The sequence below is a fragment of the Canis lupus genome, chromosome 26 (assembly GCF_011100685.1).
Source record: "Canis lupus familiaris isolate Mischka breed German Shepherd chromosome 26, alternate assembly UU_Cfam_GSD_1.0, whole genome shotgun sequence".
NCBI classification, from domain to species: Eukaryota; Metazoa; Chordata; class Mammalia; order Carnivora; family Canidae; genus Canis; species Canis lupus.
Window position 1 is genome coordinate 37263894 of NC_049247.1, and position 125734 is coordinate 37389627.

Sequence of the window (125734 nt, forward strand, 5' to 3'; positions counted from 1 at the left end):
ATCCAACTCCTGCTGCAGGTCAGTTTCCTTGAAAATCATGTGCTGAGTTGGATGCTAAGTCAAACACTGCTGGTTGCCAGGAGTCATTCCCCCCCACACCCCATTCTTGCTGGTGGAGCTCATCTCCCACAATAGAGGCTAAAAATGACCATCTCACTTCTCCAGCCGACTCTGTAGCTAGGGCGTGAGCATCTAACCAGTCCTGGCCAAAGGAAACTGATCCTTCTGCCTGAGGGTCTCTGGGAAAGAAGCTCCTTACTACTGAAAATATATTTCCCTTCTATATGCCTGTGAAAGCTCTCCTGCCCAGAGCCATGGAAGCCATCGTGATGCGGTAACAAGGCACATAAAAGGATTAAATAGAAGCTGATCCAGAGCCCTGCCACTTATGAGCTACAGAATTACCAACCCTCGAAGTTATTAAATAATTTCTTCTCATTCTATTCTCAGCCATTTTCACTTGGGCATTCCATTACTTGCAGCTAAAAAAACATCCTTACTGAATGTCTCTAAGAACCCTTCCAACTTTAACAACGTATGATCAGATAAGGGACAAGGAAAGTTGTGCTCCTAATAGATAAACTCCAAGTCTTGATTTTAAGGATCCATAGTGAAGAGACTTCAGAAGGCAATACCAGACTTACAGACGTTGAGAGCAAAGTTTCTGATACGCTGTGCCTTGAAAAACACAGACACAAGCTCACCCCCAAACATCTCCCATCGCCTTTATACCTTGGTTGGGGGAAGGAGCATCTGTAAGTGAGTATCTGTAATATTTTGACTGCCCATTATTTGAACACCCTTCCTATTTCAGGAATATGCCTCCCACGATGGAAGTCCAAGGGAAATTCACTCTCTTCCTATCCCTGGCTGCCAGAGTAAGAGGAGATGGCCAAGGCCTACCCAGCTGAATGCTCCTACACAAAATTCTGAATCTCAGGAAGTGGGGATGATGGGTGCCAAAGGCAGTACTGAAGCTACTGACATCTGCGTCCTTGGCCTTGACAGGGCAGTGAACCTATCACCAGTGGTGACTCCCCAACCGGACTACATCTGTGGTGTGAACTTGCATATGAATTCCCAACGTCCTTGGTTCTGCCTGCATTTTGAGCCTGGTCCTTCCAAAAGCTTCTAGGAGCTATCTCCAATATATCTCAAAAATATTGTTTTCTGGTTTTGGCAACCATAGTCTGCTTTTGTTTATCATAACCAAGACACCCAACTGACACGGAATCAAAATCTTGAATGTGAAGAAATGGGATTTCAAAAGTCTAGACTTCATACAAACTTGTGAAAATAGAATTTGAAAGAACAGCTGAAGCACTTAAAGGACATCTGGAACTTTACAATTCCTCTGGCCCTACCAAGAGAGGAATATCAGCCTTTGAGGACACTGAGGAAAGGAAGTCAGTCCTCCCAGAAGTAACCTGAGACCAGCCCCCCCAAAGACTTTAGGATACCATTAGCAGTCATTTATGATTTCAGCAAACACTCATTTCTCATTGCCTTCCTCCAGGGAGAATTGTGATTGTCCTCCAACAGTGGTTTTGGACATATGCCTAGTGAGCTGTGTGTGTGTGTGTGTGTGTGTGTGTGTGTGTGTGTGTGTGTTTGGGAACCAACAGTGAGTAGAATATGACTTATTAAGAGTGACACCTGCAGAATTGGCTGCAAACAAAGAGGCCTACACGTTCTCTATCCATTGATGGTGGAGTGGTTTCCCCAGCCCCCAAAGACCAGACTTCCTGCTGCAGTTATAAAAACAGGTTCCAAAATTAAATAAAACTAAAGGGAAACACAAATGGGAGCTATAGCAAAACAGAGATAGTAAGTTCAGTGTAGGCTAACATTGTTGATCAAAAAAACACAGTGAACAAAATAAGAGGGGAAAATATTATCATTACAGAGAAAACAGGGATCGGTACAGTTATCATCTATGAAAGAAAAATATAAGATTCAAACTGATAAAAGAAATCAAGACATTGGATTAAAATCAACAGCGGAAAGGAACGTAAGCTCCCAAATAGAGATCAAAGTGGTAACGTGAACCCAACAGGAAGCACCATCTTTAAAAACTCTAATTCGAAATAGGAAAGTATGGGAATGGGTGCGAAGCTCTACAAAGTATGCGTGTGTGTGTGTGTGTGTGTGTGCGTGTGGGTGTGTTTTAAATAAAAGCAACTCCATTCTCAGTGGAGACAAGGAAACCGCAAAAACCAGAGCAGGGCCTACAGAGGAAGGTGTAGTGTCTTGAGTGGTCTTCATGAACGGAGGCCACGGGGACAAAGAGCAAAGCGAGGTCCATCTTGACCCCACCTTCCCGCCCCCGGGACAATGATCTGTTTCCTTCTTACCCAGTGAAGCTAATGTTCTGTCCCAAACAGCCGGGCAGTCAGGCAAGCCTACATCCTAACGTTTGCTTTTGTGGGCCCCCCGTCAGGTCAGCGAGCCCCTACTGTATACGCGTGAATATAAAGCCAGTCGCTTTCGCTTAAGTTCTCTTTAATTCCCTCAACCACCCCGATGGGGTTCAGAGCCACACACCCTGCGCTCGTTTCCTATCGCTGCTCTAATAAATTCCCACCAATTTAGTGGCATTAAAGAATATGAGTTTTTTCCTTACAGTTCTGGAGGCCAGAAATCCAGAATGAGTCATAATAGGGCCAAAATCCAGGTGTTGAGGTCAGCTGGTTCTCTCCTCTCGCCTTTTCCAGCCTCGAAAGCCTGTCCTGATTCCTCGGTTCACGATCCTGCATCAACACTCCAGTTTTCCTTCTGCTCCCACCAGTGCGATATCTTCCCCAACACTGAATTTTCTTTTGTCCCTTAGGATACTAAGGGCCGTGTGATCGCATTGGGTCCACCCAGATAATCCAGGACACTCTCCATCCCACAGTCCCTAACTTAGTAGCTTTACTTGGTCCACTTTTCCATATAAGGTGGCGTCCACGGGGTCTGGGGCTTACACGTGGGCATCTTTGGGGCTGTTACTCCTACACAGATTGGTTGTGCCAGACTTGTTCAAGGAGTGGGTAGTTTAGGTAACAGTAGTGTAGCCACATTGATTTCCCCGTTTGGGTGATTATTTTAAGATTAGGTGAACCATCAGCCTCAGGAGAGGCTGGCTGAGGGGCATACAGGAGGTCCAGTTTGGGTGACATTTCTGTAAGTCCAAAATTAGTGAAAAACCGAACAGCATCATGGAGGCTAGAGACAATAACAGCCACAACAGGGGTTTTCCTGGGAGTTTTATGAACAATAGAGATGCTCGGGGGCCTCCCGGGGTGATAGCATCCCATCTCTGAAGGCACAGCCTGAGGATCCGTGCTTGAGACGAGCACACGATCCTGCTTCACAAGGAAGCCTGAGAACTGCTCATGTGTGACTTTGCCAGGAGGCCTCCAAGGTGGTTCGCATCAGCAACGCCACGTCGCACCTGTCAGACGTGTCCATTCTCAGGCCCGCCCACCTGGTCAGAACCACGCCAGGGCATGCGGTCTGGGAATCTCATGTTTTAACACATTGTCCAGGTGATTCTCTCGCACAGCGAACCTCAATTAGCACCTGATCACACACCTTTATTTTATTTTATTTTTAAAAATATTTTATTTATTCATGAGAGACACAGGCAGAGGGAGAAGCAGGCTCCAAGCAGGGAGCCCGACGTGGGACTCGATCCCGGGATCCCGGGGTCACACCCTGGGCTGAAGGCGGCGCTATACCACTGATCAGGCTGCCCTGATCACACACCTTTAAACAGTGGGACGTAACTACCATTATTAGCAGCCTCCCCTAGCCTGGGATAGCTGAGCATTAGTGAATAAAATACTGAAAGTAAAGCGGCTACTAAATGCCAAAATTGGAACAAAATACCAGGTTCAGCTGAAATCCTCAACCAATTGTCATAAAATCCAATTTAACTCTGAGGGGCCCAGTGGTTGAGCATCTGCTTTCAGCTCAGGGTGTGACCCCGGGGTCCCGGGATCGAGTCCCGCACCAGGCTCCCTGCATGGAGCTTGCTTCTCCCTCTGCCTGTGTCTCTGCCTCTCTCTCTCTCTGGGTCTCTCAGGAATAAATAAATACAATCTATAAAAAAATAAAATAATAAAATAAAAAGGTGAGCAATTATGTTGACTGACTAAACATGAATGAGGCAACCTGTTACAAGGAGACTTGAATGAGACCCAGAACCCTAAGGCTGACAGCGAGAGGGAAATCAGGTATCACTGACCCAACCACATATTTCAAAACTGTCAGTCCAAAGAGTCCTTCCTGCGGTTACTTATCCTACTGTCTGTACCAGCATACCGAGCCTTCTCAGCTGGAACTTCCCAATAATGAGATCCAGAAGCTGGGGGAATCTTCCTTAGGGAGGGATGGACACGCAGGCCGTTGGTATCCGTGCTGAAGGAAGAGCCTATTCCCACTCCACACCCCCGCCCGCTTCTTGGGCCCAGCACACGGAAAGACCTAGAAACTAAAAGGGCATTTGGGGCACTCGGGTGGCTCAGTGGTTTAGCGTCGTCTTCAGTCCAGGCCGTGACCCCGGGGTCCTGGGATCAAGTCCCGCGTCGGGCTCCCTACATGGAGCCTGCGTCTCCCTCTGCCTGTGTCTCTGCCTCTCTCTCTCTCTCTCTCTCTCTGTCTCTCATGAATAAATAAATAAAAATCTTTAAAAAATAAAAAAATAAAAGGGTATTTGGTAATGCAGCTCAAAGCAAGGAAAGAACAGGCCACAAAAAGTTGCTCTGAGAGATGGGGCCACGTGGCAGTGTGCCAGGTCTGGGTGCCAGACCCACAGGTACCAAGCATCCCTGGAGCACCACCTGCCTCCTCGGTGCTCCCCGGGCAGGGCAGATGGGTCCGCAGACTGGCAGCCACGGCCAGAAGGGACGCAGGGCCCCAGGAGAGCAGACGCAGACACTCAAAGCACGGACGGGAGGAAGGAGTTGCTGCCGGGACGGGCGGAGCCGCCAGCTGGGGCCCGAGAGGCAGGCAGGGAGCCGCCACCCACATCGCCCACAGACCCCTCGCGGGTCGGCTCGTGCAGGGGGGCCTCGTGGTGGCGGGGCCTGGGCGTCCCGCTGCCTGCAGGCCCGAGGCCCGGGGAGCCCACCCCGTCCTGCCTACAGAGCGAGCCAGAACTCCGAGGGGCAGGAGGGGCAGGAGGGCAGGAGGGACAGTGGGGCAGGAGGGGCAGTGGGGCAGGAGGGACAGGAGGGCAGGAGGGGCAGGAGAGACAGGAGGGGCAGTGGGGGGGCAGGAGGGCAGGAGGGGCAGGAGGGCAGGAGGGACAGTGGGGCAGGAGGGCAGGAGGGGAGGAGGGCAGGAGGGGCAGGAGGGGAAGCAGGGGCAGGAGGGGCAGTGGGGCAGGAGGGCAGGAGGAGCAGGAGGGCAGGAGGGACAGTGGGGCAGGAGGGACAGGAGGGCAGGAGGGGCAGGAGAGACAGGAGGGGCAGTGGGGGGGCAGGAGGGCAGGAGGGACAGGAGGGGCAGTGGGGGGGGCAGGAGGGCAGGAGGGGCAGGAGGGGCATGGGGCTGGGCCCGAGCAAGCCTCGGTGGGAGGACAAAGTCCACTTCCCAGAGCCCACGCAGGCCTCGGCACCGGGCCACCCTCTTCCTGCAGGTGCCAGGTGCCCCGCAGGGAAGCCGGCCCCCCTCCGAGCACCTGCCACGGCCAGGGCGCCCTCAAAACCCCGCCGACCTCAGACCCTCGTCTCCCAGCCTGTGGCACCTCGGCCTGTAGAGAGAATCGATCACTTTTTTGTTTTTTTGTTATTTTTTGGTTTTGCAGGAACAAAGGAGAGGGACATGAATTCGAGGAATGAGTCGGGGCCTGTGTCCCCGGTTCGAGGAGCAGCGGCAGCCGGGTGTGGAGTCCCCCCGAGGTGCTTTGCCCCCGCTCCGGGCGCCAGCAGCTGGGGGGTGGGGGGGCTCCCAGGCTCCTGATTAAATCAAGACCCTATATTTGCCGCCGACCCGTCTTCCCATCCCGGGTGCAGGGGTCGCGGGAGCCCAGGGCATTACTTTTGCGTGAAACTGGGGCTTCACGTCTTCTGTGTCCCGGCCCTGACCATGCAGGGAACCGTGCACACGGCAGCCTGTGCCCCGTTGTCATCAGGAGTGGGCAACGACCGGGTGGCGGGTGGGGGAGCCCAGGAGGCCAAGCGCAGGACCCAGGACCCAGGACGCAGGACGCCCCTGGGGAGCAGCTGGCGCACCTGCCCAGGTTCCTGCTGAGGACACAAGAGGCAGAGGGGGGCCAGAGCCCCACAAGTGGACCTGATTGCATTGGGCGGTTTTGAAAGCCGGGGCTCCGCGCTGGAGGACGCCTGTGCCCTCGGTGAGGTGGCCGGTGCCTCGAGTGCAGAGGGGCCCGGACGACGGCAAGTGGCACCCCCCAGCCCCTGAGCGCGTGGCCTGCAGAGGAGGCGCAGGGAGCGCTTGCCAGGCCGCGGGCGGGGAGATGGGGCCATGCGATGGGGGCCCGGCCCGGTCGGCTGGGGGACGGAAGGGTCCTCAGAGGAGCCGACAGCAGCACCCCGAGAGCCACCAGGGGCCTTTTGTCAAAATGCCGATTCCCAGGCCCGGGCCCCTCCTGACTCTGCAGCTGGCTGGTGCCGGGGGCTCCGGGGTGGGCCCCGCCTCGCCGTGCGGGTACAGAGCCGGCCCGGCCACCAGCACCTCGGGGGCGCCGCCCGGCCCGCCAGGCCACAGAAGTCGTCATTTCCCACTGGGCCTGTTGCTTCCTGCTCTTTAACAGAATGTGAAAGGCGCCCAGGGAGGCGGGGAGGCCTGCAGGCGTGGGGACCTGGTTCCCGGGGCGCACAGAGGCCCGCCTGGCGCTCAGCCCACAGGCCCAGCCCGGGACCCCCGCCCTGCTCCCCCGGGGTGCCCAGTGAGCAAGGCCTCAGTCCCCCGCGCTCCGCAGCTTCATGTCCTCCTCCCCGTCTGCACGAGGTGCCGCGGCCTCCGGGAAGGCCCCCGGGATTCTCACCCCAGCCTCGAGGCCTGTACTTCCCCGAGGCATCGGGCAGAGAAGCTGCAAAGGGCTGATGGGGACAGGAGCCCCCCACCCGAGGGCTCCACCTTGCACGACAGCTGACACACACCCCAACCTTCTATGGAAAAGCCGCTCAGGACACACCGCTGGGCGCCTGGGTTCCTAACCAGCTTGGCTTTATTGCTTCTGTGTCCTGGGCCCTTTTCTGCATCACGTCCCTCCATACGGGGTGCAGGGGTGCACTCCCTGACTCGATGTGTCCACCTGCCCAGTGTCGCGCACACCCATCCTCTTGCACGACACCGCTCAGCGCCTCCTTAAATGCCTCCTGGGGACCCCAGGAGCCACGGGCTCCCCGGAATATCCACACCCACGGCCCCCAACACCTCGGGGAGGGAGCTCCTCCCGCCTGGGCCCCACCTTCCCCCTGTGCAACAGCTGGTTCCTCCAAGGCCTTGTTTGGGTCGTTGTGGCAGCTTTTAAACTGTATTTTCAGAAATGTTATCAGTGCACGTGGTAAACATCCGAACAACGGCAAAGGGCAGGAGGCGGAAAGCATGTGTCCCCACGCCGAGGGCTCCCCTCTCCGCGCCCCTGCCGAGAGGCAACAGTGCCACCGGTTTCCAGGCTCGGAGCTATTCACCGCATCTCTATCTCTGTGTAGACACGTCCCCACTTTTCAAATAAGTAACAGCTCACTACGGACACTGCTCTGCACTTGGCTTTTGTCACCTGAGAGTGTCTTAGAGATTGTTCTATGTCGACACATATGATCAGATCGCCCTCATCCTTTGCAGCCGCTGTGTGATGCTGCGCTCCAACGCCGACCGTAGCTCACGCAACCAGTACTCGAGTAAAAAATGTGATGTGTTCAGCCTGTGGGCACTAAAAATTCTGCTAACTCGGACGTCTAGCTCTAATCAGAGGCAGGTTAACAATGAAGCTAATGAAGCCCGAACTTCAGCGTCCTTCTCTTGCAGGGCCCTGTTAGTATATTTTTTTCCCATAAAGAGGGAACCTCAAAATTATATATATTTATATATATATAAAATTATATATTTTATAATTATATTATTTTATATATAATATATAATATAATTATATTAAATACAAATAATATATAAATAATATAATATAATATAATATGAATATTATAAAATATAATAAATTATATAATATAATATATAATATTATGTATTTTATAATTTATATTATATTATATTTTATATATAATTTTATAATTATAATGAAATTATATATAATGCATTATATATGATTTTATAATTATAATGAAATATATATATATATTTCAAGATCCACAAAATCTGGAGCAGCAACTGGATGTGGTGCAGATTGTGACAGCAGAGCCCAAGTGCGTATTTTACATTCTGAGGCATGTTGCTGAGTTCCAAAATCACATCTGTATTCCCTGCTCTCGCCACCTCACACAATGCCCCTGGGCTGCTCTTGACACATGTGGTAGGATGCAAGCCTCCTACCTTGCTTCCCTTACCTGAGCCCTCGCCCTTTCTTCTTCCTGGGGCTGCCAATAGCTTGAAGTCCACGCTCAGGCCCTTCTGTGCTCGCCCCACACCCAGCATAGGGCCTTCGCCCACCAGACACTCAAAAATCTGTTCCATCTGCTCAAAGTCCTTTTCAGATTTGATAGATATACAAACAGGCAGCACAACACTTATTAGGTGAATATTAATATTCTGCATCACCTTAAACACAATTTAATTTTAGATTCCACCCATGAGATACCAGCTCTGTCAACGCTTTTTTAATGACTGTGCTCTCTTTCTCATCATTAAAGCCATGTAAAAAAAAAAAAAATTGTATATAGCAATGGCCTGAGGCCAAAGACCTGCAAAATATTATCTAGTATGTTCCTTTCCCCTCTTCATTATTAATATTAAGTCATTGAGAGTGCAGCCTACATAGAACCTTGCAAAGAAATTTAATTTACGAACATGACAAAGAAAAGCTTATTGAAGCCAACATATGCTGGCTACTTCATTCTCATTATCTCCTATTACTTTGCCACGGAGGCAAATTTCATTTATTAGACAGAATTGGTTCTTTATAAACGGCACCAGGTATTAGAAAGCTCTTCAACTTGTTTGCAGCGTTTGCCAATAAGTTTGGAGGCATTCGAGTTAAGGAAACTAGAATATGTAGGCATTCAATTGAGGGGGATATGTAAGTTCTCATTTTAAGCAATATAAAGCTTAGCGAGGTTGGAATCCATGCTGAAGTCCTCGTTTTTCTCAATCTAATGAAAAACTTATATGAGAGGATTCCCCAAATCCCATTTAAGTAATTCTGTATGTTAATCTTAGTTTCTTTGACTGTCATTAGAGATTTACTTGATTCCAACCCAGCCAGTGCCTCCGTGCTTCCTAATGTCTCTTTCCTCCTTCACTAACCCCACCGTTCTCTAACTTTGATATGGCTCAGAACCACCTGGGAAGTTTATTTAAAACACAGTCACCTAATCCCATCCCTTACAGTGTCTGACTCAATAATTTCTCTAGTGAAAGTCTAGTCCCTACAACATTGGCTGGACATCACCTGGGAGTTGTCAGAAATTCAGACCCTCAGGCACCACCTCAACCCCACTGAGTCGGAACCTGTCCTGTTAACTAGATCCCTACGAGACTCATGGGTGCACCGAATTTGGAGAAGTACTGAGCTATGCCCCTCTTCCTTCCACCCTTTCCAGTTTGTCTCCTTGATTCCATTCCCTCTCGTCCAGTCAAGGACGTTATTCCTTAAGTCACATCTTTATTTTCATCCATCTTCACCATGTGAAGTACTGGAAGCACGGCAGTGAATGAGTCAAACAGAGGTTGAGCCCCAAACCATGGGGTTTATGTTATCTTCAGGGGGACAGGTAATAAGTAAAACCAACAGATGAGGGATGCCTGGGTGGCTCAGTGGTTGAGCATCTGTCTTTAGCTCAGGCCATGATCCCGGGGTCCTGGGATTGAGTCCTGCATCAGGCTCCCCATGGGGAGCCTGCTTCTCCCTCTGCCTGTGTCTCTGCCTCTCTCTGTGTGTCTCTCATGAATAAATAAATAAAACCTTAAAAAAAAGGTAAAACCAGCAAATGCAATAAAATAGGGAATGACTGGATATGTTAAGAAAGAAACACGTCAAACGAGAATGAGAGAGGAACTATCGTTCCTACTTTACAGATGAGGAAACAAAGGTCAGAGGTGACAAAATCAGGAGAGAGTCACACAGCTAGTAAATGGCAGGTGTCTCTAAAACCTGTCTACTGTCTACTGTCGTGACAGCTCTTACCTAATATGGCTTCATGGAAAGCCGAGTGGAATTCATCCGCTCCCCCTTTTTGGGCACCAGTGAGATCTTTGACCTTATTTCCCTAGGATTTCTGACCCCCTTCTCCCAATTTGACAGTGTGGAGAAAAAAAAACCCCTAACCTTTCACCCCAACACCAGAAGGTCCAACTGTCCTTCTCCTGAATAAAGAAATTGACCATTTTGTCCATAATTTTTAAATCCCATCATCTTATCTCTAGGAAAAAAAGAAACAAACCTGCTTATCTGTATCTACAAATCACCAAGAGCATCTCCTTGAACCTTTTCCCAGAAATAAAGCAGGTAATAAGTTAAGACACACACCTAGCTTACAGAAGAGACCCCAACTCTTCTCTCTCCCAAGTTAGAAAGACGCTCAGCCGATACCAGTTAACTTTCGGCAAATACCTTACAAAGAGGAGTGTTTAGTTTTCACAGGTACTACACTCAAATATCCTCACCCAGTTCCGATTCTCTGAAATGTTGACATCATTTGTGATGACAATAGAAATACTCGGGCTCTAGACTAGTTTAACAAACAAACCGCATACACCATACGTGTTTGTTCCAAGACAGTGTTTTACAACTTTGCCCGTATTTATACGTGATGACTACAAATAGATTTCATTTTGCACAAATAAGAAAATTTGCTCCTTGGGGAATCTGGGTCGCTCAGTTGGTTGAGCATCTGCCTGGAATCCTGGGATCAAGCCCCACATCCAGGCTCCCCGCTCAGCGAAGAGTCTGCTTCTCCCTCTCCCTCTGCTCCTCCCTGCCTCATCTGCAGCTTCAGAACCAGGCCATTCTCTCCCTCCGTCTCTGTCTCTTTCAAATAAATAAATAAAATCTTAAATAGAAAATTCAATGCTTGTCGAATCAGGTAATAGGAAGAGATTTTGGTTTCAATGATAGTATTGAACTTTAAAGGTATGCCTTGCAAAATTAAAAAAAGTGCCTTGGCACTGTTACTTTGACGCAAAGTAAAAGAAAAGCATTGTAGAGTTGCCTTTTGACTATTTTCCATTTTTTCCCCCTTGAGTGTGATCCCATGTGGTTTTCAAATTTGACCCTGATTACTCTTAATCATAGGTATTGCCAATAGTTGGCTTATAAAACCAGACGTAAGTAAGCCATGCAGTGGACGGCTTTTCCCTACAAACAAAGGCTAACTGAAAAGCAGACCCATTAAGATCTCACTCTTCCTCTGGATTTCACTGTGTGGGGATGTGAGGCCCTGAGCCAGCCTAATGATAATGAGGCTGACACAGTAAACCAAGAGTGTTGGCTGAAAATGGAGCCAGAAGCTCTAAAACAAACCAAAAGCCTACACGACCTGAGGACATCCAGCTACCATATTTTGTCAAAACTAATATGCCATCCATTGGCATATTTTGGATACACCATTATTTCATGCACCACTAAGAAAAACCTCTATCCCCATGACATAATGCTGTCTTACATTTAGATTTTTCTCAAAACTCTGTTACTAAAAAAGCTCTTTTAGACTTATTTGGGCATAGGTTTTTATTCTATCTCTTTCTCATACATAATAACAGGGCATATGGAAAACAAGTTTAAGGTCATCTCAAAACTTCACACTTAGTCTGGCTCTCCTTAGATCTAGGTTTCTCCATATATCATCTTTTTCTGTGCCATTACGGCCACTGGCAATGGCTTTTTGTAAAGGAATGGTCCACTACTCTCTCCAGGACGTTCCTCCAACCCAGAGACACCCATTCTTCAAACGTTGATATGCATGTAGAGCAATGACAACATCCCATGGACTACCTGGCCAACGGTGATTGTAGGACACATTAAAATATTAAAATACAGAAAACGTGTGTCTTAAAGTCACTGAAACAGAGTATATGTGCCAATTCATGACCTTATTGTTGCAATGGACCCTAGCCATTGGGTGAACATGACCACAAGAGGCCACCCCACTTCCTGCTGTCATGGACTGCCAACTGCAGATTCAGAACCAGGCCAAACAACTAGAGAGGTGGGGCCAAGAAGAGGGTGGGAGTTGTGGGGTTCTGTAAGGCAACAGTGATTTATTGCTTGAATGATGAATCGTTGGTGAAGCTTTACACTGTATCAGAAAGCAATTCTTTAAGGTCATGGAAACTGGCTGGCAGCAGAGATTATACCAACCTCATAACTCATTGTCCAACACACTCAACCTGCCTGAATAGTGTCTGCCATTATTTGCCGTAATACAAAGAGGAATTTGGCATCCCTGGCTTAGAAGACAATATTCTTAAGTCAGTGTAGTGAGTGATGGGCTGTGTTCATAGTCGCCAAAAAAAGATGTGTTTATCAGAGTATGAAGGGTGCCAGTTGAACAGAGCCTGGAAGCGATCTTTATAAATTAGACTGCAGGGACACCTGGGGGGGCTCAGTGGTTGAGCACCTGCCTCTGGCTCAGGTTGTGACCCCCGGGTCCTGGGATCGAGTCCCGCATCGGGCTCCCCACAGGGAGCCTGCTTCTCCCTCGGCCTGTGTCTCTGCCTCTCTCTGTGTGTCTCTCATGAATCAATAAAATTTTTAAAAACTTAGACTCCAATAAGAATAAATATATTATTTATATATTTGTAATATATTAAATATTTAAGAATAAATATATTCAAGTTAATAATATATTTGCAAGAAAAATAGAGACTCATCTTGAAATCGAACATCCTCTAAATTCAGTCACGTGCAGTGGATGAGTGCTCAGTTAGTCTCCCTACATTCCATATCAGGCCTCCATTAAAATAAAATAAAACACTCAAATACACTTTGATCTCCAGAGAAGAAAGGAAATAATAATAATGACAATAAGAACAGAAACTGTTGGGTCCTGAGTTCTGTGTGACAAGCATTGTACTATGCTCTCAATGCACAATGCCCCCACTTAACCCTCACTTATGAGGAGGGTGCTTTGAGAATCATCATTTTATAAAGAACTTTGAGGCTTGGAAGTGTTAGGGAACCTGCCTGAGGTCTCTAGCTGGGAGATGGCAGAGCCGTGATGAGTCAAACCCAGTCTTTCCATCCCCAAGCCTATTTGCTTACCTGTACACCCCACTGCCCATTGTCACCAACTTATAAGGTGATAAAATAAAACCAGGGGTCCCAACTGGGCCTTTAATGAAGATCAGAGGGTTGCTTTATTCAACTCTCCCCAGTATAGTAGAGTCCCCTGCATCGACTGAAATCTTACTCAAATTTTGGAATTCCTCACGCAAACTGGGATATGTGTGAAATGATTGGAGGGTGCACAATTTACACCTTGAGGAAAGGATTGACAAAATTTAAATATTTTCTTGAGACTTCCACTGACCCTTTGTTTCCATTGACAACAGTAGACAGCACCTGGTTGTATGGAAGTATAAAAGAAAGAGAAAGAAACAAGGAGAGAGTGCATGATGGCAGTGATGACCGACACATGGGCATAACCTATAATTAGACTTTTTGGAGAGTCTTACCATCTTTCTCAGGAGCAGTGGTCGGGCAGCCTGTGTGCGTGAAGTGAGGAATGTTGGGTCCGAGCTCCTGCTTGCTGGCTGTGTGACCTTGGGCGTATCTATAAAAGACGGGATAAGGTCTTCCTTTTGGAAGTTTAGGACTAGCGCGTGTGGTGTGCCTTAGGCAGCGCCTGACCCATCCTTTCACTCAGTCATTGACGCCTCTTCCCGCTGTATTCGCTGAGCACACCCTGTGTTTCAGGAATGTCTCGGGGTACTAAGGACACAGCAGTAAACAACAAGACGAAATAAGACGCATACCCTGCCCTGATGGAGTTCACAGTTCTGTGAGGGAAACGATCTTAAATAAGGAACTAACTGTGACAACTACGCTCCAACAGAGCAACCAACCGAAGAGCTGGGATGATAGGAGCGAGAAAACAGTATCTGATCATGACCCAAAGTATAAAGTGCATATTCATGAGTCCATACAGATAGAAACGAATGAACGAGTGAATAAGGGAGAAGAGACAAATCTTCCATGCAGAAGATTTCCAAATCCGGGCACCTGGGTGGCTTAGCTGGTTAAGCGACCGACTCTTGATTTTGGCTCAGGTCGTGACCTCAGGGTTTTGGGATCGAGACCCACATTGGGCTCAGCACAGAGTCTGCTTGTTCCTCTCCCTCTGCTCTTCTCCCCACCTTCCCCCTTACCGCCCTGTAACTCTCTCTCTCTCTCTCTTTCTAAAATAAATAAATAAAATGGTTTTTTGTAAATCCTTTCTTATAAAAAAAGATATCCAAATAAATTAAGTAGATACCCCACCCTGCAAGAGTTAGCCCCAGATCCTGGAGTACGGACTGCGCATAAAGGCTTCCTTCCAAAGAGTGCAGCGTGCATGCAAAGGGGAAAATAAAGAGTGGCTTCACAGTAGACAAACCCTATCAACGCACTTCAGCCGGGGGATCAGATTAACATCCACAGTCCCTCAGCGTGCTGACGGTATGCATCCCTGACGCGACGTGCTTAAAACAGCACTTTACCTCCGTGACCTTCCTAAAAACCCATCACCCCAGTCTAATCATGAGAAACACTTCAGGTGAATTCTCACTGAGGGACATTCTACAAAATTCTGTATCAACCCCTCAAGATTGCCAGGGTCATCAAAAATGAGGAAAATTAGAGAAACCACCTCAGCCAAGAACCTGAGACATGATGAATAAATGCATTTGGTATCCGTGGGGGGAGACCCTGTGACAGAGAGACTATTAGGGAAAATTGAAGGAGGTAGGTCAGAATGAAGTATTGATTTTAATTAGAAATAATGTATCAATATTGGCTCATTAACTGTAACACACGTGCTATAGGAGATGTTAAGAATAATAAAACTGAAAAAAAATAAAAATAAAAAAAATAATAAAACTGGGGGCCAGATGTATGGGAAGGTACCGTCTTCACGTTTCTGTAAATGTAAAACTATTCTAAAAATGACATTCATTTTAAGGAAGTATCCATAAAAATTCTGGAATGCACTTGTTCCAAACTCCAATAATCATTCTTTTAAAAGCTTTTTAAAAAGCACTCCTAAAGAGAGGCACATGGAGCTAGCTAGCAGGGCAGGCAATCGCTAGATTGGACTTCTGACTTCTGTTTTTGCACACTTATAAACGGTTTTCCCGAGGCAATATTGGAAAAGCTGAAGGTGGGCTCATTAAAGAGTAGCTAATGTTTTATTTATTATTATTATTATTATTATTATTTTAATGTTTTAATTCTAAGCTTTGCTTCTGGGTTGTTTTTTGGGTTTTGGGGTTTGGTTTGTTTTTGTTTTTGTTTTTGTTTTTGTTTTTAAAGGCTCTCCTTCCTTAGCCAGAAATCTATGCTGCTCACTACTGAAGTGGACTCCGGTGACTCAGGCTTGCCACGAGCCACTACTTGGGGGAGGGGATGGCCTCCCACCCATAGCATGACTGTTTTGCCCGAAATGCTTCCATCGGCCTATGAAGGAAACTAAAGTGTATCAGATGCCGGTGCGCTCAGAGTGGTGGTAAGGTCCCCAAACAAAAAAATCCTTTCTCTTTTATAGCGCATCTGAAGATAAGCAATGAAGACCCCTGGGATGATTGTTTATTTTACACAACACAGGATAGTCCTAATGAGATGAAATCATATTTCAAGGCTTGTCCTATTACAGTCATATGAGAATGTACAATGTTCACAGGACGGTAAAAATGTCAATCTACTCTCCTGCTAAAAATCAAAAGAAAGAAGAAGAAGAAAAGAAGAAAAGAAGAAGAAGAAGAAGAAGAAGAAGAAGAAGAAGAAGAAGAAGAAGAAGAAGAAGAAGAAGAAGAAGAAGAAGAAGAAGAAGAAGAAGAAGAAGAAGAAGAAGAAGAAGAAAAGAAGAAGAAGGAGAAGGAGAAGGAGAAGGAGAAGGAGAAGGAGAAGGAGAAGAAGAAGAAGAAAAGAAAACAACTTCTCTGGCATCGTCAGCCAGTCAGATGTTTGAACTCGAAGGAACTCAGCAAAGTAGGTCTTGCTGAATTAAATGGGCCTTTAATTGGTGTTTTGGTTGAATGTCCCTTTTGCAGCAAACGACTCCAAAGTAACTGCCGTGTACATGGAGCTCGTTTTCCAACTGAGTGAACAGAATTGGGGGAGGTTGGAAGGTTTGGTTGTTCTGTGCTCAGTGGTGCTCTGTTGTGTGAAATTAATGGGTTAGAAGTAATTTGTGTGGACAGGCCAAAATATTTCCAGCAACAAAATCCAAAAATATTCTAGTTGGCCAAAGCAAACACAACCTGTTCTGCATTTTACACCATGAGCTGCCTCCTCTCACCCCAGGCCTCGGGCACGATGACTGCCACCCTGAACACCAGGCTCACTCTGTGTGTTCCCACACAAGCTGCACAGGCTGTGAGCCCTGACACTGTCTCGTTCATATTTCTGTCAAATAACAGTATAAAGGAACTCTTCCCTTCCTGCTGCATTAGTAAATCTTTCTGGACAGTGAACTAAATCATTGGATCTCTTGTTTTGCTTCAATAATCTATAGCTAACACGCACTGAATGCTTAAGAGTCTGCCAGACAATGGTTAAGCACTTTATATTGTTATTTGCAAAATACCCTATTTTAGAGAGAAGGAAATTGAGCATCAAGAACATATGGGCGCCTGGGTGGCTCAGTGGTTGAGCATCTGCCTTTGGCTCAGGGTGTGATCTCAGGGTCCTGGGATCAAGTTCCGCATCGGGTTCCTTGCTCAGCGGGGAGTCGGCTTCTCCCTCTACCCCCTGAGTGTGTGCTCGCAATCTCAATTAAAAAAAAGGGGGGGCAGCCTGTGTGGCTCAGCAGTTTAGTGCCACCTCTGGCCCAGGGCGTGATCCTAGACACCCGGGATCGAGTCCCACATTGGGCTCCCTGCATGGAGCCTGCTCCTCCCTCTGCCTGTGTCTCTGCCTCCCTCTCTCTCTCTGTGTGTGTGTGTGTCTCTCTGTGTTTCTCATGAATAAATAAATAAAATTTTAAAAAATACAAAAAAAAAGAAATGAAGATCAAGAATGTTACAGAAATGAGGGAAGACTTGCATCCTCAGATTCAGGACACAGAAGGTTCTTGAGCAGTCCGTGTGCAAATCTGGCAGTGGAGGCCACGCAGCAAGCCAGGTCTGCCCAGGGTGGATGGACCACAGCGCGGAGACCTGGAGAAGAAAAGGACCTTACCAAGTGCCGGGCATGGCACAAACACACGGCTCAGTTAGTCCAGATAAAGTAGGGTAAGCTAGAGATCATCCGTCCCATCCCACAGAGAGAAAACTGATGTTTAAAGGCATGAAGGAAACTTCTTCCAAGGCTGCTCGAGTAAACATTAAAAACCCACTCCTTTTGCTCACCTCTGTGCTATTTCCCGGTGTGAGACCCCTTTGCACAAAACATTAAACCCCTTGTCACCTCATTGTCTCTCCCTCAGAACAAGAGGAAAGTGCCCTTCTCCCTAATTGCTTCCCAGAGTTGCTAGAAGGATTAAAAAAAAAAAAAAAAACACAAATACATACGACGTCCTAATCTCTAGAGATCTGGTTCTCAAAGCGCATTCGCATCGCTGACCCTCCAGTGTCAACCCCACTGGTGCCTGGTGTCGTTAACCACCCGAGTCGATGGTCTTGGAGCTCCTCTCGGGAGGCACTAGTTTTCAGAGCAGTGCATTTTGAGGTCTCCTAAGAGCTCGGTTTTCTGTTTGCTGGGATAATGGAAGAAGGATTAACCTTCAAGACTCCTTATAAAACTGAGCAATATCAAAATAATATAGATGAAAACTTTCTATGAATCTGGCTCTGGGCGAAGCGCTTTTTACACCTTTTCTCCTGGGAGCCTCACCTGGACCTGGGAGACAGGTGTTCCTATTGTCCCCATTTCCAGACCTGAACACAGAGGCTCAGGGACATTAGAAGACACACGCGAGGTTAGCTACTAGCGACCGGTTAGTTGGTATTTCAACCCAAGCGACTGGACGGCAAAGTCCGTGTCATTAAACATCACACTCCGCCCACTCCCGACACGGCCTGGTTCTTGTGAAGACCTGACAAAGTGCTTTGCAAATGGCAAAAGCACACTTGAAAGGTAAGGCTCCCTTTTGAATAAACCGCAATGAACACAAGTTAGGAATTAGGCCCATTATGGCCCCAACCTCATTTTTGTTTGAAAAGTTAATGCTCCCTTTGCAATGATCTTGCCATTGAGTTCAGCCTTCTCATTTGAAAAGGTATTAATGCATACAATTAGCATTTTATTATTCTACTTCTGTTATCGACCCCCAAGTCCTTCCAGCATTTATCAAGAAAATTTTTAAAGATCGTCCCTTTTTAGTTCGTTGATAAATGATTTCTCACTTGGATGTGAAAAGCCTGGGGTTTCTGAGTTGGCCAGATGTAGTTTTATTGCAAAAAAAATTCAAGATGCCCTATAGATGGCCACACAGAACTTCCCAGGCTCTTTGTTAGTCTGAAGAATTCAAAATATCAGATGAGCATGAGGAGTAGTATATTTGCATGACGGGGGGAAGATTACGGTTAGGCCCTGTCTCGCCTAGGGTATGTGTGTGTGTGGTGCACTCATGCACAGATATATATTTTTTAACATAAAATTTAAAAATAAACTCAAGGAAATAGATAATGAGAGGATCATTAAAGAAGAGATGTTGTGGGCGCTTGGGTGGCTCAATCAAGTGTCCAACTCTTGATCTCAGCTCAGGTCTTCATCTCAGGGTCATGAGTTTAAGCCCCACACTGGGCTCCATGGAAACTACTTAAAAAGAGAGAAGGCAAGAGAGAGAGAAAGGATGATGATGATGATGATGATGTGTTAACCCCTCTGAAAGCTAGCAGAGATTTTTCTGTGGGAAATTTTCTTTTACAGTAAAGAAAATAGAGCACAGCAAATTATGCAGATTAAAGACCCAAAAATTAGTGTTTTCTAATGTTAATAAAGGAAGATAACAGATCGGTACTGGTACAATCTTTTTCCTAAAATTGCTCTTTGACAAAAATCAGCATTTGCTTTTGTTTTGGGGTTGAACTAATAATATTCCTAAAAAAAATGCAACATTTGAAACTCTAATTTCAAGATCATTCATTAAACCCAAGAATGACTATGAGAAGGAACAGGGACCAAGAAGAGGGAGATAGTCCATTCATGTTTAAAGGACAGAGTGTGGAGTGTCCCACTTGCTGCCATGGTTTTTAGAGGGAAGCTGGACTGGATGAATCTTCAAGTCTTTTTATCCTACAATTAGGGCATATTGGAAACAGTATTCAAAGGTGTCAGGAGAACCAAATACTATTTCCTAGAGCACAAAGCAAAGGGGGGGGGTGTGCGTGTATGTGTGTGTGTGCAGACATGGGTGTGTGTATGTGCGCACACGCACGCTCGCGTGCACATGTGCATGTTTTAATCAATTCAACACTAGATGGCTCTAGTTACAAAACCAATATGTCTCACAGGTCTAAAACCCTAAGATGTGACGACAGAGACCAGATGGATTCTAACCTTGTGAATCAGATTCTGCTCTCTTCCCCAGTCTCGTAGGCATTGAGAACAGCACCAAGCTTCCAAGTCCAAAATGCCGTGCACCCCTGAAAGAGCAGGCCTCGACCCTACAAGTCCGTATTTCACAGATTAAAACGTTGCACCGACATAGCCTTGAGGATGTAGGTCTAATTTGCTCTGCAATTATTCCACTCGGTGCTCTGACAGTACTCTATTATTTTCAAATCACTCTCACATATGCCAATTCATTTGACCCTCTCCGTAATCACCAGGGTGACGTTGTCCTCGTCAAAGGTGAGACACTGAGACGCACACAAGGGTCAGGAGCTTGCTCAAGGTTACATAGCTCGCAAGTGATCATGTTGGCACTGGATTCTCCAAGTACCAGCTCCTGGCTCAGAGCTCTTTCTAGATCGCAGGCGAGGAGAGAGAATTAGACGTTTGCCCTATTGTCGTGTGTCTGGCGTGGCCCTTTCATTTTCTAGAACGCTACATTTCGGTTCATTAAATACCCCCCATCAAATACCCAAAATGTATTTTTGAATTCATAAGACATTGAAAATGGTGAAGAAACCTTTTGTTGAGGTAGGAGAGGAAGGACTTTGGCTGGAAGGAAAACCTCTTGCTCTTGGCAGTCTTTGGCTTTGAATTGAAGTTTCTTAGAGTTTTAGGTTTACCTAAACCATCAATAATCAATTATTTTTTTTAAAAACTGTTTTTCTAAAGATTTATTTATTTATTTATTTATTTATTTATTTATTTATTTATTTATGAGAGAGAGAGAGAGAGAGAGGCAGAGACACAGGAGGAGGAAGAAGCAGGCTCCATGCCAGGAGCCCAACGTGGGACTCGATCTGGGGACTCCAGGATCGCACCCTGGGCCAAAGGCAGGCGCTAAACTGCTGAGCCACCCAGGGATCCCCAATAATCAATTATTTTTACCCAAATATGCCAGCTCTGCTGGGTGGCAAAGTCAATTTGATATTTAAGGCCAGATTAGTTAAAATCCATAAGCTAAATAATTCACATGCAAATGATTGGTGATAACTGGCATTTGGTGAGCTCTTACGATGGACCACTCTGCATGTTTCTTCCCCCATCCGTTCTTCCTTGCTCCAATGCCCCCATCCTAATCTTGACCACCATCACCTGCCACCTCTTCTCTAACTGGTCTGTCAAAGGCTTCGCCCGCCTCAAATCCAAATCACTAACTCTTATTTGAATGTCTATGTGAGTAAATAACTCTTAAGCATATATGATTTAAAAAAAAAAAACAGAGAGAGGCAGGTAATATCATTCCATGACAATTTATTCTTCAACTTGCACTCGAAATATACACACAGACCATGTGGCTCACTTTCTTAAAATCCTTCCAGTGACTTCCCATTGCTTGGCGATAGCACTGGAAATCTGTGGCGCCGTGGCACGGAGCCCTCACCAGCTGGGGCCAGCCTCTTTCCCCCACTCGCCCCCCACACCTGGCCTTCTCCCAGTTGATTGAATGTGCCAAACTCTTCAGATTCAGGACACCCACTGTGCTATTTCCACCTTGACGCCCACCCCCTTCGGGTGTCAGATGTTCCTGGAGACTCTCCTCAACTCCCTCCCAGCTCCACACTAGCTTAGGTCCCTACACTGAGTGCTTTGCTTAGCATCCTGTACTCCTCCTTCGTGATACTTATCCAACCATACTTGAGTATTGTGAGGAGTATTTGCTTCATGTGTCTACTCTGTGTCTCTGTTGTCAACCGCTGAATCCCTGAAGACTAGCATATTATTCTGACGCTTTTCAAATTGTGCTTCACAATAAACTTCAGATCATAACCAGTTTGCCCGCACACGCGCCCACACGCACACACAGAGCTGGAAAGTTTTGGAGAACATGCCCCTTTTCCAAGCAATTCACTTGATAATTTCTACTCTGTTCTAAAATTGTTGGCCACAACCTACTTTACTCATGTTACGCTAAGAGAGGCAACCTGCATTTGAAATAACTACCCGTCTGACACCACATCCAGCAGATAGTAGGTCGTTGGTAATTGTTTGTAGAATAGATGAATGAAAAAATATTTACTGGCCACTATTTAAAATGATTTGTTTTTGTTTAAATAACAGTTGGCTGTTTATGGCTTTGTCCTTCCCAGGAGAATGGGGCCCTGGAGGGCAACCCCTGCCATTCTGGGTACGGTTACTTCCCTTGACTGGACTCATGGGATCAGGGCCATGGGGTGATTTTCCCCTTGTCCCAGTGCCACAGTCTGTCCCCTTATGTATTCGCAAGAGAGAGTGTTCATTATTTCCCTGTTTACCGTGAACTGTTATAACCCTATTATTGCAAAAATAAAGGATTTAGAAAATAAAGAAAAAAACTTCCAGCAATATCATTACACCAAATTCATTATTGCCTTTGCTCTTATTATTTATATGTCAATTGTCCCACTTAATGAGTAGACTTTAGGGCTATTTTAACTTATTTTCAAACACTTTGGTTTAAGTTGAGTAGAGCCCTATCCTGTTGAATGCCAGGACCCCTCATATAATAAACCAATTTTTTTAAATAACTAGTCAATAAATGCCTTCTTTTACCTGTTGCATTTTTTCTGTTTCTACCAGACACCTAAAATCCCAGCTTTTCTTTCCTCATCTCTACTTCTCACCATCCAAGCACTTACCACACAAAACAACAAGGAAAACTCTCCCAGGACTGACAATCTTAAAATATCAACCATTCTCAGGGACACCAGGAGGGCCCAGTGTTTGGGGGCCTGCCTTTGGCTCAGGGCGTGACTCCAGGGTCCCGGGATCGAGTCCCACATTGGGCTCCCTGCAGGGAGCCTGCTTCTCCCTCTGTCTGTGTCTCTGTCTCTTCTCTGTCTCTCAGGAATAAATAAATAAAATCTTTTATATATATACATATAGTATTCTTTTATATATACATAATATATATGTTAAAGGAGATGATGAATCCATGCATTTCTATGTAATAATCTTCTTCATTTTTAACCTGTTTTCATTGTAATGATGCTACATAATTTTGTGGCTCCCTAGTGCAATAATGTACAGAAGATAAAAAAGAATTTATAACTGAAAAATTTGTCTTTCTGTTCACCGGGTATGTTGCAGGTCACACTCCCATGCTCCCCTTTCTAAACTGATATCAACAAGACTGGAATATTTGTGGTATCAGGGGCAAGAGGTATCATAAAACAACAAAATAGAGTGAACTCTTTTAGAGCATCTATATCTGCAATCTGTAAATGGTAAAATGTCTGTGTATTTTTTTAAATATATTTTTCAATAAAAATACAAAAAGTAAAAAATATATATATTTTTTACAAAAATATTTTTTATAAAAAGTAATATATATATATAAATATATTTTTATACTTTTTTATACTTTATTTTATATACTTTTTTACAAAAAAGTATACCATTCTCTGCAGGACCAGGCAAAGTCAAGGTCAGGATCACATGTGTGGAAACTAATCGAGCCCAGACTGAACTTTCTCCAGGGAAACCTCTCCGTGGGGTTGTCCAGGATGTGGCCTGTGTAGTGAGTGCTCCCCCAGGGCTGTGTAGTGAGTGCTCCCCCAGGGCTCACTCGCAGGGCACGTCTCAGGGCAAAATGAGTGCTCTGTCTCACCTGGCCGTGCATCACTTTGGGAGAAGCAGAGGCAAACAAGGCATCTGAGAACTAAAAACCATAAGCAGAACTAACATCCCAGCAACATGCTTTGTGTCCTGCGCTTTAGATACCCAAGCACTTGGGTGACCCCTCTTCCCCTACGACCATATCATGGAAGGATTGCTCACTCCATGCTCTTCCATGGCCAACGTGCTTCTGCCGAGAGCTGGTTCCTAGAGAATTAGACTCCTCTTACTTGTACTGAAGCCAAGCGAGGTAGCTTCTAATTCGAGTTTGGGGGGCTATGGCTTATAAATCCATAAGCCAAATTTACTCAAAATTGGGAGGGCTTTGGGTTGTTTTCAAGTGGGCTTTAGTACCTTGAAGAATTTCCTTTATGGACTAGAGCTCGTACCAAGGAACTTAGAATCTGGAGGTTATAGCTTTGAAAATGTCACTTTATTCTTCAAGAAACACAGTTGCCACCGAGATTTCAAACCTTGAACACTAGCTGCGGATCTCATATTAGCCAGTCCACAGCTGACGGTGATGCCCTCGCAGGAAGGACACACTCTTGAAATCCGAATGAGTAGCTTGCATGAAAAGAAGCCTGATTCCCCACCCTGATCTGACCCTATTTACTCGGTTATATAAATGCTTTGTGTATTTTATTTTTTGTAAGCCAGCATCTATCTGAATACCTGACCTGAAACTCCACACTTCGCTCCCTGCAATACAATAATATAAAAAGCATTAAAAAAGGGGAGGATAGAGAGACTCTCCCAAATTTACCTTAGACTCAATATCCTTTTGACGGCACAGAAAACAAGGGAGCTAACATAAATAAAAGCATAGTTACCCAGGCTGCAGTAAGTTCTACTTTTTAAATATGGAATTCGCAAAAAGAGCTTCAAAATAATATTCTCATCCACAGGTTTTAATGCAAAACATATTTTAATGTTGTAAACAGACACCCCTGGCAGTTATGTAGATTCTGCGGAGCTGTAGTGACCCAATTATCTGGTCAAAGGGCTGTATGGACGCAAGGGACAGGGTGAGTTAAAGTTTAACTCCCAGGAATTGTAAACCAAACCTAAAGCCACTGAACCTTTGGAGTTTGATATGTTGATTAGAGCATAACCGGAGTGACACGTTGAACTCGCCATAATCAAGGAACCCTTTTCCGGGTGGGGATCTCTGAAATCACTCAGGTACGGTCCATGTGTTTTGCTTTTTCTTGCTTCAACTCTGTGAAACTGTGCAGTGCGGCTCAGTGGGAATGCGGTGAGAACAGCTCTGTACACCATAGAGCCTGACACAGGGCGCTTTCTGGCTGTTTTTATACTAAGGGAGCAATCTGAAAACAAAAGAATATATTGGAATAATCATACACCCTCAGAATGCAACGGCAGCCGTCTTCTGCTACTTGGTTCAATCCGTGTCTGGGGCTGACAAGTAGATTTGCCGTCTTGGGTTCAAGAGCAGGGCCAATGCTGCTGAGAAGTTTATTTAGCCGTGGCCAGCCAGCTGGGGGAGTGGTGGTTGACTGTGTCCTAGTCCTAAGACCTCTGGGAACATAAAAAATTGTACTTACAAGAGGAATAGCGTGAACATCACTGGCATATTCTGATTTCTCCGTATAGGTCATAACTGCTAGCATTACTTGGGATTTCGTAGATCCAACTTTCTCCTTCCAGCTCCTTTGTCCTTCGCAACCACCCAAAACCAAAATCTGAAACACAAAACCCCACAGAAAAGGCCCCCATGCAAAATCACCCTGGCGAATTCTTGCTATTTCTTTTGCCAAGATCCTACTCACCAGAGAAATGCCTTAAGCTGTTCGCTTTACGAGAGAGAGAGAGAGAGAGAGAGAGAGAAAGAAAGAAAAAGAAAGAAAGAAAAGAAGAAGGAAGTGATGAGGATGCCGCCTTAATGTAAGTCAAGAATCCCACGAAGAAGAACTAAGATAAAGCGAAAGAAGACAAAAGAAATAAAAATAACCAATAAGAAAGATAAAGGGAGGTGGGCGGGTGGGGGTGACTGGGTGACAGGCATTGAGGGGGGCACTTGATGGGATGAGCACTGGGTGTTATGCTATATGTTGGCAAATTGAACTCCAATAAAAAACAATTATAAAATAAAGAGAAAGAAAGAAAGAAAGAAGGAAGGAAGGAAGGAAGGAAGGAAGGAAGGAAGGAAGGAAGGAAGGAAGGAAGGAAGGAAGGACAAAAACAGACGTGGAAAATGACTGGCTTTGACTGTGTTAAATCTCAACCTTGGGGCTAGCTAATCATTAGATCTTTTTCTTGGGATGGTTTGGGCAACGGTGCCACAGTGGGTATATTGTCACATGGTCATTTTGTTCACTCCAGAAAGACGATTCATAACCAAAATATGATACGATTGTGTCTTAAGAAAGGTGTCAGAGCGCTTACCAGGAATATCCCTTCCTACCAGAAATCTCATAAACTCTGGTTGAAATACTTTCGTTCTATGAGTATTCAAATGAATTCCAAGGAGACTGGGCTCCGAGATAAGTGTCCCTACGGTAGGACTTCTCGGAGGTGTATAGCATGACTTCAAGAAGGTGAGGAACACAGCATTATTTGTGCCCTGTGCAGGATGAGGGTTTTGTCATAATTTAGAAGCTTCAAAGGTGTATTGGTCTGGTCCGAAGCGTCCATCGTTATCTGTGCCGAGGGATTACAGTGGGAGCATCGGTCTGGAGCTACCAGGGCTTACTGGAATAAGAGCACTCGCTTGTTGACGTGCCAAGGCCTTCCTCTGCTAAATACAGAATAATAGACAAATGACTTACTGGTTCATATTTCCAGGCCATATTTTCCAGGATTATATTGATACTGTCCACTTGAGATGATTCTCACACTTTTCTGTTCCAATTTATTGTTTATCCAGCATAAGGGAAGGGGAAAGAGAATTGGCAAAAAGAAAGGAAAAGAAAAAAAAAAAAAAACCTTGTGGGCAAATACGAAGCGACATGATGGAGAGGAAAACCCCGAATATCGAGTTATTATTTTTAACTGGGTTAAGACCAAGTTGTTTTGTGTCGTTTCAAATACAACATTCCCCACACTGTATTCAGTGGACGTTAATACGTGTGGGCCCCCAAAAGTGACCCTATTGGCAGGTTGAGGGAAGGAAGTCAGATGCTGTAGAGCAGGACCTATTACTACGTGGATGTTTGGAGTCATCCTTTAAAATGACAGACGTTTATTGTGCATTAAATGGCCAAGTGCCCTCCGGAGCACCGTCCATGCGTCCATCTGTATTCTTCTTAGACGCGCCGCATAGGGTAGATACTAGTGTAACGTTTTACTAATGAGAAAATGGAGCAGGGATTAGTTGCCTAAGAGGCTCCTCATCACCCAGTTGGGAAACGAAGAGCCAGGTTCCTCAGCCAAGTGGTCCCACCCCAGAGCCCAAGCGTGAAACCATTGTAGTCGTACTCGCAGGGCCCGGGATGTCCTGTGTGCGTCCGTGTATGTACTTCTTGTGAGCATCTCTGAGTGTGAGACGTGTTGTTCCCTAAGCTTCCTTTACAACCGAACATCCCTCAGGGACATCTATTAACATGTCTCAGAAATGGCATCCCTCAGAGCACAGATTAGGAAAGAACAAATCACTGTTGGGGTTCTCATCCAGGCTCCATAAAACCAGAACCACCTGAAATCAGCCCAGTTGAAGATGTCGGAGGGACCCGATGGCCTAGCCCCCTTCCACCAAACAGGACCACGCCTGTGTTGGCGGCTTCCAAAGCACTTAGAGAAGGAACCCCAGACTCTCTGACCGAGCCCGGCTGCAAGGCCCCCTCCCGGACTCCGCGCTGTGTGGCCCGGGTGCGCTACTTAACTTCCCTGACTCTCAGTTCCTCAAGGGTGGCAGGGTGGCCTGCAGGGTTTCGTGACGATCCAGTGAGATGACCTAGCAAAACGGCTCAAGCACCATCCCTGGCACCTGCTAGGAGTCCAGCAGAGCTCGCTCCCCCTTCCCACTTCTCCACCTGTAACAATCTCCAGAAAAGTTTCCGGAGACCTTTTCCCAAACTTACCCACTAGCTGCTCTTTGCCAAAACCACGCTGAGACGCTTTAAATCAAAAACCACACACAAATTATAAAGTCCTGATTGGTCACCAAGAGTGACCATTTATCCAGGAAAGACAATTAAAAAAAAAAAAAACTCTCACTTTTCTTTTATTCTAACGAGACAGCAGCGGCCCCAACAAAACACAGTATACTTTGATTTTAGAGAACGGTGCTCTAGGAAACTCTTGGTGAAAAACCCAACGCCCCGTCCTTCAAACCCGCGGGGTGGCCTGCAGTGGGGTGCGTTCATTTCGTCACAGAGCCAGGCGACGTTACTAATCTGTTTCAGTAACTGTCTTTTAAAACACTGTCATCCCCGAGCAAGCGGGGTGGCACGCTGGGTACTGTTGCACAACTGTTGTCATTACCTTATGTGTCTCTAAATGACTCAATCAGTTCAAACAAGACGGTATTGATCGATGGAGGATAAACACCATTTGATCTTATTCATGGAAACAGTAACCAGGATCCTCTAAAGTGCAGTTCCAGTGGTCCCAACACCTCCCCCCACCCCCAGGGAAGCATCTGGAAGAGAGGAAACATCACTGCGGTGACATTACCTATGAGAAATTTAAATCCCATCTGCTCCTCGGCCTGATAGTGTAGGATCCAGGCAGCTGCTAGCAAGTGTTTCCTGCCGATTGGATCAGGAGAGCTAATCTATCATTTTAGTCCATGGAACTTCATCCAGTGAAAATCTCAGTCTTAGGGACTACTTAGAGTTTTTAATTTAATAAATTCGGGTTTTGTGTTGAGTCTTTTTGATTCATCCAGACCAAAATTTTAAATATTTCCTTTTATAAGAATGGCTGCCCTTGCCTAAATGTGCTGGTGCCTTGAGCTCCTTATTTTGATTTTTTTAAAGATATGCAAACTCAGCTTTTTATTTATTTATTTATTTTGCCTTCAATGGATACATATGTGGAATTTTGCATATGCAGGTATTGACGATCATGTGGAAGATAGTTCCAGGTTTGTTTATTCCACGAGGGCTCCATCCCTGGTAATAATAGTAAGAGGAAGGCCATGATGAGGACTAGGATAACCCGCTCCCTCTGCAAGATTATGCACAGTGTCCTGCCCCCCCAGCAACAGTATGGCTACGAGAATTAGCACATGACAGCGTGGCCAGAAGGAAGAACTAAGTGAGAGAACTGGTTTGCAATTCTACAAGGTTCCACCTTCAGCGATGTAGTAATGTCTCCTCTTCTTCTAGCAGCTACAATGATCATCGTTGTGGGACGCCCAACTGATGCAAAGAGCACAACGCTTAACACAGCGGAATTGGCTACTGCTAATACCTTATTGCTACAGAATATTCTCGTTTACAAAGCATATTTACTTTTACAAAAATATTTTTACTTTTTTTCTAAAGATTTTATTTACTTGAGAAAGACAGAGATAGTGAGAGACAGCACAAGTGGGGAGGAGAGGGAAAAGCAGGTTCCACGCTGAGCAGGGAGCCAGCCCTATGTGGGGCTCCATCCCAGGAGCCTGGGATCATGACCTGAGCCGAAGACAGATGCTTCACCAACTGAGCCACCCAGGCGACCCACATTTATACTTTTTTTTAAAAGAGATTTATTTATTTACGAGAGAGTGAGAGAGAGAGCATGAGTGGAAGGGGGCAGAGGAAGACCCTGAAGCCGACTCCAAGCTGAGCATGGGGCCCATGCAGGGCTCGGTCTCACCCCCTTGACATCATGACCTGAGCCAAAATCAAGAGTCAGAAGCTTAACAGACAGGGCCACCCAGGTGCCCCCAGACCTCTTCAATGCCAAAGTTCTTCATAGTCAACTCAGCATGTATATTCTCTTCAAGGTAGTTCAGTCACGACACCTCATTCCAGTTGTGCCAAGCTGGTTAGGGGCAAGATGCTCACCCAGAGTTTAGCCTAGCTGGGCTCCCGTAGCAGAGGGTGGATTATGTAGGGAGGCTTCCCCTACTGTGTGGACATAATGAACCCAGTGATGAGTTATCTAAGAGGTTCGATGAAACTGGGAAGAGAGGCTGAGAATCCCCAGGGAAGGTGGGAGGAACACTAGTCCCCTCTGTGTCCCTGAAGGAAACAACCCTAGAGATTTCAAGCGTTGCATGCAAAGAAGTGAGGGGAAGGACGCTGCCCCGCGTCCAGGAACACCGGCCAGGCACCTGCAGGGTTCTGTGTATCAGGGCCGCTGCTTCTCCCTCTTCTCAGCTCACCTTCAGTGTTCTTCTCTCCAGGATTGTGCTGAGTGCTTTCCCGCTGGGGCCTCTTGCATGACGTAAATTGGCTTCTCAGATTTGTTTAAACCCTAATAAGGGAAGGGAGAAGAAATGTGTGGGAAATATCAGAAAGGGAGACAGAACGTAAAGACTGCTAACTCTGGGAAACGAACTAGGGGTGGTAGAAGGGGAGGAGGGCGGGGGGTGGGAGTGAATGGGTGACGGGCACTGGGTGTTATTCTGTATGTTAGTAAATTGAACACCAATAAAAAAAAAATAAATGAAAAAAAAAAAAAAGTAATGATGGGGTGGGTGGCTGGGTGGCTCAATCAGCTAAGTTTCCAAGTCTTGGTTTCAACTTGGGTCTTGATCTTGGGGTTGTGAAATCAAGCCCGAGTCCAGTTCTGTTCTCAGGGTGCTGAGTCTGTGTTCAGTCTGCTTGTCCCTTTTCCTCTTTTCCTCCTCCTGCTCTCTCTCTCAAATAAATAAATACAATCTTTGAAAAAAAAAAAAAAAAAAAAAACCCTAACACCTCTGGTTACTTTGCATGGAAGTCAGAGATCAGACACTGATGCGTGCAGCGGAAGTCTGTGTTGGCCCGTGGACAGGACCGTGTCAGGAATCCTGTCTCCTGAAGATCCCCAGCAGCGCCCCATGATGCAGGCACTTACTGCCAACCGAGCAGAACCGGCACCTAGGATGATGATGATGATGACAGTGGTACGTGTGATAGCTCCTCCGTCCTGACGGAGCTCCTGCCATGTGCTGGGCACGTAGATTCATTCAACCCTGTGGAATTCTCTGGAACAGGTGCTATTGCTATGCCATTTTTCCAATAAAGGGGTCAAGTCTTAGGAACGTGCAGACACCTGCCCAGGATCACACGGCTAAAGAGTGGTGGAGAGGGCCTGAGGTCCAACAGTCTGAGCTCTGAGCCTTAGACCTGGAAACTCAATCTTGAGGCCCTTTATGGAACACACAAAAGCTAAATGAGTTTCCCAAGGACCAAAGACATTTTGTTGTTGTTGTTGTTGTTGTTGTTGTTGTTGTTAGGGTAAGAACCCCAGTGCAGACCCCAGCCCTCGGGTAGGCCCTGTCCCTGGTACCACCCCCAGGGCACAGCACATCTAATTCAGCCTGAGTCCCCGCACAGATCCTGGGTGCCAGGCCAGCAGGGCCCCTGTGGTTAGGGGCCACGGTCCCTTCTGTCCCAGAAGGAGGAGTCCCACCCGCCGCGCTTTGCCCGGATGCATGCCTCCTGGCACAGCCAGAAACACAGTTGAAGGAGACCCGTTTCATGACTTTGAGAGAGTGCCAGGTGCAGATCACAGAAGGAATGTCCAGGCCCGGGGACCACAGCCACAGGGGCGTCTCCAAAATCACAGAGCAATGGTCCTGAGTGACTTGGCTTCCTTGCACCCAAACCCGACTAGTGTCTGCAGACACAGCCCCTCCCACTCGGAGGACACACCCCTCTCCCCCGGGAAAGAGTAATTGGGCTGCCAGGTCTATGAATGCTAAGGGAGCCCCATATTTAAACTGCCCTCGTTTGGAGCTTTAAATTGAGACCCAGCTGTTCCCAAATAGCAGCTCCACCAGCCTCAGTGGGATTATTCATTTAGGATAATAAGAGGATGTTTCCAGAAGTTCCTCGTTAAAATATGAGCTAGTTGGGATACAGGGTGTGAGTGATAGGGACACTCGGAGGTGTTAACATTCAAGAACACACTAGCCTAGAATCCCTTAGCACGTTAACTAGCCTGGCAAAGCCTTCCAAGAATGGCGTGTAGGACAAGGGAATTGCGATGGTAGGGAAGAGAAGATGGAGAAGAGGCACAGCCAACAACGGGGGTGTCATAGGGAAGCAGGGGAAGGGTTAGGTATTTGAATGACAGCTATTTGGTTTTTTGTTTTTTTTTTTAATTTTTATGTATTTATGATAGTCACAGAGAGAGAAAGAGAGAGAGGCAGAGACACAGGCAGAGGGAGAAGCAGGCTCCATGCACCAGAAGCCCGATGTGGGATTCGATCCCGGGTCTCCAGGATCACGCCCTGGGCCAAAGGCAGGCGCCAAACCGCTGCGCCACCCAGGGATCCCTATTTGTTTTTTTTTAATAATAAATTTATTTTTTATTGGTGTTCAATTTGCCAACATACAGAATAACACCCAGTGCTCATCCCGTCAAGTGCCCCCCTCAGTGCCCTTCACCCATTCACCCCCACCCCCCCCTCCTCCCCTTCCACCACCCCTAGTTCGTTTCCCAGAGTTAGGAGTCTTCATGTTCAAATGACAGCTATTTGTTTGATCTTTGAGGGAGAATTCACTTATTGATTTTGAACAATTATTAAGGACATTAGGGCATCACGCTTCCCAGATCCCTCCAAGTCTCTCCCTCACTACAGAACAGACACCTAACCCAGGTGCCCGGACCAGAACTGGAACCGCCCAAGATGCTATCACATGGCCCCTTAGGGTATTTTAAGACAGGAGAAAAACCCATAATGTCTAGAGACCCTTGTTTTCACTTGCCTTTCAAAGCAAGCCATAAAGTCAAGTGCTTCCTATAATAAGAACTTAGTCTCTCACGAATCCCAAGGATCTCCTAAAGCACGGCGGCCTAAAGGATGGATTCACAGCATGGCGTGTGGCAGGGAGGCCCCAGACCCCGCATGGCTGGGCTTGAATCCCGGCCCCAGCACTTCCTAGCTGTGTGATCCTCAGCAGATTATTTAACTGCTCTGTGCCTGTTTCCTCTTCTGTAAAGTCAAAGTTATTTTGTGGATCAGAAATTACACGCAAAGTGCTTAGAACAGTAGCAAGAGTGCGCGAACCTTAGCTGATACCTTCTCGTCATCTCGTTCCTTTGTTGCTTTCCTGTTAGGATATGGCTGGAGACAGAGAGCCTATGAGGTCAAGGCGTAGAAAATGAGAGGTCAGGTGGCTGAGAACCGTCCCCAAGGCTGGCCTGTGGAGCAAATTAGGAACAGTTTCTCCCTGACACCGTTGCAGTTTTTCCGACACAGAGACAGGCAGGGGCTCCTAATTCAGGCAGTGTAAAATGATTTGAAGGAACCTGGGTCATCAGCAAGGAAGCAGAATGGAAATCCGGGTCTTCACACGGGAGTGCCAGCCTCTCGGGCCCCTGTTATTTTCCCGGGTACAAAGAAGACCCCTCAGGACTCACAGTCACTTGCAAAGGTGCAGATAGAAGATAGCAGGGCTATTGGCAGGACAAAAGTGCAGCCAGGCGGTAATACAACCGGTCCCCAAATCAATCCCCTGCACAGGGCGGGCAACAGACCCCTGAAGAGAAAATTACGGGGGAGGAGCTAAGCGGAGCATCAGGACTGAGGAGGAAGGGGTTCGGGATCACCATTTCCTTTGGGGGAGGGTGTGCTGGACAGAAGGGCAGGAAGGGGATCTCCTGGGATTACTGTGTTGATCTGTCCAGTGGGACTGCTTGATGGATCCTGTGCTTGAGTTCAACGTTATTCTAGACGTTGTGTTGGATACAAAGATGTATTGCACTTTTGTCCCCAACTTTAAGGGACCCATTTCCCAGGGTTCCCATTGCAGTCTTAGGATATTCGATCTCTCTCCCTCCTCTAAAGTCTCTCACTTTGCTGGAAAATGAGTATTTTACACTGCTACATTGGGGTTCCTGAAAGGCAAGACAGTTACCCCATTTCCTTTTCAATGCGCAGACCTAACACCTTGCTATGCACAGAACAGATTCCCACTATTGCTTGTTGAATAACAGAGCCTCCTAACTGGGGAGAGCAGGACAGGAGGTGGAAGAGGCCCAGAAGAACATCGTCGGGGGCCGTGTACTCCACCCCGTGCCATGCACTTGTCCTATCTTTTTGCATCACTCTGGCAATACTGTGAGGCAGGCATCACGCTCCCCAACTTCGAGATGAAGACGCTGGGATCTGGCTAAACAGCTTGGCACAAGTTTACAAGGTTCTTAAGGGCAGACCTCTAACACTGGAACCTGTGTGCCTGTCCGGCCACCCTCCCAGCTTGGGAATCCAGAATGGACACCAAAGGGCAAAAGTCTGTGTATTTTGTTATTATGTGGTGGAACTACAAAATTAGGATGGAGACAACAGAACTCTGGAGTAGGCAGAGAGGCCGTATGAAATCTCCATTCAGCCCAGCAAATACGCGTGATGAAGTGTCTACTCAGAGGCAGTGGAGGGGCTAGAGCTGAAAACATGAGTGCCTGTCCTTGGGGAGGTGATGGCCCTGCCTCTCTACATGTCCCCACCTGTCCCTAAGCTAGTCCTTCTGCCTCTAATACATTCTTAGCCACACTCCTGGAGTTGCCTTCCTGAAGGGCACAGGGACCTGTTAGAGCTCTTCCGTGCCGACTTCACAATAAAGCAGGAACACCCTATCATGCCAGGATTGACGTCATTCACCTGCCTCACTAGCCTTACCTGTTGTCGCTCTCGCTCCCGACCCCCTCAGCTCCGCTTGCATTTGGCCGTCCAACCATACTCCACCTCCCCATCCACGCTGTTTGCACTTCTACCTCTGTACCCCCAGACTCCCCACCTCCCTTCTTCTCCTGACTCCTAGGCCTCTGGAAAGGTCTGGGTAGAGAGAAGCTATCTGCTGGAAATTAATATAAAGCTGGGTGTGTTCGATAGGGGATGACATTGGTTGACCGAGTCGTACAATATGGGGCCACGGAAAGTCTTTTAATAGAAAAGTAGCATAAGGAAACGGTTGAGAAAATTAACGAGCCTCACACAGAGGACGTTAGAGTTTGAAAAAAGGCTAGAGGTCAACGTAAGACAAAAATCCAGGTGTGAAATGATGGTTGCATACGTGATAATTAATGGCCGTGGGAAGTCAGTGGCTGACTAGAAATGAGGAGGAATGACTTACGGAGGACAATTTATGCCAAGGCATGTAAATTAGCATAAAATTAGAACTTCCATCATCTGCTTTATTGAAAGGGAGCACAGTGCTGTCTTTCATTCCGTGTCGAATGCCTCAGGGCTACTACGATATAGAGCTTCAGATAGTTGGATTTTTGTTAAGCTCCACTCAAGGATCAAACATATTTTATTAATCAGTGGTTGGCAGTCTTGGTGAGAACTGAGTGTTCAACCTAATTTTCCCAAATTGGTCTGAGGAAACCAGATGCAGCAATTAGGTTCAAAAGGATAGTCTCCACTAGGAAAAAAAAGAGAGAGACATCACAACATGAATCCAAGAATGAATGAAATACAGCACTCACAGCTCATCAGGCCCCTGTAACCTGCCACACAGATAATTGGTCCCAGAGCTATTGAATAAACATCTGCTTTTAGGCTGAAAACCATCTACGTCGCATGCTGTGACTAACACGCTCCCAATTTATAGGTCAACTTAGAAATTAAACATACGTGCAAAGGCATTCCGTTCTTCTCAAGCTATGCCATTCTAGAATTTCCAACCTCGGCCAATTCTCTTTCCCGGAGATCTTTAAGAGAGTGGGGCCTGGTGGGAAGAGTTGGGTAGCATTACTAAGTGAAGAGAACACAACAGCCATCTGTAGCCTGACCTTCCAGTTACAGGGAACGTGACAGCACCGAAACCATGTACATATACGTACTCAACAGGGTTGTCCGGAAAAACGGTACTAGGATTCCCATCAGTACATATACAGAAATGCTTTTGCTGTTGTCCCTGTTCTAGTGTCTGCAAGGCGCCAGTACTAGCCACCAGCACCTCTCAAATATATCTGTCTAAAGGGATGTATTGTAAGGGGTTGCCCCACGTGATTACAGAGGCCGAGAAGCCCCAAACCCTGAAGCTAGTGAGTGGGAGACCCAGGCCAGGTGACATATGCTTCCAGTCTGAGGGGCAGCAGGCATGAGATTCAACAGTCAATGTTTCAGTTCAAGTCCAGAAAAGATTGACGTTCCCAGGAAGACAGAGTTCTCCCTCACTTGACCTTTTTGTTCTACTCCAGTCTTCAACTGATTGGATGAGACCCACCAACGTTTGGGGACAACGATCTGCCCTACTCAGTCTATATTTAGAGTTAACCTCATCCAGAAAGACCTTTACAGACACACCCAGATTAATATTAGGCCAAAATTCCAGGCGTCCTGTGGCCCTGTCCAGTTGACACATAAAATTAGCCATCATCACGGAACCTTAATGGAACGTAGAGTCCCTAAAGCTCTGCATTTCTCCCCCACCACCTATCCCCTCACCCAACACATGCAGTTTCCACCTGCTATTAAAGTTTCCCCATATCATTTTTGGATTAAAACTCTTGTTCATCTCTCAATCTTCTGCGTTACCAACAATAGGTCACGTAAAAGGGCTTTCAGGGTTTCTGATAGTCGTATCTGAGCTGACCTGAGGCTGAAGGATTCGTAAAGGAGTTGGTGGGGTCAGAGCCAGTTACAGAGGGAAAGGGGTGTGTGGAGCAGTCTCCCGGGTGATCTCATGCTACCAACACTGGCCACCTGGAGTTGATTCACACCCGTATGTAGCTACATATTCGTGTCCACGTGCGCTTGCATGGGCGTTCAGAGACCCATAACTCTCCACACACCCGGAGGAAGCAGCTTGAGTTTATCTCACCCAGGGAGCCTGGAAGGAAGTATGGGAACTGGGCACATGACAAATGGGAAAGAAGATCAAAGAGTCTCCAAAGTAACTGGTGTGTCTGGGAGAAACCTGGAATAAATACTCTACACTTGCAGGGACCGTGACCAGGCGAGTAGAGGCCAGGCCAGCTCACGGCAGGATGGAATATCAGCCTAGGGAAATGGACTGTTCCTTGTAGTGACTGATGAGGCCGATGAAGGTGTTGGGGCAGGAGGATAGTGGAAGGGACACATGAGGGAGACTGAGCCAGTGGCGTGTGCGGAGCCTCTTGCATTCTACGCTGTGAGCTCAGGTTAAGTTGAGTAACGGAACAAGGGGTGGGAGGTGAGGGTAGGATCTCAAGAGGAGCAACAAGTGAGAGTAGACGTTAACACAACACACGATAAAGGTCAAGATCAGACTTCATGAGGAGGCTGTTCCGATACAGAGGCTTTAAGGGCTTCCGCAGTCATAATTCCCAGACCCGGGGAGGTGCTTCGCCGGCGACGTGAGCCGACTGCGCCCCACGCCTGGGCCCGTCTCTCCTCCAGGCTGGCCTTCCTCACTGCCCACCGCCCTTCCTTCCTCTCGCGCCTGCTCCCCCTCGGCGGGGCCAGCAAGTCACAGTAGGAATATAAACTGCTTATTGGTCGGTCCTCATGGAAACAGAGTTGAAAACAACTCACTTGAGCCAGACTCTAGTCAGAATGCGATTATTTTTTTATGGTATTTCTAGCCCCTAGCAATTAAGAAAAGACTTGCTCAATAGGAATGCTGAAAATGTAAATAATTATTAGAGAAAAAATGGAATCATCCTCCCTTTTGTCCTATCATCTCGTGTCTACCTTTTACAGGCCTTTTCTTCTCTTTAATACAACGTCCTTTACATGGTGTCTAGCCCGTCTATGTGACAGGTGGGGCAAATTCAGTCACTGTCCACTGTTTCGACACTCAACATGTAGAGACTAGAGCTTCACTTTGGAGGCTGACACCATAACCATCTCCCGGGGCCCCAGCCCGGACCAGGTCACTCTGAATCCCTCTGTGGGGGTGGGTCGAGGATGCTGCCCAGGACAGGTGACTCTAATGTAAAGCCAGGCAGGGAGTCTGCTCTTTCCCCTAGCTCCTGCAGCTCTTAGCTGTCGTCAGCTCATGTCGACCAAAGCTATTCTTTTTTTTTTTTTAAGATTTTATTTATTTATTGAGAGAGAGAGAGAGAGAGAGGCAGAGACACAAGCAGAGGGAGAAGCAGGCTCCACGAAGGGAGCCCGATGCGGGACTCAATCCTGGGTCTCCAGGATCAGGCCCTGGGCTGAAGGTGGTGCTAAACCGCTGAGCCACCTGGGCTGCCCTTAAATTATTTTTCCTTTTTTTTTCTTCTTTTTTTTTTCTAGTTTGGAATATGCCATAGAGTGATACAATGTTTTAAGGATAGGGTCCTGCTTAGGAAGTCATGGTAAGTGACAATTAAGGAATTCGTTCAAACCGGACACATCCTCTGAGCAGAAGATTATAGTGAAGTTGACTTCCAGGGCATACAAGGGGCGCCCGGGGGCTCAGTGGGTGAAACATCTGCCTTTGACTCAGGTCATGACCTTGGGGTCCTGGGATCCAGCGGCTTCAAGTTCTGGCCTCAGGGAGGAGTCTGCTTCTCCCTTGGCCTCTCCCACCCAGCCCCACTTCCCGCTCATGCTCATTCTCTTTCAAATAAATAAATCCTTAAAAAAAAGAAATTGAGGAGGGGGAGATTTAACAGAGGGACTATGACTTGCTAAAATCCAAGAATGCGTGCAGTTAAATCTTAAAGTTCTCTTTTGACAAAGCACGTGTAGGTTAATGCTTTCTTGCCTGCATTTCCTTGTGTAATTTACAGTTTCAAGCTAAATCCCAGGGATTTGATGGCTTCTCGTTGATATTTAAAGGGCATTTTAAGCAAATAAATGTGAAATGTCTTTTGAAGCAGATCAAATGTTCCTACCCTATTCTACCCACTTAAGAATATGCTAAAAAGCAGGAGGCGTTCCCATTGGGCCACAAATTATGCGGTTTTGGATACACTTTTTAAATGAAAATATATGGTTCTACTTGAAATTAACTTTTCCCTCAAACAAAACAAAATGAATGTCTCCGTGTCAGGACCGTCTTGCAAGAATGATGACATGCTTAACTTGCCCAAGAGTTCGGGTTTTTCTTTTCAGATGAGATTGTATCTGATTCCTGACTGTGAATCAGTACTTAAAAGAAAATAAGAAGGACAAAAATATCAGAAGGACACACCTTCTCACTCCTTGCATGTTTACAATGCTGAGATTTAGTCCAGGGGTGTGTGTGCATATCGATACGTATACATATACATGTCTGCACAGATAAGGACGTACCCAAAAATCATAATACAGTCATTTGTCTATTATACATCTGCTTGTTCTTCTCTGATAACTTTAAGTCCATAGTTCCAATGGAATTTTTTTCTGGTATAGCTTTATTTTCTCCATAGATATTTTGATAACAGTGCAATTTCCATCGTGTCTTAGGTTTTGCTATCTTAAGTTATTCTATCTAGGACTCCAAACGGCTCTCAATAAGACGGTGTATAGATTTAAACATCACGCTGTCATCAAACTATCAGCTGGCCCAAAGCATCTTTGCAAAATAACCGTTTCTTGACAAAATTTCATCCGTCAGCATTGCTTCTCTACAGCTGTTAACATCTTGCCTTAAGAGGAGGATATACCTTCTAGGTGGAATAGGCAACTTCGCTAGTCAGGGCTGTCACTGAGGGAGGAGAGAGAGCAAAATAAAGGATTAGAGAGAGCAAGAAATAGAACACAGGAAAGAGGAACTCTGTGGACGTTGGAAGGTAGAGACAGAGGGACAGAGAGGAGATCCCACTCCCAAAATAGTTGCATTTGGTGCCTATGGGGAGGACTTGTGTCCACTAGCCAGCAACGCACCACATCAGGTGTTTGACCCATAGCTGGCTCCCTCCTCTCTGGCTATCTCTAATCCAGAAGAGCTAATGTTCAATGGGAAGAAGGAACCAACACTTTAGATGTAAGAATAGAAATTCATGTGGAATCCAAGCCCCATCCTGTCAAGTGATACATCCCCTGGTCATCTCTGAAGGCTCCACATTCTGCCATAAATGTATAGGGCATGAGGCTTCAGGGGTATAACCGGGTGCATAGCAGAGAGCTGGCAATGACCGTGTATCCATTCTGGACCGTGTCCAAAGGGGGCCAGATCTTGAATGTGTCCAGGTGAACCCATCAGAGTAGGGCCTGCCCACAGGCCTACTCAGATGATAATAGCTCGTTTTCTTTCCAGCAAAGAGTCTAAGTCATTGTAGTGCTTCCGATGACCCAAGCCACCTGGCACTATGGAAGAGGACACAGGCTCACAGTGTCGGCTTCCTCAGTTTCATCGTGGCATCACGGGGTTCCTCACAAAAACGCTTTAGGGAAAGCTGGATAGATATTGTAACCTCTCTACTCCTTCGGCACCATTCACCTACGTTTTTAAGGTGAATATAGTAATGAGGAACACAGACTCTGGCGCCACGGTACCTGCATTCAAATTATGGGTCTGCCACTTGTTACCTGGGTGACTTTGGACACGTTAACCAACCTCCCTAACTTGATTTATGACCTGCATCATAGGAATGATAATGCCAACCCCACTGAGTTTTTATGGAATTAAATGAATTGGGTTTACAGTTTCCAGCACATAGCATATAATAAGCGCTTAGGAATCGTTAGCCCTGTTTGTTTTTTTGAAATATTTTCAAATTTTGCTACATAATAGGCAAAGCCAAAGCATCTTGGGTTTTAATTTACCTTTTCTCATCTGATGACTATATTTAAATAAGTTTACAAACTCTTTTTTATATCCTTTTTCTGTTAATTGACTGCTCATGACCTTTGCTCATTTGTCCACATCAGCAGAAAAATCAATCTTATTATTCAATCAATCTTCATTATTGATCAAAAGTATTCTTTGTGTATTACAGATACTGATTCTTGGTGTAGCCTATAAAAGTAGCAATCATTTTCTTCCTGTTTGTGGCTTCTTTTTAACTTTATTGTACCATTACAGATATGTGTAATTTTTTTTTTTTTTACTTATTTGAGAGAGAGAGAGAGTGCACGCGCACACATGCCCATGTGATGGGCAGAGCGGCAGAGGGCCATGGAGAGAGGGAGAACCCCAAGCAAACTCCCTGCTGAGCACAGAGCTCCACATGGGGCTGGATCCCAGCACCCTGAGATCACAACCTGAGCTGAAACCAAGAGTCAGATGCTTAACTGACTGTGGCACCCTGGCACCCCAAATCTGTTAGCCTTTTTATTTTTGGTGGTTGATATGCCTGGTTAGGAAGCCCTTCTGCTTCGCAAGAGAACAAAAATGTTCCCCCATATTTTCTTCCAGTAGTTATAGTGTTTTTAAAGGTTTTTTTTCATTAATCCACTTAGAATTTTGGTATATGCCATGAGAGGGTAAGCCAACTTTCTTCTCAAAGTGTCTATGATCTATCTTTTGAAATAACACCTATCAGCAAATTCCAGCATGAACAAAACTATAGTCTAGACTTCTTTTTTTCTTTCCATTAAAATCTGTTTGTCTATTCCTATGGCTGTTTTAATTTGAACTTTTAATCAGGCTGGTCCCCGGGGAATGCTATACGTTCAGTACATGTCGTGGCATTTCCCAACTTTTTCCTACCAGATGAACTTTAGACCTAATTTGTCAAATTTAAAAATAATTTTATTGGGGTTTAAATTGGCATTTCATTAGATTGATAATATGGGAAGAATGGATATTTTTCAATAAGAACATTTCCATGTATCCGGGCCTTCCTTAGATCCTTCAGCGTAATTTTACCATTTTCTTCATAAAGAGTTTGGATACTTCACATTACATTTATTCCTACAAGTTTTGTTTATTTTGTTTAGATCTCATTTCATTTGCCATTTCTTCTTCAAGGATGAACTTGTTTTTACTTTTCTTGTAGTATTCCTTTATTCAAATTGCTGTGCACAGTTGATTTACTTGTCTTGAATAAGAATGGATGATTGCAATGTTTCACTATTAAGTATGTTTGCTGTGTGTTTCTGATGATCTTCATCAATTTAAGGATGCTTTTTTCTATTACTAACAATCTATCTTTTTTCTAAACCAATAGTGGCTGCTCAATTAAGTGCTAATTTTAATTTATGGGGGTGATCATGTTTTTTCTTCTTCATCACTGAAATGAATTAAATGAATAGAATCCCTAAGGTGGCATGGTCTTTGTATTTTGGTGATAAATGCATTGTATGTTAGTATTTTGATAATTTGCTGTATGTAGTTCATATCTAGACTTATATGTGATATTGAGGTCTATAGTTTTCTATTTTGTGGTGTATTTGTCTGGCTTTGTATCAGAGATATGAAATTATTGGTAGATTTAGTATCAGTTTTCCATTATTCTGTATACTTCAAAAGGCTCTCTATAATGAAAGAATTATTTTTTAAATGATTTGTAAGACTTTCCCAGTAAAACCACCTGGACCTTATGGTATTTAGGAGGAAAACAGTGAGTTTTTTCATCACAGTGTGTGGTTATTAGCTTATTCAAATTTTTACTTTACCCTTGAATTTTCTAGATAACTGGTCACTGCATCTGTATTTGTCAACATATTGATAAAAAGATCAAGAGTCTCTCATCTGTGGCTACATCCATTTTTCCCACCTGTTTTTGGAATTGGTTTCTCCTTTTTCACTTTGTCAAAGTGGCCAGAGGTGCTAGTTTGCCAAATTTTCAATTGGCTTCTGCCTTTGTCAAGTCTACAGATTTTTCTGTCTTACTAATTTATGTTTGATTCCTTCTGATTTCATTACGTCTACTTTGTTCTGTTCCTGGCCTGTTTAGCTGGCCCCTTGTAGTGATTTTCAGTATTTTTTTCTAATTAATGATCAACAGTTTCCCTGGAATAGGATCTTGACCCCCATCTTAGTCTTTGATGACTTGTTCTCATTGGCATTCATTTGTCAGCATCATTTAACTTTTTAAAGTTTTAGAGTAAGGGCTATGTATTATAGAAAACTAAAAATAACCGAAGGAGAATGACAAACTGATTTGTTTACCTAGTTAGCCTTTTATAACGCCTTACGAAGATGAAAGTTAACACGAAGGAAATCAGACTACCCCTGCTGTTTTTAGTCTGCTTTCTTTTGACTTGATTCTATTCACAAATAGCTGTCTGAATTATATATCCTACTAGAACAGCAGTTTTATTAGCTGCACTGTACTGCAACTTATTCAAATATTCATTAATCACTGATATTTAGGTCGTATCTAATTCTCATCACAACATTAACATGCTCTTTGACACACACACATGTACACACACACACACACACACACATACACTGAAGACCTTCTGGATTTTTCCTACTGAGAAGTGACAACAAACACATGAACAATCAGGTCAATTATTAAAGCAACATGAAAGTCAACATAACGCATTCAAAACTGTGTTCCTCTTTCCCTCGAACAATTTCTAGAAAGAATAACCTAGCAGATGATCATAGATGATGTTAAGAAGAGTCAGCCAAGGCAGCAGATAAGGAACAAGAAAGAAATATTTATTGAGCATCTTCTGTATGCCCAGCACTTTATTAGGTGCTTTCCTATCCATTATCTGATTTATTTGGTCCTTTGCTAAAAGACAAAAACAGAAAAACAAACAAAACCTCCTTCAAGTTAGGTGTCAGTGCTCCTGTTTATTTTTTTTAATATTTTATTTTTTATTTACTCATGAGAGACAGAGAGAGAGAGGCAGAGACACAGGCAGAGGGAAAAGCAGGCTCCATGCAGGGAGCCCAATGTGGGACTCGATCCCAGGACCCCGGGGTCATGCCCTGGGCCCAAAGCAGATGCTCAACCACTGAGCCACCCAGGGATCCCATCAGTGCTCCTGTTCTTAGAACCAGGGTCTTAGAAAAATTAAAATCATGGTGGCAGGACGTAAATTTCAATGCAAGCTTGTCTTTCTCAGAGAAGTCCAACCTACTATAGAAGAAGGATTTTTTTTCAATAATTATAAGTTAATGTATCTACTATGAACAACTTTAATTTTTCTTTATTTTAAGCCTTGTCTAGGTTCAAATTGACCAGGCCCAAATTAACATAGGATTCATTTCTAATGCCTTATGAATATAGAAGGGATTCTGACTAACTTAATTATTTTGGCTAATAATATATCGGTTTTTAAAAATAAGACACTGCATATTGGGACTTGGTGGGATGTTTTTATGGCTACATTTTGGAATTTTATTTTTTTTAAGATTTTACTTATTTATTCATGAGAGACACAGAGAGAGGCAGAGGGAGAAGCAGGCTCCCTGCAGGGAGCCTGACATGGGACTCGATCCCGGGACCCCAGGATCACACCCTGGGCCAAAGGCAGACACTTAACCACTGAGCCACCCAGGTGCACCCGTGGAATTTTATGTGTGCATATCCTCTGTTAATTTTGCCATGGTTCATGACACACGGCCAACTATAGAGCTATCACATGGATTCACTTCCAAAATAAACTTAAGACCAATTGTAAACATTTCTAAGGAGACCGCTGGAGCTAGTTTATATTTCTTTATCAAGTAACCCATAGTAATATTGACTTAGCATCATTAGGCAAATGCATAAACTTTGGTCATCAATCCTTCACAGACCATGTCAATTCACCTGGAAGTCCTTCTGTGTAAAATCCCCAGGAGATACTAAATGCTTGGAACTAACAATAAAACCACTTGTACAACTTGCATGCTGTGTTAGAGTTACATCCAGCCTACGTCATGCAACATGGGCTCATGAATGCTGGAGAAGCCTGGGTTGGATCTGGAGGGATCCTGGTGGCACTGGATGCTACCACCAACCTTGCTCACATAGGCCCCAGTGTCCCCTGCTTGGTTACAAAGGAACACCTCCCCTCTGCTTAGCAAGTCAGAACCAATGTTTCCCTCCACTCAGTGTCCTTATTCCTCCTCTTTGGAAAAAGTCCATAAAATACATACAGAAACCCTAACATTAACAAAACTACTCTATCTCCTGGCTAAATCATCTAGCACATTGCTGAGCATGTAGCAGATATTCCTTTAATACCTGTGGATCTTCTGTTAAAGTTGAGAATAATTGTTTTGTGTTTAAACCAAGGAGGCTGGTCACTTGAATCTCTGTCTTAATCCTTCCTCTCCGTCTTGTTCTCCTCAGCCTCACACACACCACTGCGCCTGCTTTAACTTTTCCAAGCTACTTTTCCTGCACACGTTTTGTGTGCCTTCCATCATGCACCTCTTACTTTTGTCTGTCTTGCCTGGTTTACTATTAAAAAAAAAAAAAAAACTTGTTTTCCCTCTTTCTCTGTTGCCATAGCTGCCAACTTATGCTCCGCTAGGGTGCTAATCTGCCAACACTGCCTAACTTTAGGCAAATCCAAATAAATATCACTGAAAATCCTCTCTTTGTTTTCCTTCCACATCTGGTGAGCTCAATTTACATGTACAATTTTTCCATATGCTTTTCTTCTTTATGGACTTGGACTATGAAGAAAGGGCAGCATACAGTACCCCCCTCATGGCTGTAGAGGAGGAAAGTCAGCAGGTGCTCCCCCACTTGCTTCTCTCTTGCCTCCTTCCTGTCTTTGTATCCCTGGCATCTTCCCCGAGCCAGGACCCACTAGTACCCGAGGCAATCAGGGTCAAGGGTCAGGAACAGCAGCTCTAACCTTACCCAACAGAGAACTCTGGAAATTTTTACTGAAAGGTCTCAACCAAATGAGGAGGTGAGATGTTCACTCCAATCCACTGTGACTTTCAGAAAGGCAGAAATCTTGAACCCTCAATAACTTCTGGGTCCTTCTTTTTCCAAAGAAATAGGGACGATGTTGCAAATATAAAACCAGAAAGGCATTGAAAAGAAGAAAAGTGAATTCAAATGTCAATCCTATTTGTCGATCGCTTTGTATTCAAAATTTGACTCCTCTTGTCTCTCCCCGAAATACAAGAACATATTTGTAAATTCAGGGAAACCACTGACATCCATTTCTCACAAAATGTAAATTCACTCCAGGATTGAACTTTCTAGAAGTGGTTGGAGCAAAAAGAATAGTAAATAGTAGGAGATTAGATGCAGATTCCGTTTACTTCAGATCGGGCGTAAGTTACCATCATTTATAAAATGCTAGTCCAAGGTCTTTCATTTTTTTCTCCAAGTTATTTATCGAACACTTAGCATAAGGTCAGGCTAAGCCTTCTGGGCAAAGAAAGAAGAGTCCAGCACAGTCCCCACACTCAAGGAGTTCCCGGTGTAGTGAGAAAGACAGCCGTGTAAGCAGATAATTCCAATATTATATGCAATAGTACATGGGCTCTCAGGCTCTCTTGAGAGTGCTAAGGACGTGGCACCTAATGTTACCCAGGGAGGGTATCAAAGGAAGGCTCACAGAGCAGACATTTTGATCCAATTTGGAAAGATAACAGGGCCAAGGTGGTGAAGGTTAGATGTGGGAAGGGAAGGGAACAGCAGTCCAAGTAGAGAGTGGGCAAGTGTAAGAAAACCTGGTGGCCCAAGGGGGCAGGGAAAGGAGTGAGAACACCAGAAGGGAATCCAGTCCTGGAGGGACAATGGATCATGCTAAGTGCTTGAGACTTCATCTTCCCAGAAAGTGATTTTGAAATGTTACCCCTCGGAATTAGAGATTACTTATAATAATAATTAATAATAATTAAAATAATAGGTAACCCTCAATGGGCAGTTATTAAATGCCAGGAACCACTTTAAATATTTTAAATCTCTTCATATTTAATCCTTGAAACAACTCTATGAAGTAGGGACTCTTACTGTCCTAACACTTTCTAGGTAAGGAAATGGAGACTCGGGGTCTCCCTAGAGCGAAGGGAGGCAGAGCAACAGGAGCGGGGAACATCTTCACCTAGCAGGTTTGCTGATGAGCGTCCATTTGAACAAAGCATCCCTTCCCTAAGAAAACGCACACTTTCTTCACTCAGCCATTCTCATCCAGGCAACAGTCCTTTTCCCCGAAACCATGGAATGTCTTCCTGCAGAACCTGAGAAGGTGGGGTGCTCGGTGATTATGCTGTGTCTCCCTTTCTCCTTTTGTTTTAGTCATAGATACCTGGGCCTACCTCCCACCTAGCACTCACTCTGTGCCAGGAATGCTCTCAAAGCTCTCTCAACGTATTTACTCATATAATACAACGGCTCTAGGAGAAATACTCCTGCTTCCAGAGTTGAGGATGTACGGATATCAAGAGGTTCAGGAACTTTCCAGGGACACAGTAAGAACCAGAAGGAGGATTGGAATCCAGGTGTCTAGCTCCAAGGTCTGCATCCCTATTCAGGCTTCATCTTACTTGACATGATAGGACATGCTCATCTCATCACTCATTTGTTCTCAAAATCCCTTCTTCACTTGGCTTTTCATTCACCTCCTTCACCCGGTTCTCCTCCTGCCTTTCTGACTATTCCAGCTCATTCTCCTCTGTCTCCCTGACTTCCGAGAGTTGGAGTGTGCGCCCTCACCCCCCCCAAGCCCAATCCTTGGACCTACTTTTTACACTCAGCTCATAGATGATCTCACCCAATTTCATAGCTTAAATATCATCTCTCGGCAGATAGCTTCCCAACTAGTACCTCCGGCCTGGAACACTCCCAGGAAATCCCAGCTCGTGGACCTAACTGTATACTCAGGCTCTCCATGTGGCTATTAATAGGCATCTCAAAACCAGCATGCCGACCGTGGAGCTCCGACTCTTCCCCATCTGAGCTAACAGCAGTTCCATTCTTCTAGTTGCCTGGGCCAGAAAACTGATGTCATCCTTAACTCCTCACTTTTTATCCCATGATGCGTCCAATTCATCTGTAGAGTTTATCCACAATACCTGCTTTTCACCACCCCCAGTTCATCACTACTCCTTCTTGTCCAGAAGGTGCCATGGTTTCACTGGTCTCCCTACTTCACCTCATGAGCCGTCTGCTGACTAGAGTGAGGTCAGAGGTGAGTGAGGCCCTACCTCCAATGCAGCATCAAGAAACTCAGGAATCAAGACAAGTGGTGTTTTCATGCAACATTTTAAAAAATCAGAATCTATGCAAAAAAAAAAAAAAAAAAACCATAAAAATGCACAAAACAGCAAAGTCGATAGTGAACACATGACTAGAGCGTTTGCATGACTCACCTCAGTCCCAGCCCTGCCTGACTCCCTTCAGTGTCAGAGTGACCTTGTTAAACATCTTGTTGATCCTCTGGCTTGACATCTCAGAGCAAAAGCCAAAAGCCAAAGTCCTCACCATGACCTGCAAGATTCTTTATGGCCGGGGCCACCACTATCTCTCTGATAACTCCTACTTCTGACCTCACTAACCCAGCTCTGGGCCCTCCCCACAGGCCTGCTCCCTGTTCCATCACCAAGCTCCCACCTCAGGGCCCTCACGGCTGCAGGCCCTCTGCCTAGAATGGTTTCCCCCAGACACATCCCTCGCGTCACCAGGTCTCTTCCCAAATTCACCCCATCAGGATCACACCTGTCTAACATTTCACTCCTCCCGCACACACACTTCACGTTCCTCTTTATTTTTTTTTCTCCTCGGAAATTATCATTAGCACCTATGTATTTTACATGCTTATTGTCTCTCTCATCCTCTATAAAACTCCATGTTTTTTGCAGGGAGAGGGGTTTGTTTTGTTCTCTGCTATTCCCCCAATGTCTCAAAGAATTCTAGAATGGTAGTAGGTACTCAGTATATGTTCTTAAAGAATAACTGATACTCTCTGAGAAGTATGTTCATATGCTTAACCACTCACGCGTGTTCTCCTGGGGCACCAATGTTCCTAATGGCTGCTTTCTATAGGTTTTTTTGTTTTTTTTTTTTTTTGTATAGGTTTTAAATCCTGTTGCCGGGATCCCTGGGTGGCGCAGCGGTTTGGCGCCTGCCTTTGGCCCAGGGCGCGATCCTGGAGACCCAGGATCGAATCCCACATCAGGCTCCCGGTGCATGGAGCCTGCTTCTCCCTCTGCCTATGTCTCTGCCTCTCTCTCTCTCTCTGTGACTATCATAAATAAATAAAAAAAAAATTAAAAAAATAAATAAATCCTGTTGCCTACATAAGTTACACTGGGAACCAGTCTTTCAAAACGCAGTGGTCTCAGATCTGAACAATTATGGGATGTTAAATTAGAAAATGTATTGCACAATCTCTCTCCCAAATTGACCAAATTTAACAGAAGTTTAACTTGCTTAAAAAAATATTTATCTGGGATCCAAGTTCATCCTTCAGGTTAGGTCAATGTTGGGAGAGGGGATTGTTCTTGAGAAACGAGCATCGAAGCTCAGGTATCTCTTGTAGCAAATTCTGAATCTTCCTGCTATACCTCCATTTCTAATGACCTGACATTACGTTGAGAGGTTCTAGAGATTTCCGCAACAATGGCAGGGTGAGTTTCTGCGATCAAAAGACCTGTCCTACGTAAAAAGTGTTTTCAATTATCTTTACTAATCATTAACTAAAACCAAGGGTAGGTCTTGCAAATAAAACTTGTCGTTTCACCATGAGCTGTTATTTTTTGCTGGAAAAGGTGAAGCTCAGCAAAGAATAAACCCACAACTCGGCCAAAAGACAATAGACTTTGCCTTCAAACATCTGTAAGACACATGATGACTGACAGAACTAACCACCAGACCCCAGGCCACCCTTGGCCTCCCTGCTTTGGCAGGTTAAATCCAGCCCCAGCCCTGGTGCGGGGAGGGGGTAATGGGCTAGGCCGGGGGGAGAGGGGGTGTTTGAGAGGGTCCTGATGAAAAGACAATTTTAGCAACATTTGGGGAAAGTGCAAGAGTTACATTTTGTGCAAAAAGGCTACTTTTCTTTGGAAATCTTCCAAATGCCTTTCATAGTTTCACTTTTTAAGAGGACTTCTATTGTTTCATAGAGATTTCTATAACTCAGAAATTAGTTATAATTTCTATAAGCAGCCAGTTAGCATTACAAGCTGAATACAGGTCTCCTTTTACCCCCTACCCTGTAGCATCCTTAGAAAGATTGTTTGACATTATAAAGGTATCAGTAAAGCCACATGTCCCAACCTGGATGCTACAGGTCTATCAAAACAGCACCATCAGGAAAATTTGTCTTAGGCAAGATACAAAGTTAGAAAATAAAAAATCACTGCCTTTTGCAAAGGGCAGCAGCTGAACCTGGTACATTAACTTAATGGACTTAGCTGACTGTCTCCACCACACAATGCTTAGGGCGGGACAAGGAGAAGCTGGCGTGCAGACAGCACTGACTAATACTACTTGAGAGAATGAATGCGTAAAAATGGAATTGTCCAGGCTTAGCAGCAGGCAAGAATTATTAGAACAGTCAAGGGCAGGAGTGGCCATGCTTGTACGTGAAGCATGAAATTGTTCTGTCCCTATAATAGCTGATGAATAGTCTCCCCGAAATCTTCGCTTGTTTCCTGTATTCTGTTGAAAGTATTACTTTCTAGACAATGCTAGATGATGGTTGTTTGTCTATTATTTATTACCTTAATAGAACGCTTTGAATCTTCTATTGACATGATCACCTCAGCTTTACTTTTCACCCAATTTTTTACCTGTTTTCTATATTATTAATGGCCCATTCATTCAGAATCTTTAAATGGCCCCCAAAAGTTGTATAGGAAATCTCAGCGCATGGCACAGAAAGTTTTCAAAGGGCCTATGTTGAAAGGCACTCAATCTGCATGTGATTCAAATCACTGTAAAACACACTTCTGGCTTGGTTGACAGAGCACAGTAGGCAGAGTGAAAGCTCAGCCTCAGCGCGGAACCTTCCTGAGTCCTCACACTCAGGGAGCAGGTCAGCATACGCCCCTCTGCACTAGAAGCAATTATCCTATTTGCAGTAGGGTTCAAACTATGTTCCCAAATAAGAAGTACAGCCGATAAAATGCTGAAACTGCATCTTCTTATCTACACAAGCATGGAGATGTGCAAATCTAGAGTTCCTTAGATTTTTTTTTTTTTTTTCTTTTTTGCAAAGGGCTTCCTGTCCTCTCCTGGGTGTTCTAAGTGATAGATGATCCTGGTATTAGTAGGCCCTTCTAGCACCACTTAAAAAAAATCTATTGTTCTTGTTTTATTAAAGCCTATGTGACCTCTTTATTATACAGACTAGTTTGCATGAGGGCCCCTGTATCTCTCATGCCAGCACAGTCGGTTCTAGAAATTTTATCTTTGGAGAGTAAGTAGATAAATGTTTTAGGTGACACATTAAGTAGATAAATAAAGCTCAGTCTCTCGGGATTTTAATACTTTATCCTAGTTGGTTTGATTTAGTAACCATGCTCTCTTCCCACATCTGCAAGGACCGTTCTGCATATTTTTAATTGACATGAGCTAATTTGTTTTTGAGCATTTGGTGACATTCTAAAATAATTGGATTGAGACTTACTGATCTGCATTCTAATTGGAGAAGGAGTATTGCTCGTTTTTTACTTCTAAATTTCAACTAAAATTGAATATTTTTTTTAAAAAAACTCTTTTTTTTAATGAGGACATTTCACCAGCCGTGTTTGTGTGTGGCTGTTTGTTGCTCTAACCTTAACAACTTATTTATAGAGAATGTTTCCTGAAGGTGTCCTTCATGAGAAGGACAAGTTTGGACGTGGCAACAGTAATTTACTTAATTTATCTTAAATTTGGTTTCAGTGAGCAACCCTAATTAACCTGATTTTTTGCTGATAATCACTCTCAATGGAATCAAATCACAAATCCGGGGATGGATTGAGCGGCACCCAGAAGGAAGCAGCCCTCCGCGCACTGGTCCAGCGCACAGGATATAGCTTGGTCCAGGTAGGAACTTCTTGTGACATCTGCTGAGATCCACCACTGAATTCGCTGAATGGTGGGAATATTCCTGGTCCCAAGATGCAAAATATGAATGGTCTGCTGTGTAACTCTCAATGGATGTTCTTTCCTGGGGCGGGGGGGGTGGCGGGGAGGGAGGAAGAAGTCACATCATTTCTGTGTTGTAGGTAACCCTACAGGTGATGTTCTTTCTACTCCGGGTTATCAGCTTAACCTTAACTGGTCATTTGAAAACAGAATCCATGTTCACAGTCATAGAGACTATCGTAGCTTTAAAAGACTGCTTTGGTATATGAGAAGGCAATTGGAATTCACTACCCAAAGTGGTTCTATGGCGTAGAACCACGCTACTGTTTCAAGAATCAGCAGAGAACAAACTATCCTGGAACTAGCCTTAGTTTCCAGAGAGATTCCCTACTGCAGAAGCAGGAAGACTTCCAGATGTGGGATCCCAGGAATGACCATTTGATCACCCTACCTATTCCCCAATGTTTTCTTGTAATGCCTACCCAGCTAAGTTTAGGATCCATAAGAATTTCTCTCCATGTTCAGTATTTTTAGAAAGGAAAAAGTCCTAAAACTGACTATTCATAGACATTGGTTGTTAAGAATTGTACATATATTTTTGCTGTTTCTATGGAAGTCTCCTTTGGAGAGGTTATAACACATTAAAAATAAAGCTAGTATTAGACATATTAACGATCTTACTTGAAGAAATATTGTTCCCCTTTTTACAGTTAAGACAAAGTATTTTCATTCTCAGCTATAGTCTTTCATATATACTTTTTGAACTTAACCAAACCCATATGCTATGACAAATACAAATTTCATTTGGATAACTATAAAACATACAGCATCCTTTGTCAGATTGTTACAAAGTATAACATTATGTTAGAAATTTTACCAAAAATAATTGAATTTTTCTTTTTACTTTCTTTTTGTCTGAAACACTCAAGCAGAAACAGTGGTAGTAGAAAGCATTTAAACCCTTTGAAAAGCAATTTATTAATATTTATATACAAAGATGTTTGCCTTCTGGAAATAAATCTGGAATGGTCCGAAATATAATGATAGGGATACATATAAACCTATCTAGTGTGGCATTATTTATAGTAACTCAAGATCACCAACCTAAATGTATAAAAGAACATTATTAAGTAAGCTATGAATATATAATCATTACATTCAACAAGCAGAACTTGATGAGAATTAACCACAAAGCAATGTAAATTGTCTATTTAATTTTATTCTAAGCACGCTCTTCCTTTTCCCCCAAATGAAATTCAGGGGAAGTCTCATGACTTTTCTAGTAACATTCAGGTAAAAAAATAAAATAAAAATAAAAAATCTTCCACTAAATAATAATATGTCTAGTGCAGGATAATAGAAACTTCAAAGTTATAGCTATTTACTTTTCCAAATATGTAAGAGTAGAGGGGGATTTCTATTTCGTCCTTTATGCTTTCAGAAGCACAATTTCCATGCCAGTCTGCTAACTATATTTTCTGACTCAGAGCTCAAGTAGAAGGAAGGGATCAAAGCGAAGGAGAGGAGGCAGGGTGTGCTTGACCAATAGTCAGTACTGGACTCTCTGGGCCCAGCAGGTAGGCTCATCAGAGACATCCTTAATTCCATTGTTGGGCATCTCCCACCTGGCTCCGCTCTCCTCTGTCCGGCCACTTCCCTGGGCCTCCGACTCCTTCTACACAGCTCTTTTTGACACACCAAGCAGCCCTCTTGGGGAAGACAGAAGAAACCCCGTGGCTCCTACATGTGGCCAAACTCTAGTCCCCTAGAAGTACTCACACATTCTATGACCGGTAAAACCGGAAGTACAGTTGCCAAAAAGCAACCGCCTCTCCTTCTCACCAACATCAAAGCAGGAGAATCCATTGCTCTCACCATTGGGAATTTCAAGACTGAAACACCACACCAGCCTAATGTGTTCCCAAATACAGGGAATGCCTATCAAGCTCTCTGAGTGATTTCCTTATTTCTGCTGTCTCAGGTAAACTGAGATGCACCTCACAATTCCTCTCACTTGGTGGAAATTAGGATCCACAATTCACCACCATTCATCATTTAGATGAACTCCAAAAACTCCTCTCAAATTCCTCCATTGCTTTCCTAAACTCAAGGATAGGGAGCAGGGAGGAGGTGTTCAGTCAAGAATGTTAAGCAATTATAGCAGCTTCTTGCTACCTTCTCATCCTGCTTGGTGGTCCAGGGGTTTGGTTTCATATCCAAACCAGAGGCCAAAAAGAGTCCCATCCATCTTAAAGTCCCATTGCAAACAAAATAGTATTTGGCCATTAAGTGATCATTAAAAAAAAAAAAACAACAACTCTGCAGGACAGAGAACTGTAATATATTATTATAGCTATGTACAAAGTTTACAAATAATATATTTTTTAAAGACTCACATAGCAGTGGAGATAATTTTACAAACCAAACACTAGGAGTTAAGAACATTTGCACTATAGAGGAAGAGAAACCAATAGGACTATTTTACTTTCATAATTAAAAATGTTTCCCAATAAAATAGCCCCAAAAATATATGATCGATCTGCATATTACTTTGAACTTATATATTCAATTACATTCAGAAAATGTTAATAATGAAACCACAAGTTAATAGCAACTAAGTAATAGTAAACATTTAGTGGGCACCTCTATTCTAACTAGTTTGTATAAATTCATTCATTTAATCCTTACAACAACACCAATCATCTCCAGTTTCCAGATAAGAAAAACAAGGCACAAGGAGGTTAGGTACCTTGCCCAGGATTTACAGGCTATAATTACACTGCTACTGGCCAGAACTTCCAGCAAGATTTACAAAACTAAGAGCTATTAAAGTACGATCTTTATGATTGAAATTTTAGAGATTAGCAAGACAGGACATGCAAAAAAATATTTTGTGAGCCTAAACTTTTAACAGGATTCACTTTGAGTAGCACTATCTCTTTGCTACCAGAATGACTAATTGGGAAATGACTAATTCAGAAATTCTTCCATAATGTAAAACCTAGAATTCTAAAACCTAGCTATCCAGATCTAATGCCTCTAATCAAGATCTAAATACATAAACGACTCAATCATTTTGAATGAATTGAAAAAATCCTCCTGATTCGGCTGCAGAGTACAGGAAGTCACCCAAGACTTCAAATTGGAGACCTGTGGGTTAGCCTGCTCTTTGCCACAGGCAAGTTGTATGATCTTCAACGTGTACCTTAATCCCTCTCACCCTTAATTTCCAGAATACTGGCAAGGTCCTACCCCCACTCTACTAGTCATGGTGTTGCAATCCTGGTATCTGCTCAATCTAGTCTCTGGTCAGCAGCCTGGATTAACTGGCTCGAAGAGAAGAGCACATGGGAGGTACAGCCCCAGTGTTTGGGGATTTAGGGGAGACTCTTCAGCCTTTTCCATACATACATCAGCCTTCAAAAAAGAGGGCAGCATCAGGTTTCCTTTTTAAAAAATCTCTGCAGCACATATACTAAAAAATCTCTGCACAAAAAGTTAAAGAAACATCTTAAGACAATTCAGGGAGCATACCCATAAAAAGACCATTTAAAATTTTATGGTATTTGCTAAATTAGGTTTTTTTTTTTTAAATTAGGTTTTGAAGGATCTATTTTTGTTGGATCTTCACAGCCTCTGAGATTGAACATGAATACTTGCAAAACAAGAATTCGAAAACCAGAGAGTAACTCATTTGTGCTCTCTTATCACTAGCAGGACAAATACAGCCGTCAAAAATAGAATTTTGCAGGTTACTTAATAACGTGAGCCAGTTTTATATGCCAACTGATGCAACACTTGGTGCCTGTGAGGGTTTGAATTATTTAAAATATATATATATACCACCAAGTACATCTTTGGATATTGATAGCTGGAAATTTTCCGAAGTGCCTTGGAGAATAAAAGCAAGTTAATGCCATACCCTGTGTTTAGTCGACACTCAATAAATAATGATAAAAAGTGTGTAATGTTGACAAGTTAAACCTTCAGCTTCATACTTGCATCAGCGCCACATAGCCATATTTTGGAAGGAAGTATGCTGCGATATTACTTTGTCAACAGTCTTTGTCTCCAGACAATGGAATTGTGTGTGGTGCTTTTTTCCCCCAACTTTTTCATTCTTAACTGAACTTGCCAGGTTTCCTAAAACAAATATGGTTTTGAGAGTCAAAGAGAAAAAATCAGATTATGCTAATCCTTTCTCCAAGAATGCGTTAATGATGTGGGTCATAGGCTCTGACCTATGATGATCATTCCATCTGGAATTTTCTCCTTAATGCCAGAAAAACACATTTTCATAGATGAGCATTTTCAAAAAACTTCCCACCCAAAGTGTGATGAGTTTACATCAATTTTAATTCTAGTAAAACTAAAACTAGAAATATATTTAATAAAGATCACCCTCAAGTAGTCCAAATATTTTTAAAAGTAGGATACTTTGTCACGTTATTTTAAAATATTTATCATATGTATCATGTATTTACCATACTTACATATTATTTCTAAATAATTTAAAATATGGTGTGTATTAGCACTGTTGTCCCATTACCCTGATAATTTTCTAAAAATCACTATGACACAAAGTTTTATGAAGTATGACAGTCCCGTTGTCTTTAGTATGCATAAAGGATTTTTTATTTTTCTGTTTTGTTTCTTTAGTCCCTCTTATTGAAGACAATGTGTTAGTGGAAAGCCTTGGGATTATAGAAGTATAAGATGTAGCATCTGCCTTAAAATGCATACAAAGTAGTTGGGATGAAAGTGAGTTTATCCAAAATTAAAAATGGTGACATAAGACCCATTAAGTGAGCAATACAGCTGTGAGTGCCCCCTTTCTGTATGGAACCATAAAACTGACCATGCCCTGACCTAATGAGTGGAGACAAATATTTAGACATAAGGATGTCTATCAGAATGGAATTTATAATGTCAAACATTAGATATATCCTAAAGGTCCAATAAAATATTACTCGTCACATAAAATAGGGTCACCTTCCTATTTCTCAATTATATAGACATGTAGAACTAGAATTTCAAAGAAAGACATAGAGAGACATCCAAACAAGAATGTTCACCTAAAAATGGGAATGTAAAACTGTATATAGCTTCTAGATAATATTCTGAGAAATTCTTTACACACAGTAAAACTACTGGAAAATAATAAAACATAATTACTGATTAGAGTGTTTTTTCTTGCTTGATGCTCTTTTTTCCCAAACTTTCTATAATGAGTATGGACTATTTTTATTATAAGGGAAAAAACATCTCATGAAGTGGAAACTGTTCTTAAGTGGCATTCAGTCGGCAGTCAAAAAATTGGGAAACTTTCATGGAGAAAACCTCATTACTGAAGGTACAGGACAGGTCCCTGGTCTTTGAAAGGCTGGTCTTTCAAATCTTTGTAATGATTGGACATTTGCTTAATATTGATATCGTTCAACCTGTTCATTCCGCAGTCAGAAAACAAGCCCCAGGGTTATACAATTCAGTAGAGACACAAGCCGGAGGCCAACCAAGGGAGCCAGGACTCCAATTTGGCCACTGCAGGTTTTTATTGACTGCAGGCTACAAGTAATTTTTCTCTTTTTCAAAGAGTTGTCTTTTAACAAGCCAAAAATATCAACTACCTGGCCCTTTACAGAAAAAAGTTTGCTGACCTCGACTCTAGGGCTTACGCTAGTACTTTGTTTGAGAAGCTAATCCACAGTTTCTAATGCAAAGTCCCCACAGCATGAATGAGGGTTTAAACTCCCTTCTAGAAGCAGGTACGCCCTCTTGGTTCCAACCGCTCCTGCAGCTCAAGCCTGAGCCCTCATTCACTCAGCCCTCCGCTGACTCCACAAAGAGGGACACGGTTCCTGCCTTCATGAAGATTGTCCTCGAGGGGAGGCAGAAAATAATCTAGTAAAGGAACCCCAAAAATCCCAGCTCATGGTCAGTGCCATGAGTATCATAAATCGGGTGGTGTGACAGAGAAAGCAGGTGACCCTTTTCAAGCAAGAGGACACTGATGCTGGCACTTGGAGGACGAGCACAAAAAATGAACCCTCTAAGGAGTCAGAGACAAAACAGTGTCCGTAGCAGAGGTGGCCACCTGGGCGGTACGTGTAACAGAATTATTTCTAAGGTGCACAGCATTTTTGAGTAGTAAAGACATTAGTATATCTTAATTTTGAAGACCCAGTAAGATTCCACCAGATAAATAAGAGAAATGAGTGGGCTCCATCCTCCCCCTTCTTCTATTAATCAGCCTTGAGGCTGGGATCCAGGGAACGGTTCCCTCAGCGAGAAACAAAATACAGCTTAATTCCCACCCCTCAAACTCTGCTTGCTGTGCATGTTCTCTTATGTGGAATTTCAATACGACCACAGATTTTAATTAGAGTTTGCTTATCTCCTCAACAAATATGTGCAAGTCATAAGGCAGAAAGGATAGTGCTAGATCCATATGCATGGAATTAGGATACCACCCTTCTCCTAGGGGTGCCCCAGATTAACTCCCTTCATCTCTCTGGTTTTGTACAAAGGGCTTCAATCATTTTACTTGGGGAGTTCTCAAGCTGCAATTTGTTTCTTATGAATAATGCAATGAAAATATGCCACTTAGCGTCCCAGTGTTTACAACCGGCTTCATCTAGATGAGCACAGTGAGAAGCAGATGAAAGAACACTGTGGCATCGACATTCTTTTCCATCCACCGCACAAAAATCCTAGGAGCAGAAATAGGAGTTTGACTTCATGGTAAAATATAGCTTCCCAAGTCCTACTTTTACTTCCATTGCCTGATAGCACCTGCTCACGTCCCTGCTAGCGAAGGACTTCAGTCATTCACCAAGTGTGTTGACATTAATTCTTTAAATAGGTAGACTAAGCATGAGAACAGGATGGGGCCTGTAGGTCATCACAGACACGTGTTTCCCTCAGCTTATCAGCCCAGCCACCCACAGACCAGCTTTAAAACTCCTAAGAAGCCTTTGCTTCTACTAGCCTGGAATGCCAAAGCATGGCGTGGAAGACTCCAAATGAAGGAACAGCTCTGTGACCCTTTTTGTGGAAAATGTAGGCCTGTGGGCCTGACAGGTGACTGGAAATTCAGGATCCCAAGAAATAGAAATGTATTCCCGAAGCTATTTCTCCTCAAACAGCCTAGTAGAGAATTGGTTATAGATGAGCTCTTCCGTGGAAGGTTCAAAATGTTTGCACACTCTGAGAGCATTTTCCCCTCAACGAGAAGCACGCAGGGTTTTCCATTTAAAAATAGGTGGGAGCTTCATGACTCAGGCATATAGAAGCAAGGACAGCTCTCGGGGGCTGTGGAGTTTGCTTGCAGGCAAAGTCAGCATTTCTGAAATTGCTATTTAATACTGATCAAAATAAGTATTAAGCATTATCCAAATAAGTCTTTTTAGTAATGAACCAAATATAAGTGACTCTTCCTCTTCAGAACCTAAAACCCTCCCATGGGATTCAAAGCTAGCTAGCTAACATAGGCGAGGACAAAAACAGTCGGATCGCAATGCTACCCAATCGTGAGATTTGCACAGGATTTCAGCAGTTGTGCTTCTTTTTAACATCGTGTCAGAGGTGCAAGAGAGAGAGAGAGAGAGTAGAGAGGATGCTGAACGGGACAATGGCATCACATTAAATCACTTTGAATCTCAGAGTAAGAATTATTCTATGGCTGACCCTTGAACAGTGGGGGTTGGGGTGCCGACCCAGCCCCCACAGTTCAAAACTCTGCCTGTTAACTTTTGACCCCCCCAAAACCAGAATCACTATTAGCCCACTGCCGACCAGAAGCCTCACTGATAACAAGCACAGCTGATTAGCACACAGTTAGTATGTTGTATTATATATCCTGCCTTCCTATAATAAAGCCAGAGAGACGCTAAGAAAATCCTAAGAGAAAATATTTTTACAGCTCTGTTAAAAAAACAAAAAACAAAAAAATGCACGTAAATGGGCCTGTAGAGTTCAAATATGTGTTGTTCAAGGATCAACAGCATTTTGGATTCTCTTTCAAAACTTGTGATAAGAAAAAGTTAGTTGTGGGAGGAAGGTCTTGAACACCTCCCCAGCCCCTGCCCAGCTTCTTAAACACAGAGAACGGGACACGGGCTTAGAGGTTTTAGGAGGCAACAAGCCTAGCTGGAAGGCGGTCACGATTTCTCGCTTTGCAATTGTTTTTATAGTCACCTTCCAGGCGTGGGAAAGGATCCTGATACTGTGCTTATAAGAATGATTTATATTTTATATAGATATAGATATCTTTAAGAAAGGAAATCAGTGCAAAGAAAGTCAATTAGTAATAGAACAGGTGTCAAGCAGACCTATGCAACCGGAGAACACATTGATTTTTAAAATCCCTACAACATTCCCTTTTTAAGGGTCCTTTTTGACTAACTCATGAAACGGTCTCTGAACATCTTCCTGCCATCAACTGTGGGGGGAAGGGCAGCCTCCCTTTCACAAGCGTCTGACCCCCTTACATTGAGACCTTTGCTATTATAACCCGGTCAGCCCCGTCCCTCTATAAACCAAGACTTTAAAGTCAGGAAAGGCTAAGCACCTTGCCAAATCCCTCAGCTTGTCAGAACCTAAAACTCATGGGGGATTTGGTTAGGAGAATAATCACTGCATAAAATCCTCTCATGCTAAAAAAAACAAGTGCATTAGGTAGAATTCTTCTGGGCCTATGTTGAGAACATAGGACAGTAGGACAGGACAGGAGGGCAATCACCCAAACCAACGTTCTTCTTCTGCACGGGGGCAAATGTCTTCATTTGTATGTGGACAACTTTATATAATTTAACCAGATTTCCATCTACTATTACATTACTCAACTCAAAAAGGCAAATTTTATCTATAATAAAAAGTTGGATGGGCCTCTTGAATAAATTACATGTGCTGAAAGGTAAAAGTCCCAAATGGATAAAGGAGTCACCAAAGCTTTCACCCAGTTATTTCTGGGATGGAATGGAGAGGCCCTGAACACTGCAGGAGTGTGTCAACACACACACACACGCAGAGCCAAAAGGGAGCGTGAACACGGCAAATCTGGTCTCATGCAAATAGGTGCTGTGCGGTTCCTCGTAAGGTGGACTTCATTGCAAAATGGGAATGCAGGGTCTTAGAAGTGAGTTGGCATTTCACTCTTCCTCTTGTGTAAAAACAGGCACACTCCAAAAAGTGTTTCTGATTTTGAATTTTGTGTCAGGATACCCTTGAATCTAATATTCCCATTCATTGGTCAAAAACGAGTATTATGAAAAGCTTTACGAAAGATAAGCTACACTTAAGGCTGTTTGCTTTTGAATACTTCAAATAGTGAGATACTGAATTCCGAAAGAGTAGTTTGCAGCACATAATGCTTTAAGGGAAAGGGCACGTATTACAGATTATTAAATGCATCATCTGATATCATAAATTAGTTCTGCCTCTGTAAGACAGTGAACAACCTGAGATGCTATTAGGAATATTTTGCTACGGAATAGGGCTTCAGTTGTCAGCTTTCCAAAGTGAAATGAGAACATGATTCTTAATTTGCTGAAAGTCATTTTCATGGAAGAACCACATTGAACATTTCTTTCCTTAAGGTCAAATGTAAGGGCTCTGTGGAGAGTGAAACAAATAATTGTCAAGAGCCAAATCTACATGCATTTTTCTTTGTGATTTTTGCTATAAACACATGCCACCAATAATACGATTCAGAATCCATTAAATCAGCTATTTCTATTCAAGTTAATTCTAAAGGTAAACTTTTTCTCGCTTACAGAAGTGGAAAAGCCACAGGTTTTATATGGTAGTTACATGTTTTCTAATGTACAATAAAATGCGTACCTATTAAGATAAACCAATGGCCTATAAACCACCTAATATCTCACACACTGTACTTTCAGAAACATTAAACTATATCAGGATAAACCTAAATTTATATTTACCTATTATGTTCATGCTTTAGCTTTTCCTTCCTAGTTTCCAGATGTAGTCTCACATCTCTATAAATTTTAACATCCTATTTACTCAGCCTTTATACCACGATTATTATTGTTCCTCCTATTTTTAGAAAAATAATACCTAACATGCCTATTGGCTATGCTTTGTAAGTGCTGTAAAAAATAGAGCTAGTAAGGGTAAGGTCAAATTCCACAGCATATAAGTTAGAGAAACTCTGTTTTTTAAAATTTCCCAGCCTAAAATAGAGGTGGCCAACCTGAGGTCACTGATCTTATGATGTGAAGGTGAATGAATAATACGCAAGATAGATCATTATCTTCAGAATTAACAAAATGAGTGTTCCCCAGAGCACTGTCTGTTGGCCTCATGGGACAAAACGTTTCTTAGCAGACCAATGGTAAAATCACATCTAAGAGGACCCTTTTGGTTCATCTAAGTACTCTTAGATTTGCCCTGAAGTCTATGACACATGAGATCTATAGGTGGTATATAGGGGGAATAGAAATAATGTCTAATAAAGAACTTTATCCAATCTCACAAATCAATAACTGGGAAAACATGGTATTAAGTCACAAACTTCAAAAGACACAGTCCTGACACACATTCTCAATACACAGACATTGGCTGTTGAAAACAGTCTCCAAGAGTCTGGCCACAGAACCAATGTCCTGGGCATGGCCCTGGTGCTCGCCATGCTTGCAAAGGCGACAGATGCCACCGAGCACAAGTGGATTGTCCAGCACCCGAGCTAAGAGGAACAGAAATAAATAGAAACATAGCTGGTTGGAAAATGGCAACAGAGCATCTGAAAGCAGTTTAAGAAGGGAATGTACACAACTTCTTCCCCTTGGCAAGAAAAAACAAAGGACCAAAGAGAACCACAAAGTGGATTACAGATAATTTCCGAAGAGTCATTCAAGGAATGGAAATTACTGCTCAGGAAACTTAAGAGAACCAGACTGTATAGGGGTTTATTAATTAATCTCCTCCCAGGTTATAGATGGGCTCACTTAGAGGAGACAACAAACCATGTGGTCTCCATGTTTGGAGAAAGTAAAAAGTAGGCACAGCACAACACAAAGAATTATGAGACTCATAAGCCTGAGAAAAATGCCATCATGACTTTGGATGGCACGTGCGCCAGGAAATTCACCGCACTGGGAATCAGAGGACCTTCAGTCTAGTGTCATGCAACAAATTAAACCAGTGTGACTGCAGGCAAGTCACATGATATCTCTGGTCTCAGTTTCCTTATCTGCAAAATGAGCGTACTGGGTTAATATATGAACCAAAGAAAAGTATTAATACAAGCGTAGGCTTGGGATTCAGATTTTGTCTTTGTTACTTACAGTTTAAGTGACTTTGAACTCAGTCTATGCCTTGGATTCCTCATCTATAAAATGAATAGTATCATCCCCACAGCTTTGTTGAGGAGATTGAATGAGTTAATACATCAAAAGGCCCTGAGTCAATTAGAATTAACTGTTGTGGATTTTTGGGGTTTTTGTTTGTTTGTTTGTTTTCGCTGCTGTTACTATTACATGTAAGTAACAGAAGTCCACTCTGGCCGATTATGCAGAAAAGGAGTTCATTGAATGTTTGTGGAAACTTTAATTTGGAGAATTAGATTTAAGAGTAAGTGTTCAGGAGGGTTTTGAAGGTTTTTAGGAAACCACATTGCAAATCAGGAATGATAAGAAAATGTATCATGGGGTGCTCAACACTGAAGTTTGCACCGTTATGATTTCTGCACCAGCACTCAATTTTACTTTATTGCAACCATCACTATCCGAGCTGCAAAAGAAGCTGGAATAGCAAGTATTTGGCCTTTTTTAACTCTTGTAGAAAAATGCGATTTGGCTCAGATTCCCTGGATGTATAAAAAGGTCAGATGCCAGGTGGCCAAAATGAACTCAGTCCATTTGGTCTCATGCTAAGATTTATTGCTTACAATCATTTATGGAAGTTTGGGTGGTTTGATTCATCATCAAGAAGATGGTGTACATCATTTCTTAAAGACTCTATGATCCCATAGTGAATGGCTTAAAATATCTGTGCCAGAGGGACTTTCAAATACTCTTGATATATAAACTGAGTTACTAGGTAGGCGTAGGATCCAGTATGTGACTTACACCCACTGGATTTATAGTTAGAATTACGACCGCAATGTTTAATTTACATAGTTGAAAGTTTCTATCTATTTATGTGCCAGGAGAGGGAGTAAATGGTTTCCAAGTCTTTGATTAGAAAAATAAAAGTTCCCAAAGTTTAACGAACATTCTCTCACGAGAAACAAAAACCTATATTCTTCCTCTCTGAGCTATTAATACATGTGTGCTACTAGGGGAATGCATCCCACGAGAAGGACATCAGCCAGGAGGGGAAAGAGCCATTATAACTGGGCTTTATCTATTTTAAACTCCTCAACTATAAAAACAGGGCCAGAAATACTAGCACTCCAGCTCCCAACTGTCCTTTCTGAGTAATGGACAGCTATTCTAATTCCATGACTAACGCCCAGCACTGTCTTAAATTGGCCTGGGCTGCCACCACTGGTGCATTCCAAGCCCAGTGGGCGGTTCGTAGAGCAGATTTCCCCCGTGAGTGGACTTCAGGGCGTCTCTGAACCAGCCAGACTCTGTAATCCCAAAAAAATACCCTTGGGGAATTTTTGTCAAGTGTTTATAGAAACCACAGAAAGACAATTAATAAGCTTTCCTGCCCAATCTTCTTGGCTCATAAGCAGAAGATCCTCCTATTAACGGGATGCGCACAAAAGAGTTCGGTGATATTTTTAGCAATTTTACCAAGAAAGAAAGTTGAAGGGAAAATTCAAAAGGTCAGTCTGTTGGTTGCCTATTTACTTTGAAACTATCAGACAAAGCCTGTCAAATCAGAAATTCTGGAATAGCTGCTTTAGTATTATGGGATGAAAATTTGTTTTTTTCAAACTGAAGAATAAAAATACTACCAAATTTATACACATTTATTCCAGTGATCCATTGAGTAGATTTCTAGACCTCTAGACATTTAGCATACAGAAATGGCCTCAGAGGGGTCGTCATCAACAAAATGGTCAGGGTCAGACAAAGCAGGTGGATTTTTAGTTTGGCAATAGAAATATACCCCCTGATAAGCAACGGATATCAACTATGTCCTTCCAAAACGTGTGTAATAGAATGATTGGAAATTGGAAAGGATTTTAAATGCAGCAGAGAGTTGCATGCAATTTAATGGCATGATCTTTTTTTTTTTTTTCCTGAATGAGTATGTAAAGGTATGGATCTGTTATAAACAATTAGGCTTCCATATAACAAGGCAGATGTGGGGATTAAACTGATGGTCTCTGAAACCAGACTGCCTGGGTTCAAATCCTGGCTTTGCCTCTTCCCAACTACGTGACCTCAGCAAATTACTTAATCCCTTTGGGCTTCAGGGTTTTCTGTAAAGTGAGAACAGCAGTAGTCTTTAATCCGTTGAACAGTGACAGCAGTGTCTGGCGAGTGGTAAATGTCATACAGGTTTTGGTGAGAAAATAAGTAACTAGAACTTTTAATATATCTTTGAAAATATCAACTTCATGTTTTTCAGAAAATTCTTGGTTGAGATAGATCTCATTGAATCCTTAAGACATTTTTCTTCCCCTGGAAGAATAAAACATTTTATTTCTCAGTGGTACAAAAGTTATCGTTGCTGCTAGATGATTCCGCAAGAATATAGGGGGAAGAAAAAATGCAAGAGCTCTTGAGGCAAATATTAAAATATTTAGTGAAATAAGTAAACACCCAGTTGTTTGGAGGCAAAAAAAATAATTGAGATCGAATACCTTTCTGACACCTTTTTTTTTAGTTTAAAGCAATATGATATAAATTAGGAATAAAAAAATGATCACAACTCTCCAGTTGTGACATAATTTACACTGTGAACCAAAAGCCTTTGTGCTAATACTTCTAAAATAATTGAAAAAGTCCCAAGTTGCTGTATATAAAGATTTAACAGTGAAACTGGAAGCTGCTCTATCTTTGATTTTAAACAAACTATCATATAAAACAATGTCTTTAAACAACTAACATATGACTTTTAAGAATACACATAGAAAAGCAAACAAATTTAATTTCAAGTCCCTCACTGGCTACCCCTAACAGGAGCCAGTCCACTTCTTCAGATGTTCATCTTCACAATGTTTCTATTTAGGGGCTCACATGGCCTTGCTTGGCACATGAGACAGCCCAAATCCAGGGGGCCAAGAAGAGAACTAGAAACTATTGACTGCATATCACATGCCTAGAACAGTGCCATGCATATTTGATGTATCATCTCCTTTAATCAAAAAGCCAATACTATCTCCTCTTTGATTATGATAATACTGAGGATCTAAGAAATTAAGTCATTTGCCCAAAGCCCCAAAGCTAGTGAGTCATGGAGCCAGGCAGCCCAGCTCCAGAGCCCTTACTGACGCCCCACAGAGACTCCATGTTACAGCAGGGCCCTGGATTCACAGCACAGTCAGAGCCTCTGATAATCAGGCTTTGGTGAGTTTGAATGACAGTAATTAATCTGTCCAGCACTTTTCACAACACTTCTCACAAGCAAGTTGCTGAAGCACGGAGCATGGTATTAAAATCCCAATAAATAAATAAATAAATAAATAAATAAATAAATAAATAAATAAATAAAATAAAATAAAATCCCCATAAAGGAGAACTTGATTTTATCCTCTGACCAGTTCACTATTACCTGTCAATGATAAATAGGTTCCTTATCATGATCATGAAAATAATTGAGGAACTTGAACTAAAGGTTTTATTGTTTTCTTCTCTGCCTCATACAATCCACCTGGAATTTGCAGGAAAATGGACAAAGAAAATATGGCGGCCCTCCACCGGGCTGGGATGCTGCACCCCCAGAAAGAGGCTGTGAAATTTTTATTGGAAAACTTCCCCGAGACCTTTTTGAGGATGAACTTATACCACTATGTGAAAAAGTGAGTCCAGAATTTAATATCTTTTCTTATCTTTCAAGGGAAAAATATTGCACACTTTGTTTAGCACTCATTCTTCTTGGTCGGTGGTGGCTTCTCTTCCAATTGCCATTCCTCAACATGGATAGGGCCAAACCCTTCCTGTTAGTGGCTGTCCCCTTATTGTCACTATAACAGGAAGACGTAGCTCTTCCTGTTATTTGACAGCTTGAACTACTGCTGCTGCTAACTTTCAAATTCTGATCCTTGATCTGTAGAGATGCACTGAGTTTGAGGCAAGATCCCATTCGATAATAATACAACAACCTCTCCAGAATAAGACATTGCTCCAACTTGACCTCTTAATTTGGCTTCCTAAAGCGTACTACGTTCCCATTCAAAGAGCGTGTGTGTGTGTTTGTCATGGCTCAAAGGTGTACCTAGACACTGACTCAGAATGAAATTTCCTTCCACAGGTTTGAATTTGTCTGCCCTAGTGCATCAATAAGATTAATAATGTGCTTTGTCAAAGTCATTATGTAATTAAGGAACATGTCCTTAGTTGTAATTCCAAGTCGCATATGGTCACTAAACCCAAAGTTACAGGGAGAACAGAAAATTAAAATTTATTTTCAATATTTTACCAAGCTGTGTTTCAACGACCACATTCCTGGAAAATTTAGAAAAATTCTAGTCTGGCTATTTCTTTCCCTAAATGCCAAAATCAGTTGTGTGTATGTGTATAACTCAGCCTCAGATTCAGAACTGCTCCTAATTTTATATGAATGATATCACTTGGCACATGCACAAATTATAAGGATTTAATCCTTTAAGAATTTTATATACTGAACTTGAAAATGAGCACCAAGAAACACCTGAAACAGATGAAGCATGCTTGAACTCTTTCTGAATGAGCCCGGGATAGATAAACGTCCACCACTGAGTACCCTGGGGTGGGGGAGGCTGGGTCAGGAGGTAACCAATCACTGAGGTAATAGCACACATTTAATAACACCTCTTCTCCCTGCATATGCCTCTCCTATCTATTAGGGCCACTCATCCTACAGCGGCCAGCAAGAATAAATTATTGAGTCTGGATTGCTGGAGAGCATTTGGGGTAACAGGAAGGAACAGTACGTAGGCAAAACAAAAGAGCTGGAGTCAGAGGGATAGAATGAGTGCCCGCCTTCTGTGGAGGTCCGGACCTTGGGCTGGTTATGTAAAACTAGCATCTACCTTCAGCCTACAGATAAAAAAAAAATATAATAAAAAATAAAATAAAATAAAATAAAATAAATAAAATAAAACAAGAATCTCCAGATCATCCTCTGAAACACATCTTCCCTTTGCATCTTGAGGTCATGGTGGGATAAAACTAAGAAATCAGTTAGCAAGGTTCCAAGTGAGCATCCTGGGTCTTTGTTTTAAATATCAGTGGTAGAGTATGACTAAATCTAGATTAAACTACAGAAACTTGAGAGGCCAAGGGAGAAGGCAAGGACTAATCTATCAAGAAACCGTGCTTCTGGGGCAGCCCGGGTGGCTCAGCGGTTTAGCACCGCCTTTGGCCCAGGGCGTGATCCTGGAGACCCGGGATCGAGTCCCACGTCAGGGTCCCAGCATGGAGCATGTTTGTGTCTCTGCCTCTTTATCTCTCTCTCGAATAAATTGTAAAGAAGAAACAGAAAAAAAAAAAGAAAAAAAGAAATTGTGCTTCTGATGATAAACTCATTTTTAGGTCCCAAGGACAGCGGATAAATCCACAGATAATTGTGTGATGAAAGGCCATTTGCACTTTACGGGATGAGCACTGGGTGTTATTCTGTAGGTTGGCAAATTGAACACCAATAAAAAATAAATTTATTATTAAAAAAAAAAGGAAAGGCCATTTGCTCTGTCGAAAACATATTCTGTGAAGTCAAGCTGAAATGCATTTGTATGCGCTTTCTTTATTTAACTTGACTTTGCCCATGAGTCAGATAACAGATCTGAACCCAGCATGAAAATATGCAAACCATTCCCCACAGGATGCAAATGCCAAATATGGCAGAGATAAGACTTCAGAAAACAGTGTGTATGTGTGTGTGTGTGTGTGTTTTCATTTGGAAGCACAAATGGACAAACATGGATTCTCTCTTTCTTTTACTTGTAGATTGGTAAAATTTATGAAATGAGAATGATGATGGATTTTAATGGCAACAATAGAGGGTATGCATTTGTAACTTTCTCAAATAGACAGGAAGCCAAGGATGCAATCAAGCAACTTAACAACTACGAAATTAGGTAAGATCTACCTCTTGTGGTTAAAAAAGTGAAGCAGACAATGCGCCTGTATCTGTTCTTCCATCAAACTTATCTAATACAGTCTATGCAAAAGACAGCCAGACTGGACATTTAAAAAAAAAAAAAAAAAAAGGAGTCTTTTCCTTGGTAAAAATCAATTTGATAAAATGTTTATTTAATGTCAACATTGCCTAAGGTACCAAGCTAAGTTTTGTGAAATGCTCAAAGAAACAAAAATCATTAATTCATCTGTTGCACGAATGTGCGTGTGATGGGCACTGTTCAAAATATTGGAAATTTCAAGATGCCTTTTCCTATCTTCGTCGTAAGCAAATGGAGATAGAAGATTTTTTAGGACTATGAAAATCATGAGGACTCTAAAAGAAGCAAATGAGACCAACAAAAAGCAGAACCAGACCTGTAAATACAGGGAACAACCTGATGGTTGCCAGAGGGGGGAGGAGGGGGGCTGGACAAAATGGGTGAAGGGGAGAGGGAGACACAGCCTCCAGTTATGGGGTAAGTCACCGGGACGAATGGCACAGCACAGGGCATGGAATCAAGGGTATTGTAATAGTGCTGTACGGTGCTGAGCAGAGGAAAATAGAGAAGCGGAATCACTGTGAAATGAATGTCACGTTGTGTGTCAGCTACACTTAAAAAAAAAATTAAGAATAAAAAAAGAAAACCACCTGTGAGGAGGTGGCCACTCTAACTTGGTGCATTTAAGAAAACAGTCTCCAGGGGCACCTGGGTGGCTCCACGGTGGAGAATCTGCCTTCGGCCCAGGCCGTGACCCCGGGGTCCTGGGATCGAGTCCCGCATCCAGCTCCCCGCAGGGAGCCTGCTTCTCCCTCGGCCTGTGTCTCTGCCTCTCTCATGAATAAATAAATAAAATCTTTTTTGAAAAGAAAAAAAAATACTCTCCAGGAAAGTACAATTTTACCTGAGACTTGAAAGCAAAGAGCCAGCCAGGACGGCCAGGTCTGGAGGAGGATTATTCCGGAGAATAAGAACAGCAAGTGCCAAGTCCCCCAAACGAGAACAAGCTCAATGTGTTGGAGAACAAAGCCGAGGAGGTAGAAACAGAGAGGAGACCTGAGGGCAGCGTCATCTGAGAGCCTTATGCTCCATGATTCAAGATCTGCCTTCTGCTCTGATAAAAAGGGAAAACATTCCATTAGATTCATGTGTTTTTTGTTTTTGTTTTTTTAGATTCATGCTTTTTAAAACAGAACTCTGGCTGTTGGACGCAGCATGGACTGTAGCAGGGAAGCCAGAGGGAAAGCGGGGAGTAGTCTAGGTCTAGACAAGGGATTGCAGCAGGTGCACAGGGGCTGGTGGTGCAGGTGCCGCAGGGGTCGGGCCTGGGGTCCGGCCCGGAGGTTGAACAGACAAGACCGGCTAAACATTGGATTTAGAGAGTGTGAGCGGTGTTAGAACTCAGGGAGGAAGGCGAGGATGTTGGTCCCAGCATCTGTGGATGAGGCGGTGCCCTTGAGGTGGGAAGACCGGAGGAATAGCCGGGACGTGGGGAGCTCAGTTTGGGGGAAGTCACAGTTGAGATTCGCATGAGACTTCCCCGGGGGAGCTGTTGAAGAGGGGACGGCGTGTACGATGTCAGAGCCAGGAGAGAGGTCGCAGGGCCAGCCAGACTTGGATGATACTGCAAATCATGGGACCAGTGGAAGCTTCCAGGGCATAATTGACCCTGTGCAGTCAATTAACTGGATTTTATCAACTGGAAACGGGGCCAAAGTATGAAATTGCCTGAGTCCTACAAGCTTCACCTACGGACGGAATTGTCCTAAATCATCTCTCAAAGGAAGCCCTGAGCCCCCTGGAAGAGAGACCCGTACAGCGGTTGAAAAGCAACAGCTTTGGGGTCGGACAGGCTTCACCCAAGTGCCGGCGAGTGGCTTTACCTCCCCGAGCCTCAGTGTCCTCATCCCGAAAGTGGGGCTACCACTAGGACGCACGTCAGAGCGGTGATTGGGGGGATACTATAGACTTTTAGACGTTTACCCCGGCGTCTGGAATACAGTAATGGGTCGAAGAATGATGGACCTCTTACATATTAGCACATTCAGCAATTCTAAGAAATAATTTTCATATGTTTCTGCGTCTCAAAACTGATGTCATCCTCAGCGTGAATACAGAGGGCTTCCCTGCCATTTATTTCCTCTCACTCCCTCAAGGCCCTAAATAAGTCCTGCATTATTGTCCTTAGAATTCTGTAAACCAGTTACTGGGTCATGTTTCTTCAGTCCCTTAGTCACAAAAAGACAGACTGGACTGGCAACCAGCGTGGCCTGGCCACTCAGGCCGCGGGTCAGATCGTGGAGCAGAGTTTTGGAGGGAAGTCCTGGGAGTTCCCCTCCCACGCAGGCCTCCAGGGAGCCAGGGGAGCTGCGTCTGGTGTTCGGGGGGTTGTCTGGCGTGGGAACCAGGCGACCAGAGCAGATTAAATCCTGGGACCTCTTCCAGCAATGGTTTTAGCGTCAGCACCTAACTACTCACACGCTCTGGGCGTCTGGCGTGGAGACGACCTAGACGCAAGCGTTTGGGGAAAGGGCCACGGAAAGCCCTGGGTCAACGTAGCCTTTTGGTATGACAGGTGCAGGGCGGCGGGGATCGGAAGAGGCCCCGCTCCTTGGTCCCGCGTGGAGCCCCGGCAGCCTAAGCGTGAGGCTCATTCTCAAAACGGATGCGGACCTGGCCACGCAGGTAGGCCGCGCAGGTGGCCGCGTGTGCTGACGCTCCGTTCCGCGTGGGCCTGCCCCTGCCTCTGCAGGACGGACAGGGTGTGAGACGGGGACACCAGGGACGTGTGGCAGTCAGAGATGTGCGACGGCACCCTGTGAATGAACTCCGGCGGCGGCGTCTACGAGACATGAAGATGGGCCGCCCTCCTGGCCATTCCCAAAATATAGGTGATGCAGGCAAAGCTCACATGCGCCGAGGACGTTCGCTGATGATTATGGTGGAGGGACCGGGGTTGGGGGGACACATCACAAAGCATCTGGAAGGAGCAAGCTGGGGGCCACATTCCAGTCAAAGTCCGGCTGGACACCAGAAGCGAGGGGAGGCTGAGAGGCGCCCTATGCATCGAGGTGCGGGGTGCACAGGACCTGCCGGGGGAGCGGAGACCCCACGCGCCAATCCCAGCCACGTCCACTCTGCCCCCACCAGTCCCGCCAGGGAGCACCTTCCCTGCAGAGAGGGGGGCGGACCTGGATCTGCTCTCAGCCGCTACGTCTCAGGGTAGATAAGGCCCGCACCCCGGAGAAGCCCCGGAGCCGTCCTATCACCGTCTTCATCATCATCAACTATGCACGGGCTCTGTCTAAACGCCGGGCTTCGGGAGCCGTCCACGCGTGCCCTCGGCCTGCGAGCGCTGGCTGTTGGTCGCCAAGCTGTCCTGGGAACGCGCCCGACCGACCACACAAACTTAAAACCAGGACACGGAGATTCCAGGTTCCACCTGCCGGTCGCTGACACCTGGCAAGCCCTCCATCAAAAATAATAGGATTGCTAAAGAAATAATATTTTGGAATAGAGGGAGTTTTTTTTTTTTAAGTTAAAAAAAAAAAAACCTGAAATATTCCTTCAGCCCCCCCTTCCCTTCCTGCAAGGAAAAGCACATTCCTCGGGCCACGTTCAGCAGGCGGCAAGGGCCGCGTCGCAGCTCTGACACGTGGTCCCCAGGTCCTCGGCGAGGCAGGGAGGGCGAGAGGGGCGGAGGCCCAACCCCACTGAGGCCGCCAGCGCCGGGAAAGCGGAGTGCTTCGACGTGCAAGTCCTTTCTGTGAAAGGAGCTTTCCCCATTTTAATGACTGTACTAACTTCCTGTTATTACAAAAGCCACACAACAGCCCAAAAAAGGCAATAAAAGTTCACACCTTCTGTCCACAATCCCACTGCCTCCAAGATAATCACTACGTCGGCTTTCTTTTTTTTCTTTTATTTTTTATTTTTTATTTTTTCGGCTTTCTACTTTGCACGGTCTTCCTAGGTTTTCGGTACAGCGTTCATCAACATGGACTCATATTCGTATCTTGACATCCTTTTTTTTTTTTTTTAAGCCAGTAGCATCTCATGAGCTGATTTTTTTTTTTTTTTTTTTTTTTTTGTGAGCTGCTATTTTAACCAATAAATATTCTCCTACGCTACTGCGCTCTCGAGCAGTCTACGGTGTCAACGCTCATCTTTAATTTAGCAGCGAGTCTCAGCCGGAGCAGTAGCGTCCAGCCAGGGGACACGTAGAAAGGTGAAGAGGCATTCTCAGATGACCCAGGGGGTGGCTGTTAGCTCGTGGTGCACGGGGACCCGAGGCTACAGCCAGACTACGGGCACGAGGGGGCAAGGCCCCGCCGCAGGGTCAACGTCATCTCAGCCACCAGGCATCAGACCGGTTCCGGAGGGGGCATATTTTGATTTCCAATCTGGGGACTATTTTAAATCATAGCAGCGAATGTCCTGATGCAAGATTGTTGGTGTTCATCTCTTGGCTAGACACACTTTCCCAGAAGGGGCACTATATGCCCCAAAATCATACACAAAAGGTTTCTGATGCATTTTCCCCGAGCACCCCCGCTTCCCAAGAGCTTCCTCTGCACCTGCCGGTGGAGGAACGCATGCAGGTGCCCTCGGCGGCCCCGCGTGGAAGGGATGGGAGGGACCCGAGAGTCCGCGGGAGAACCCCAGCCCTCCCCGTCTACAAAACCTTAAGCAGGTCGTTGAGTTTCTCGGGGGGGTGGGGGGTGTCTCCAGCCTTCCTCCAGCACCTGCCCTGCCCACCTTCCTCGGCTAGGTCAAATGCGATAATACGGGAAAACCTGCCCAGCATAAGGGATCATTTCTTTTTTTAAAAAAAGATTTTATTTATTTATCTGAAAGAGAGAGACAGCATACAAGCCAGGAGGGAGGGGGAAAGGGAGAGGGGGAGGCAGCCGCCCCGCTGAGCAGGGAGCCCGACGTGGGGCCCCATCCCAGGACCCCGGGGTCACAGCCTGAGTCGAAGGCAGACCTTGGCCCATGGAACCCCCCAGGTGCCCCATGAGGGACAATTCCTAGGGGCAGTTGTGTCGGAAGCCCCACTCACGCGGGGGTCCCTGCCAAGAATAAAAAGTGCCTGCCTCCGGTTTTGTTTTATTTTTGCAGAAACGGGCGCCTCCTCGGGGTGTGCGCCAGCGTGGACAACTGTCGGCTGTTTGTGGGGGGCATCCCGAAGACCAAGAAGAGAGAAGAGATCTTAGCAGAGATGAAGAAGGTCACCGAGGGCGTCGTCGACGTCATCGTCTACCCGAGCGCCGCAGATAAGACCCGAAACCGGGGCTTTGCCTTCGTGGAGTATGAGAGTCATCGCACGGCTGCCATGGCCCGAAGGAAGCTGCTGCCAGGTGGGCACCCCGTCCCCAGGGAGCCCCACCTGCCGCCTGCGCTGGGTACCAGGTGGGGACACGGGCGCTGGCTGCCTCGTGGGCTCCCGAGGGGCTTCCGTGGGCTTCCGAGCCCTCCCGTCCCCTAGGTCACGGTACACTCGGGCCCCCGCAGCTTTCACCCATGAGGTTTACCCATGAGGTTTTGAAAACCATGCGTGGAGTGTAACACGTGTGCACTGGGGGGACCCCGAGCCACGAGCCTGACCCTGTGGCGAAGCGTCACAGTGGAGGATGGCCTCAAAAGTGAGCATGTGCCTGGGTGGTCCGCGCGGCTGCTAACAGGCCTCCTAGAACTGGAGCCCGGTGTCCCTCACCGTGGAGGATGAGCCTGACGGTGACGCTGCCCGGCGACTCCGCCGTGGCTAACAGGCCTGTGGCCCTCCAACGGCAGGCACCTGCTGGGTGCTACCACCACGGGGTGGGCCCATCTGGGCAATGACCGTCAACCCTGTGTGTAAAGGCCCCCACCCCAGGGCCCTGCCTCGGTCAGGCCGGCCTCGGGAAATTGTTGAAAATCCTCTGCTCGTTCTCAAACAGTCACTAAAACTCACACAAAGGTATTCGACTTAAGGTATTAAGTCGAATCAATATTAAAACAAGGGGATTTCGAGAATGACGCAATGGGAGACTGGAATCAACTCCTCTCCCGAGCACCATGGAAGAGCCGCCAGAATTAGAGACAAAACCAACACCACCTATAGGGTCCCTGTACATGTTCTTGTTTTTCTTTGAGGTTTTATGCATTTACTCATGAGAGAGGCAGCGGCACAGGCAGAGGGAGCAGCAGGCCCGATGCGGGACTCGATCCCGGGACCCGGGGGTCACGCCCTGAGCCAAAGCAGATGCTCAACCGCAACCATCCAGGTGCCCCCCCCAACCTCCGCCCCGTACACATTCTTAAAAACGAACCAGACTGAGCAAGTCACGGGGATGGAAGGCGCAGCGTAGGGAACACAGTGGGATCGCAGTAGTGCCGTACGGTCACAGGCGATAGCGACTCTCATGGGGAGCACAGCGTAACGCATACAGTTGTCCAGTCGCCACGTCGTGCCCCTGACACTAAGGTAACGTGAGCGTTGACTCTATTTAAACCATAAAAAAAAAAAAAAATTTAACTCGATCAGAGGCTAGAAGTTTTCAAAATTGGAAGATGGGAATGACTTTTTTATTTAAGAGATTTATCTATTGATGGGGGGAGGGGCAGAGGGGAAGGAAGAGGGAGAGAGTGTGGAGCAGACTCAGCCCTGAGCGGGGAGCCAGACCCGGGTCTTGGGCTCCCGCCCCTGAGATCACGACCTGAGCAGAAACCGACAGTCAGGGGTCACCTGACCGAGCCACGCAGGTGCCTCGGGAGAGATCTTATTAATATCTTCATGAAGGCAGCTAAAGTGAGAGGGCAGGAGACAGCCCCCCCCCCCCCCCGCCAGATTGCCGGACCCATTACCGAGATGGGTATTTTTAAGGACGATGCTTCCGCGGGCAGACCCTGAGCGGCGCGGGTGCAGAGCACCCCTGATGCTCCTCAGCAGGCGTCCTGAGCCCCTCGGCGAGCCCCCCTTTGGTGCCCTCTTTTCTGCCGTGAAGAAGTCCCCTGTGTCCATCCTGATGTCAGACTATGGTTGGAGTCTAAAAACATGTATTGCTGAACGTAGACTCTTGCCAAAAATTCCAGGTTATTCTCCGAGCCCTGCTCTCTTTTGGAGGTACCCCGCTGTTCACCTGCTCCGCCCCGACCGTCACCACCAGATTACTCATGTTCCCCCAAATCTCACGTCGTCCTTTCCAGGATTAGGGCAAGCACTAGGAACCGGGGCTGAATGGTGCTGCTCGCCCGCTGCGCGCTGCGGGGGAGACCGGACTCTGCGGCCGTTCCTCAAGGCTCCAGCCCCTCCCAGCCCTACCTGCCACCGCCACTTCCCGGCAAGCCCCTTCTCTGCAGCGGGACAGACCCCCCTGTGGTTTAGGCCACGCTGATTCTCGTCTCGTTTGTTCCGAAAGCTGCATCCCCGCTGGAGCGACCCGCGCCCTGCCCCCTGCGCCGCCCCGGCCTTCAGGGCCCAGCCCGGCCCGTGGCAGCCCACGCCCGCTGCCTCTCTCCGTCACCTGCGCCACCAGACACGTGCAAGCTTCTGGGGGGCCTCGCAGTGAGAGAGGCTCGGGAAGGGGAGAAAAAGAGTTTCCGGGGCCAGACCCGAGTTCCCAGAGCACCTGCCCTCCGCCAAGGAAAGTGCACGTGGCCGGGCAGAGCCTGTGTCTCGGGGTGCGGCGGGCCTGGGCGGGCAGCGGCCCTCGCCTCCCGGGGAGCCCTCCACGGAGCGCGTGGCCGGGCCCCCAGCAGCCGCACCACGGACAGGCCCGAGCCAACTGCTCCTTCTTGGCGCCCGGGGCCAGGCCTCCACGCGCTTGGACGCGCCACCTGCTGCCTCACCGTAGGCCCCCCCAGGGCAGAGGCTTGGGCCGCGTCCCCGGAGAGCCTCGCGTGAGAGAAGGCGGTCCTCAGCACGCGTGACAGGCGAGGGCCACAAGCTCTCCCTTCCTAACTGACCCAGACTGCAGTTAGGAGGCAGAGAGAAAATCGCGGCCTCGCGTGACCCTCCACCCAGCCACCTCCCTCCCCGTGGACGGCGGCCGCTCCCTCCCCAGGTGTGCGTGGACACGGGCCGGCGCCCAGCTCCGAGGACACTCTGGGGAGGCTCTCACGTGGCCCCAGCATCGGCCCGCACGGGGTCACCTGGAGGGTGTGGGAAAGTGGCACTGCAAGGCCCCCCCCAGAGTCCCTGAGTCCGTACACCTGCCGTGGCACCTGCTCCTTTGCGTCTATAGCCGGTTCCCGGGCTGCTCCGCTACCCCAGACCCAAGTTTGAAAACCTGCGGCGTAAGTCAGCCGCCGCCCCTCGGGGGCCCCAGATCCGAATAACCCGAGGAGGTTTCTAAACGCCACAGACCGAACCGACCCCGATCAGCTGAGTCTGCTGCTCTGGGGCGCAGAGCTGGGCCCCGGTGTTTTAAGCTTCCCAGGTGATTTTGCTGTGCGGCCAATTCTGTCATCCACGGCACCGCCACCGGCTGAGGCTGGAGGCCGGCCCTGCCCCGTGGGAGAGGTCAGCAGGAACACCTGCCCACCACGCAGTGTGGAAACATTTCCTCAGCACCTACGATGGGCTTTGGTCTCTTCCCAAGGAAATTCTTTTAAAAAACAGAACAAAAACAACAAATCTCTCTATTGCACCCAAAGAGTGCTCCGAAGAAACCACACGCAGGAAAAGAGACCCCCCCAAAAACCCCAAAACACTCAAGGGGAGACTGCGTCAGTGGAACGTGATCATGTCCCTCACGTGTATCATCTTTTATTTCCACAGCAGCACCAGCTCGCGACTTTTATGATTCCAATTTTATAGATGAGGACATTGAGGTTTAGGGGGGGTCACTTCCCAGCCAGGCCCACGATCTGATGTGTGAACGGGTCCGGTTTCAAAGCCCATGTTCCCGAATCTACCTGCCACCCTGACCGCCACGAGGATGCTTGGGGAGACCACTGCCCACCCTACCTCCTCCAATGCTGTCCCCTTCAGCCTTCCGCAGGTCTTCAGGCCGCCGGCGGCTTCCTGTGGTCCCAGGCCAGGAGGGCAAAGGCCAACGGACGGCACCTGTTCTCCATTTGGGCTGAATTAACTGAAGTGCTATTAAGAAGCCTCGGGAGGCCTGGACCACTCGTATCAAAATTGGGGAGGAGAGTCCTGGGGTCAGTGATGAGCTGGTCAATCTTTCCAAGACAACTCCCAGGGGTAATCCAAGCCCCGTGTAACACGGGCAGGTCCCCATGGTATTGATGCTACCACGGTGGTGGCAGATTTCAAGCTACCAAGATGACACCAACTGGCTCACATAATTCTGAAAATTTAACAGTCTGGTGTTGCCAGTGGAAAGGAATTGCGTGCAGCATACCAGTGAGGGGGGCTCAGGTTGGGTGCTTTTTTTTTTTTTTGAGATTTTATTTATTTATTTATTTATTTATTTATTTATTTATTTATTTATTTGTTTGTTTATTTATTTATGAGAGATAAAGAGCAAGAGAGCATGAGCAGGGGAGGGGCAGAGGCAGAAGCAGACTCCCCACTGAGCAGGGAGCCTGACTTGGGGCTCAATCCCAGGATCCTGGGATCATGCCCTGAGCCAAAAGCAGATGCTTGGCCGACCAGATGCCCCCTCAGGTTGGGTATTTCTTTAGGCTCTTCCAAAACAACTAATTAAAAACACACAAGATTCCCAATCAAATGTAGGAATTGAGTTGATCCCCCCCCACTATCCCTTCAGCTCAGCTCCGCACCGGGTAGGGGTACATGGCTGTGTAAGCAGAGAAGAAAACAGAGCCACGGAGAAGTGAGGTGGGTCTGGGCAAGTCACTCGTGCCTCTAAAGCTCATTTCCTCTTCCATGAAATCGAGAAAGTCTGTTTCCTCCCCATGGAGTGACTATGAGCAGAAACTGAGGTAGCGAATGGAAAACACGTTATGCCCTCAATAAATTGCCACTATAGAAATACACAAATGTATGTTGTCATGGTCACGGGTGACAACTACCCCCTCCCCAAAGAGCTCAGTTTCTCATCACAGACCCTTCCATTGCTCTTTGTCTTCTTAATCGGGATACAAATATTTTTTCTGCAGATTCCCAAGTTGAGAAGAGAAGTAGGAGGGGACGTGGCTGATCGGAGGGGTCAGCTGATCAGGGGACACAGCTGACCAGGTGTAAGGGACGGAGAACAAACGGGGGGTGCCCGAGGCCTGCTCACTCTTGCTCGCATACCAGTTGTCAGCTCGGTGGTGGCACCGGGTGACGCAGATCCCAACAGCAGCTGACCTACCTCCCAATGACCTTTATGAGGCTTCATGAGGTCGCTCTCTGTCCGAGCCCTCAATCCATATGTTCCTTTCTCCTCTTCTGCTGTTTCCCTTGCAATGACTAACCCACCCCTGTGACAGCTGCTCGAAGACCCAAACCTGCCCGTTGCTGCCTCATTTCTGATCCATTTCCAACCACGTCCTCGTTCCCTTTGTGCTCAGTCATTACAACAAGCCGTCTGTCAGGAGAACGCCCTCCTAGCCAGCCCTTCCATTGATCTGGAAGGCTTCGTAAGATCAATAATCGCCTCCTGTAACAGCCGTCTTCTTGCTCGATCAAGACCTCAAAGCGTCGGTTGAATTTAAGAGGCCCTCTCAGCGAACTGAGATGATGTTGCCCTGATTTCTGCGTAACTAATCATACTTGTGTCCCTTTGGACAGGAAGGATTCAGTTATGGGGACATCCCATCGCCGTAGACTGGGCGGAACCGGAAGTAGAGGTTGATGAGGACACGATGTCGTCGGTGAAAATCTTGTACGTGAGAAATCTGATGCTGTCTACCTCGGAAGAGATGATTGAGAAAGAATTCAACAATATTAAACCAGGTAGGACATGCCGTAGTAGATCCCGTTTTCCAGCTGTGCTTTAAAAACCCTTACGCCTGAGATGACTTCCCATGGCTACAAACAGAATAGCTTTCATTCTGCGTTCTTAGAATCGCACGCGGACTACACAACTATATTCCGACCCTGGGATTAGTGAAGAAGGGACACATGGCCCTACAACATTTATCAGCAGTATGACTCCACCATTACCCATGTGGTTACTTCATTAATGCCCATTTTATTCACTAAACTATAAATTGCATGAGGGGGTTTTGGCTTCAATCATCTCCTTGGCCCCTGTCTCTGTACCTGCTCATGGTAGGCGCTCAATAAATATTTACTGTGTTGATGAATGCACGGCCAGAGCTATAATCTCAGGTAGGGTTTCTCAGACTCAGGGATCTTAATATTTTCGGTCAGATAATTCTTGGTTGTGGCAGGGGGGTCTCTCCTGAGCAATATAGGAATTTTAACAGCATCCCATGCCCCTACCGACTGGATGCCGGTAGCAACTCCTAAGACATAATACCCCAAAATATCCCCAGACATTTGCCCTGGAGGGCAAAATTGCCCTCCGTTGAGAACCACTGATCAAATGGAATATGATTACAATATCAGGTACATGTGTAGGAAGGTGGGAATTAATCCTAGGAAACTCATTTGGGTAAAGTGGAAGGGAAAGGAACAGAGGGAGGTAGGGGGTGATAATTATTATTGCTCATCTTGTCATTACTTTGCAGTATCAGTTTTACACCATGAGATTCAGGCCTCACTGCTCTTTTCTCCTATAGGAACTACAACAGTGAGACAGGTAAAATACGTCAGGGAAGAATGTCCAAACAAACATTTCCCAAAGCCAGTTCTGCAGAACATTAATTCTGTGGATGGTTAGTAGATGCTACTGATAGAAGGGGTCCTTGATCAAGTAAATCTATAAACACCAGATTCAGGAAAATTAAACAGATTTTTTTTATTGCAGGACTTATCAGAGTCCTAACCTTCTAATATGCTTTGAAAGTCTCCAAAAGGAGATGTAGGATGGCTTCCCAAATTTCTGGACCAGGGATCTCATTTTTTGGCCAGCCATCTTGTGGAATTAACAGGTTTGGGAACACACTCTGGCCTAAATTTATCACTGTGGTAACATCTTTCCATAAACCAGGGCTTTTCTGTCTCCAGGGAATATCCCTCTACCTTGCTGATAAGCACGAGCCATGGTGCCATCATGTCAACTCGGCCTGAGAATAGTCCCCTCCATTGGTCACGTGGCCAGCTCCGGGTGCTGGGTCAGGTGTAACAGAATAAGCTGATGATTTGTTGCACAGGTGACTAGTAAGGATGCCACTTCCCCGTTTTTGGAGATGCACCAGCTTTGTCCTTCTCCAGGCTTTAGGAACCCCGCCTTCCTGACATTCTAGTGCAATGTGTGACCCCACAGCACCAGCTGTGAGCCCATCACTAACACAGAGGCTGCAAGTGACTGCTCACCATGGGCCAGGCTTCCCCTCGGGCCCTTTCTCAGCAGGTGTCACCTCCTCAGCACCACAACCATGGGACGCAGGTCACTGTATCACTCTCGTGATTGTAAAGGTGAGAACACCAGGACCTGGAGCAGATAAGTTGCTTGCTCAGGGTCACACAACTAACCAGTGGCAAATCACAGATTCGAATCCAGGTCTGGGCAAAACCACATGCTTAACAGTAATAATTATCCCCTTCCACCTCCAGCTCCCATCCTTATTCCACTCACTCACTCACTCACTCGTTCAGCTGTCATTACTTCAGTAGCTCCCATGTGCCAGGCACTGTGGGAGGAGCAAACAGGTGTGACGTGTGTGTGGAAGGAGTTTAAGATGCTCCAGAAGAGGGACACCTGGGTGGCTCAGCTGCTCAAGTGTCTGACTCTTGATTTCAACTCAGGACATGATCTCAGGGGCATGAGATGGAGCCCAGAATCCGGCTTCTTGCTCGGTGGGGAGCCTGCTTGAGATTCTCTCTCTCCCTCTCCCTCCACCCCTCCCCACCAAAAAAAGATGCTCCAGAAGAATCACAGCCATGACAGCCTACCCTTGGGGTGCAGACAAGACTCACGTTTAGGAGAAGTGACGTGTGAGCTGAGATCTGAATGTCGATGCACCTGTGGGCAGAGGAATGACATGTGTGCATGTAGATATCGCTCCACCACATTCCGCTTTGTGTTGACTTCCTACCTTATTTTTGATACTTCCTTTTTTTCAATCTTTTCGATAAACTGTATTGAGAATGGCACGTCCACATGCAAATAATAAAGTGGGGCTGGATTTATAGAATTGGTAAAGTTAACTGAAAATGGATCAGGGACTAACAAAAAGAAAGCTAATATTATTTTTAAAAATCACTAGAGGAATATATAGGTAAAGCTTCATGACATTGGATTTGGCGATAAACTCTTGGATGGTATTAAAAGTACAGGCGATGAATTAAAAACAAAGTAATTGAACTACATCCAAATTAAAAACTGCTTCAGAGGGCATTTGCGACACTGAAACAGCAACCCACAGAACGACAGAAAATGTCTGCAAACAATACATCAACCAAAGATTAAGTAAAAACGGAAATGTGTATTTGTCCAACGATCGATATTGTCCACGTGCCACACACACGGTCAACACGCACATTAAGAGATGTTCAGCGTCACTCGCTATTCACCAGGGAAATACAACCCCAAACCATTTCCACTTGCCAAGATACCAATAGTAGTAGTTAGTAGTAGTAGTAGTAGTAGTAGTAGTAGTAGTAGTAGTAGTAATCATCAAAGAAGACGACAGAGATGTTGGGGGAAGCTGTGGAGCAATTAGAACCATGTGCCATATAAACAGAAACACAAAATAATGCAGCCGCTGTGGGAAACTGTACACTGGGTCCCAAAAAACATATAATCACCATGTAATCCAACAATTCCACTTCAGGGCATACACACAAAATAAGGAAAAGCAGGGACCTGCACAGATACTTGCCTACCAGGCTCACAGCACACGGCATGGATGCACCTCGGATACACGAGCGCGATGACACAAGACAGTCAGCAGGACGTAACAGGTGCCAGGTATCCGAGGTTCCTTAGGTAGGCTCAGTCATCGAGACAGAGCAGAGCGGTGGCTACCCAGGGTGGGGGAAAGGACCCAGAAATGCTTACTAGTTACAGGCCTTCAGTTTGAGTTCATGAAGAGGTTCTAGAACCTGGTGGTGCCAGTTGCACGATATAGTTCTTCCTTTTATCTAAGTAAGACCTTACCTTCTTGTTTTGTTTTTGCTCTCTGGAAAGGGCTGGAATGGGAAACACCTAAAAGGCTGCTTCCTTTCCTGGTCACCGGTTATCAGCTTGTCGCATTAAAGAGAGACATGAGCTCGTGTCCTCCTGGTTATAATGAAAATAATAAATGCTGGCTCGCTCTCTCCCTCTCTCCTCTCTCCCTCTGGTGGCACAACTTGGAGCTCTACAGTGATGTGTGGCTGCCTCTTGGCACTCCACAAAAGAGGGTGGAGGACCAGCAGACATTTGCTGTATCAGGAAGAAAAAATCAGAGCTAACGAGTTTATTTTCCAGTGGAAAGGGTGTGTTTATACTTCTCTAGGAAAATTTACAGAGAGAAACAGGAAAATAACTCTTTAAAAATCCTACTGGAAGTTTAGATCCCTCAGAGGAGCCCGAATATTCCCAGCAAATCTTTCACCCTATAGTTTTAACCCTGATTAACCTGAAAATATCCTACTGCCACTCAGAGAAATAAATGACAATCAGAATAGAAATGGGCTGAAAAAAAAAAAAAAAGAAATGGGCTGAAAAATGTAGGTTCTTCCCCAGTATAGCTTCAGGCTATCTGCTCAAATTCCAATTAGTCATGCCACAAAATCTGATCTCCCTAAAACAGTTTCCTGTCCATCTGAATCCCCGGGAAGGCTTAAAACAGCCTGTGGGCCGCACCCCAGGAGTTGGTGATTCAGTGCGTGAGCGTGGGTCCGAGCAGTGGCATTTCTCTGAAATTCCTGGGGAAGCTGCTGCCGCCTGAGGACCCCACTTGGAGAACCATGGCCCCCAGATGAGCTTCCCTGCGGCTTGCAGGTGTGTTTCTCTTCGGGTCATGGATGCACTGCTAACAAGTTGATCATGAATAGAGCAATATTTTCCCAATTCCCTGTATTATGACTTCGGAGTCCTTTGCATCAGCGCGATGATCACCATTGACATTGCCTCCGCCCTCTGCCAAACAATGATCAATCAGTGAACAAACTCCTGGAGATTAAAGCAGCGACATAGGACAATAAGCCACGTGGTGAATCCTATTGTACAGAAGACCAAACTCTCATTTTCTAACTTGTTTTATGAGGCTACATCTTCGTTCCTCAAGATTTCCATAACCAGGTGCAGCTGAACAGTGTTGCTTAAAAATGCAAGCCGGTGTACTTATCTGCGAGCGGCATTAGAGGACATTTAGACCCATCACCGTCTGAAATGCCGCCTAATGAATGTGAGTGAGAGAAGCTGGAGTGTGAGTTGACTGGTGGTGTTTGCTCGCCCCGTGTATATTTATAGAGCAGCCTAGATCTGTGCACAACCTACTAGGAGGCCCTGGGTGAAGACAATACCATGATGCCCCTAAAACAGGTCCTATTCATCTAGTCGAGCGGAGCCCAGAAGAAGGACGGGGCTGAAGAACAAATGGAGCCAAGACTGGAACAACGGAGACCCTCAATGGCACCCCTTTCACCTCTAAATCACCCGAACAAGCCGTGGGGCTATGTCACCATAGGTGACACACCTACACTGAAGGCACGCGGAGACCATGCTGGAAGTTCAGTTAATTACTCGTTAACTCAATGAATTGGTTCCATTAATGTCCATGCTTCACAGTCTCAAACACCTCAGCCTCACCAGACGATTTTGCTCTGGACAACCGTTGCCATGAGAAGCCAAGGGTGAGAAGCTGAGAGAAGAGAGAGAAGTATTCCAATGTCTTCAAACGATCCTCACATTACGGCCCTGCCGTTATTCCAAAAGAAGACAACGTACAGCGCGTGGAACCACGTGGTAGAGTGAAAAGTCTAATTGCTTTTGTGACCTTGAATCTAAGAGGATCGATAGCTGAACCTCGATAGGGAGAGGACAGAGAAGAACCCTCATCTCCCCTTCTGGTCCTCCCTGGGAAAGGGTCCCATCATAGGTTAGGTCGGGCAACTAGGATGGAAGAAACCCAGTCTCTCCAGGACACCCTAGTGAGTGTCACCGAAAGAGGACAGCTGGCAACGCTAACCTGTTAGCAAACTGCTAACAAGTTACACAGGTGTCCGTTTTACCTTCACTCCAGGAAAAGCTTCTCTTTCATGTTGAGTCATCAGCAATATTCTCTAGCAACATTTTAGTAATAAAACATAAAATACAAAGTTCAACTATTTTGCTAAACTTTTTTTATTATTTTTCTGTATTACCATCAACATACGCAGTTCCTCGATATAAAATTACGTTAGGTTGATTTGTTATTTTTTAATTACACAATTAATATCAATGAGCATTGCAAATATTTGCAAAACACCAAAGAATGATAATTAAAATATGAAATCTCCCTTTATTCTCTCCGAATTTTCTCCCCACTCCTAAAGTAACCTCTATTAACAGTTTGGTTGGTATCTTTCCATTTCTCTTTCTCTGTCTATATTCATATTTATGCATGCACAGATGTGGGTGGGATTTTGAAAACCTAAATGTGTAGGGATGCCCGGGTGGCTCAGCGGTTAAGCATCTACCTTCAGCCCAGGGCGTGATCCTAGAGTCCCAGGATCAGGTCCCACATCGAGCTCCCCGCAGGGAGCCTACTTCTCTCTCTTCCTGTGTCTCTGCCTCTCTCTCTCTCTCTCTGTGTGTGTGTGTCTCTCATGAATAAATAAATAAATAAAAATCTTAAAAAAAAAAACTAAATGTGATAGTATTATCCTCATGATTTCACAACTTTTTAAATTTGATAATAGGGTCTTAAATCTTTCCATGTAAGTATATGTAGGTCTACTTGTTCTCTTCAAAGACATTTTATTGTGTATAAATGTACTAGGTCTTATCAATCTCATGGGAATGGACTTTTGCAGTGGCGGAGTTTTCAACAGTGGTAGAGTTAATGTCCTCATGCACGGTCCTTTTGCAAATAGGAGGGCTTCTGTAGGAGACATTCCACAAGGTAGACTTAGTGGATACCTACATTGTTTCCAACATTTAGATATTACGAACACCTTGATAAGGAACTATCTTGGCTTTCCCACGTTCTTTCAGAAACTACTTTCTTCTTTTAAATCAAAAGAATCTCAGATAAGCAGTTTAAAGGTTTGCATTCTAGTTCCTAGCTGTGTCAACTCATGAATCTTACTTCCCTTGTCAGAACCCAGATTCCTAATCTTTAAATTAAAAATAAATACATTAAGGTCAAATTAATTTTTTAAAAACTTAAATCATTGCTAAAGTGTCTCCTAATCCTAAAGTTTTATTATATAAATCAAGAGACACAATATTTTTATGGGGGGAAAATGCCATTAAATTTTTTTGGAAAGCCATAAAAATTTAAAAGCCAATCACCTAAGTATAGATTTATAGGATGGCCAATAGTTAAGTTCAAATCAATTCAACAAATATTTTACTGAATTATAAGTTACTATCCTTTATATTTTATGCTAGACCAAATAAGATACTGCCTCTATCCTTGAAGATCCTATAATCTAGGAAGTGGAAAACACAAATCCATAATTAACAATAAGGCAGACTATAGGGGATATAAAAAATTATAAACAAAAGCTTCTGTTGAATATGTAGAATTGTAAACCTGGACACACCAAATATTCTCGATGAGATTTTGACCTAAATAATGAGTCTCCAAAAAGAAAAAAAAAATCAAATACTCCTGGAAGCAAAATGCTAATGTGTATCATTCCCTGGGCTCTCTACGGTTTGCTAATGGGGCCAACTTTCTGTTTCCAGGTGCTGTGGAAAGGGTAAAGAAGATCCGAGACTATGCTTTTGTGCACTTCAGTAATCGAGAAGATGCTGTTGAGGCTATGAAAGCTTTAAATGGGAAGGTAATGTAGGACAACCCTCCCCCCCCCACACACACACACACACTCACCCAAGTGTGGTGCAGAAATTTTATTCAAAAGAACGATCCTGTAAGTGTGTCACTCAGGCTTTCTCCACCTCTGACAAGGCTGCCCAGGTCCATTGAAGATGAACAGAAGTATCGAAAACACAGTGGAGATGTGGCACCTGTGTTTCGCTCTAGCTCTAATTTTGGGGTGATTTGAACAAGTCACAAGCCCTAAATTTCTTTACAAAGTAGGGGGCTGGAGGACATTATTTCAAGGATGTTCTTCTCAGGTCCAGCTTTCTCTCGTACTTTATGAGATTACCACCTCGTTAATGCAGTATTTCGGAGGCTGATGACCAGAAAACAGGTCAATTCTGTTGTCATTCTGTCCTTAGAGTTTGCTCTCCCTACTTTGTAAGGCTCTGGATCTTTTCCTCTTGCCAAGAGTGGGGTCTGGGAACTTCTAAAATCCTTTCTCCTGATGTGTACATAGAAACTAGTATCATATTTACTTATCAATGCAACCAACATGAAATCCCTTCTATAGACCACTTGTCTTATGAAATAATGTCTGGGATACAAAAAAAAAAAAACAAAGACACTTGTCAACAGGCTAGAAGTCTGCAGAGAAATAAGATGAGAACACAAACATCTTTCATAGTTGAGTCAACTAAGTTTCATAAAATATATCAAATACATATTCATATTCATATGTATCAAATACATATTCATAAAATATATCCATACATAAATATATCCATACATAAAAAGTGGTCAGAAAAATAAAATATATCCATACATAAAATATATCCATATATAAATATATCCATACATAAAAAGTGGTCAGAAAGTCCAAAGGAAGGAGGAGCAAGCCATAAGGAATCAGAAAATCTTCATGGAGATCTGAAGATAGTATCCACGAGAAGCCATAAACACTGGGCAAAATTCCCAAAGGAAAAATTACAGAAATGGAGGGAGTCTCAGAGGCATGGAATTTGGAAAGAGCAAGAAGTGACTGAGGAAGAGTGAAAGCACAACAATTAGATGTTAGACCATCATGCACGTAGGACCATGTCGCCTGTTGGGTTTTGCAGTTAGTCCTAACAGCATACAGGTGGAGAGGGGACCAAGTGCAGAAGGGTGAGTGTAGGGAAGGGAATCGAGACAGTGGAGAAGCCAAAGCTCATAGCACTACCGGAGTCAAGGCGACAGGGGACAGAAGCAACAGGAAACCTGGTGGGGAGAGGACTGTGTAGAGCAGGTCTCCTTGTGAGAAGTAGGGATCTTTGGCCGAAGGACGCCCTGGGCTAAGGGAGCATCTCCCAGAGTAAATCCTTCAGTCACGGTGTGGAGGCTGGGCTTAGGGGCCAGTCTGAGGGCCGTACACATGTTTGCGTCCTGGAGGGAAAAAAAATACTGACTCCAGAACACAAAAAGAAAACTGTAAAGCAAAAATGAATGCAAATTTAAGTACGTCTGTGAAACAAAACATCAGTTCATCTTTATTGATGATTATATTTAGTATCATAAAACTTTTATGACCTTGCAAACAATTTGTAGGTTAATTTCTGGATTTGAAAACAATCCTACAGGGTGCCTGGGTGGCTCAGTAGATTAAGCATCTGCCTTCAGCTCCGGTCATGATCTCAGAGCCTTGGGATCAATCCCTGTGTCGGACTCCCTGCTCAACGGGGAGTCTGCTTCTCCCTCTGCCTCTCCCCTGACTCGTGTGCACTCTCTCTCTCAATAAATAAATAAAATCTTAAAAAAGAAAACATTCTTGAGGATGCATGATGATTGCTGAGAAGTAAGAGTTAGTCATAAATTAAATGCTAAAATATAAATAAATAAATAAATAAATAAATAAATAAATACTAAAATAATTACCATAAATTAAATTGCTAAATAGTAACCTTGAAATAATCACAATGGAGAAAATACAAATTGCCCCCAATTTTTATAGCTAGTTTTATAGTGATGTATATATATTACGAGGTTAAATATATATTTTAAAATATATACCATAATTATATTTAACTACAATGTGGTATGTCAAAAGTAAGTTTGCCTGGGAATGAAGCAAGCTTTAAGTCTATATACATATGCATATAAATAGTTAACTTATGAGACAAGGTGAGACTCTGAAGCTTTTTGTGCAATAGAGTAATGATCACACTTAGAATTTAAGGAAATGAATTTAGAATTTAAGGAAATGAATGTCCTAAGAGATGCAATTTTATGGAGTTGGAAAGCAGTGATATTGGAACTATTTGAAAAACTATTACAGTCACCCAAATGGGAGGAAATAGGGTTTGAACAAGGAAATAGGAGAGGGCTCTGGGGGAGCCTCAAAATGCCAGGAATTGATCGGATGTTGGAATGAGCAAGAGTCATCAGTTTTCAATATGGGAGACCAGGATGATAGGGGCAGGGAAGCCAGGATAGGAAACCTATTTAGAGAGAAAAGTGATGAACTGAGCTTTGCATTTGATTGTTCATCTATTCCAGAAATACTTGTGGATGTCTGTGATGTGCAAGGAATTTTGCTGGGCTTGGGAATATCCTGATTAATAAGATATTGTCCTAGCTCTTGAAACATCTAGACCGAATAACAAAAATCAAAACTGAGTTTATAACACTATTACAGGGACACCTGAGTGGTTCAGTGGTTGAGCATCTTCCCTCAGCTCAGGTCATGATCCCGGGGTCTTGGGATCAAGTCCCGTGTCAGGCATCCCTCAGGGATCCTGCTTCTCCCTCTGCCTGTGTCTCTGCCTCTCTCTCTGTATCTCTCATGAATAAATAAGTAAAATATTTTTAAAAATAAAATAAAACACTATGACAGAGGCAGATGAAGGCAAGACTAAATCTATTATATGGAATCTGACTTTGCAGTAAAGAATCACTCCATTAAAAATGTCTCTTGATATGGGAGTGCCTAGAAGCAGAGACCTGTTTGGGTCTCTGACCTTCTTTAAGACAGGACTGAAGAAAAAAAATATTCTATCTAAGAGCACTCCATTCCTTTGGATACTTAGGTTTGTTTCTTCTGATTACATCAAGGCCAGTGTGACATGGTTGAATATCATCAGGATTCTCTCTCTCAGTGTACTCCACCCAACATCTCTGATATGGCTCCTGCTCCCCAAAAAAAAGGCAGATATGTAAAACTAGGAATATGATGCTCCAAGGCTAATCAAAATGGTCAGGACAACCAGAAAGCACAACTTTGTCCAGCAGACTTCAATGATCACAGAACCACCCAAGCACTCACAAAATGGCGAGCTGTCGTGAAAGGGAATTCTTGAGGGGATGCTTCATATTATTTTTTTTCTTTATATTATTTTTCCTTTATAAAAACAGAGGCTTATGATAGTCTTATTCATAAGATGCTACAAATGCTTCCTCACAATACTGTGTCCCATCGATAAGAATTACCCCAATCCATCAAGCACTTGTTGAGAGCCCTCTTGTCTCCAGTGTATGCAAGCAATACGGAAAAGTGGGTTACGCGTGTAGCTCTACACACAGCCATTATCTTCAGTATCTGGATCTATTTCTTCAAAATGTCAAAAACTTTCATCAGAAAAAAACGTCTCTGACAATTCTTTAGGACAAGTTTTAAGACGTGCATGACTTGAGAAATTGCAGTACTGCCCCTACCATCCCTGCCAGTTCCCAGCTGTTCAGATCGAAATGTCGTTTCACGGGTACCTGTGGGGAACAACACGGTAGCCTCCTTGATTCCACTTCTTAAATAGGGCCCCACTTTTAAGCCTCTCTTCTCTTCCAATAAAAACTTACCTATAATATGGCTGCTTTAAGGAGTAAACCCTTTAGTGGGCTGGTGGCCAGAGAGACCTGATGCAGCTAGCCATGCCATGGTGTTCACAATCGGTAAGATTTTCGTAGTGTTCCCTTCTGCCTTCATTGTGCTATACTATGTAGTAGACATTATATTCCACCAATTATTACCTAAAATTTCTTAGAATTTTATAATATGTAACTTAAAATATGTATCACATAAAAATATCACATAATGTCCTGTCACAGTGACTATCACATAATTTATAACCTTGTACATCAGTGGAAAGTGGCCAATTTGTTACTCTCAAACCTGTTGCATATTACATGCAATTTCCCAACAAAACCACTCAGGAAAACTCAACTGGCACACAAATGTGAACCTATGAAGAGACAGGATACATATAAGTGACACAGTCAGTGAACAGAACAACAAATTGACTGACTCAAGAGACCAGCCACACTTGGTTGTCTTCATATCTTCTCATGTTGCTTCTTCTTTGTTCTCTATGACAGATGCTGGATGGTTCCCCCATTGAAGTGACCCTAGCGAAGCCAGTAGACAAAGACAGTTATGTTAGGTACACCCGAGGCACGGGCGGAAGAGGCAGCATGCTGCAAGGAGAGTACACCTACTCTTTGGGCCATGTTTATGATCCCACCACGACCTACCTTGGAGCTCCTGTCTTCTATGCTCCTCAGGCCTATACAGCAATTCCCAGCCTTCATTTCCCAGCCACCAAAGGACACCTTGGCAACAGGGCCATCATCCGAGCTCCTTCTGTGAGAGGTAACGCTCATCAGCTCTCACCCTAGAATAACTCTACAATTTCAAATGATTTGTACTGCAATAGCCTTAGACAAATTGGATAGGCCCACTGGGAGAAAGGGACTGGGAAATTGCTTATGAAAAATCAAGTGTTATTTTATCAATAGTTGCTCTTCCATAAAAAATCTTTTTCACATTACAACTGGTTATTGAAAAAACTTGGTCAGAACCTAGCAGAACTGAGTCTAATGCATACATTTGATCTTACACAGACCTGAAAAATTTGTGCAGACCAAGTAGTTAGCTTCTCCCTTGCATTGGAGCACCATACTGCAGTCATATGCGACTCATTAGAAAACTTCCAAGTGAGAGCAGGGTGGTCCAATGGAAACCAATTATCTCAAATCGCAAAAACATGTCAAGGCATGTGTGTATTTGATGTTAACTCAGTGGCATCATATTCATACATAAATCACAGATTATCAGAAACATATTCTAACAGATATTTGAGATACTCTCATCTGACCTCCCCTAGGAAATGCATGCTATGCCTTCTAAAAAGCCACACTATTGAGAAATCAACCTATTTCTCCAGGCTATGAGGAACTAGATAGTAACGTCCAAATGGAAAAAAGACCAACTACCTAGCAATACATCTTTCCTATGTAATCCTACAAAAATTCCTAATGTTCAAAAAGTTCCTCAGCTCAGTTCAATATAGACAATAAGGAGAGCATTTCTTTATTTCCAATAAACTAGTTTGTCTCTGACTAATGGGATTCTTCAGAATGGTTCTGCTAGGACAGAGTTAATGCCAAAAGAATCCCAGTTCTATCTTCAAGTTTGACACCATTCTGGGCAATTTGACAACAAACTGTGTATTTAACTCTATCCTTGGGTTTTACTTAGAAGCAAAGGGGCATGTCCAGATTACTGGGAAAACAATTATCTTACTGTGTTTTACTATTTTTCAGGAAAACCGAATAGACCAACCTAGGATCTCTATAAGTTCCATAATCATAATAAAATCATTCCACTCAAAATTATAATGCAAAAGAAATCATCAGGTTTTCCTCTAGGATAACCTATCTTTGTCATGGCAAATTATATCATTAACATATTCTGCATTTATATTCTGAAATCATATTATTAAATAATTCATACGTTAAATATAAATTGTCAACCAGTTGTAATGTAGGAAAAAAACAAACTCCACTCCAAGGGAAAAAATATTTTATAACCAGAAAGAAATCAATGAATGATATTCATGGGTAATCAATTTAATTTTTTTATCACTTTATACCACTAATAGGAAATCAAAGTAGCAACATGGTAAAACAAAAAATCAAAAGGAATCTATTAATGAAACTCAATGGAAATTTAAGCCTCACATTGTCTGAACGTGAAACAGAAAATAGCAAACCTATAAACACATTTTCTAAATGTTCAAATGTTTCCCAACTGATCACTGGGGATGGAATTATTGAGGAAGCTAGAATTCATTTCTGATTTACTGATCAATAATAAAAATGCAAGACTTATTTTAATACATGTGGCCATACCATCCTGGGATGTTTAAATACCTTCCCAACGTTCATGAGTCTGTAGAGAAATGTCAACAAAAGGTCAACCAAAGACAGAAATTGCAAAATTTTGTTCTGTGCCAAAGTTTTAAAGTTGCTCATGTACTTATTGATAGCTTTGAGGGGATGGCTTTCTTCCACAGACAGTTAAAAAAAATGCAAGACACCTATGGTGAACCCTACATTATGTTGAGTTTCATTTCATTAAAACCCTAGAGTTTTCTATGCATCTTCAGGGCAATGATCAATGTGACTTGGGCTAACTTTTCCATTACAGTAAGATTCAGGGTGATTTTCTGGTGGTTTGATTCAGTTTAATGCCTTCTTACGTTCCTAGAAATTTACATGAATGTACCTGTAGGGGCCGCGGGAGTGAGAGGACTGGCCGGCCGTGGCTATTTGGCCTATACAGGCCTGGGTCGTGGATACCAGGTCAAGGGAGACAAGAGAGAAGACAAACTCTATGACCTTTTACCTGGGATGGAGCTCACCCCAATGAATCCTGTCACTTTAAAACCCCAAGGAATTAAACTTGCTCCCCAGGTAGGTAATACTATTCTAGAGATAGTTTCCTTAAGTTAAGCCAAAGACCAACATCATCCACCTTTCATCAAATGATTTGATTTGATCCAAACTTGGGCTATTGCCTTTGGTTTTGTTAAATAAAGTGGCCAATCAACATAACGTACACTGAGAGAATGCTGGCTGTTAAGTGCCACTGTTCCATCACCCTCTTTCTTAAAAATGAAGTTTGACACCCTAAATAATCTGAACAACTGGAATGTGAAGATCCTGAGAGCAATTAGGAATTATCAACCAATACCTTAAATGAAAAAAATAATGATGCAAAGATCCTAATTCAAAATAAATGCATACTGTGTATCATTTGGTTAATGAAGGATCTTCATGACAGGGAACATATAGACCCTGAGGATATCTTTTATTTGTGTTTAAAAAGAGAGGACACCTTACTATCCGTGGTGTTATTATTGCTTGTATTAACTGTGAAATGCCATCACTCATATCAAATCAGGTCTCCTACAATGATTACAATTTAGGCAGGGACATGATGGTGAAGTTCTAATGCTTTCATTCCCCAGCTCCAAGTTTCCATGTTTCTGCATGAAGCTGTGGTTTTTATTATTGGAAAATTAGGAGTTATAAAAGCTATTCCAGGGTGGAAAGTGAATAACAGGGTTAAAAATAAAATAAAACAGGATCTCTGTTAACGCTTAGCCTCTTCCCTATGGGTGTGCAGTACATGCCAGGCTCTCTGTAGAGATGCTGGCTGAAGAAATCTTACCCAGTCATTCTGAGGCACGGTTTAAGGACTCTCAAGGAAATGTCCCTATTCCAGGCCCAAAAACACAAGCCCCAAATGTATGGAGGTAGCCTTATGATCGCAATCAAGTAGGAAACATGGCTTTCTAAAAGCTCATTGTGAGTATTATTTTTGTAGGGTCAATGGCTCTCTTATGCATACAAATGAGTTCATCTAAGGTTTCTGCTCACCCTACCCAGGGAATTAAAAATAAGGAAGCCTAGCAGAGTGGTAAACGGCAATCACTTGTTTGTTCAAAAGCCATTTCTTGGGCATCCATCATGCACCAAGTATTGTGTTGGGTACTGGGCATGGAAAAGGGAATATAATGCAATCTTTGCCAGGAAAAATCATATGGCGATCCAGGGAGAGGACAGAGACACATAAAAAGATCATCATTATAAACTCTAGTAAGTGTCCTGGTGGCGCTTTGCTCAGAAAACACAAAAGCTTGTCATCTAGTCTATCTTGGGTTAAAATGCAAAATAAAGAACCTTGTTAAGGACCTAGAATACTTAGAAATCTTTTAAGAAATTAAAAAATAATTATTATTATATATTCCATAGAATAGTTCAAAGAGCTGCCATAGTGTGAGGAATCATCTCTGCTTCTTATATTAAACCCAGGTTAGAAATTGGTCATGGTTTATAGTGATAGGTAAGTAACCACCTCTCTCAACTGCTGAAAAGGTTCTTCAATTAATTTGTCTCTGAATCTCTACAAGCACAGCTTAGAACTTGAAGGCTGTGCCAACAACCCCAACCAATGCATATGGAACCTTAACAATGCCATGGGGGAGTCATGAATGTTCAACTAGAGCAGCAAGACAAGGGTACCCAGCAGAGTCAGGAGTTAAGAGTCTGTCCTCCTTGAGCCCTGCCCAACAGGCAGGTAGACTGTCTGCCAACTAAAGCAGTCTACTAGAGCCCAGGGACCTTCGGGAATGCTTTGTAGATGGCAAGAGATGCTACAAAACCAAGAGGATTAGCTGATAAAGGTCAGTAGAGGAGATAGGAGCAATCTACAAATTTAATAAGCTGGAAAATGCTCTGCCATTGCAGATTAGTGTCGGAACAGTTGAGATAAGAAGCTCCATCAACTCAGCCCAGGGGAGCACTGTCCTGTCCCAAAGTCTTCTTCCTTTCAGACTTATGCCCTGTTTTGCACAGTTTCCTGAATCTTCTGACTCATGGGAGTATCAGGGCTGGGTGGGCCACCAAAAATGGCTTCAGGATGAAAAAAAAAATGGGTGCCTTTAGATAAGATTCAGTTTGGAGTAGTAATAAAGGCAGAAAAAAAAAACACGCAGGAAGATTCTAAAATTCAGATCATTGTAAAATTAGCAAGAAGTGGTATTTTGCCAAAGACATTGCAGCTGTCAACATCCATCTATTAATGCTCGTCAGTAAGTAGTAACCATTAAACTTTTTAACTCGATCTTTTTTATGAAAATGTGAAGCTAAAATCCTATGGCAAATGACATGAAGTAAGAATATGTTCTTAGGTTATTTTCTCTAAACCATTATAAACAGAAGGGTAGAGGGTAGTAATGAGGAAATCCAGCCACACGGTGCTGAAAATGTCCATTTTTTTAATGGGACAAATATATCAAACAAATCATAAATTTAAACTATTGGTAAAAAAAGTTACAGCTAATGGACTAAACTAAAACATATTAGAATAAATGGTGTGAAAATGATTTTTATGAATTAATCTACATCACATTTTAAATGGAGTTCAAGTTGAGTTCATCTTAAATTTTATGAGTCATTAAAACATGTGGCATTTTATATTTTTCTTACATTAGCTTAAATACTGAAGATCAGAGTTTATGACCCTGAAAGCTAGAGAAATAATGCAAATGTGACATTTGAAAGGGAAATCACTTCTTTTTACTCTTGTAGATATTAGAAGAAATTTGTCAGAAAAACAACTGGGGACAGCCAGTGTATCAGCTGCACTCGGCCATTGGACAAGATCAGAGACAACTATTCTTATACAAGATAACCATTCCTGCCCTGGCCAACCAGAATCCTACAATGTGGGTAACATCTCCAAATTGCTAATCCTTCAAGATTTTTAGAATAAGAGTTTCTTAGAAGTTAAGTGTATCTTATCACTATCCAATAAGAGAGACATTTCCATGTACTACTAGCTCGTGTTTCATTAAACGCCAATGTTGAGATGTGTAGTTGGGGTGTCCATGCCAGCTGAGAAACTGGTATCTCGGGGGCCCCGGATTTCACACAATGAAGAGTGTGTAGTATTATCAACAAATAAAAAAACTGCCAACATAAAATGGAACAGGGATGAAAACTATAGCCCACTCTTTTATCTGTGTCGGTGTTTAGGTTGAACCTTGTCGAGTTGCCGTTTTGTATAAACAACACCACGCCCGGCCACTTACATTTTTGGATCAAAGATCCTCTCTGTTGGTGGGGATCACCACCCCCAGCCTGCATTCCTACACATTGTAGGAACCATCCTATTTCCCCTGTGCGTTGAGTTGCAGGTGTGTTCCAGGAACGTGCCATCCACTGCTAGTGTCCTGGGGCTGGTCACGAATGCTCCTCTGTGCACAGACATGTGGAAGTCTTAAATGCAAGGAGAATGCAACCCAGCCACATAAAAGTCCAACATCTGCTCATCTTAACACACGAGTAACGCCTTAGGTTTCCTCCCATCTCAGCACCTCAAATGTAATGCCTGCATGTGCCTTCCAGCCACCCCTTCACGCCTCCGAAGCTAAGTGCGTACGTGGATGAAGCAAAGACCTACGCGGCGGAGTACACCCTGCAGACCCTGGGCATTCCCACTGACGGGGCCGACGCCCCCACCGCGGCCGCCGCCACCGCCTTCCCAGGTAGGGGAAGTGGGGCCCCGGATGGCACCCTGCCCACAGTGTTTGGGAAACCCTCCCTCGGTACCATGACCTCCAGGACCTGTTTCTGAGCTCTACCCATGATACAGATTTACACCATCTGTGACCAAAAGCACTTGCCACATGAGTGAAGCATGGAGATGGGAGATGAGAGGAGTGAGCAGGGAACAGAAGGGGGCCTAGTCTCAGCTCTGCTCCAGCAGCTGCGTGACCTTGAAAGGGCCAGTCTCTGCGTCTGGGTGGGTTGAGTTTTTAACTTTTAATAAAGGAGTTTGGAACTACCTGTTAGCAGTTGTTTACCTAAATGCTTACTAAGGAATGTGGCCAAGGTCAATTGACTTTTAAGGAGTCCTTGGACTCCCTGCACAATTCTCATCTTTGACTCGACTTGACTTTTATTGCTTTGCTTTCTAAAAGAAATGTGTGTGCATCATATTTTTCTTATGTTGTTTTTTTTTTAAAGATTTTATTTATTTGTTCATGAGAGACACACAGAGAGAGGCAGAGACACAGGCAGCGGGAGAAGCAGGCTCCATGTGGGGAGCCCTGGGGTCACCACCCTGAGCCAAAGGTCACACCCTGAGCCCTCAGGTCACACCCTGAGCCAAAGGAGGACGCTCAACCACTGGGCCACCCAGGCGCCCTCTTAAATTGTTTTAAGTCAAAAACTGTGTGAGAGAGAGCGACACAGAGAGAGACAGAGACAGAGACAGAGAGAGCCTTTCAGTATGTGGATGATCAGCTCTCATCTATCTGTCCCATGATTTTGGCCTAGAGCGCAGGCTATTCGCGCAAAGCCCATCTGTAGGTGGACATGCCTTCAGGGCCACTTTTTTTTTTTTAAGATTTTATTTATTTATTCATGATAGACAGAGAGAGAGAGAGAGACAGAGACCCAGGCAGAGGGAGAAGTAGGCTCCATGCCCGGAGCCCGACGTGGGACTCGATCCCCAGACTCCAGGATCCTGGGCCAAAGGCAGGCGCTGAACCGCTGAGTCACCCAGGGATCCCCCAGGGCTGCTTTTAAAAGACTTTTTTCCCCGTTTGTTATGTACCTACAATAAATGCTAATAACTTAAAAAAAAAAATGAACCCTCTAGAGATTAAAAGTGACCGGACAAGAGATTTGTTTTGGAAACTTTTCCTTAGCCTTTAGTTTGAATAACCCCATTCTTTTTTAGCAAGAAAAGCTCATTTCTTTGGGAGAAATCAGCCACTCCGGCGTGTCGCTGTGTTGGCCTGCCTCCCTTTAGACCAATTCAGAGATCTGAGTGGACCCCGAAACGGGGCACTTCGATCGATCCACTGGTGCCCATATTGGGCACACACGGGCATGACAGCCGCGGTGTCCACCCCCCCCCCCATCCGGAACACCTAGGCCCTTACTCTCATTTTCTTGGGTTTCTCAAAAACTGCAAACACGTTTTCCATTCTGGCAAGTAACCACACGTCACATGCGGACACGACCTCAACTCCAGTTTCGATCCGTAGAACGTGGAGAAGTTGGGCCCTGCACCCCCGCGAGGTTACCAGGGCGACAGGTGTCACACCCAAGGGCAGGGCCCCTGGGCCTTCCACAGAGCGGGGTGTTGACATGTCCGTCTAGCAGGGACCCCATGGCCAGGCTTCTTGGTTCTTGGAGAAGCCGGAGCCCCTGTCTCACGGGAAGCTACAACCCAAAGACAGCTCACGAATGTGCTATAAAAACACATGAGCCGCTGTCACAATTTTACGGTTCGCTTGCACGTTGGAAAGGATTTGCTTTCACCTACGAATGTTTGATCTTGTCCTCACTTTTGTTTGCTCCTCCAAGAAGTAAAAAAAAAAAATATCCGGGGCATGAGAGTTGTCTTGGGAAAGCCTAAGGAATTGAGAACCTCTCTCGTAACGTTGCTGTGGAGTCGAGCAAAGAATAATAGGCTCCTGGGGAAGAATCTGTTGAGAATCCAAATACTCTTGCACTTAAGAAAGTAGCCAAACTGAAAGAAGACAGTTCAGAACCCCCCACGATAAAATCACACGCACCCCTCTTACACATGTGTATTTCTTTCTCGCTTACTTAGAAACGCTATTTCCAAAATTATGAAAGTAATTGGTAGCACATTTCTCATATCCTTGGAAAACATACCAAACTTGAGTAGTGCATTAGTCAGCATTACTGGCCAAAGTGCACAAGCCAAGGAGTGGATTTAATTTAAAAAAAAAAAAAAAATAGTCCAGCCAGCTTCCTGCCACCACTTCCTGAGAAGCCACCAGAAAGAAATCAATGTGTCTGGGGTTGGGATGACGGCCGCAGCACATAAACCAAATGGACTAGGGTTTTTGTTTTTTGTTTTTGTATTGTTTTTTGTTGTTGTTGTTGTTGTTGTTTTAATCAGGTCCCCCATTTGTTGCTTAAGTAAATTTCCCTCTTTTTCTTGCCATCTTCATATTTTTTGGATCATGTCAGAAATGGCTTAATTTTGACCGTTAACAGGGAAACAACTGCATTTATATAATAGCACTTATTATGCCCTTTCCTGTAGAAGTGAATGGCAATCAGGCAGACGTGATCCTAGTGTGACCGCACCTGATGCCCTCCTTACCACTCAGACCCTTGGCTGTCTGGTGGTGAAGACGAGCATCATCTGAAAACACCTCACACCTCACCAACTTGGTGGTGAAGCAAAATGGTCTTGCCCTTCACAGTAGGGTCTACATGGAAACAGGCCAGGTATCTGCTTTCAGGGTGCTGTGTAGAAGCACGCTGAAACTTGCCATATTTTTCCTACTGGTCTACCCAGGCCCTCTAGGTCCTTCTTGGGAAAGGGCAATGGTTTTCAACATTTCATTTAGGTGGGGGTGCGGGTACAGAAGCCGACCCCCAGAGCCCCACCCCTCAGCCCTGCCAACCCATCGATCGCCTCCCCTCCTTTATAAACCCTGAGAGCCTCTGAAAAAGTTCTAAAATCTCAAGCTTTAATCAACTTGGCATCCTGTTAAGTTTCTGTTTCTTGGACTCCGTTCCTAGTGTTTCCAATTTTCTAAGCATGCGGTGGTGCTGGCACGTGTGGCTGACCTCACTTTGAGGAACGCTGTCTGTCCCCTAGTCAATGAGTCTAGGTTCTATGTCCCGAGTTCACTTTTTAAGATGTACATATTGACTTTTGGTCTGAAGTGGTGTTAAGTTTTCAAATTCCAAAAAAGTAGACAATAAGCCAACAGGGAGCAAATGTGAATGGCTTTCGATGAAGTTTTCTCTGCCTCCTCCTCCAGGATACGCTGTCCCCAACGCAACGGCGCCTGTGTCCGCAGCCCAGCTCAAGCAAGCAGTGACCCTTGGACAAGACTTAGCATATACGACGTATGAGGTCTACCCCACTTTTGCAGTGACTGCCCGAGGGGATGGATATGGAGCCTTCTGAAGATACCTTTCTTTTAATTTAAGACACACAAAACTCTATCTAGAAGAAATAAACCTCTCACTGAGTTTCCTTATGATCACAAGTCATACTTTTTCTAAAGGGATGCCCTTCCTGAGACTGTGCAGCTTATGCTAATTCTAGAGTCATGACATGAGGACATATTCCCGGTGAAATGAGATGTCAAGAAGCCTTTTGCCTGACAGAAATCTTAAGAGCCAGTGCCCCCCAAAAGTTATTTCTCCCAGGTTCCTGAGTGACGTGGGCATGCGTCGACATGAAGAGAGATCTTTTAACCAGCAAATGTTCAGGGGGCTGAGCAGACCTGGCCCGGCAGGAGCAACAGAGGGAGGCAAGTAAACTGCAGAGTCTTAACCCCAGCTCACAGCTGCTTTTGTGATCCACGAAGTCACAGACAGGAAGGGGGAGGGTGGAGGATGCTGTCAGAAATGCCTACCCCGTTGCCCACCGCATGGGCATCTCCATCTCAGGTCAGAACCTATGAAAGACAGCCCAAGATTTGATGGGGCCAGCATCACTTCAGGTGCAAAATCCTACCTCCTCTATCTGTCCTAGGCCCTGTCACCCACATCCCCTGGGGACCTCCTGGAAATCAATGTGATGTGGTACAGATAAGGATAAAATGAATCCAAGCCTGTTTATTAAGCTCATCAGCCCACACCTCTTCTTCCTTGGAGCACCTACCCTTCCCAAGGATCCTCCAACACAATAATCATCCCAACTTAAAATGGCTTCTCATTTCAAACATTTTGACTCGTCCACATGGATTTGTTTTCATACCAGTTTCATTTTGCTCGTATCTCGTGCCATAAAAAAAAAAATAGCACATCAAATATACAGACTATCACCTAGGATGCTTTTTCCTATTCAGCAAATGGGTTGAAAAGTCATTTCAAACAGAGACGTGAAGATCTACTCTCATTTCTTTGGTCTTCTTGCAGCACCCAGACCAGCATCCAGCATTCAGAGACAGTTGGGGCTGGCCTTGGACTGTCTAACCCCTTATATTAAATCTGCCAAGAAATCCTCTGCCTTCCCTTCCTTCTGTTTTCAACAAGTGTCAGACGGTTTTACAATATCTGAGTCCTTTGGTCTTGAAAGCATCACAGAAAACCTTAAACTTGCCACTGCTGATTAGAAGCAGATTCTTAGACTCCCAGCAAGGATGTTAGTGACCAAAGTCCCATGGGCTTAGGGCCTCTCTGCAGAAACATCTCCTGGGGATGTAGGTGCTACAAAAACTGGGATTGGAGGGAGCAGAGGCACTACTTTCTTGCCATTCTTGTAAATGACTGCTTTTTGTTCAAAACAGAAACAATCGAGGTCTGAACTCCAAACACCTATCACTACTGCTTCTGTCTCATTCGTGATTTAAGACATATGGTACCAGAATTTCCGGGGGGGGGGGGGGAAATCCCTTGGCCCTGGTAAAATTCTACAGGACTCAAAGGGAAACATAAACCCAAAGACAGAAAAATTTGTCTTGAATGGACTCCTGGGATTCAACCTCAGCCCAGATTCTAGTCAAAATCGGCTCAATTCCAATAACCATTGCAAGTCCTTGTAACTGTTCAGTTCCATTAAGTCCATTCAGATATCAAAGACCTCAAGGCCGCAGCTCGCACTCTGAAAGGTTCGGTGCTTTTGGCTTTACATTTTGCTCCTCGTACTCCGGAGGCCAGTGGTTCCCGGGCTTGGCTGCGCATTCGAAACAGCTGGACTACCTTGCAGAGCGCCATGCCAAGATGACGCCTGGCACCCATTAGGTAGGGTACCATGGGGCAGGTGCCCGGCCTCGGTGTTTCAAGATCTTGGGTGATTTCAATGTGCAGCTCACTTTGGGAACGGCTCCGGTCTGTCCACTTCCAGCCAACCCTTAATGTTTTCTTTAATTTATTTCACTTTCATTAAACAGAAAAATGCAAGAAAAAAATCTGTCTAAGTCAAAACGGATAGCCAACTCATAGTTTTGCAAAGATTCATCTCATAAGACGTACAAACTCAAATATAATTCACATTGGCTTCAAAATAACTCTTGGACCAAACGAATATTTTTAAATGAGAAAGTGAAAAATTCTCCCATCAGCAGTTCTGAGGTCCAAATCTACATTCCCACACAAGACCTGCTTTTATACTCAGAAAGAGTAATGACCTTGGGGCAGGCAAGTTCCTACTTAGTCCAAAAAAGCATTCCAGATTCCAAGAGTGAAAGTTTTAATGTTCTTTAAAAATCTTCAAATATAGAAAACAGTGCTCTGCATGTCCAGCCAGTGCCAAGTCGAAGGTCTGATCCAGAGGAGGTTTAAATTTAATCAGAACGAACAATTAGTTAATACGGGAATCTCTTAGGAGAAAAAAGAAGCATTATTCCAGATTAAATCATCATAATTTTTTTTAAGGCTAAGAACAGAAACCTAAATATACAAAAACAGCAACGTATCAAGAAAATTGCTATGGGAACACCCTCTCGCTCCTTGCTTAAGGAAACACAAGTGTTTGTACACTAACCTCCTAAGGACTGATTTTATTCGAGTGAGTAGAAGTGGTTTTAGCAAGATCTAGAAAATATTCTGAATTCCATTAGAACATATTCATAGGAAGTATCAATGTGTCTACTGTGCCATCCGTGTGTATTTACTTCGTCCAAATTAAGTAACGGAGAGCAACTACAGAGCTCCACAAACTCATTATACAGCTCTAGTGAGTTTGAAACTTCAAAAAATAGGACTGTTAAAAATCATGTGTGGAACCAAAGGCTTATTTTGCATGATGTTTATGTTTTTGGACTTTGGAAATTCTTGTGCATCGACATCTATTTTTTTGTTGTTATTTCTTACTTTATTGCTTCCTGGGGGGGGGGGACTCTTTATAGAGGAAATTCAAATGAGTCAGCCGACCAAAAATAAAAATAAAAATAAAATGAGTCAACCAACCAAGTGATAACAGAATACCCAAACCAATAATTTAGAAGCATCTAGTAAGTTAGAATTGAGCTTCTAAATTTTGGTGATGAAAAGCTTAGTGAAAATTAAAAATCAGCTGTGAGATGAGACATTTATTTTCTTACCTGTAAAAATGCTGCCTATTCTCAAATTGCTGTGCTTGCTTCCCACCCCATTCCTATCACTAAAAGACCATCTTTAAGTCCCACCCCTACCCAAACCTGGTATCACGCCAAACCACACCGTGTTTGGGTAAAAGCACCCAAAATGCTGCTAGAAAGCTACCTCGTGTTAAGAAAACATTGACTTCGAGAAATTCCTAAGCAACCACAGTTCTTTGACTTTTTAATGATGGATGGAAATCACACTATAGCTATGTCTTGACAATAGTTACTCAGGAAATTAGTTTTAGTTTTACTTAAAAGTTTAAAAGAAAAAATACAAAAAAAAAAAAAAAGAAAAGAAAAAATACATACGTTCTTCCAATCACATAGACTTTTCTTAGTTTTCCATAAATATCACCTCCAATAACGTCCGATGTATATTCATTTTCACGCTATTTTTCAATGACTATTTTATAGTTCAGTCTTGGCTCACAGGGTCACAATGTGAATCCATGGGGGACGGGGCGGTTCTCCGGGGTGCCTTTTTCAGGAATAAGGGTCAGTAAAGAAAGTATTGCAAGTAAATTGTCCTTGTATGCAAAGCTACGAAGTCTGATAAAATGTATCACTGCTGCGCGACTCCAGGCCTACCCACGATGTTCCAAAAGCAACCTACAACTAAACGTGGACAATGACCCCCAAGATAATATGAATTATCCCCTCCTCGCATCCATACAGAAATTCCCAGGAGATGAAAGGTAACCTGCAACTCAACCTGGAGACCTGGTACTTTTTCACATATCTTCCGGATGCATTTATGTACCAGAGATACAATCTGTTCGAGATGAAACTAAGCTTCAACTGTGACACTTTTAGTGAACTTTGTGATCCTGTTGAAAGAAAATATTCATATTAATAGCATAATTTAGGAATTTGAATGTACCATGGAAAGACAGAGAAACAGGGCAACCCACATTCCTACCTGACGTGCGATAGTGATCTACTGTGTTTCGTTGAACCCACCGCCAAATCTGATGCCGAGATTTTACTTCATCCCAGTGATGTCCAGACATGCTTTGAGCTTTGCGAGAACATAGCCTTAGACAACGGGATGCATCCACCAGGATATATGTTTATATTCGCCAACATTAGAGCAAAGCAAAGCAAGTCCTGCTACAGTAAGTCAAAGGAGACTTTCCGACCCCCATGCCCTATCACTTTACTTATGGAGTAAAACACTTTTTTAGAAATTTCCTTCAATAAAAACATGGGTACAGGATATTCTGTTGCTCCCAAAATGTCCGTTTTAAAAGCCAGCTTTTTCTTACAGAGTAGAATGTGTGCGTTTAAGAGGGACAGCAGTGCATACCTCGGACACGCACACTCATTTAGGGGAGGATGCGGGCTTTATGCGTCCCCAGGTGCCCTGAGCTTTGCAGAGAAGATGAGAGAACACCTGAAGCTTCAGCTAATAGTGAAGAGAAACGAGTAAGCCGTCTAGAAGTGAAAAATAATTCACTTATTCTTCGGGAAACCAGCAGCCTCCGTTCATTCAACCGTGCCCAGAATGACACTGAGAACCCTCCCGCTTCTCCCTCTCTCACCGTTCTCTCATTTCGGGAGAGAAGTCGAGAAAAAGACTATGATGCCTCGTCCTCTCTTCACATGTGTTACCTTGTCTAAGGGGAGGGGAGATGCCAAGAAACGGGCCTTTAAAAAAAAGTCAGCTGCCAGCAGGAAGCTCTTGGATACACAGAGAACATCAGCCCCACTCTGGGTTTAGTGCTGTCTGGGTGACGGCACGTCCCCACTGGCTGGGCAGCCCGCTTTGCCCTTGTGAACCATGGGCCTTCGTGTCACAAGTGCACCTGAATGTAGACAATGTACCATGACCCCATCTTTATGGCTCCCTTATTTTCTTTTCTTTTCTTTTTTCCTATTCTTTTCCTTCTTCTTTTCTTTTCTTTCTTTTCTTTTCTTTTCTTTTCTTCTTTTCTTTTCTTTTCTTTTCTTAATCTTGTAAAACTGGCTGTCTCCTCTCCAGTAAGCAAAAGGTCCCGATGACTTCCTTCTGTTGGGGGCGAGAGCCTAGTGAACAGACAGGAACGTGTCATCTTCTCCTTGGTGGTCACCCTCTGGCCACTGCCTGTCCAGGGACCCCACACACAACCCCTTCCTGGTCCTATAGTCCTTCCCAGTCCCCGGGCTCTCGGTCCCCAGTTGTGCTTTCAGTGGACAGAGTGAGCGCCCCCCAACCCTGGGGCCACATGGGACAGAGGCCCAGAGAGCCAGGGCCTGAGGAGGGTCTTCAGAGGATTTGCTTCCTCCGCAAACCAAGCTCCTCATACCGCACACCAGAAAGGACTCGCAACCTAAACCTTCATCTTACAAGGCACATTGTCGTTTCCCCTCCGTGTTTTGCAGATTTGCTCCGACACTTATTCTCCCCTCCCATTACGCTTGCCCATGAACTTGACCAAATCCTCAGATGATCTCATATGAAGTTCCAAATATTTCTTAATGGAAAATAATACTGCCAGGTATCTTCCTGTTTCTGTACTTCTTTTCTTACTCTTTCATTATTTTCTTCGCTAATATTAAGAACTAAGCACATCCTAATCTTCTATTGCTATAAACCCACAAGCTCTCCCCGTAGGGTGTATGATCATTCTGTATTCACTACGCACCTTCTCTAACGCCAGGAACTATGAACGTGTGTGCGGTGTGCGCGTATTTCCACAGCGGGGTACACGGTCTGGTGATCCATTCTACGTTTTTATAAACTGAATATGATTGCACTTAGGTTCACCAGTTGGCAGCTCGTTTCACTTAGTCAGAATCCCCACCATGAAATCAAACTCTGTTCTAAATGTTAAGATTCAACTATTATTGCCAAATACTAGCTGGACACCGTAAGCCCTTTTAGAGATTCATTTTAACTCTTCACCTATTATTACTGCTGTTCAAGTAAAATGAGTCTTCAAGTATGTTCCCCAGGAGAAATACAAAAGACAGTGTAAAAAATTTAAAAAAGAAGGAACGATTTTTGTTAGAGGTCCAGAAGCTTTAAAACACGCGACTGACAAGTTCGCATGCTGATTCGTGATGTCAAAGACCAGGTACTCAAGCTTGGCTGTTCTCTTGAACACATTTTGGTTATTAACTATTTTGGGGTTTTTTTTCTTTTTTTTTCTTTTCTTTTTGTTTTCTAAATATACTCGTGTTTATAAAATTCAAAATCTTCTTTAAAAAGCCTCATCTATATGTTTTGCAATAAATGACCTGCAATGAAGTATACATGTTCTATTCAGATGTACATTTTATTTTGAAATTTGGCACTTTCCACTGTAATTCCTAAGAGATCTGGGGGATGGTAGGATAAGAGCCGCAGATAAGTGTATTGAAATCAATCTATTGTTATCAGGGGTTTAAATGTTTGATGTGATTATTGATAATTTTGTTTCTATTCCTTCATGAGTTTTTTTTTTCCTACTTTTCTGCCGGCAGTAGAGCCAGGTATCATTATTCCCTGCCAACAAAAATAATACTGTCGGCAACATGCATTTCTCTTTTCCAGGTGTTTAACCATCTCTTGCTTCTTGTCCTTTTTTGTTATTAGTGACTTTATTTATGTGACGTTAGTTAGCTGAGGTACCAAAAGAGAGACAGAGATTAAAAACAGTATTAAAGAAGGTGCAAAAGGCACTTATTTTTGTACTCTGAGTACAGTATTTTATAGAACTCTGGTCGGTCTAAATATACTAAGTAAAATTACAACATCCGTTCATTGGGAAAATGATCATTGGTTTGGAAGATGTAAACATAATGGTACCACAGGATCATAAATCACATGAAATGAAAGGTAATGCAGTATTGTGATGACTCGTGTAATTTCAAGATGACAAAGTGGTTTCAGTTGAATTTTCAAGTAACATTATAAAGTTTTAAAAGTACAACGTGAGTTGCTGATTTCTTTGTCTTCTTTCCTGAGTGCTACAGTTTTACTCCTTTGGAGTAAATACTTAAATATTAATAACTTATCATTGCAGGTATTTTTTTGGCCATTTCTTTACATTTGCATCTTTTATGAAAGTGCCCTCTGTGCCTCTCTTGAGGGTAGAGGTAACGTTTAATAATCAGGCGCATTATTTCCCAGTCAATAAAGAAAACAAGAGAAGTACTCAGAAAGTGCAGATAATGAGAAAGCATGACTCCAGTAAGGTCTGTGGGCTCTGAGGCCAACATTGGCCCATCCCTAATGGACAAGAACCCAGATCAGAAACCAGCCTTCCAGCCCCTGAACCCACTACTGTATGTTCTGTTGGTCCTTGAGCTAGGAATGGTTGTGATCTTTCAAAGGACTGACATCTTTTACATTTTAAAAGGCCATTTAAACATAAAGGAAGACAAACCAGGAGAGACTCCTAACTCTGGGAAACAAAGGGTCCTGGAAGGGGAGGTGGGTGAGCGTAAGGGGTGACTGGGTGACGGGCACTGAGGAGGGCACTTGATGGGATGAGCACTGGGTGTTACACTATATGTTGGCAAATCGAACTTCAATAAGAACAAATTTTTTAAAAAAAAGCTTTAAACATAAAGGAAAAATCTGTGACAAGACCCTAGGTGGCCCGTGAGGTCTAAAATATTTACCCCCTGGCCTTTTGCAACAAGTTCCCCCCAAACCCGCATATTTCTGTTTCTATCGCAGGTAGCCCCCCACTTCTAAGTACTAAATTCCAAGTTAGCTAGGACTGGGTCTGGCTGCCAGGGACAGCAGTGGCGGTGGCTTGCATAAGATAACTATTCACTGGCCCCAAAAAGTCCCAAAAGGTAGTAGGATGTGGGTATAATACTTCAGGGCGTTAGGAACAGAAGATCTTCCTTCCCTGTAGGATCTGACCTCAGGGCTAAGATGATGGCCTGTGCATTCCAAATACAAGGACAGAGGAAGGGTAAGAGGGGAGAGGGAAGGAGCCCTAGCTAGCTCTCCCTTAAGGAGACCGACCGCCAGGTGCCACACTTCCCAGGGGCTTCCATCCCCTCCCCGGGCAGAGCCCAGCACAGGGCCACGCCCAGGGACAAGATGTGGAAGGTGGTCCTCATCTGGGCGACCATAAGGAACTCTTCTGCTGGGGAGGAATGGAATAATGGGTACTGCGGGGCAACAGCAGGGCCTGTCACAACCCCTGCCCCAGGAAAGACGTGAGGGTGAGATGAACCAAAGTACCTGAGGTCAGCAGGCCCTGGGCGTGGCACCCCCTTCCTTCCCCAACTAGAAGGAAGCTGTCAGTTTGTCTCAGAATTTCTCAGAGTCTAGTCACCCGTTGAAGGCACATTTGTGGTAGGGACAGTGCCCCGGGTCCCACTGCCTGGTCTTGACCCCGCTGCACAACCTCCTCCCTCGAAGGCTGGCTGCGTCTGGGGGCTGGCCTCTGACGGATAGAATCGGATAGGACGTCTGATGAGGTTATAACAGAGTATGATCCCAGCTCTCTGGCCTTGCTCCCCCACTGTGATGAAGCCAGCTGCTGGGGTGTGACCTGTGCTGTGCAAAGGCACGTAGGACAAGGACCCCAAGGCAGCCGACAGCCGACGGCCTAGAGGAACCCAGGGCTGCCCCCAGCCAGGTGACCGAGCTCTGGAAGCAGGTGCAGTCTCACTGGAGCCTTGATGGACCACAGCCTGGGTCCACACGGTGGCTGAGAGGAGGAGGGGGCCTGGAGCGCAGGACAGAGCTCTGGGACACTCGGACGTCCACCCTATGAAGCTGTGGCATCATAAGTGTTTTCTTCAATTACTGGGTTTGGGGATAATTTGCTGTGAACAATGGATAACGAACAGATACAAGAGTAAAAAGTTATAAAGTTACAGTGAATGCAAGTGGGTTTAGCAGCAGAGTCACCGGAGCTATTCTGCAGAATCACAGAAACCAACTCAATTTTTTTGTAAGTTTTTTTAAAAGATTCTATTTATTTATTCATAAGAGACAGAGAGAGACAGAGACAGAGACACAGGCAGAGGGAGAAGCAGGCTCCATGCAGGGAGCCCGACGTGGGACTCGATCCTGGGTCTCCAGGATCATGCCCTGGGCCAAAGGTGGTGCTAAACCACTGCGCCACCGGGGCTGCCCTAATTTTTTTTAAGTTTTTATTTTCATTCCACTTAGTTAACATCCTGTGTTACATTAGTGTCAGGTGCACAACGGAGTCATCCAACACTTCTATACGTTACCCTGTGAAGCCAACCCAATTTCCGAATTTCTGAATGACCTGTTATTGTCAGGATCCAGGAGCATAGGCCCAGTACTAAGAAGAATAAAAGCTATAAATATAATATATATTATATTACTATTTTATATTTTACAATATAAAAGTTGTATATACCTCGTAGGAGGTGCTCAAAATGCTGACTGAGGAGAAAGAAGAAAGGAAGGGAGGGATGAATGAGAAAGGAAGGGATGCAGGGGAGCAGAGAAGAGGGAGGGGAGGGAAGAGGCTAACTTAGTCCTCCACGCATTCGCCCGGTTCCCAGCGAGCCCATCTATCACTGCTGCAGTGAAGGCATCTGGCCAAACATCAGACAGACTGTGCAGCCTTCCTGGCTCTGGTTTTCCAAACACTTTAGCAATTCAAAGAATTTACAGGGTTTCTGGAGGAGGTCAAAGAGCGGGAGAGAGTGATTGATGGTAGAGACTGAGTATCATGGAAAAGCAAGAGGAAGAATGCCTGCACCTCGTCCCCCAGACAGAACGGCGAGGGGAGAGAGGAGAAAGAGACCCAAAGATCCAAGAACACAGGGGATCTGGATCCCCTCCCACTGCTGCGTAGGGTGCTGAAGACTGCAGCACCGCCTCAAGAATGGGGATTGCCACCAAGCTTGCCACCAAGCTTGGCAAGTTTTTGCCTATCCCTGCCCCACTGGACAGGAGCTCAGTCAAAAATAAATAACAGAAAAAAAATTTTTTTAAATCAATTATGGAAAAATGGCATCTAAGGTCCACCTCGACATGGTTCCAATGGTTCTCTGGAATCCCACGCGACCCCGCGGAGGGGCCAGAGCACAGGCCTGGGAGCCGGCCAGAGGGCACCCGGCGGCCAATTACTAACTGCTGGAAGCCCAGGAGAAACCTGAACTATGTGATTCTGTTTCCTCATCTATTAAAGGGAAATTGTAATATCTCTTCCAGAGGGCTGGGGTAAGAATGCGTGGAGATTGTGCACGTTAGAGCGCTCTGCCCAGCGTCGGACGTGGCGAAAACCAAATAAAGAGATGTCATTAGTGGTATCACAAAGTGCTATAGAGAGGATGTCAGGTTCTGATGGAAACTTCCAGGCTCACTTCTCTAAGGAACAAGGGGAAATCAGGCTCCGGGGCTCCCGGTGCTGTCCATACAAGTAACCCAAATGTCTCTTGCCCCCACGGATTACAGCAAGAAATTCTAGTAAGAGCTCCAGAGCGAAAGGCAAAACTTGAAGACTGATCCATAATGGTAGTGACTTTTCCGTTACTGTTGTTATTTCCTCCTTTATTTCCTTGGGATGTAACCTGAGGGTGACCTGAGTCACAAAATTTTACAAGTAGGAGCACTAAAACCTCCAAGAGAAGGCCCCCTTTGCAACCAGAGGCCCAGGAAAGGAAGAACCAAGCAGTGCAGGCGAGGGGGCAGTGTTGTCTTTGTTTTCTTCTCTTTTTTTTTCCTCCTCTCCCAGTCCTGCCCACCCCTGAGCTCCTTGCCAGGATGAAGCAGCACAGAGATGCCCCCACCCCACCCCAACCCAGAGAAGCCTCCTCCTTCCTGCAGAGGAGCAAGAGTCCGGAGTCAACCCTCTTTTGAACCATGTTCTCTTGCCCCCGTGCCCGGAGGGCAGAACCTGTAGTGTAGAGCTTCAGGAGGACACACGGGAAGACAACACTCAGAAGCACGTCCTTTTAGCCAAAGGGAAGAGGCAAAGGAATCCCTGGAGACAGAACATAAGAGAAATCCCAGAAAGGGATCCTGGGGAGGGGAAATTCCTCAATCTGTGTATTAATGCACATAATTCCAGGTTCACCCCACCAGGCTACACATACTCAGAAAAAAATTAAAAAGACACATTAAAGGTTATGGCCAGGAATAAAGACGTCTATTCCAGAATGATAAAAGAGTTCGTTTGAAGAAGACAGAACAATCCTAAATGTTGACAACTTCACTAGTCGAGCTTCACAGTACGGGAAGCAAAGACCGAGGAGATTGAAAGGAGGACTAAAGAAATGCACGATTGTGTTGCAGATTGAAATATCACTCTCAGTGATCTATGGGACAAATAGGAAAATCTGTGAAAACATGAAAGATTTGACAAATACCGCCTGCTAATTTGATGTAACAGTCATAGACTGCTCCACTGGCCAACAGCAGAATATATATTCTTTTCAAATGCACAGAGAGTATTCACCTGGATAGACCGTATGTGAGGCTGTAAAAGAAATCTCAGTGAATTTCAAAGAATTCCAGTCGTACAGATTCTGATCAATAGAATCAAAACTAAAAATCGGTGAAAGAAAGCTATCTGGAAGGGGCACCTGGCTCGTTCACTCAGTAGAGCATGTGATCCTTGATCTCAAGGTTGGGAGTTCAAGCCCCACGTTGGGTGTGGAGCCTGGTTTAAAAACAAACAGAACAACAAAAAAAGCACCAAACCACTCCCCCCCGTCAAAAAAAAGAAAGGTATCTAGAAAATACCCAAATATTTGGATACTAAGTAATATACTTTTCAAAAATAAAGGATCCAAAGAAAAAAATTAGAATATATGTTGAAACGAAAACTCAACATACCAACGTATCTGAGATACCACCAAAGTACTTAGGGAGGAAGGTAGAGCCCTACACACATATATCAGAAAGAAGGTCTCCAATTATTTCTTAATGTAGAAAAAGGGCAAACTAAAGCATGCGGAAGGAAAGAAATAATAATGAGAATGGGAATCAATGAAATAAGAAACCAGGAAAACAATAAAGGAAATCAATGAAACCAAAAAGCAGTTCTTTGATAAGATCGATAATATTTATAAGCCTGTAGCCAAACTGATTAGGAAAAAGAGAAGAAAAGACAGCAAATTAACTAAGACACCACAGATTCTGCAGATACGAAAAAGGTAATAGAGGAATGTTATGAACAAATGTGTTAAAAGAAATTCCACATTTTATAAAATGTGCAAATTCCTTGAAAGACACAGATTACAAAAGCCTAATCAAGAAGAAATAGAGAACATGAGTAGTCCAATGGCTACTTTATTCTTTTAAGATTTTATTTATTTATTCATAAGAGACACAGAGAGAGGCAGAGACACAGGCAGAGGGAGAAGCAGGCTCCGTGCAGGGAGCCAGACGCAGGACTCGATCCCAGGACCCCGGGGTCACACCCTGAGCCAAAGGCAGATGCTCAACCACTGAGCCACCCAGGAACTCCAAGTCCAACGGCTATTAAAGAGATTAAGCTTGAAGATAAAAACATCCCCACAAAGAAAACTTCATGTCTACATGGCTTCACTGGTGAAGTCTATCAGATATTTAAGTGAGAAATATCAATTCTATGCAAACTCTTCTGGAAAATTGAAAAGGAAGGAATATTTTCCTGCTTATTCTATGAAGCCAGCTTTACCCCAATATCAAACAAAGAAACTTCAGACCCTTATGATTATAATAATGTGTAACCCCATTGGAATTAAAGAAAACTTCCTCAAAATGGTGAAGGGCAGCTACCAAAAAATCTACAGCTAACCATATTTATATATAACCATATATATGTGTGTGTGGTTATATATTTAATAATTCTATCAATATAAAATATAGTAATATTAAAATATATTGATATTAATTAAAATATTAATCATAATTAATTGTATGTTAATGTAATTATAATTTATATTTAAATTGTGTGATTCATATAATATTTTTATAGATTTTATATGTAATTATATGCTTATATAATTAATAATTAATTATAATTAATTAAAATATTAATAAATTAATATGAACTATATATATTTAGGATATATTAAAGATTTTATTTATTTATTTGACAGAGAGAGAGCACAAGCATAGGGAGCAGCAGGCAGAGGGAGAGGGAGAAGCAGGGACCCCGACATGGGACCGGATCCCAGGACCGTGAGATCACGACCAAAGGCACAGGTTTAACCAACTGAGCCACCCAGGTAACTCCCGACAGCTAACTCTCATGCTAATGGTGAAACTCTCTCGGCTTTCCTCATGAGGACAGATCCAGTGTCCACGTCCCTTCAGCGCTGTGCTGGGGTTTCCCGCCAGTACAGTAAGACAGAAATACAAGACCCGAACGTAACTGTTCACTGCTGCTCTATTCGAGATAGCCAATAACTGGGAAAACCCCAAACACTTATCAACAGTTGAATAAACAAATAAATTGCAATACCTTTATCCAAGGAATGCTGCTCAGCAGTAGGTAAAATGAACTCTCGATGCGTGCTGGGACGCAGATGAATCTCAAATTAAGGACCCTACGTGAAGGAAGGCAGACAAGGAGAGCGCCCACTGAGTGATTCCCTTTATGTAAAATCCCAGAGTATGCAGAGCCTCCTCCAGGGAGGGAAAGCAGAGCAGGGGTGTGGGGCAGAGGGCAGAGGGAGGGATCCCCCAGCAGCAGCGGCACCCTCTGGGGCGGGGGGCTGCGCTCAGCATCTCGGCTGCAGTGGGGACTTGGTGAGTATAGACGTATCGAAACATCAACACTTGTACGGTTTCATGATGTGTGGTTTAGGGTGTCGGCAAGACTCAATATAAAAATAAACAGAAAAACAAACAAACAAATGGGTATAAATAGTAAAAGAGTACAAGGGACAGAGTCACTAGAGAGGTCAAGGGATGACGACTCTGGTGATCTGGGTACAAGAAAGTAGATTAGCAGAAAAAGAACAAAAAAAAGGAAAAATATTGGTTCAGCGAATTGCAACCTATCACCTCTGGGCCCCGCATTTCTGGTTCTGCGACGTGAAGGGACGCGATGCTCTTTTTTTTTTTTATTTTATTTTTTTTTTTATTTTTATTTTTATTTATTTATTTTTTTTTTTTCGCGATGCTCTTTAATAACTGTTCGAGAGGCTCTGCTATCTTGACTCCCTGACCTCAGGATTCTCCAAAACGGGCTTTAAAGACGCGGCCTGTGTGCTTTCCCTCAGAACCTCCAAAATTCCCGTGGACTAACAAGCCAGGGGTGGCTCACCCCCTGCATTTCCGATCCCCAGGGGGGACTCTAGCTCCCCACGCTGCCCGTGTGGGCCCAGGGCCCCCCCCGCAGTAAAACCAGTAAAAACGTCCTCAAGGGAAGCCTGATTTGCTCTTATCTCGTAGCTCCTGCAGGCGATTCTGCTGACATAAACCCAGAAATAACCTTCTGCGGCCCTACACAGCCAGGGAAACCCAATTACCCTCCCCGACCTGCTCTCTCCAAAGGCAGCGGGCGGGTGGCGTGTGGGCACCCTTGGCTTATCCTCCATCTGGCAGTTGGGAAAATGTAACCGTGCGAGTGTGGTTACACTATAACTTATTAGTGCCCGCGCTGAGCTCCGTTGCTTGCTTTTTCTGATAAGAGCTGGGATAATTCATGACCCTTGCCTTGTCTTACTGGTTTCCTGTTAGAGGCTGTGGACTTTATTGTTAGCCTAAAGTATCTCTGCTAAGCGCCTTGGGAAACACACTGCAATGGCCAAAACCTGCTGCAATGTCCCATCGCCCCCGTCGCCCCAACCAAATTCCTGAGATGAAGCGTTCAATCCAAAGCCAATGTGACAGCCAAGATATTCCGAAGCTTGTCATGGGACAGAGCCTAGGACGGAGCTTTGGTCAGATAGTGATGCTTCGCGTCTGCTTCTGCACGACGGAAACGTCCTAAGCATGCCTAATCTCGATTTCTCTCTAAAGTGCCTGGCTCAATGCCAGGGGCCAACCTGGGAGTCCAGGGACAGGACTTCTAGTCCCACATTTACTCTGAACTTGGAGCCTGTATCCTTGGTTGACCTGCGACAGTATCAGGTAGTGAGTCTCCACCTCTGTCAAATGAGATCGGGTGCTCCTCACCTGATCGCCTCGGGGAACCCGGTGGGTAACCCACACGAGGGAAGGGCCCACGGAGGACCAGGGGGAATAGGACGGAGCCTCGAGGAATTCAAGGTTCACGGAAACTGAAAAGAATAAAATGCACGTGAGACGAAACGTTGGCTGTGGCCCTGCAGTCGAGCCTGGTTTCAAAGATCCCTACGGCTTACTCCACCTCTACAAGCCTGCGAGGGTCCAAGCCAAGGTGCGGGGGACAGTGGGTGTGTGCTAACTTAGATCAAGTGTGACATCCAGTGGTCTGCTTGGCTAATGACACTCAGAGACTTTGGACCAGCCTAGGGAATTCGGACCTTGCAGGCACTGAATTCAAAGGAAGTGTTCTCTACTCGCTGGCCAGACCCTGTGAGCGAAGCCTCCCCTGTGAGTCCTACCCACACTCCACCGCAACTGTGACACCTATGTCGCTAGCCACCGAAACGGATAAGGAGACAGAAAGATGCAAAGGAGTTAAGTAACTTGCCCAGCTACCTTGCCAGCTCGCGACACGGAGATCATAAACACGGCCTGCTGCCCAAATCCATCGCGCTGCATCCATCACTCTGGGACTTCTGGTTTCCAAATGTCCAGTTTTGAAATGTGGAAATTAGTCTGACAAAGGTGAGGTGATGCCAAGATACCATCTACCTGGGGAGAGGGCTGAGCCTAGAAACCAAATCTTGCAGAAGATCCACCTATTAATTTTCCCATAATCAACTGTTCCTATGGGAAACACCCTTTAGCTCCACCCAGGCTTCGGAAGCACAGACTGACCACAAAGACCCTTTACTTTACTTCAAAGACGAGCCCCCGCCCTGCCAGGTGGCCTGAGCAGCAAGCTTACCAACCACTTCATATCAAGAGCTGGCGGCAGAGAGGACACGAACGAGAATCAATAACAACCGTTTTAAGAAACTGGAATGGGTAGGTAATCCCCTTAGCGCAGGGGCAAAAGGTCTGACACACGTTAAACTCCAGACGTTTCGCTCTATATAACCCGGCTTGATGATTAATGTCCATAAAGATGACCCCGAGCCATTAAGAACAATTAAATTATTCTTATAGTCCTAGGCTTAATCAAATCGGGAAATGTGTCATCTAGTTTAGAAAGATTTAACATCCAAAACGATGAGAGTGAACATTTTCTGTGTAAATACCTTGCGTTGAGGGCTGGCTTGGGTTCGCCCCATTCTCAACCCTGGAACTGAGTCCGGGAATAGAGCCAGGCACGTCCCCCCCCCCCCTCCCCCGCGGCCAGAGATTCTCCTTATATTTCAGTTATTTGTCTTATAAGTGTATCTCCCAGTTAGAACCGGAGTTCCCTGAAACAAGGGGAATGAGCCGAAAGCGACCCCGCAGTAGCCACACATTTTGAGTTTATGAGGGTTTCGGAGGATTCACAGAACACCCCCGAGTGAACTTTGAGATGGCACCACAGGATCAGCAAAGTCCTGTGACCTGCACAGGGGACTCTGCAAAATTATCTGTCAAATACACCAAGGGGAGTAGAGCGGACACCCTACTGAATTTCCAGAGCGCGAGGTAGGTAGACGCAAAGCAAAAACACGGGTTCTCGAGCTACCGACCCTGTTTGTTTGACTGGTTCAGCCACGACCTACGACAGCTACTCTGACGCTACCCTGCGTGTGCCCAGCTGCTTCTGCACCCTTTACACCTGTGCATTCCTGTCAGCCTCACCGCGTGCCTGAGAGACAGGTGCTCTGACCCTCGCGGTCCAGCGGGTGAGGTAGGGCCTACAGAAACCGATCCCGTGGCTCCTAAGTGGCACTGTCGAGTTTCAAGCCCTGCAGCTTCACCCCAGAACGGAGGGTGTTAAGCACAGGGGGGCCACGGAGGGATGCCACTCCGACTCCTGGAAGGGAGCGGCGGCCAGGCCGGATCTACCACGGGGCGCACGGCGGGGCCACACTCTCCCTGGGCTGCTCCCAGATGGTGACGAGGGCCGCGGGCCGAGGAAAGTCATGGGAGTCACCCGTCAAGCAAGCTTCGCTCAGAGTCGCCAGCAGCCCGCGGATCTCGGGTGCAGTCGTTCCTTCCCGCCTCTCCTTCCGCAGGTGCGGTCTGAAGCTTCTCTAACCCCAGCAGACGATCTCTTGCGCGTCTGATCTCCTCGGGCATCTGCTTCTTGGGTGACGCAGGTGATCCCGAAGGGGTCCAAGAAGGATCACTGCTCTGTGGATGTGCTCGCCTGCCATTTGGGGTTTCAGCACTGGTGCGACCGTGACCCAACGGGCGGGGACGACTCCATCCTTGATGGAACGGAGGGCCTGGAGCGCCGCTGGCACAGGTGGCACAGATTTCCCTGGCGTCACCCCTCGGGGGAAATGCCGTGGTGGGAGGCAATGCCTTCAACAGTACAACGACTCGGCATTTGGAGGATATTGGGGAACACGTCTTATGAAGACAGGGGAGTGGGTTGGTCATCACCAGGTCGTATTAACACTGCACAGAAGGTCGGTGTGCATCTGAGGGTGGTGGACAGACAGCCAGGGGCTGAGGGAACCCCAGGGCCTCATCAGTATCGTGTCTCTTGCAGGGGAAAAGCAAACCACGGAGGAGAGTATTCTGAACCCCATCCTTAGAGTTGCACAACTCCGGAGACATCTCAATAATAGAGCAGGATTGGTGGCTCCAGAATAATCTGCCCTCATCTTTTCTCTGAGAGTATCTATTGCTCACGGAATGTTGTAGGGCGTCCCCTCGTCCCCTTCACCTCAGATGCTTAGTGAGTCCACTACGCCCACTACACCATTTTGCTGGCTTGTGCAGTGCCGTCCTTGGAATCCTACAGTTACCCACATTCAAATCCTCACCCCAAATAGGTCAGTTGGGTAAAAGCCATGTCTCTGGATGGGAAAACATGGGACCCCGGAATATGGGATGAAGACATCTGGGTGGATACCCCCAAGGTTGGCTCTACAGATCCCGTCACCGCTGCCCAGCACCAAAAGCTTGCGGAAGTGCCCCCCGCCTCCACAGAAGAATGAGCATTTCCCCCTCTGTGGGGAGATACTGGGAAGCTTCTCTTGCACAAGGCAACGGACGTCCCCCTAAGGACACGCTCCCACCTCCTCTTCTGGCGGCCAGGCCAACAGAAAGCCTCAAATCCAGCAGAACTCAGCTTTGGCCATGCTGGGGCTGAAAGGGGAGGAAAGTTATACCCCCAGAAGGAAGGGCAAAAATTACCCTGCACAGGGGCGCCCGGGGGGAATCAGGGGTTGAGTGTCTGCCTTCAGCCCAGGGCGTGACCCGGGGGTCCTGGGATAGAGTCCTGTGTCGGGCTCCCCCAGGGATCCCCCCTGCCTGGGTCTCTGCCTCTGCCAGAGACCCCTCTGCCTGGGTCTCTGCCTCTCTCTGGGGCTCTCATGAATAAATAAAGAAAATATTAAAAAAAAAAAAAAAAAAAAACCTACCGGCAAACAGGAGCAGAAGCGGGAGGAGAACCCCTGGGGTCGGACTGTGTGAGCACTGCTTCCAGGGGCCAGTGTGAGGCTGGGGAGGGCGGAGGGCACCGCGGAGACCTTGGCACCCTGGTGCCCCGGCGCCCTGGCACAGGTCCCTAAGGAAGGGGCCAACTCACGGCGGGGGCTGCATGCTCTCCGCTGCTGTAGCACATCATGCAAAGGGTAGCGGCCCAAACACCCCAGCTCTCAGGGGGTACGGACGCGGAGAGCCGAAGCGCAGAGGGGAGCTTGCGGGCAGGAACCAAGGCCTCGGCACCGCCGCCTTCCCTCTGGGGACCAGGGGCACACCGTTGCCTTGGCTTGGCCAGCTTCCAGAGGGCTTGCACCCCCTGCGTGGGTCTCCGAGCCTCGGGAGCCTCGCGGTGCTTTCGTCTAGCAGGGACCCCCGGGCCCACCCTGAGGACCCCCTCTCCCCAGCCTTGGCCTTAAACTCGGGCCCTCAGCCTCGGCTGGGACTCCCCTTTGCCAAGGAAGGTAACTGTGGGCAGGTTCCAGGGACCAGGACACCGACGTCCTTGGGGGTGGGGAGGGCATCCTCCAGATGACCTTTTTTTTTTTTTTTGACCTATAACGTGACATGAGTGCAAGGCGTACAATCTAATGACTTGGCGCATGTGTATATTGTGAAATCATCACCGCAGTAGGTCTCGTTACCATCCATCACCTCGTGTCATTATAATCTTTTCTCGCGATGGGAACTTTTGCGATCCAATGTCTTAGCAACTTTCGAATACACAAAACAATAAATATTACTAACCAGAGTCGCTCTGCTGTACTTGGGACCCCCTAGACCTCGTCCGTCTTATACCTGGAGTGAGGTCTGTCTTTCAAGCACATTCCCTCACGCCCACCACGCCCACCCTCCACCTCTGGCCACCGCCCATCTGTTCTTCTGTTCTCGGTGTCTGTGAGTTCCTTTTTCTTTTTTTTTTTTTTTTAGATTCCATATGTGAATGAGATCCGACGGGATTCGTCTTTCACTTAAGGGTAAAGCCTTCAAGGTCCATCTACATTGTTGCAAACAGCAGGGTTTCCTGCTTTTCTTTGTGTTTGGGTTGTGTAATATGCCATCACATGTAATAGGTGACTTTTTAAAATATTTGTTTATTTATTTATTTATTTATTTAAGATCGAGAGAGAGAGAGAGTCAGAGAGCGAGCCCAGTGGAAGGGGCAGAGGGAGGGGAAGAAAGAAATTCAGGACAGAACACAATTCGCGCGCATCACTCATGCGATACAAATTCCTTTCCGTGATGTGCCATCATCGTATGTCTGACCCACGTGAAGTCTGGATTTCCTCCTGTCTCCTTGAACTTCTTAAATTCACCTCCTTTTTATTCCACCATTTAGAGAAGTGGCAGAGTCTTTAAAAAAAAAGGGGAGGGGGGATCCCTGAGTGGCTCAGTGGTTTGGCGCCTGCCTTCGACCCAAGGCGTGATCCTTGGGTCCCGGGATCGAGTCCCATGTCGGGGTCCCTGCGTGGAGCCTGCTTCTCCCTCTGCCTCTTTCTCTATGTGTGTGTCTCTCATGAATGAATAAATAAAATCTTTTTTAAAAATTAAAAAAAAAATAAAGAAGTGGCAGGGGGATCTAGACTATTTCCTGCAATGTGGGTGAGACACGCAGGTTTACCTGCCTGTAAACCCTGCTTTCCAGGCTAGGAAACCCAAGCCTCCTGCAGGCCCGGTGTGTGTTGCACAAATGCCGCATTCCCCGGAGGCACCCCCTCTCTCCAGACACCCTGCAAAAACCAGGCCAGCTCTGGAAGGAGACCGCTGAGTTCACGAAGAGGGCCACAGGGAATCTGTCGCAGGCGGGCCGCACCGTCTAACGTGCAGAAGCAGATCACTTGCTTCTTCTCCAAGAGGAGCCTTTGAAGCGTCTCTATTCCAGGGACAGGCCAACTGAAAAATGGGAGTTCTTGGGACCACCCCTTGCCTGGCCAAGCAGCAGACCCGGCCCTCAGCCGTGTGGAAAGTGCAGTGGCCTGTCAAGAGGCTGTGGCGCAGTTGGGGGCAGTCGAAGCTGAGTCAGGCAGGCCCGGCCTCCCATTGCAGCACTGCCGCTCATGATGTGCACTGCAAAAGTCCCCTCAGCCCTCCGCAACTTCCTCTGCAAAACAATCACAGGCTGTAATGAGGCTAAACCAGCTCACCTATGCCAGGCCCCTACCCCTGTGTCTGGCACGCGAGGGCCCCATAGCTGAAATACTTTAAAATAAATAAGTCATTTTTCACTAAGTTTAGGGGACGTTGAATTAGAAATAGATTTCTTGCTGTCAGGGAATCTAAAAACCTCTACTATGCTAGTGTGTTGTGAGTCGGTGAGAAAGGGACTAGTACATAGTAGTTCTCATCCCTGGGAATAGCGGTTTGGAGAAAAATATAGTAGACGCTTGGCAAACATCACTTGCCTTTTGCTTCTCCTTCCCAGGCTTATTTACCTCCTAAAACCAATGTCCTTAGGATTACAAGGACATCAGAAGTGTACAAAAGGAGTTTGGGGGGGGGGGGTTAAAGATGTTATTTATTTGTTTGAGAGAGAGAGAGAGAGAGAGAGAGCACAAGCAGGGGGAGAGGGAGAAGGAGAAGCTGACTCCGTGCATTGCGCAGAGCCCGACACGGGGCTCGACCCCACGACCCTGAGATCATGACCTGAGCCAAAGGCAGATGCTTCACCGACTGAGACACCCAGCGCCCCCCCCCCCCCCCCCGCCAAGGGATTGGAGTTTTTAATCTTCAATTAATCACTTAAAATCGTTTTTAAACAGGAATCAACGATCCCACCTGTATTGACAACCTACTGACAATCGACCGTACTGGATTCACAGCGCTCCAGGCTTCTCCGAAGGACTCCCCTAGTAAAATACTGCGACATCCGCGCAGCCCAGTCCTGAGACTAAACCATGTGGTCTCCAGTGAAAAAGCCAAGACTTCCTCTCAGGTGGCCCCTCGGCGCCCTGCAGGCCTGGCGTGGTTTCCCGGCCGCTGCGACAGGTGGCGCTGCAGATTCAGCCTAGGGAAAATCCCCGCATCCAGGTGGATTCATCCCAGCGGTGAAGGACCCGTCTGTTCCGTCCCCATCACCTCTGATGTCCCATCAACCCAGAGCAAATTGTCTATTTTGCTGGAGGGACGAGAGGCTGAAGCACCCAGAATGGTCTCTGTCCCCCCGCCCCCCTCCCAGCCAAACTCTACCTGTGGATCTAATCTCCCTGCAAAGGGGGGATATGGGGCACCTGGTGGCTCAGGGGTTGAGCATCTGCCTTCGGCCCAGGGCGTGACCCCGGGGTCCTGGGATCGAGTCCCATGTCGGGCTCCCTGCATGGAGCCTGCTTCTCCCTCTGCCTGGGTCTCTGCCTCCCTCTGTGTGTCTCATGAATAAATAAGATCAAAAAAAGAAAGAAAGGAAGAAAGAGCCAGAAGAGGTGGGCCCGTAGAGCTCCAGAGGGCAGGAAGGGCAGAGGCAGGGCCGTCAGTCAGCCGCCAGCCCCCTACGTCGGCCAGACCTAGTGAGCCAGAGCACAACTCTCCATCTTCCCACACGCTCCTCCGGCTGCTCCCATGTGGCTCCTACTCGACGGCGATGCCCCCATGAAGTCCACACAGTTCTGAGCCTTGGAAGGTCAAGCCCTTGACAAGAATCGGAGGTGGTTACAAACATATCCCAGACTCACCAGACGCTTTATGATGGTACCAGGCCAGGGACCCAGGCCTTCTGCCTCCCGAGGGAGACCCAGCCTCTACTGCTGGGAGTCGGATTATCTAAGCAGAAGGCCTGAGGACAGGCCCAGACGAGGGAGCACTAGGGGTCCAGCTGCGGTCAAGTGCCCCCTTCCTTATTTGGAGAAGGGGCAGGGGCAGGGGCAGGGGAGGCACAAGTTCAGTCCAGAACTGCCCGTGAGGGGCTGTGCTGCTAGCGCACGTCGCCCAGCAGGCCGGCCTTACCTTGGAGAAGCAAGGCCTGCTCTGTGGGCCCAGAATGGCCCAGCCCTCTGGATGCTCCTGCCCCGAGGCCACCACCTCCACCTGCCCAGGCACCTTACCCCTTGGCATTGAAGGCAGTCGGGTTCCAATCTTGAGCTCAATGGCCGGTCCCTTCATTAATATTGTTTTCTTAGGAATCTTGCATGGTTTTGTATGTTTTTTTTTTTCCCTATGGTTTTTCAGCTTTTAATTTGTTGCTCTAAAGTGCTTGCAGAAGGGGTGACCAAGTGGCCCAGTTGGTGAAGCGTCTGCCATGGCCCAGGTCATGATCGCGGGGTCCTGGGATCAAGTCCTGCATCGGGCTCCCTGCTTCTCCCTCTGCCCCTCCACCCACTTGTGCTTACTTTCTCTCTCTCTCTCTCAAATAAATAAATAAAATATTCGACAATTAAAAAAATAAAGTGCTTTGGGAAGTTGAGTATGAAGCACGTGAACTACATCCTGCTACTTCTCAAAACCACTGACGATGCAGAGTGAGCATCTCTAGTGGGCTCGGGGGCACTTGGAGATGAAATCCAGCCAGAGTTTTAAATTATCATGCACCCAAAGTGGTGCTATCAGCCTCCAGCTCATTCCTGACTACTACGTGGCAAGTGCAGCTCTTCAAGGCACTGCGATTCTCCCGTCACCCTGAAATCTTGGCCCTTCTCAACCTCCTCCTTCTCTCAGCCCATGCTCACAGTCCTGCTCACCCCCGTCTGTTCTGCATCCACTCCTTTTACAAATGTCAGTGCAGGATGTCAGACATATGGGAGAGACCAAAAATATAATAACATAAGGGACCGCCATGTATCCACCATTGACCTCTAGCAAGTCGTTGTGTTTTCCCATTATTACTGTAGGTGTTTCTATTTTTTATTTTAAAATAAACTTTAATTTTTTAATTTTTATTTTAACTCCTCTGTAGTCAACATATGGTGTCATATTCACCTCAATAATGTTACATTAGTGTACAATAGTGATTCGGCAAGTCTGTGCATTACCCAGTGCTCAGTATGACAAGTGAACTCATAACCCCCTTCACTTACTTCCCCCATCTCTTCACCCACCTCCTCTCTGTACCCATCAGCTTGTTCTCTATAGATAAGAGCCTGGTTTTTGTCTCTTCTTCTCTTCATTTGTTTAAGTTCCACATTCAAGTGAAATAATATTTGTCTTTCTCTGACTGACTTATTTCACTTAACATTATACCCTCTAGATATATCCATGTTGTTGCAAACGACAATCATATTCTTATGATAGAATAATATTCCATCGTATATGTACACCACATCTTCTTCATCCATCCATCTATTAATGGACACTTGGGTTGCTTCCAGATCTTGGCTTTTGTAAATAATCCTGCTTATAAGCCTAAGGGTGTGTGTATCCCCTTGATTTAGTGTTCTTGTCTTCTTTGGATAAATAGTCAGTAGTGCGATTGTTGGATCCTAGTAGCTGATTGTAGCTCTATTTTTAACTTTTTGAGGACCCTCCATACTGTTCTCCAGAGTGGCCGCACCAGTTTGCAGTGCACCAACAGTGCACGAGGGCTCCTTTTCCTCTACATCCTTGCCAGTACCCGTTGTTTCTTGTGTCGTTGAATTTAGCCACTTTGACAGGTGTGAGGTGATTGTGATTTTGATTTGCATTTCCCTGAAGGTAAGTGATGATGAACCTCTTTTCATGTGCCCACTGGCCATCTGTATGTCTTGTTTGGAGAAATGTCTATTCGTGTCTTCTGCCCATTTATAATTCGATTATTCATTTTTGGAATGTTGAGTTGTATGAGTTCTTTATATATTTTGGATACTAACCCTCTATCTCATATGTCATTTGCAGTATCTCTCTCATCCCATTGGTTGCCTTTCAGTTTTGTTGATTATTTTCTTCGCTGTGCAGAAGCTTTTTATTTTGATGAAGTCCCAATAGTTTATTTTTTTTATTACCTTTGCCCCAAGAGACATATATAGGAAAAATCACTAAGGCCAATGTCAGAGAAGTCACTACCTATGTCTCTTCTAGGATTTTTATGATTCTAGGTCCTTCATGCATTTCGAATTTATTTTTGTGTGATGTAAAAAAAGTGGTTCTGTTTCATTCTTTTGCATGTTGCTGTCTAGTTTTCCTAACACTATTTGTTGAAAAGACTATCCTCTCCCCATTGCATATTTTTTCCTGGTTTGTCAAAGATTAGATGACCATATAATTGTGGGTTAATTTATGGGATTTCTATTCTGTTCCATCCATTTATGTGTCCATTTTTGTGCAAGTATCATACTGTTTTGATTACTATAGATTTGTACTATACCTTGAAGTTTGGAAGCCTTCAGCCTAGCTTTTCTTTTTCAAGATTGCTTTGACATTCAGGGTCTTCTGTTGTTCATACAAATTTTAGGATTGTTTGTTCTTGTTCTGTGAAAGATGCTGTGGGTATTTTGATAGAGATTGCATTAAACGGGCAGGTTGCTTTGAGTAGTAGAGACATTTTAACAATATTTGTTCTTCCAATCCATGAGTATGGAATGTCTTTCCATTTGTTTGTGTTGTCTTCAATGCCTTTCATCAGTGTTTTGTAGTTTTCAGAGTACAGGTCTTTCATCACCACTTTGGTTAGGTTTATTCTTAGGGATCTGATTATATATGGTGCAATTGTAAATGGGACTGTTTTCTTAACTTCTCTTTCTGCTGCTTTCATGATTGATGTACAGTGTAACACATTGACAATAAGCTCTTTGACATTAGTCTTGACAATGATTATTTAGTTCTGACACCAAAAGCATAAGGTACAAAAGTAAAAACAAATATATGGGACTAAATCAAACGGCTTCTAGACAGCAAAATAAGCCATCAAGAAAATGAAAAGGCAA

General features: G+C 44.8%; 1 protein-coding gene and 1 long non-coding RNA gene across 3 annotated transcripts; one reads left to right on the top strand and one right to left on the bottom strand.

Moving 5' to 3' along the window:
• Window positions 1-24368: 24368 nt before the first annotated feature.
• On the bottom strand, window positions 24369-25335 carry LOC119866252. Its single transcript, XR_005379541.1, has 3 exons — window positions 25267-25335; window positions 25042-25179; window positions 24369-24804 (listed from the first exon to the last, which is right to left on the bottom strand). It is a non-coding gene; the product is annotated as an uncharacterized LOC119866252 (long non-coding RNA).
• Window positions 24527-107268, top strand: A1CF (APOBEC1 complementation factor). 2 transcript variants are annotated; one of them, XM_038576032.1, is made up of 12 exons: window positions 24527-24658; window positions 51110-51253; window positions 66102-66236; window positions 68365-68495; window positions 73659-73897; window positions 79222-79386; window positions 86384-86481; window positions 90807-91080; window positions 92980-93185; window positions 95868-96004; window positions 96687-96826; window positions 100100-107268. In XM_038576032.1, exons 2-12 carry the CDS (start codon window positions 51155-51157, stop codon window positions 100246-100248), a joined length of 1773 nt encoding a protein of 590 aa, XP_038431960.1. In that variant the 5' UTR covers window positions 24527-24658; window positions 51110-51154; the 3' UTR covers window positions 100249-107268. The 2 variants fall into 2 exon arrangements, with proteins under 2 accessions (XP_038431960.1, XP_038431961.1); XM_038576033.1 differs by having other exon boundaries at window positions 93004-93185.
• Window positions 107269-125734: the final 18466 nt, after the last annotated feature.

Bases quoted from the DNA above. Each gene is read 5' to 3' on its own strand.
- A1CF (XM_038576032.1), top strand. From the start codon at position 51,155: ATGGAATCAAATCACAAATCCGGGGATGGATTGAGCGGCACCCAGAAG. The intron at 51,254-66,101 runs GTAGGAACTTCT...TGGAATTTGCAG, and splicing joins CAGGATATAGCTTGGTCCAG to GAAAATGGACAAAGAAAATA. The intron at 66,237-68,364 runs GTGAGTCCAGAA...TTTTACTTGTAG, and splicing joins TTATACCACTATGTGAAAAA to ATTGGTAAAATTTATGAAAT.